Source organism: Haliotis rubra, unplaced genomic scaffold (assembly GCF_003918875.1).
Source record: "Haliotis rubra isolate DU_JTF1 unplaced genomic scaffold, ASM391887v1 Scf24, whole genome shotgun sequence".
Classification (NCBI taxonomy): Eukaryota; Metazoa; Mollusca; class Gastropoda; order Lepetellida; family Haliotidae; genus Haliotis; species Haliotis rubra.
This window is the reverse complement of record NW_025766447.1, coordinates 3,162,827-3,281,599: the sequence shown is the minus strand read 5'-3', so window position 1 is coordinate 3,281,599 and position 118,773 is coordinate 3,162,827. Positions and strand designations below refer to the sequence as shown.

The following is a 118,773-nucleotide window of genomic DNA, read 5'->3' as shown; positions in this document are numbered from 1 at the left end:
GTTTTTTAAGAGCACCTATTACTGACTAATCCTATCCTCTGATTGTATTGTAGCATCTTGAGCAATGTCTATTATTAATAGGGGGCGATGTGGTAGCCTAGTGGTTAAAGTGTTCACTCGTCACATCAAAGACCTGGGTTCGATTCCCCACATGGGTACAATGTGTGAAGCCCATTTCTGGTGTCCCCTGTCGTGATATTGCTGGCATATTGCTAAAAGCGGCATAAAACTAAACTCACTCACTATTATTAGTACCAGTTGCTCTAGAGAGATGATAGATAGTGAACTTTCCCAGGTCACTGGAGGAGAAACTGAATAGATTGCCTCATTTTAAGTCCACCTGTAAACCTGAGATGACAAGGACCTAATGAAGACTTGAGGCAAACAATATGTTGTGATTTCACCAGGTCTGAGGGGACAGATTTAAGTTATCAAAAACAAAACCTTTTCTGTAAGGGATTTCATGAATATCGTCTCTGAATCTGCAAAGAATATGTGCAGTAATTTCTCTTAAGAGGTTAGGTATTGTCAGAGCCTTTTTATCCCGCCGGCATTTTATGCAGGGGGATATAGTCGACTCCTCTTCCATCCGTAATCATTTTGTTTCCGAGCATAACTTAAAACTGTTCAATATTTTTCAACAAAACTTGGTAGATATATCAAACAGAACCTAAAGTGGTGCCTTTTGCTATTTACAGATTTTTGTCACTTTTATTTTTCTTGGTTTCCATGTAAACGATCTGGGCTTAGTCTCTAAAGGAGGGGTGACCTTCGTTTCCGGACCACAACTCGAAAAACGTTCAATATCTTTCTTCAAGACTTGGTAGATATATCAAACATAAGCTAAAGTGGTGCCTTTTGCTATTTACAGATTCCCGGCATTTATATTTTTCTTTGTTTCCATGGAAACGAATTAGACTTAGTCTCAAAATGGAGGGATGGGCTTCGTTTCCAGAGCACAACTCAAAAACCGTTCAATATCTTTCAACAGAACTTGGCAGATATATGAGACAGATCTTGAAGTGGTGCCTTTTGCTATTGCAGATTTTTGTCATTTTTATTTTTCTTGGTTTCCATGAAAACGATTCGAACTTAGTCTCAAAAGGGATGGGTGGGCTTCGTTTCCGGAGCACAACTCGGAAACCATTCAATATCTTTCTGCAAGACTTGGTAGATATATCAAACAAAACCTAAAGTGGTGCCTTTTACTATTTGCAGATTTTTGGCATTTTTATTTTTCTTGGTTTCCATGGCAACGATAGTCTCAAAAGGGAGGGTAGGGTTTCGTTCCGGATCACAACTCGGGGAAACCATTTGATATCTTTCTACAAGACTTGACATCAAACATATCATCAAACAAATCTTGAAGTATTGCCTTTTGCTATTTGCAGATTTTTGGCATTTTGATTTTGCATGATTTCCATGGAAACAATTTGGACCTAGTCCAAAAAAATCAAGTTGGACTTTAAGTAACTGTCAGTTGATTTGTTCTTTCAAATTGATGGGGGCCGGGGGGATTTGTCATCTTCTGATGACTTTGTTAAATTTTTTCAAAAGTATTGTTTGTGCTCCTGAAGAGCTTTTCAGGAGGATATGATGTCGGTAATTTCTTTGTATTTTGCTTCAGAGAAAACTGACTGACTGATGGATGACGGAGAAACATGGTCATAGATTTGTGCCACAAACATATAGTTATCTGGCGATAACACAGTGTCAGCTATCAGAAACTATAGTCCGTTTGGGTTCAAATGAGAATGGGGGCAGTGGGTAGCCTAGTGGTTAAAGCATTGGCTCGTCACACCGAAGACCCGGGTTCGAATCCCCACATGGGTACAATGTGTGAAGCCCATTTCTGGTGTCCCCGCCATGATGTTGCTGGAATATTGCTAAAAGCGGCGTAAAACCAAACTCAGTCAGTCAGTCAGTCAAATGAGAATGACAAATGATTAAAAAACTTGAAATTGGTATAAGTACACAAAACATAAATAAGACACATGGTGCTGAAACCTCTGTACCCTACAGGATCTGAAACCCCTGACGCTTTATGATCAATCACAGAAAAAGTTGTTTATTATGGAACAGCGCCGACCGTATCCTGACCAGTAGGGGGCTAGGCGGAGTTGCAACTGAAGTGCGTGCCAGAGCTGTTCCACCAGCCGTTTGTCACCCCTCGGCGTGAAGAGTGAAAATATAACAATGTTACATGATAGTTTCTTAAACAACTATTTCCGTGATTGATCATAAAACGTCAGATTTTAGATCCTGTTGGGTACAGAGGTTTCACTTATTTATTTATTTATGTTTTGTGCACTTATCCCTATTTTAAGTTTTTCCAAACGGACTATATGTACATTCAACAAATATTGTCTGTATGAACAGAGGTAGAACTAGATGATATGTCCAAGATATTTTTATGGATTAAACTTCTTTTTAATTTCTCTCACGACGTTTCGAGACCATTCCAGGTCCCTTCATCAGGTGAACTGGTAGTTAGGACTATGACGTCATAACTGAGTTATGACGTCACAATGCAAGTGACATCACAGTCCACTAGGGAGAGTACTGTATAAGTGAGTTTGAAGAGTTAATTACATAATGATGAAAATTCATGCTAAATAATAGAGTTGAAAGTTGAATTGTCAATACACAACAACTGCTAATTACACAAAGGTTACTTGATAGCAGGCTTTCCAAAAAGAATAGTAGACTCGTTTTTCTTTTATCTAAAGTTCATCAAAAGTTAATCAAGAGGTCCCACGCACTTGGCAGGTATACACCTTGATCACGATTAATTGCTGGTTTATGTCTCCTTATCTCGACAGCCTCCTGTAGTTTTCTCCGACGCCAGTCGTTGTTATTTCTCGAAATCACCCTGATATCATTCCACATGATTACATGACTTGGGTTATTTGCCTTGTGCTCCGATATAGCTGACTTATCATTTTGTTTGCATACTGACGACTTGTGTTCAGCAACCCGGGTGTTAATGGGCCTGAGAGTCTCGCCAATATATTGATCGCCACAGCTGCATGGTATTTGGTATACACATCCTCTAGGGTTGGGGCTTCCATTGCTAGATCCTCTTCCATTTGCCCGGAGGAGTGTCTTAATTGCTGTACCACTAGAGAAAGTTGTATCACTAAGATGGGGCTTCAGTTCTTTCTTGATGCATCAGCTGGATGTGGGACTCAGTGAATAGTCTGGATTATGGAGAAAACCGGATTACACAGTCTGGATTTGACAGATTCCACTGAAATACAAATACTCAGGACTCAAATAAAAATAAACTTTATTCAAACATATTATCAGAGACAAACATACAGCATAATATAGCCCATGTTTGTCTGATGCTTGTAGAGGTGGCATGAGATTCACACTGTCATGTATTCATAATGGAGGATATTATAAAGTTGTAATGTTGTACAAAACATTCAGGATAGAACGTGGCATACATTTGATATTACAGAATACAATTAGTAAATCTTGCCTTGCCAATACTGAGTTAAATGTAGGTGCTCTTGTTCTCATGTGTCTATTTGACTGGATGGAGGCTCATTGCAATATGATTGAACCTCTGAGTAAATAGTCATGCCAAACATGGGTACTATTACACCTTCATATGCATGGCAAGTTAACTGTACCTTCTTCAGACGGTGAAGCCTAATGTCCATGGTGACTCTTGTCGATGTTTGCCACTTTGTTGAAAACCACTGGTGTGGTACCGATCACATTCCAAAATAAGATTCTTACACCACCATTCTGGCAACTAAGGCACACAGTTTTGTAAAGCAACACTTCCGTGGTAGTCATGGACACAGGTATGATGCTGACAAAGCCAGGGTCATGGAACACAGCCATCAACGCAGCCATTGACGCCGACATGCATGACAAACAACTAAGGAGCCTCCAAGAAGGAACTTCACTTAAATTAATAAAAGGGGCGGTGGGGGAGCCTAGTGGTTAAAGCGTTGGCTCGTCACGCCGAAGACCCGGGTTCGAAGCCCCACATGGGTACAATGTGTGAAGCCCATTTCTGGTGTCCCCGCCGTGATGTTGCTGGAATATTGCTAAAAGCGGCGTAAAACCAAACTCAGTCAGTCAGTCAGTAAATTAATAAAAGTTGAGAGTGATCAAAAATTGTAAATGTCATTAATATAGACTTGCTATCATCATTTAGTATGGTTTGGTGTTGTCTAAGGTTGTAGAGGTCTGATGTATATGAAGACTTTTTTGTTTTCAGACTTCAAATGGTGTGGGGCAGATTTCACATTAACACCAAATATTCCACTAGAGGTATATACTTCATATCAGCTTGCTTGCTACAGGTTGTCATTGGTGCAACCAAACTTCACAATACAATATGTGCCTTTATACACAGAGGTGAAAACTTCAATAAACACATCCATTCTAGAAACAGATCGTGAGTTCTTTTGTTCCACACAAAGACTTTGTCTGGCACTGTGGTCATGATCCTGTCTTGCTGGTTCCTCTAGTAAGGTGTCCGAAAGAGTATTCAGTGTATCACAATGTGGAGAAAAACATTTACATCCCACCAACAAGATAAATGTCAGACAGCACAAAGCATTTCCCAGGAAGTGCCCTTTTAACTTCCATGCAAAGAACAATGTTGAAGAAACCAGACTGTTGCCATACACAGGACAGATAGCACACCAACCGGATTCAGACATGAATCAGCAAAGAATAGATTCTTGAAAACAAAAGCCAAACAGGAAAGTCTGTCACATCCTCTTTGTTCAACAAAAAAGAAAATAATTATATACGTGAGGAATCTTAAGAAGTTAAACATTTTTAAAAAAATACATACATGGAATGTGGAATAGAACTGTGTAACATTTTACACTGAAAAACAGTGCAATAGTACTTGAAAACATAAACTGTACAACGCATTCACTGAACTTGTATAGAAAGCTCAAGTGTAAATCAATGACACATATCTTAATGAGTACAACGCATTGCCACTGATACAAGTTCACACTTCACAGGTATTTGTAATATACCTGCTTTCATCTACACAATTTGATTACAAAAGTGACAATATTTTGATAAATGTTATTTGAGTGAATGGAGGTAGGAAACTGCATGTCAGCTTGTCATCATATGCAAAGAAACTGTCAATAATCCCTGATTAACATCATGACCACATGTGAGGTCGGGGTGAACACTGCAGACAGCTCCTCCTTCGAGTGGCCGTCAGGAAGAGGGACGTCGATGACAACAGCAGGGTTGTCAGGCTTGTAACGCAACGTACACATTGAGGCGTTGATGAACGTTGTTGTCCCATCGGTACTCATTCCATAACCTGGAGACAGAGAGTATCACTGAAAAGATGTCTGCTTATTCACATCGCAAGTATGAAACCTTTTCTAAGTTACTTATTTTTCAAAACCTTTCACCCAAAATAATAAGAGGGATTGTGTGCTTCCTATTTCACAAGGTGTGCTTTTCATATAACCTTTTCATACTTTCCTACAGAGGCATTTTGGGATTACTAACCCTGATAACAGTTTCATAAGATCAAACTAAATTACTTACTTGTTTCATGAAACAGACCAATTCATTGTTTTTCCCACAAGAAATTGCCTTGATGTTTATGTATTTCAAGAAAGGGAGACTACTTTTGATTTTGTATCATTGCAGATGAAATGAAAGCATTCAAGCCAATGGCAAACTCTCTACCAAGGGCTGATCAAATTGTGTTTCTTGAGCCTACTGCCGATACATCAATAATGGTGGTAGACAGGGTAAACAAAAAGAACAAAAATAAAGTTTTCCATTTGTATACATGTTGAAATGTTATTTCATGATGCATTTTTGCATGACAAGTTTCTTCTGTGTAACAGGTATGAAGGGTCAGGTGAGGAAGGGTCCTTCAACCATGTCAACCTTGTCAAACAGAGTATCAGTGTTACTGACAAACTGACGGTCTGCTGGTCTGTGCCCCCTGACAAACCCACTATCAGGACAGTTCAGATAGAAACAGATTGTACCTTCATGAATGTGGCCATACAGATGATACTTGGGCTTCACTTATCAGGACTGTTGGATGGTGTTCAACAACTCTTGTGCCCCTGAAGCATCCAGGACTTCTTTCCTTTGAATGTAACAAAGGTACTTGCCAAACCCCACTATCAGGATAGTTCAGATAGAAAATAGAATTGAGATTGGGTTTCACTCGCTGTTGGATGGTGTTCAACAGGATAAAGCATCCCGCCTGAGTAAACAAAGGTCATACAAAGAGGTGTACAAATTAGAGATCTGGATACATTCAAATAGGAGTAGTTTAGCTGGTTGGTTTATTGTTTAACATCTCATTCAGCAATATTCCACCTATATGGAGGCATTCTGTCATTAATCAAGTTTGGACCAGACAATCAAGTGATCAACAGCATGAGCATTGACCTGCGCAAATGTGACACTATGACATGTGTCAACCAAGTCAACAAGCCTGACCACCTGATCCCATTAGTAGCCTCTTATGACAAGCATGGGTTGAACAACTGTGTGGTGGTGTGTGGCCCTGTGCGTAGAGCTCAGGCCATGAATCATTTGAAGTTAAGCAACATCATGCATGGAGAGTTCTTGGATGGTTGACCGTGTTTGGCAGCTTGACTTCTGAGAGTTTCCAGTACTTCAGTCCTGCCCCACAACGAAGCACATGTAATACATGTGGTCTCACCTTAGGCAAGTGAGTTTGTTCAAAACTGCCTCTGTTCACCCAGCAGAAAATGGGTACCCGGTGACATAACTCATGTGACTATAACCTTCTAGTGCCTCACAGGCAGCTTGGGTTATCCGTGGTAATAATAATCAGATTCTGATTACAGCACCAAGAGAGCAACTAGTCAGATGGATACTAGGTACTATATAAATTAATTATTATTTTTATTAATTCTAACCCAGATCTTCGAGGGTCGGGTATATGAGTAACCACGGTACATTCTAAAAGGCGTATATGAGTAATCAGGCTATATTCTCAAGCATACATGAGTTATCATGATACATACTTTCAGCGGTACATTCAAAGATGGGTACCTGAGTAATCAGGGTACATACCTAGAGGGGGGCCGTGTGTGATGAGGATGTCTGTGTCCGAGGGGATCAAGTTCCACTTGTCAAGGATTGGTTGCCCCCGAGCAATGTTAAATCCCATGAAACAAAACTCAGGAACCCTGTGAACATGGCATACATTTCTAATATACATTATTGAAGCATAGGATTAAATATTGCTTCTGTCCATCAAATAATCTGGCATGTGCTACACCTCCTGTAAATGGTGGAGCTTATATAAAGATCTTCACAAACATCAAGAGTGCATGTAGGTCCATTTATCTCATTCAAAGGCCAAACACACATCTGTCTGTATGGAAAGTTCAGTAAAGTAACACAAGCGATTATGGCATGAAATAGAGTTTGTATGTTGTGTGTGGACAGACAAAGACTCACGACATTTGCTTACATTAACAATGTGAAGGTGAGCTGATTTTTCACCTACCATGGAGCTCCGTATATCTTGATTCCACAAATGTCTACACTGCTGTCTTCTAGGTAAACACAATTTGTCAGTAGCTCCTTAGACGATCCCACATTGTGGTCCTCAATATATTTCTCAAATTTTGAGTTGGTAATGTTGAACCATCCGCAGAGATCATCCCTTCTATTCTGGACTGAGTTTTCATCTAGGGTCATGTCATGGTTTCCTGCTATAACCACTTTCACCTTATGTGGTAGAGTTCCTGTAACCAAGATTATCATACATTGAAAAGCTCAATAACAGAATACAAAAAACAAATTGCTTCATAAACAGCATTACAATAAGAAGACTGAAACGAGTTTTTTGTGGCAGTGTGTTGAGATACATGTCACTAAAACAGTAAATCTTTAAATAACTAAACAACAGCATTAAAATACAATCTTGCAACAACAATAACATGAAACTACCTTTCTGATGACCAATGAGACAAATGAATGTAATATTTAATATTCAGTATTTCTTGAAGGGAAAGCAATGGCTTTAGCGTCATGCCATGACCTGTCAGTGGAATGGGCACATGCATCAACATACAACTCAGGGAAGTCCAAAGTAACTTGGGTCACATGTGTGTCACACATAGGTAGTGTAGTGGCAGTCAATAACCAGTTTATCTTGGATTTAACCAGTTATTGGACCACTGGGACACCTCTGTCCCACCTACATGAAATCCCCAGTAGACTAAAGGTTAGAATGGGTAACTAGCAAACGATTCTGAAACATTGTGAAAACACAACCTCAACCCGAGATAAGGAGGGATGTGTGTTTGTGCTTCAGTCCATCTCCAAACACATGAAATGAGATTCAAACCTGTACAAGGACATTGTTGTGTTTAATTATCTTATACTTGATTTGTCCATTTAATCATAAAACTAAATGGAGTTGTCAGACTCAGTGACCTGGCTGAATCCCTGTCTTATCAGCCCAAGAGTGTGGATCAGTGCTCATATTATCCATCACAGGATTGTCTGCACCAAACACAAGTTTTAACAGGCCACTGTCACAAAACTGGAATATTGCTGAGTGTTGCATAAAAGAAGAAACACAAAACGAACCTAAACCAACAAGATCTCCATTTGTCATAAGGTACAAAATGCCTACCCAGGAAGTGATTGAACTTGTCAATCTCAGCGGGCGTCCCAATCTTTGTGAAGTCCCCTGCATGTAACAGAACATCTCCCTGTGGTATAATGTCTGGGACATGCTCCACTGTGTTGTGGGTGTCTGAGATGCACACAAACCTCACACAGTCTGTCGGCACTGGGCTGCTGGGGTCGAGGGGTGTCACTTTCTCCACCTCTTTGCTTCACTCTCAGCCTTTCCCAGGCCAAAATAGGGTTGTCGGACAAGTTCGGCTGCACTGTAATGTGGCGGCCGTCTGCTGCCGAATGATGGGCTCCCATTTCATCTGTAGAGAATCGAGCACAAAGATTAGACAAGTTGACAAATCAGGAGCAGTATTGAAAATTGAGGTCTTAATTTCCATGTGGTTTGTTATAATGGATTTTAAGGGACTCACTAAAACTTGATTTTTTAACATTTGGAGTACGATAAGGTTTCAAAGCTGACTTTTTATATATAATTCCCAACATTCATTTGTATATGTTGCATGCATGTATGTTAGTACCAGAGTTAAAGACTGATGTTGAGCCCTGGACAGAATATGCTAATGATGCTCTTGGCAATAATCCAGCTATACAATAGTGTTGGAGACCAGAAGTGAGTTTCACACATTACACCTGTATGGAAAATCAATCTATGGTATGATGTGTGAATGTCTACCTCACAGCCTCCACATTGATCAGGCTGATAAAACATCTGGGTCAAGTATTTAGTGGTGGAAACAGTTGGTCTAATTTCAGTTATATTTATGAGCCTCAAACTGCAAAATGGATTGTTATATTTGAGTTATCAAAACACTATTCTTTAACTTCAAATTTGAAAGTAACTCACCTCAACATTAAATAAACAATGATATATCATGTATATGATAACTACAAGAATCTGCTGATTATCTGTATGTTTGTGGACATATTGCATAATTCATTGATGCTTTTCCTATATAATTCGTAGTCTTACAGGAGAGAGTATAACATGACAGAACATTCACGTCCTCATTTCTTTGATGTAGTAGGCTTCCTAGTGAAGGATCAGTTGTCAACTACTGTGTTGACATTAAAGGAAACAAAACTTCTAATATATCTTTTGACCTAAACCCTCGGAACCTATCTTTTTGATCTATACTTTTACTTTCACTCGTTTGATACCAAATGATTAACTTGTTTAATAAAATTGTTATTACACGGAAGGTCATTTAGTATCCTCCATATCCCCAGAAAGAAATTACGATGACGTCATGTGGTCAGTTTAGATATAACAATTGGATGATGTCATATCATTTCATCCACAATGATTAGCATATAATGTGACCTCAAGGCTTCATTTGAAAAATCAGCAGTGTGATTCTCTAATATGCACAAGTATAGGAGTATAACATTTTGTTACACAGGATCATTCTACCATTATGGGTAATAAATAACAAACAATCGTTGTCAGTCGACAAATTTCACATAATTGTGACAGGGTGTTTAAGGTTTATCTTTCCCTAAATACTTAAGGTAATGGGGAGATTCCTTTAAGACATGGGGTAGTGTTTGGGGATAAAGCTATAAATACTTGTATTCTGGGGTTAGTTTAAGGCACCTCAGGACAAGGGTCACCCCAGCATTGGTCCAGAGTGAAAGATCTACTGATAAGAGAGAGGGAGCCAGCGTGAGAGTTTAAGACAAAGACAGTGTGGGTGTGAGAGCAGAGATAGAGAGGCTAAACTGAGAGGCTGCCCCATGTGCTTCATCACACAGAAAGTTACGGAATACAAAATGAACTCGGATACTCTCTTGTGTGATATGTTGGTAGACAAACCCCACTTGGTCACATAATGATAATTACATAAATGAAAGGAGAGACCATATATTATATTATCTCTGATGAAAGTCATTCATTACCTGTAGCCATGATGTCTGCTTATGCCTTGTCACTCCGAGTTATGGCCAAGAGCCTCATCAGACGTGTAGATAGAAATCCGTGAACTGTTTCGCAGAGCTGTGTCGACTTGATTCTGTTTTGTTGTTCTCGATAAATGTAAGTTCTGCCCATGTTGTCATACGACATATATATCCCAAAGGCGATGCTATTTATAGCATTGTACGAATGAGGAACTACAGTACGCTTTATTGTCAACGGCAAGTCGTCATTCCACCTGGCATTGCATCAGATACAAAACAAAGTACTGTAAATGTCCACTCGTGCCTCATTCCTGGCGAATATGACTTAGTTACACAAGACTGGACAGCTAGGCTGTCCAGGCAAACATGTTCTAGTTTGTTGTTGTTGCTCTTCTAACTTTTGAAAGGAAATGTTGTCATTTGGAGGTTTTACGTGCGCTTTCCGATGTAACGGGTATTTCGCACACGGGTTGAAATGAATGTTGGAAGGAGCTTTAATAATGACAGGTGACTTGTCAGACGTCCGTTGTTATTCCCAGAGATTTCTTGTTCATGACTAATGGTCGCACTCGTGTTGGTGCTGAAGAATAACTGCGTATGCACAGCGGAATATCTTGGAGCAAGAATCGTTTGATACTGATGTAGGCCGGGCCGTAGACTATAACTATAGTCTCTGAAATGAACATATTTTACAGAAAAACAGTTCATCGTAAAAAGGATAATATACATGCATAATGAAAAGGAGCCCTGAGACTTTCTTCATTTACTGAAACTGTGGAAATATAGACTTGCCACATTTTCCAGACTTGAATGGGCTTTATTGGATATATTTGTTTCATGCAGGGTCTGTATGACAGATTAGCCGGGCTGGTTCTCAGATGACTGTTTATAAACGCGACCTTGTGAGATCAGACAACATCTGAATAGACAACGGTACCATCCTCGATGACCATCCTCTGAACCCAAGGCCTAAATCCCACTGCGCATATCTAGGACATTGTGGGTTGCAGAATGCGTCAAGGAGAGAACCTCCATTCATACCCATCGAAGGAAAAAGCCCCGCCCATAAAAATTGAACGCAACGTCTGATCAGGGAGACTATATAACGTAGATTAGCCCTGGTCTGATACAGTCAATGAGGAAATGGGTGTTATTGCAGTTGGCGGAGGTTACACCAGATATTCCCATTGATTGTGCTTGGTTATTGATTCTAAGTGTGCTGGGTAATTGACACTTATGTAATTACTCGATGACTGTCTGCCAGAATCTTGAAACTGATCCGGCTTGTTAACATCATACAGCCATCGATATCAGCGCTACAAAATGAATCAATTTCTTGTCGTGTTTGCTGCTCTGAATAAACTACAGTTTTCGTTCTTGTTTCATTTAGGTTTGCCGTTATATTATTCCTTGAGGGTAAGTTTATCCAGACAGTAAGTTTAATTGAGGTTTGAATATATTCCTTTGCTATTGTTAATGGTAAGATTAAAATCTGCTTCTTGTCCCTAAAACAAGAACAGTGCAGTATGGAAACAGATCCTTTGCCTATGCAGCACCAGTGGCCTCATTGGCGGATCCAGAGGGGGGTGGGTGGGGTCGGAACACACACACCCCTTGACTTAGGACCCTATTGAATATTTTCTTTGCTTTGACAGAGCCAATGGGGTGGGGTGTTCAGGGGGTTCGAACAACAGGCTCGCTCACAGGGTTCGAACCCCTGACACCCCCCCAAAAAAAATAAATAAAAAATAAATAAAATAAAATAAATAAATTAAAATAAAAAAAAATCTGGATCCGCCCATGGGCCTGGAACAAACTTCCACAGAATCTCAGGGACTGTACTGACTTTGTCACTTTCAAATCCCAGTTAAAATCACATTTGTTGATGATATCCTTTTCAAATATCATTGTGTAATTTGTTACATTCTATTTATGCGCTTTGAGCATGGACTGCATGGATACCAGAGCATTGCAACTGTGCTATGATGATGATGATGATACTAAGAAAACTATGGGGTGTTGCGATACTTTTTTTCCAAGTGTCATCAAAGTCCAAATTTGTTTCCTTACATATCTTGAAGAAATCTCTGCTAAATTCAGACTATATCGATCATGATAACAAACATGATAAACTAATTTCGAAGATCAATGACCTCTCATTACGTGGACCACGCATCTTGCAAAACGATATTTGGTGGATTATGGTGTCCAAGTTACTGTATTTACACTGGGAATAGTCATTATGTATATTATGGTGAATGAAATGACGTCGATGCGACGTTACATTCAACTCGCTACACTGCGAGTTGAGCAATCTGGAACGACACATATTAATCCAGGTTAGTGAAGAAATTATTGGCTGCTTTTTCGCACACTATCGCACAATACGTCAAGACCAACGTTTTGTATGAAGATCAATCTTTCACCCCAGACAACCGGCCTTGACCAGTTTGGAAGCTTGATCACTGCACAGGCTGTGTAGGTGAATGCCAGTATCATTGTTTTTACTGAACAGTTATCGCCATATTTTAACGGTAATTACAAAATTACTCCGCCGTTCGTTAAATTAGTGAAACAGAATTAATTTTGATACTTAATTAGCTATTCAGCAAATTATTCGTGAAATAATATATATATATTCACATCGAGGAGCGCAAGTGCTGTTTGGAAGGCCAACCAGTTTAGACCTGTCACTAAGCTCCTTCCATTCCTTTCCCGTGCTCATTATCGGAAAGCGCACGTAAAATCTCATTGTCGAGAATACAGAGTTATCTCCCCTGTAATAATTACCACTACAACAACAAACTAGAACATGTTTGCCTGACAGCCTAGCTGTCCAGTCTTGTATAAGTAAGTCATATTCGCCAGGAATGAGGCACGAGTAGACCTTTACAGTACTTTGTTTTGTATCTGATACAATGCCAGGTGGAACGACGACTTGCAGTTGACAATCAAGCGTACTGTAGTTCCTCATTCGTACAATGCTATATTTAGTATCGCGTGTGGGATATATATGTCGTATGACAACATGGGCAGAACTTACATTTATCGAGAACAACAAAACAGAATCAAGTCGACACAGCTCTGCGAAACAGTTTACGGATTTCTATCTACACATCTGATGAGGCACTTGGCCATAATTTGGAGTGACAATTAAGGCAGACACCATGGACACAGGTAATGAATGACTTTCATCAGGGACTATATGGTCTCATGTAATTATCATTATGTGAAATTTGTTGACTGACAACGATTGCTCGTTGTTTATTACCCATTAATGTAGTATGATCCTGTGTAATAAAATGTTATATCTAGCCTTGAGCCTTGAGGTCACAATTAATGCTGGAACATTGTGGATGAAATTATATGACATCATCCGTTGTTATGTCTAAATTGACCACATGACGTCATTCTCGTAATTTCTTTCAGTGGATGACATTTTATATGACATTAGATCCCATAATCACTCTGTTCAAACTGGCAATGAATAATACAGTGTTTATCATTGTAGACCATTGTACTTTATTATTCACTATTAGTATGACCGCATGACTGTTGCGGAATTCTCACATAGGGGCTGATGGAAATATTTTCTGTCTTCTGAGGTTTTAGGTCAAAAGATATATTAGAAGTTTTGTTTTGCTATCCTTTAATGTCAACACATAAGTTCTTTCACAAATGATCCTTCACTCAGAAAATGATTGACATTAAGAAGCCTACTACTAACGTAAATATCCTCTCACTCTGTCGCCTGTATGACTATGAAATATGTCGGAACAGCAACAATGAATTATGCAATATGTCCACAAACATACAGATAATCAGCAGATTCTTGTAGTCTGAGGTATAATGATATATCATTGTTTATTTAATTTAGAAGTGAGTTACCTTCAAATGTGAAGTTAAAGAATATTGTTTTAAAAGCTCAAACATAGCAATCCATTTTTCAGTTTGAGCCTCATAAATATAACTGAAACTAGACCAATTCTTTCGACCACTAAATACTTGACCCAGACGTTTTATCAGCCTGATCAATGTGGAGGCCGTGAGGTAGACATTCACACGTCATACCATACATTGATTTTCCGTACAGGTGCAATGTGTGAAACTCACTTCTGGTCTCCAACACTATTGTATAGCTGGATTATTGCCAAGAGCATCATTAGCATATTCTGTTCCTAAACATCAGTCTTTGACTCTGGTACTAATATACTTGCATGCAGCACATACAAATGAATGTTGGGAACTATACATGAAAGTCAGCTTTGAAACCTTATCGTACTCCAAATGTTAAAAAATCAAGGTTTAGTGAGTCCCTTAAAATCCATTATAACAAACCATATGGAAATTAAGACCTCAATTTTCAATACTGCTCCTGATTTGTCAACTTGTCTAATCTTTGTGCTCGATTCTCTACAGATGAAATGGGAGCCCATCATTCGGCAGCAGACGGCCACCACATTACAGTGCAGCCGAAGTTGTCCCACAAACCTATTTTGGCCTGGAAGAAGCTGAAAGGGAAACAGAAGGTGGAGAAAGTGACACCCCTCGACCCCAACAGCCCAGTGCCGACAGACTGTGTGAGGTTTGTGTGCATCTCGGACACCCACAACACAGTGGAGCATGTCCCAGACATTATACCACAGGGAGATGTTCTGCTACATGCAGGGGACTTCACAAAGATTGGGACGCCCGCTGAGATTGACAAGTTCAATCACTTCCTGGGTAGGCATTTTGTACCTTATGACAAATGGCGATCTTGTTGGTTTAGGTTCGTTTTGTGTTTCTTCTTTTATGCAACACTCAACAATATTCCAGTTTTGTGACAGTGGCCTGTTAAAACTTGTGTTTGGTGCAGACAATCCTGTGATGGATAATATGAGCACTGATCCACACTCTTGGGCTGATAAGACAGGGATTCAACCAGGTCACTGAGTCTGACAACTCCATTTAGTTTTATGACCAACATACACTGAAACATTCATGAAAACTTGTATTTGGCTTTGTTATGTTTGGCAAAATGTTTACAACAATCAAATCTGTGTTCTAGGTATATAAGTATAAGATAATTAAACACAACAATGTCCTTGTACAGGTTTGAATATCATTTCATGTGTTCGGAGATGGACTGAAGCACAAACACACATCCCTCCTTATCTCTGGTTGAGGTTGTGTTTTCACAATTTTTCAGAATCCCAGTGGTCCAGTCAATGGTTAAATCCAAGATAAAGTGGTTATTGACTGCCAGTACACTACCTATGTGTGACATACACGTGACCCAAGTTACTTTGGGCTTTCCCAAGTTTTATGTTGATGCATGTGCGGATTCCACTGACAGGTCATGGCATGACGCTAAAGCCAACTTTACCTTATAGAAACATTGAATATTTAATATTACATTCATTTGTCTCACTAGTCATCAGTCATAAGATTATTACACATGCACCCAGATAGATACCCTTATCAATGTTATCAAGTTTTATTGTCAATCGAATCTATAAAACGCCCAACATGGGCAAGTTATGTAAAGCATTTGTTGTTTAGGCATGGTTTTGGAATTGTATGGAACACACAATTTGTTGGTGATCCAAAGATATTTGTATGTAAATTTATTGAAAGAATTAATGATTGTCTCCACCAAGATTGGCATTCATCTCTTCATGACTGCGAATCACTGTGTTTCTATTATTCTCATAAATTGTTGCTGAATTGTGAAAAATATGTCCCGTCTAATATTAGTAATGATAATAAACATATTTTTACAATGTTTAGATCAGGATGTAATATACTCGGTATTCAGTTAATCAGAAATGGTCTCGCTACTATCCATGATAATGTTACATTATGTAAGCATTGTAAAGCTGTTGAAGATGAAGTTCATGTTATATACAACTGTAACTTCTATGATTGTCTTCGCCAACATCTTATTGCAAAGACATCAAGTGGGTAATATGTCTCCATTTAAAGTCTCTGTACATCCTCAGATATTAACATCATTATTAACTTGGTGAAGTATTTGAAATGTGTTTATTCTGCAAAACATCGTCAGCAAAATAGTTTTTTCGATCCATATTATGCACACATTTGGTAACTCAATTATATTATGTACTATTTTGTACTGTAGGTCGTATGGCCTTATGTGCAAATAAATTGCTCTCTCTCACTAGTCATCAAAAACGTAGTAACATGTTATAATTGTTGCAAGATTGTATTTTGATGCTGTTGTTTAGCTATTTAATGATTTACTGTTTTAGTGACAAGTATCTCAACACACTGCCACAAAAAACTCATTTTAGTCTTCTGATTGTAATGCTGTTTAGATGAAATGAATGAAAACTTTGCATATTAAATTTGTTAAATGCTTACGAAGCAATTTCATTTTTCATTCTGTTTTTACTACAAGAATAAAAAATTGATATTGAAGTTTTCAATGTATGATAATCTTGGTTACAGGAACTCTACCGCATAAGGTGAAAGTGGTTATAGCAGGAAACCATGACATGACCCTAGATGAAAACTCAGTCCAGAATAGAAGGGATGATCTCCTTGAAAAGTTCAACATTACCAACTCAAAATTTGAGAAATATAACGAGGACCACAAAGTGGATTCGTCTAAGGAGCTACTGACAAATTGTGTTTACCTAGAAGACAGCAGTGTAGACATTTGTGGAATCAAGATATACGGAGCTCCATGGTAGGTGAAAAATCAGCTCACCTTCAAATTATTAATGTAAGCAAATGTCGTGAGTCTGCGTCTGTCTACACAGAACTATTTCAAAGCCTCTCAACACAACATCAGCAAATCTCACACTGTCTGCTTGTGTTTACTTTACTGAACTTTCCATACAGACAAATGTGTGTTGGGCCTTTGAATGAGGTAACTAGACCTACATGCACTCTTGATGTTTGTGAAGATCTTTATATAAGCTCTACCATTTACAGGAAGTAAGCACATATAAGTTATTTTATGGACAGAAGCAATATTTAATCCTATGCTTCAATAATGTATATTAGAAATGTATGCCATGTTCACAGGGTTCCTGAGTTTTGTTTCATGGGATTTAACATTGCTCGGGGGCAACCAATCCTTGACAAGTGGAACTTGATCCCCTCGGACACAGACATCCTCATCACACACGGCCCCCCTCTAGGTATGTACCCTGATTACTTAGGCACCCATCTTTGAACGTATCATGATAACTCATGTACACGACCCGTGAAGATTCGGCTTAGGATTGTTCAACCCATGCTTGTCATAAGAGGCTAACGCTTTAACCGCTAGGCTACCCCACCGCCCCTAAGAGGAAAATGGGATCAGGTGGTCAGACTCGCTGACTTGGTTGACACATGGCATCGTATCCCAATTGTGTAAGTCGATATTCATATCGTTGATCACTTGATTGTCTGGTCCAAACTCAATTAATTACAGGATGCCTCGTTATAGCTGGAATATTGCTGAGTAAGATGTTAAACAACAAACCAACCAAACAACTCAGGTACCCCAGATTGCTCATTGTACCCGCCTCAGCGCCGAACGGGGGACTATGTGTTCAGCAGCGTCCATACATACATCGACCCTGATTCTTTTTAACGCAATATCTCATGAACTGTTGTACCCAATGTGTTCAAATTTGGTGACAGCCTACATTGGGGATTACACAGACAGCAGTTGATTTGGTGACCGTGACCGTATTTGACCATGACACTTTGACCACTTTTCAAACTTATGTCAACGTGAAATCTCATAAAACGTTGCACCCAATTTTAGCCTCTAAGCTGAAGAATATATTGCCATTTCTTTCAAATTTTATGTCAGGAATTAACATAACGGGTCTCAGGGTAATGTAGGGTAATAGTGGGTGGGATATCCGGGTAGAAAATCTTCAGAGTTAGAAGATTCTAAATAGTGAATATGGCTAAAAACTAACTCACAAAAGGTTCTATGTGACCAAAAGTTAACAGCCAGTAAATATGTTATATTTCATTCTTCTTCGGCGACGGGGGACATTACCGTGTTAGTGGCAAACACTTGTTTGTACGCCTCTTTGTATGAGCGATTACTCAGGTACCCTTATCCTGATTACTACATACTCAATTCTATTTTCTGTAGGTCGGGGTGACCTTTGTTTCACCCAGCAGAGAGCGGGATGCTTGGAGTTGTTGAACACCATCCAACAGCGAGTGAAACCCAAGTATCATCTGTATGGCCACATTCATGAAGGTACAATCTGTTTCTATCTGAACTATCCTGATAGTGGGTTTGTCAGGGGCACAAGTATCATCTGTATGGCCACATTCATGAAGGTACAATCTGTTTCTATCTGAACTGTCCTGATAGTGGGTTTGTCAGGGGCACAAGTATCATCTGTATGGCCACATTCATGAAGGTACAATCTGTTTCTATCTGAACTGTCCTGATAGTGGGTTTGTCAGGGGCACAAGTATCATCTGTATGGCCACATTCATGAAGGTACAATCTGTTTCTATCTGAACTGTCCTGATAGTGGGTTTGTCAGGGGCACAAGTATCATCTGTATGGCCACATTCATGAAGGTACAATCTGTTTCTATCTGAACTGTCCTGATAGTGGTTTTGTCAGGGGCACAAGTATCATCTGTATGGCCACATTCATGAAGGTACAATCTGTTTCTATCTGAACTGTCCTGATAGTGGTTTTGTCAGGGGCACAGACCTACAGGCCGTCAGCCATAACACTGATACTTATTGACAAGGTTGACATGGTTGAAGGACCCTTCACACCTGGTACACAGAAGAAACTTGTCATGCAAAAGGAAATCATGAAAGTAACTTTTCAACATGTATACAAATGGAAAACTTTATTTTTGTTCTGTTTACCCTGTCTACCACCATTATTGATGTATTTTTTTGGCAGCAGGCTCGAGAAACACAATTTGATCAGCTCCTGGTAGTGAGTTTGCCATTGGCTTGAATGCTTTCATTTCATCTGCAATTATGTAATTATCAAAAGTAGCCTCCCTTTCTTGCAATATATAAACATCAATGCAATTTCTTGTGTGGAAAGCAATCAATTGGTGGGTTTCATGAAACAAGTAAGTAATTTAGTTTGATCTTATTAGGCTTTCATATGAAACTGTTATCAGGGTTAGTAATCCCAAAATGCCTCTGTAGGAAAGTACGAAAAGGTTATATGAAAAGCGCATCTTGTGAAATAGGAAGCACACAATCCCTCTTATTATTTTGGGTGAAAGGTATTGAAAAATAAGTAACTTAGAAAAGGTTTCATACTTGCAATAGACCGCCTGCATGGTGTCGTGGTTAGAGCGTCCGCCCAGAGAGCGGAAGGTCGTGGGTTCAATCCCTAACCGTAACATACCAAAAGAGGTTAAAATATGGTACTTGTTGGTCCCTGCCTGGCACTCAGCATTAATGGGTACAACAAGGACTGGTCGGCTCGGAGTCAGTATAATGTGTCTGAGTGGGGTATTCATGCTTCACTGCGGCATGGTATCTCAGTGGGCTAGCACTATAAAACCAGCTTAAGTCTGGGCTAGTACCAGCAGCCGCACATACACATACACACGCATGCACGTCGTCATATGAGCAAAATATTCTCAAGCACGACGTAAAACCCAATTTCACCTCACCTCACCTCATACTTGCAATGAAAGTAAGCAGACATTTTTTCAGTAATACTCTCTGTCTCCAGGTTATGGAATGAGTACCGATGGGACAACAACGTTCATCAACGCCTCAATGTGTACGTTGCGTTACAAGCCCAACAACCCTGCTGTTGTCATCGACGTCCCTCTTCCTGACGGCCACTCGAAGGAGGAGCTGTCTGCAGTGTTCACTCCGACCTCACATGTGGCATGATGTTAACCATGGTGACCAAATAAATAAATACTCATTCCGACACCTTACTAGAGGAACCAGCAAGACTGGATCATGACCCCATTGCCAGACAACCAATGATACCATTAATCGTGGCTGGTTCATCCAACACCTCTGGTCCATCCAACACCTCTGACAGCATCTGGCTATCACCAATTCATGGCTACCTCGCTTGTTACTGAAGATACTCGCAGAACCTCATTGCTGACCAATTAGAACTTCACAGTAAGGGTAATCTGCAATATTTAGTGCAGGATATGTGTAAAAAATAGACATAATATTGTGTAATGTATATTTTAGGTGTTGTATAAATGGAAACAATTTGTTATGTCTTTTATAAAGTTATGTCAGTTTTAACACAATTTATGACTTTCACTGGTTCGGTGAGAAATTCTTTGTGTGGAACAAAAGAACTGACAATCAGGTTTCTAGAATGGATGTGTTTATTGAAGTTTTCACCTCTGTGTATAAAGGCACATATTGTATTGTGGAGTTTGGTTGCACCAATCACAACCTTTAGCAAGCTGATATGGAGTTTATACCTCTAGTGGAATATTATAAGTTATCACATCGTGTCGAGGGAAATACGGGGTTTTATCAGTCCCTCGTAAGGTAACGCATTTAGACAACATCAAACCATACTAAATGATGATAGCAAGTCTATATAATGAAATTTACAATTCTTGATAACTCTGAACTTTTATTACTTCAAGTGAAGTTCCTCCTTGAAGGCTCCTTAGTTGTTTGTCATGCATGTCGGCGTCATTGGCTGCCTTGATGGCTGTGTTCCATGACCCTGGCTTTGTCGGCATCATACCGGTGTCCATGACTTCCACAGAAGTGTTGCTTTACAAAACTGTGTGCCTTAGTTGCCAGAATGGTGGTGTAAGAATCTCATTTTGGAATGTGATCGGTACCACACCAGCGGTTTTCAACAAAGTGGCAAACATCGACAAGAGTCACTGTGGACGTTAGGCTTCACCGTCTGAAGAAGGTACAGTTAACTTGCCATGCATATGAAGGTGTAATAGTACCCATGTTCTGCATGACTATTTACTCAGAGGTTCAATTGTATTGCAATGAGCCTCCGTCCAGTCAAATAGACACATGAGAACAAGAGCACCTACATTTAACTCAGTATTGGCAAGGCAAGATTTACTAATTGTATTCTGTGATATCAATTGTATGCCAAGTTCTATCCTTAATGTTTTGTACAACATTACAACTTTATAATATCCTCCGTTATGAATACATGACAGTGTGAATCTCATGCCACCTCTACAAGCATCAGACAAACATGGGCTATATTATGCTGTATGTTTGTCTCTGATAATATGTTTGAATAAAGTTTATTTTTATTTGAGTCCTGTGTGTTTGTATTTCAGTGGAATCTGTCAAATCCAGACTCTGTGTAATCCGGTTTTGTCCATAATCCAGACTACTCACTGAGTCCCACATCCAGCTGATGCATCAAGAAAGAACTGAAGCACCATCTTAGTGATACAAGTCACTCTCCCACTGTAGTCAGTAGTTGCAGTCTGCCGGGGTGAGCTACAGAATGTAATGAGGATAGGGGATGGTTGGTTGGTTGGTTGTTTAACACTGCACTTAGCAATATTCCAGCTATATGGCGGTGGTCTGTAAATAATCAACTGTGGTCCAGTGATCAACATGAGCATCCATATTAATGCAATTGGGAAACGATGACATGAGTCAACCAAGTCAGCAAGCCTGACACAGGAACCCGTTATCGGCATGTAGGTTAAACATAGACCATAGATCTACATGCACGTCACATATATAAATACTCTACTCTAGAGTATTTATATATGTGACGTGCGTGTAGATCTATGGTCTATGTTTAACCTACATGCCGATAACGGGTTCCTGTGAAGCCTGACCACCCGTTTGTCGCCTCTTATGACAAGCATGGGTAACTGAAGACTAATTCTAACCCGGATTTTCAGGGGCCATAGTGACATTGAGAGAGGTAATGTTTTGTTTCACCCCCTGTCATCAAGACAGTATATTGACAACCTGTAAACTCACAAGGCAAGCTAGTGCTCATCAGCATTTGTGGACAACTACCAGTGTTGATGGGGTATTACATGCGCTGTGAACTGGGTCACACATTGTAACCTGAAAGTGTATGAAGCCCAGGTGCAACTCCGCACAGCCCCCTACTAGTCAGGGTACAGCCGGCGCTGTTCCACCAGCCGTTGGTCACCCCTTGGTGTGAAGAGTGAAAATAGAACAATGTTACATGATAGTTTCTTGAACAACTTTTTCTGTGATTGATCATGAAGTGTCAGATCGTTCTCATTTGAACCCAAACTGACTGTATGGGCGTATGATGATGGGATTGTTAATGAGCGCAGTCAGTGTAAGATTCTTGTAATCACACAAGTATCAAATAACCGAGCACAATGTCAATATCTGGTGTAACCTCCACTAATTGCAGCAGCATATCTCAACCCTTCCTTTACTGTATAAGACAGAGGTATTGCGGTAATGTTTTTACATATGAATTTGTACTGGAGGATCTCCTCGACTCATTCTGCAACACATTATGTCCTACAGACCTGCTCTATGTGATTTAAATCTAGACTCCTGGCGGGCCAAGGTAGAGTTGCTACCGCCTATTGATGTAAGAAATCATGTGGCCATGCATGCATTGTCGTCCATGAAGACTATCCTTGTCTTCAGATGGTCGTCGAGGATGGTACCGTTGTCCATTCAGATTTTGCCTGATCGTCACAAGGTCGCTTTTGTAAACAGTCATGTGAGAACCAGTGAACCCCTGCCAAACGGTACTTGCTCCAAGATATTCCGCTGTGCATACGCAGCGATTCTTCGGAGCCAAACACTAGTGCTGCCATTAGTCAGGCACCAACGGGCGTCTGACAGGTCGTGTGGCTCTTTACCCAGCCGATTTTAATTTATTGCAGGTGATGATCGCCTTTTATTTTAGCCCAAGTAGATCTTAAAACCAATGTATGGTGTGCCGGAACAGTGAAACCTAATCCTACAAACAATAATTTTGAAATGAATATCAATGGCTGTATGCGCGCCATGGTAGAGCAGCTACTTGCCTCTTGATGTAAGTAATCACCAACGGCAGGTGCTTGTGGCCTAGCATTGTTGTCCATGAAGACTGGCCGTGTGTTCAGAGGATGGTACCATTGTCCATTAACATTTCCCTGATCTTTACAAGGTCACATTTACAGTCATGTGAGAACCACACCCACAGTGAACCCCCACCAAACGCTACTTGCTCCAAGATATTCTAAGGAGCATATGGAGCGATTCTTCGGCAACAAACACGAGAGCGGCCATTAGTCATGTACAAAAGAAATCTCTGGGAACAACGGACGACTGATAGTCATTACCCAGCTGATGTTATGCAATTTTGGACTGTTGTGTTGGACAGACGACTATGGAAGCCAATTTTAAAAACGCCACTCTACACGAAAGGATGAAGTTTAATTCAGGGAAGGTTAATACCACTCCCTATGAGTGGTCGGCTTGAACTAAGTCTTTAAATACGTATCTTTGCACAGTTGTCAGTTGAAGATGCCCCATATATACTTAACGAAATCAATTGACATTCCAAGTTATCGAGCTGGTAGAACAGTTTACTGAAACTTGAAATTTACTTCATGTTGGGTACACGTGATGTCACCTTTGATAGAAGCCTGTGCATATCTTTAAAGAAATGTATGGTAAGCCCGAAGGGTCAAAACACATCCTACAAACAATTATTAAATGAATACTAACGGCAGGATCATTTTCACACGTTTTCGCGAGAGTTTCAATTGTCATTCAATCAACTTTCAGGACAAAGGGGTGGGTGGGTGGGTGGGGTTGTGGTTTGCACACCTGGAAAACATTTGACACGATACACCTCACACTAAAATGACACGTACGCTTCAGTCCGATTCGAGGCGTGGCATTACGCCATTTGGCCCTTATGGTGATGTCTTCAGCAAAACAAACAAGTTAGACCATCCCTTATGTGAAGACCTTCGGATTCGAATCGCACACCTTCGGCACAAGTTCCAACAAGCAACCCTTATGGTCAGTACCATACCTGGCAACAGTGGGGGTCCAACTGAGTCCATTATTTGAAGGAATATACACGATTAGGATTAGACGCACGAATAGAAATACGATTTTGAAAGAGAACAAACAAGATAATTGTCAACAAACATTTACGACAGGAATTTTGTTTTTACACACGGAGCAATTGTATTCATATTTTAGGTAAGAAAAGGCAATACCCCTTTTCTCCGACAACGCTGAACATTCCTCAGCACTGATATCGTTGCCAATGACATTCTCGCTCAACGATGTTGCTGTAACCATGCACAGAAAATGCTCCGATTCACACAGAAAGAAAGGGTTTCATCACTGACTGACTGAGTTTGGTTTTACGCCGCTTTTAGCAATATTCCAGCAACATCACGGCGGGGGACACCAGAAATGGGCTTCACACATTGTGCCCATGTGGGGATTCGAACCCGGGTCTTCGGCGTGACGAGCCAACGCTTTAACCATTAGGCTACCCCACCGCCCCGGGTTTCATCACTGATGTTGGCCTGATGATGTCCCAGACCGTCAATGGGGAACCTATTACGCATGTGGAGTGTCAGGAGGGACTGGTTTCCTGATGGGACGGTCAAATGTCTGACAAGCGTGTTTGTCCAACTAGACTGATGTCTTTTAGTTGCTGCCTAAGCTTCAAGCAATAGGACTTCCCATGAGACATACCCATGGCTTTCATTGGAGGTTAATTTTGGTAGTAGTTTGTCCTTTCCATATGTACATGAAATGACTGATGAGAAAATTTCTTCATGGTAAAAACCTTGTTCATGTTTGCTACCAAATAAGCTGACATACAAAAGAAAGTTGACACCTGAGTAAAGGATCTAAACATATAAAGGAAATTGAACAAAAATCATTACACCTTAAATTTTATTTACCAAATGTTTCAACTGACATTTGTATTCAAAGAAAGCACATCACAAACTATTGTTGTATTTTTATGTATTGGTAGGTAACATAATACATTTGTTACGACGATCACCCTTCAGGTCCTCAATGCGGCTGGTGGAGATTGATTACTGGATTGTGATTGGTTAATCAAAGTTATTCAGAGGTATATAATCACGTTATATACATCTGATTTTCCAATACAGGATGTATTTTTTTTTCATCTATGGTGGAGTCGAGATAAAATAATAGCTCTAAATTTATTTAAAACCTGTCGCTACCTGTTTGTTTTTAATTCTAATTTAGAGCCATTATAATTTCGTTATAAACCTTTAATTTTCCAACACGGTATGTTTATCTCCTAAATGGACATCTGCACAAGTTAACTTCCTTAACACTAATGTGATATCATGTGATATGATGTGATCGGAAAATGACAAATAACAGAATAAATATATAACAGAAAATAACAGAAATAAATTCTGTTTGTCCTTCAGCTAGAATATTCCACTTCTAGATCATTGGGGTGCCACAAGTTCACCATTACGTAATCAACAGTCAACAGACCATGAAATGTTTTAAGACTGTAGGCGGATTGGGATGTAGGCAAACTGAGAAGATGCCAACTGAAGATTGATTTTTCTGTGAGCCGAGTTTGAGTATGAGTAATTGAGTTATGGTCACTGGAAATAATATTTTCCTTGATTGAATGCGAGTGATCGCTTTACTTTGCTCAATAAATTTGTAATTGACCGAGTTCGAATTTACTGAGTTATGTTCCTTGAATTATCGGAGTTCACTTTTGAATGTGATTAATTTGCTTACTCAAATTGACAGATATTACACAAACATCGTCAATGTATAAATATCTTCAAATGGCAACAAACTATTATTTCCACAATGGCTCATGACCAGTTACTACAAATGAACTCAAAGTTCAGTCCCACTTCTCGTGGTGGTAGATATTTGTGTTGATGGCTACATGTATAGATTAGAAAGGAGGAAGGCAGGTGAGTGGATCTCTCCAAAGACTGCAGTGCAACATCAACTGTTGATGACATTGTTGCTAAGCTCTCATTAGTAAACACAGTACCTGTGATATTGATATCTTCATGATGTCCAGAAGTAGGCCATATTTAAGGCTGGCAGAGTCTCGCTATGCGAGATCTGGCGAGGCATATTACCCATAAAGGCTTCTTCGTAAGGGCCGAAATTAAAAAGAACACAGAGTAAAGGAAAAACATTTAATCAGATGGTAATGACGATCTACATGAGGACATCCAAGGTCCAAGGTAATACAAATCCAAAGTTCAAACGAAAACCCTAGATAGGGTCAGTGAAGACTATAAAGTCATCCAGTTAAGTTCCTCTTCTTGGCCAGCTTTGCTCCACCCACACACCCAGCACTCAACTGCAAGCAAAAAACCATAGCACTACCAACTATGACTTGGTTGAATCAGATCAATCCATAACTGTCAATGTGTTGTAAAATACATTAAGATGGGCAATAACGTTAGATTCAATAGAGTTCCTGGAATGAAACTAAATCTTAGCAATGCAACAATTCTGAGAAATTAAAAACAATCTTCGCAATTCAGGGAGGAGACAGGGTAGGGAATATCACATTTATGTTTACAGTGAAATCTGTTGGGAGAGATGGAGACCATTCTGATGGGTCTTGAGCATCGGCTAATGAGGACGGGATGTAATCATCAAAGTCTCATTATCTACCGGTTTAGACGGAACAACCCTTTTATCCACCCGTATATTAACAGGAGGCTCTCAACGTAAGCTTCGTCTGAGCATTCATCACTTGACGGAAAAGATTCTGAATCTGACTGTCAATCTGGGTCCTGTATGGACCCTTTGATGGGAGAACTGAATAATTTATCAAGGCAAAAGAAAATGGTCAAAAACTTACGGAGCGGTGCACGTATCTAACACAGGCCATGATGAAGGGTTTATGGGTAATTTGCTTTGCAAGATCTCAGATAGCTAGACTTAGCTAGTTTTAAATATGGCCTACTTCCGGATATCATGAAGATATCAATATTACATCTTCTATGTTTACGACATGAAATTGAAATGCAATCACGAAAGTTGCAAGTTTTAACAAATGTTTTAATGTTATGAGACTTGTGAGATTGTAACAATGAAAATATAATATAATATATTTTATAAAATTTGATTCAAAAGGCTTTAGGCGGAATAAGTGAGCGAGTTAAGATTTAAAGTCACATCGGCAATATTTCAGCCATATCGTGATTAGGCGGAATAAAGATGGTGCAGCCAGCTAGATATGGTATTCAGCCATCACCAAATACAATCCAGTTAAACATCTTTTTGGCATTTTGTCAAATGATAAAGTATACAAATAAAGATGAATAACAATGGAAACAGTAAATTGATATTATCTTCTTAATTAATATTCTATATATGTATATGTATTATGTTTATTTTAGATAAGACAGCAGCTGTGTCTGTTTCCTTGTGCAACTTGGGATTTGTTTTTTTCCTTCATTTCGCTCAGTGCATGTGGAGGTAAACGGCAGCCTCAGGTAGACCACAGGCTCAACAGCGACATCTCATGCTGTGCTGAACTGCCTTTGGTTCCATTGGCGAATTTAAGTTTTCATTTTACATATATTATAAATAACATTGAAATTGTAAAACATTGTATTGAAAAGATACCCATTGCCCAATTTTCAGTATCATTTACTTTACCTAGGTTATTTATTGGTTTTATAATCTTTTTAATTAGGCTTGCACCTTTGTCAATCTTCCTTGGAAAAAAAACATGTTGACCACCAACCAGGCAGCTCAAGGAGGGCTTTACAAATCGATGTGTCCAGTTGAGGGGAACATTCTGAGTTCACTTGCAAGCTTTCGGCTTGTCCTTGGCTTCAATAATCTAGAAGATAAATTGGGTAAGAAATTTGTCAGGGTTGATCGGGAACATTTTCTTCAGGCGATTGAATTAGCAATCCAAACGTATTTTCAGTAGAAACAAACATGCAACATGTTAGCTGTTCAAATAAAATCAACTAGATCTAGAATGTTGCAGACTTAAAGAAAATATTTTCAAATGCAACATGGAAAACATCATACGAGAGTGACATGGTCTTATGTTGCTTTGAGCAATTTTCCAGCAATATCATGACTGACACCAGATATGGGCTGGGTCTATGCAGTGAAAAGCAAATGCAGCACCTTTGAGAGAGAAGATTAAGGGGTTATTCCTACCATTGCTCTGTCTCCCATCTATCTGCCGCCTGTCTAGAGGCACTGCATGTATAATTTGGTGTAAGAACTTGTTTTGAAAACATCTGGCTTGACCATGTAACAGTGATGAATTTGGGATGCAGACCTGAAAATGAGATGATCAAACAAGACCCTGCAAGTGATCACTGTATGATGCACAATAAAGACTAAACGTATCTTTTGAAATTTCCTAATTCTTTACACAAACCCACCCAATTGTAAATTAGTGTTTGAAATGGTAAAGTTTCCTTTTGCCATCAATTTATGTGATGGCTCAGCCTATGACCTGTGCTACGCCATGTTTCCAGCTACCAAAAAGTCAGTTCCTTGAGCACAGTCCATCCCCTCCCAAGGAGCTTCCTTCAACATCTGGACCCAGGACTGGAATGATTTCGGGGAAGAAACTGAAGAATCCAAGTGATACCGGATGTGATAGTCATCGAGAGTTCACTGTGCTGGATTCCAACTCCCATTCTGATACTGTTATTTGTAAGGACTGGACAGTTCAACTGTGTGCTCTGCAGAGTTGAAAAGTGAATTGTAAATGAGCCTCGAAGACAAAGAATCTCAAGTTACAGCAAACTTAACATTGAAGTAACAGTAAGGTAAGAACATTTTACTAGCACTCAAAACAGACTTTTTAATGTCTGTTAAAATATATGCCAACATATGCCAAGGACCAAAACAGTCATCTTATGAGGTCCTTGGCAAATGTTCAGTATATATATATATCCATGACAATGATTTTGTCAAAAGAGACAATAAAGTGTTAATCATGTTTGGGTGTTTGAATCAAACATGGTGCTGGTGTGTTTCAGCACCCTTGTTTAGGCTGTTTTTGACAATGTTACATTTCACTCCAACTCAAAGAATATTGAATCAGTTGCTTCACTACATGATTACACAATGCCATTAAGAAAGTGGTCAAATGCAACATATGTTATATTTGGGATTACACTTAGTAAAGTACAATTTCTGGTACTTTTTTTTAAGTTGAGTCCCATCCGGGATTAAATAAAGTACTAGAATTTGTACTTTACTAAGAAAGTGTAATCCCAAATATAACCATATGATAACATGTCGTCTACAGTGCTCATTAACCACACAAAAAGTTGCATGTACCTCAGAGTATAAATGACTTCATTTAAGTTTATATATGACTATCAAATTTTAGGGTGATCTCATACTTTGTAGTATATTAACCACACAATTCCTTGAATATACTCCTTAAAATACATGTACAAGGTTTTGCTAACCTTCCTGGTCTAGACTGCTTAAATAGCCATTGGAATTGAAAAGTAATGTCTGAATTTCCTACAGACATTTTCAAGACTTAACATGTGTAAGGTTGAAGGTTGTCACTATTGAAGTAACAAAATAAGTTTCAATGTTTAATCTCTTAAGGAACAATGACATGTTGAGACTTTTCCAAGATCATTCAAAAATCGCTGGATAATGTGACTTAGGTGTTTTCTCCTGGAAATATCCCTGCATAAAAGCTACATAGAATAGGATGAAACCCATAAGGTTGATTATCAATCCAAATACTCGATATGGCACATCTGGCTGTATGAACGGAACTTACCAAGACCTTGATCAACTAAGGATGGTAAGAAATGTAGCACCTCTCAGAGATGGATGATAGAAATCATTGTCTTTCACCACTTCTATATGGCACAGAAGTTCCAGTTCCCCTCCTCCATGACCTGATAAGGATCTTGGCTGCGTCTGGCGAAATCACTGTTCCTGAAGACATTCCGGACACTAAAGTACTGTCGGAAATAGAAAAACCTGTTTTTTAGGCTGTTACTCTGTATCCCTAAAATTTACACAATTGCAAATAGCATATGTCGAAATAACGCACATTGGCCTAACTGAGTGTTCAGTAGGATGCGTAATAAGATATCCAGAATAGCATGTTTACTCGTAAAATCGACAAAACTTATTTTTTCTAAGAATAGCTGCTGAAAACAATTTTCCTTATCCTGACTCATGCTTATCTCCTATGTGAATGATAGTGGAACACTTGAATCCCTTGTAGTTCCCTTGATAAAAGTTCTCACGAGTTGCCTCCCTTGACTCCCTTGACCCCTTTCCCCCCAACAAAACGGTCATGTGACTTGCCATGCTTGCTACTCTCTCCATCGCCCGAGCGGATGGTTGGGCGAAGCACTGGAGTCCCGTATGTACGGCACCATATCCTTATATATTTAGATCCTTTATTCAAATTAAGCTGTGTATGGTTTTTGGCTATTTTTAGCCTTCATCGTATGTCAAAATTTTGAAAAATGATCCATATTCTGTGACATTTATTAATCATAATGTAGTTTGTTTACGTTTGATAAAATCTTGCAGTGACTGCAGGTATCGGCTATCAGCATCCCCAATGCCCATCATGCATTAATACATGTTCTTCCAGCTTGCGTTGCAGATACTGTATTAATTTATCAGATTTGCAATTTAATCCACCTCCAGCCATTCCTGAACAACCGTCAACTGTGGGTGGAATTCTACAAAGGTACTGGGAAATTGGGGAATATTGGAGGACGACTACATCTCACTGTGAGAAGGCTACAGAGTGTAGCTGAAGAGCACACCACCGCTGACTCAACCTGTTAGTCTTCAACTACGCAGACGATCAGGCAGTAAAGTTAGAAGCCATCAACTCACTATTGGCCAAGAACGTCGTAGAAGTGATAGATCAACATCATCTGACGCCTGGCTTCTACTGCCCAATTTTCTTGGTACCCAAGAAGAACTCCAAAGAAGTTCAAGTTGATATACAACATGAAGAGATTCAACCCAGACTATCTACTCAAGCCAGAGAAATTCAACATGATCCACCTGCCGCAACTCAGACAACTCGTCCGTCCAGCTGATTACTTGGTCAGCATAGACCTACAAGACGCATATCTACACATCAGGAATCAAAGTATCTGAAATTCGACACTTCCACGGACCGTCAACTCATCTGGCATGAAATGCATGTGCTGCATACAGGCACAAGGGGTTATCTCAAAGATATTTTATGCTTTTTCTTGTGTGTTGTATATGTCTCATCTATTCATTACCATCTTACAGGTCTTCGGTCAAAGTTTATGTTGAGATATGTAAAAGTATGATACCTATAGAAAAGCTTAAATTAGCCATTGTATTAAATGTCTCAAAATGTATAGGTGACATGACCACCCGATGAGACACTGAATTGTTTCATAATTCCAGTTTGAACCCTCTGAATACAATTGTCCATAGACTGCACATCGAGTGTCAAAGAATCCCACATAAGTTTGTTTACTCCCTGCGTGTTGAGTTCGTCACAATTTGCTGGTCGTTTAACGCTCTTCAACTTTGACAGAGCAGATTCATCGGCCTTTGCCCTGAAGAGTTGTTTAACAAGATCAGCCAGCGTGTTTATTGTATTGCCATCAGAATTATCAAGCGATAGGTTGGATTTCACGAGTCCAAGCAAATCTGTTTCATCACCATCCTTGAGAGTATTTTGGTCTCATGGTGTTGTGCATCTTTTCTTTCCATGGTGGCTACTGCCAAACACAGAATCATGGTAGGATTTCAGGACCTGATTACTGAGAGTTCTTGGAACTGACAGCTGTTTAATGAATATGTCCGCATGACCCTTCTGTTTGGAGGAAAGAATCTGTATAAAATTCTTTCAATTTCAAAGGTAAGGGCTTCAATAAGGATCTTTAAAAAAAAGGATCCTTTTAACTTACTGGAAGGACACCTTTGAAGTCGAAAATCTGTGTGAAGTCTAGACAAATGCTTTGTGACTTAAGTTGTGAGGTGCATTAATATTTACCTCAACCATTGTGGCTTGTGTGACATCGTCACTTGTAGCGTGTAATGCTGCAACAACATTTGCTGGTAATCCTCTTCATATTCAAAGGTGACGGACCAACCCATTGCCTGTGACTGAATCTAAATGATTAATATTTGGTGTGCAAACATCTTCAGTAGATTGGGCGACCTGTGAGGATGAAAGTGGACTTGCCAAAATTCTGGTACTGCTTCTTTGCCTAAGTGAAGTTACTGAAAAGACTGTTTCCTCAGCATCTTCTTCTGTTTGATTTTGACAGTTCATATTATGCTCATACATCCTGTGTGAGAGCGCATTGACATTTTTGCCGCTGCGATGAACAATATCAAAAGTATAGGTAGAGAGTTCTAATGACCATCACCCTGATCTACCTGCGACGTCCTTGATATGATTTGAGCCATTTCAATGCTATGTGGTCCATGTAGACAGTGAATTTAGAGTTTGCCAGATATGGACGAAAGGATCTGATGGCGTCAAGAGCTAAGCCTTCTTATTCTGTAATGCTGCAGTTCTTCTCGCTGCCATGTAGAGCTCTTCCACCAAAAGCTATAGGATGTTCATTATTCTTCTCATGTTTTTGACTCAAGACAAACCCTATGCTCATATTGCTGGCATTGCTTGCGAGAAAATATTCTTTGTCAAAGTCTGGATAAGCCAGAACAGGCGTTACACATACCATGTTTGAGTGTGTTGAATGCCTGATCACACTCAAGAGTGACCACTGGAACTTTGGTTCTCCCAGTTTCTGCCTGTGAATGCTTTTTTAACAATGCATTCAATGGCAGTGCTATTTTAGCGTAATCTTTCACACATTTTCTGTAAAGATTTGAGAGGCCTCAAAATGAACGAACCTGTTTTTGTGATTTGGGTACTGGGAAGGTTGTAATTGCTTCAACCTTCCTGTTATTGACTTGGACACCTCCACATGATAAAACATGACCCAGAAATGAAACCCTTGTCTGTTGCAAAATTGCATTTTGATGGCTTCAGTGTTAATTTTTCCTGTTTGAGATAGAAGACCTGCTCCAAATGTTGGAGATGTTCTTCAAAGCTTTTGCTGTAGATTATCAGATCATCTATGTAAATCAGTGCAACTTTAAAAAGCAATTTTCTTAGCACTTTGCTCATGAGTTGCTGAAATCAAAATGGAGAATAAGACAAACCCTGGGGCAAACGCTTGAACTGACAAAGGCCTTGATGGGTGACAAAAGCAGTTTTATGCTTTGAATCTTTGTGTAATGGCACTTTGAAAACGCCATTTGCAAGATCTAACATGGAGAAAAAAACAGGGAGTGGCCATGACATTGGTAATGTCACAGAATTTATTTGTTTGTAGTCACAAATTTATATGAACCATCATGTTTCTTAACTAAGATGATGGGGGCTGAATACATTGAAGTCGACTCAATTAAATCATATTGGAGAAAATTTCTACAAGTTCTTCAGTGACTTTTTGGAGATGAAGAGATTGACGATAAGGCCAACACTTAACAGGGGGATGGTTGCCCATGTCAGTCTTTCCTAAGTCTGCAAGGCTTGTTGAAAACGTCCATTTTGTTCTAAAACTGAGAAGTCTTTGTTGTTGGTCAGGCGTCAGTTGTGTCTTGGCCAGGTCGAAATACTCAATCTTGAGCAATTTTGACAATCCTTAGTGTCATTGTCGGTCTTCTTACTGTCAGTGTTAACTGTATTTATGAATGGCTGGTATAAATTTGATCTATTGTTTTTTGCTAATCCACAAATTTCTTGATCTGATATGGCAATGAAATTGATGTATTGCCTATCTGAGGTGCTGTTACCTATGAGGGAATGGCAGCTATAATCTAAACCAGCATCATTGTCATTGAGGAAGTTCACATACCTCACTCCATATTGGCCATGACATCTTATAGTATGTACCGTACTATAATTAAGAAAGACAAGAAATCAATGTAAAGTAGTACTTACAATTTTTGAAGACTTTCTTCCTTGGTTGGTGACTTTACAGGAGTTGGTGGTCCTTAATTCAGTGGTGAGATCAGATGGATGCAGCTGCTTGTTATTCCATATGTTCTTGTAGCTGGCTGTAATTAGTTCCTGGACTCAGAGGCTCCGAAAATTGTTGATTCTCCGCCAACTATGGGTCCCAGTGAGGGTTCCGGTGAAACCCCTTTAACTGGCGTGCTGGTCTGCTTATGGGGAATTAGCTCAGCAAAGAGTCCGAAGTCACAAGAAGCTAATCACAATTTTATTAACAAGAAACAGAAACATGGTGGCCACAGAGTTGGTACAACCTTCTGGGCTGAGGGCTTGAGCTGACCTGTCTAAACCCTACTGACAAACATTTGGAATTCCTAACTATTTATCTGAAACAAGAAAAAGATTGCGATTAGTTGAATGATACAAAATGGGAGTGCCCTACAATAACCAATGACATACAGAGTGGGGTGTGTCCTACAATAACCACTGAAATGACCAGACAGAGGGGAGTACTTAATCGTGCTAATCCTAATTCAACTGGGACTAATTGTGTTGACATATTTCCTGTATGCCTATGGTATTACAAATAGATGTGCTCTATTATGATATGGGTCTGGGGTCCAAGTGATGGTTCTGGTGGATCACCTTATCTAACTGGCATGCTGGTCTGCTTGGGGGAATTAACTCAGCAAAAGAGTCCGAAGTCACAAGAAGCTAATCACTTTTATTTACAAGAATGGAGTAACATGGGGTGGCCACAGAGAGTCGGTACAACCCTCTGGGCTGAGGGCTAGAGCTGACCTGTGTCGGGAGTCTAAACCCTACTGATGGACAAATGCAGTTAGAGACATTTTATCTACAATTAAAACAATAAAGAGATTACGATTGGTTCACTGATACAAAAATGGGTGTAACCTACATTAGCCTATCAAATACAGAAAATACAAAATGAGGTGTGTCCTTCAATGACCAGACAGGGCAATTACTCTTAATCCTGTTAATCCTATTTTAACTGGCACTAATCTCGATGGCACTTTTACTGGATGCTTGGATGCTTACCCTGGGCTAGATCTTAACGAGCCTAATCTGATGTGTCAATTACAGGTGCTTGGATTACAATAGATGCATTTAATCGTCTGGTCATAACTCTGAATTACTGAAAGGATTGCTAACAGCTTGAGTCCTCAATACCTTAGGCTAGGATTCTATCTTGAATATCTGTGAAATTGTGTAGCCGTAATTTATACCTTGTTCAATAATATGTCTGAGATGAGTTTTACAACTTTTGACTGGAGTCATTCTCTAAGCTATTACTAATATTCTATATTTATATTTTCCTAATATCTGAATCCTAATATATTGCTTGTAGTGGTAATAATGAATAATGATCTTTGTATGAATTATTATTCCATGATAGCTCACTGAGCCTAGGCTTAATGACCCCAATTTGAAGTGTTTGCACAAAGTTATTCTAATATAGGTGATGACATATTTACTTTATCAAAGCAGTTTATTAAACCGTCCAGACACAGCTTTTGTCTTACTGAGGTGTCTAAGGATGTGTCCTTATTGCCTTATGCTAAGATTTATGTAGAACTATAACTATGTAGTCGTAACTTATACCTTTTGTTCAAAACCGGTGTGTCTGTGAAATGAATTTTTTTTATTACTTTAAACTGGCGTCTTTCGCTAAGCTTTTGCTGATCATGATGAAACTAATATTCTGTATATATTTTCCTAATATTTGAATCCTAAGATATCACTTGTGGTAATAATGAAGTTTTGTATGAATTGATACTCAATGATAATTGCATCAGCGCCTAATTAGGGCATCAACATTTCACAGTAATTAACACTTACTTTCTTGGTAATTCTATCACAAAAACACAGTAATGGACGCTCCAGTTGGTGCCCAAACAAACAGTACAAGTTAAAGGTAGCCACAGGAAATCTGAAGACTATTGCCCATGAGGCAATCCTAGTCTGTTATATTTTCCTAACATCTGAATCCTAATATACCGTTTGTAATGGCAATAATGTGTGTATAAATTAATATTACTCCATGATAGATTCAAGCATTAAGGACTCAGGATAAGGAAAAACATGTATATTTGGGGTTAAAATGATATTTTCTATTTATCCTGACTCATAATGATGTGGGGACAGTTGTGAGGGCATTAAGACTATTTGGCTTTTGTTGAAATTACCTTTTGGATTCAAAAATTGAGTGGCGAGTTACTGCTGGTCACGTTTGTGGCTGATGCGATTATAGATAAAGTCCTCGGGGGGAAAATTCCCTGGTAAAAAAAGTAACGGAAGAGTCCTCCCGAAAAAGTCCTATTATTGTGAAAACAGATTAAACTGATTTTGACAAAAGTTATTGTAAAGAAAACAGTGCTTCTGCATAATGACTATAAAAGACATGAATTAAAATACTTGAGTTACCCAAGAACAATGATATTTTAACTGAGCAGATCTAATCCAGGATTTAGCTTGAGTACTGTTTATCAAATAAATTGTGATTTTAGCTGAATGAATTAAAGAATAATTAGTGTTCACAACAAGATTGTTATAAAAAGCTAACTGGGTTCTGGGGGGTATACAGTCTGGACTGTAATTGCTCAGGAAATCATCAGCAATATGCTTGTGAATAAACCAAAGACTTTTCATCAAGATTCAGAAACGTCTGCAGAGACTGTGCACTGACATTATTTCAGGGAGGAAATCAATCCCAGAGTTTCTCCATGGTGTGGCCACCAATACTAGACTAAATAAAATTCAGTAAATGTCAGCAAATTCTTGCAAATGTATCAGTGCAGATGCAAATTGTTGTCAATTTACATTGCTGTATGTGAATAAAGTATTAAAACCCAGCAGATCTAAGTTTTTCTTAACATTTGTTATAAAGAATTAAAAGTACAGTGTACTCTTGTCAATAACGGCATCACTCGGGACCAAATAAAAATGCCGGTTTTGACAGTGCCGGTTTAGGCAGGTTGCAAGTTTGCTTATGACGCCGGCGCACACGGCGTCACTTTAGCATTAACAACATGTTTGAGTAAGAAACAAGGCAGTGTCTGAATGCACATTCATGTTTATTCGTTCGGGTAGTACTGCACTTTACCGTGCGCAAGTTTGGCAAGAGGAAGTACCACTGTGGGGAAAAGGGTCGAGGGTGTGGGTGCTTGGCGGCATTAAGCGTGAAAGTCGTCAAGTGTTCCTGACAACCCTGACCGACCGAAGTGCCGACACCCTCATCCCCCTATAGAGAAGCATGTGGCCAAAGGAACTACAATCATCACCGATTGTTGGAAGGCCTACAGCAAGCTGGGCTACACCCACATTACTGAATCATAGTGAACACTTTAAGGACCCAGAGACAGGCGCTCACACAAACACCATCGAGTCCACGTGGCGAGCTGTGAAAAACACTGGACTTCCAGGATCCGGGACACAGCAAGCGTTATATGATTCTTACTTTGTGGAGTACCGGTACATCTTTCGCCGAAAATACTTATCTGGGGCTCCGGACAAGTACCTCGCTTTCCTGGATGCAATTTTTAAAACCACTACTCGGCTGGTATTCATGACTGCTCTATTGGCATTTTGTGGCACATACACCTTTAAGAAATCAAAAATCCCTGAGTACATCAGGGTACTAAAACACTTTGGCCATACAATACAAGCCTCACCTTCAAATAATAATCCAATGTCGAGTACCAGTACTGGTTTAACTTGGGTCTACCAGAAGTGGTACTCGGTATAATTACCAACACAACTCCGTCAGGGCTAACCTAACTAACACTGGCTTATACGATAGGTTCCCTGAACCCACTTTCAGGGTTTAAGCAATACTTAACCAATATTCTTAGAAACACAGCGACATGTCACCAGCATTATGCCCTGCCTTGTTAAGTTCTTCTATGATATTCAAAAACATGCATTACCAAAATGTAATTTTCTGAGTAAAATTGATATTTTATACTTATCCTGACTCATGCTCTTTTGCTTGTCTTCTTGCGAACATAGTGGAACACTTGTATCTCCCTAATTGAAGCTCCCTTCAATGTAAAATCACTAATTAGTACTCACGAGTTGCCTCCCTTTGCCTTTGCGCGAGAAAGGTGGCGCCACCTTCTAGCCTCATGCTTCACTCTCCTGATATAGCCAGCCCAACACTTGAATTTACAGGGAAATCCAAAGTGTTATGTGGGGAGGATGGGAGGGCTTACCTCATGAGTCAGGATAAGTATAAAATATCAATTTTACTCAGAAAATTACATATTTTTCCTTATTCTGACTCATGCTCTTTTGCTTGTAGAATCCTACGGAAACGGAGGTGGGAAAGACCAGAATACTTTGGATTTTATAAAATTAATTAGTGATATATATATATATATATAATAACCCCCTTTACGGGAACTTCATAATGGCACTGAATTAGGATAATTCCTGCTACTATAAACCATAAGTTTATCCGCTGCCATAGATGGGGTATTACAAAAATAATATACTATGATAATAGCAATAAAGGTATAAAAAGCGACTCCAACATGGAGAAGCTACCCAACTGTACATCATCAGTACTGGGCTTAAGGCTAAGTAGACTTAAGCTAAATATATAAATAGCCCTAAAACTCCGTAGAGTTATTAGCTAGATAATACTGGTATGAAATATACATAATAATCTCGTAAGACTATGTGTTAACGTCTACGAGGGACTGTCAACTGCTGTGCGAGGACCATGGGACCGAAATGGTGAATACCTGAGACGTCCTCGGTGGTGATATCTCTCAGATAGTGATTAGCAAACACCATGTCGCATTTCCAAAAGCAGCCCTCCATGATGGTATTTAATGAGCAGTTACCATGTAGAGCGAGTGTGGAAGCCAATGCTCTGATCTCATCTGGATTAGATGCTCTTGGAGGGTCGAGTCCTGCAGCCTTGTAGGCGCGAAGTATGACAGTTCTTATCCATATAGATATGGTGGTACGAGAGACTTCGGTCTGAGTTGTTGCCGACAAGGGAATGAATAATCGTTTGAGAAATCTTCGCCTTGTTTTGGAACGTCGTAAATAGATTTTGAGAGCTCTGACTGGGCATAGAGATAAGTCCAGTGTATCTTGAGATCCGAGAATGGAGGATAATGCAGGGATATGAAATAACCTGTCTGGTTGACCTGGTAGTTGATTTTTGGCGATGAAATCCCATCTTAGTCCCATGTGTGCTGTGTTTTGATTGTCATCAAACTGTATCCTCTCATAATCTAGTGCGTGAATTTCCGACATCCTGGCTGCTGTGGCTAGAGATAACAGGAAAAGTGTTTTCTGTGAGAGAAATTCAAAGTTTGTTGATTCCAACGGTTCATAAGCCTCACTTGTGAGGTGTTGGAGCACTATATTTAGATCCCAAGCTGGGGCGTGGAACTTCCGCTTTTGGTCCTCCAATCGGAAAGCATGTAGTAAGGCCAGTAACTCTGGTGTTTTTGTCAATTTAACACCCGTTCTCATGGAAATCACAGAACTAACTGCGGCAAGATATGTTGACAATGTCGAGCCTTTTAAATGTTTATTTTGGCGTAGGTAACACAGATAATCAGCCACTTGTGGATGTGTAGCATTTCTCGCTGTAAATCCCTTTTTTGCTGCGTAATTTTCGAAACTGTGCCACTTGTCGTCTTACAAGTTACGTGTAGAATAGCGTAAGGCAAGCGTGACTGCTTTTGCCGCTCTGGCTGAATAACCTCTCTTGTTTAAACACATTTTAATACAGTCCATACGTGAAGTTGAAATGCTTCTGTGTTTCCGTGCGCCTGTTTGGTGTGAGGATGTACTAATAGATTCGAGCGCTTGGGTAGCTCTAGTGATGGTTGTCCGATTTCTTGAATTAGAATGGGAAACCACGTTCTCGCTGGCCAGTATGGCGCGACCAAAGTCAGTTGGAGGCTCTGTGTTTGTCTGATTTTCTGTAACACTTGAGGGATTATCGCTGGCGGCGGAAACGCGTACGCATTGAGGCCTTCCCAGGATATGCTTAGAGCGTCCGTTGCCCACGCTCGTGGATCCGGGACTGGTGATACGAATGTCGTTAGCTGATTGTTTAAGCGAGTGGCGAATAGATCTACTAGCGGAGCTCCTATTTGCTTGATAATCTGTGCAAAAATTTCTGTATGGAGCATCCATTCTGTCGGTGACGGTAGATGTGGCCGAGAGAGTGCGTCTGCTAGTACATTCTTGGCTCCGGGAATGTGACATGCTCTGACATGTAAGTTGAGATCATCGATTAGATCGAACAGTTGAAAGCATAAGGTTAATAGGTTCAGTGATCTCGTTGAGCCTTGTTCGTTCACATAAAACGCCACTGTTGAGTTGTCGGTATGAATCATCAGATGCGCCTTTTGCAGAATGGTGCTCCAATGAAGTATGGCGTTGATTACCGCTTTCATCTCTAACATGTTTATTTGGAGCTTGCTTTCTTGCTGATTCCATAACCCTGAAGGCGTCCGGTTGGCGAGATGAGCTCCCCAACCTTGGAGCGACGCGTCTACATATAGATGGGTTTTGAATTCCGGCTCTGTTAAATAAATGCCTTCGCAGACATTCGACCTCCTGGTCCACCATAGTAGATGAGGTCTGAGGTGTTTCGGTAGACTGAATGGTTGTAGGTCGTCGAGATGTGCATTGATGAAGACCTGTAACGGACGTAACTGTAGTCTGCCTCTGACTGTCATGTCTTGGGCTAAAATGAGGAGACCCAACATACTCTGCCAATGTCGTAGTGGTAGCGGAGAGAGTAGGGCTAGTGGAATGGTCTGTTGGATCTTGAGCCATCGGTCTTCTGGTACGACGATACGGTTGACAGTCGTGATAAATCGAATGCCTTGAAATTGCAGATCTTGCGAGGGTACTAGGTCCGACTTGAGTAAATTTACTAACCATCCTAGCTGTGTTAGTAGCTTGATGTAGTTTAACTGTAGTTTGAGACGCTGTGGATCTTGATCTACTTGTATCCCGTCGTCGAGGTAAAACGCACTGCGTAGCCCTAGACGATGTAGGTAGGTGACGATAGGTTTCGTTACTCTTGTGAATAACCAGGGGGTTTAATAATACGATGATATTCGAATGGGAGTACTTTCCATTGGTAATGCAGCCCGTCTAGTGTAAACCGTAGGTATTTCCTGGATTCGGGATGTATCGGGATGTGTATATACGCCTCTTGGAGATCTATACTGGCCATGTAGTCCATGGGACGAATTAAGTGCCGTAATTGAGGTAGATGTATCATGCGAAACGTTGGCGGTTTGCGTAGATAATCTGTTGAATGTGCTCATGTTGTAAATGAGTCTGTATTTCTCCTTGGAGTTTTTCTTGGGTACTAGGAAAACTGGGGAGTAGAAGCCTGGCTCGATGTTTACTTGATCTAGTACTTCTATGGCCTGCTTGGTTAGGAGAGATGTAACAGCCTCTCTTAACTTTGGTAGTTGTTGTGCCTGTACATCGAACTTGTGAGGGTTGACTGTTAGCGGAGGCTTGGCCTGTAGTGGGATACGAAATCCATGTTGAAGAATGTTGGAGACATAGGTGTCTTGAAGCATTCCCCAGTTCTCCCAGTGCAGTTGAAGGCGTCCACCCACTTGTGACGGTTGTACTGGAACGGCTGGGGGGTGGAAGACTCCAGTCGTTCCGAACCTGTCTTTCAGCGTTTATAGTTGCGGGAACCTCTGGGTGCCCTGCCTCTTCCTGATCCTCCTCTGTAGTTGCCTTATGGGCGTCGAAAGGAATCTTTTCCCCTGGAGCTGGCCATCTTCCTATCCCGTGCTCTCTGTAATCCAGTGAATTTAGATTTACCTGAATATCTTTGTGAAGTCTGTCTAATGACGCTGGCTAGCGTGTCCATCGACTTTATCATAAGGACTTCTCTAGAATCCTTAGTGACTTCCTTGGAGACTTTTTCTATTCCTCTGTCAAAGATGGATGGTGAAGACCACGGGGCTGTATAGAGTGGAGCTGTAAACTGCTCACCCCAGCTGCAGGAAGCGAGGAGGCCTTAGCGAGGAGGCCTTGACGACGAGCTAAAGTTAACGCTGCTGAGACTGATGTGAGATGATCTGTTAGGAACTGCTGGTCCTTCTTCTGCCTAAGTAGGGCCGAGTAGATCATTCTATCATCCTCAGATGTCGTGTCTCGAAATCTGGTGATAAGAGTCTCATTGATCGTTCTAGATCTATTAAGGCCAAAGAACATTCGCCTTGTCATGGTTTCTATCTGAACCAGCTTGCGATCGTCAATCTTATAGTTCTTATTCTTGACATCGTTGATCACTTTGTAATTATCATCGATGTCTTGTGCCTTGAGGAAGGGGTCCATATTATGGGTTGAGAACTTCTTAGCGTGAAACTGCGGTAGGTGTGGCGCTTGGACTTAAGTGGCTTTATGGAAGGCTGTGTCCAGATTCTGTGGCACCGTAGCAATCGGGTCGATCGGAGGTAGGGTGATGGCGTCTGCATCGTCCTCCTTCATCAGGTAAGTATGCGCCGAATTACCACTCTTGGAAGGTGAAGATACTGACTGACTGAGTTTGGTTGTACGCCGCTTTTAGCAATATTCCAGCAACATCACGGCGGGGGACACCAGAAATGGGCTTCACACATTGTACCCATGTGGGGATTCGAACCCGGGTCTTCGGCGTGACGAGCCAACGCTGTAACCACTAAGCTACCCCACCGCCCGAAGGTGAAGAAAGGTCTAGGTTGTTAACCATCCAATAGCGTATCTCAACGGGATCGCTGATAAGAGGTTGATGCTCTTCTGATGGTGAGCTATATGCTTCTACCGCTGTACAGGGTGATGTTAAAGGAGACCTGACTTGGGACTTCCGTGAAGACTTGTGTGGTGACCTGCGAGGAGAACGGCGAGGTGATCGGCATGGAGAATGGCGAGGAGATAGTCTTGGTGAACGGCCTGACGAGCTGCGTCTAAAGGTTGACCTTCGCGGAGATCTGTGAGGTGAATGTTGATAGCTTCGAGAAGCCCTTGTGGAATCCATGGATGACCTTCTGGACGAAGATGATTTAGAACCTGTTACTGGTGCCCTTCGTGAAGACCTTCGCGAAGCTTCATCTGCGTCCGGTCCTGGGGAGCAACGACTTGACCTTCGCGAAGGCTTTCGTGAAGTCTGGGGGTCCGAGTCAGAGTCCAGGGATGTCCTTCTCGAGCCTTTATGTGAGTGTTGATCATCAGAGTCCGAGGTAGGTGATGATCTAGAAGCCCTTCGCGAAGGCTGTACATCTGGGTCCTTCGTCGAGGTGGTCTGTGACTTCCTTCGCGGAGGTGGCTTAGTCGTGGCCGCTACGTTGACGGGGGGGTCCCTCTGTGATGTCTACGTTGGAGCCTTCGCGAAGGCTCAGGCTGGTTGTCTCTCCAGTCTGTAACGGTCCTTCATCATCTTTATGATTTGCCGCATCAGGTCGTCTGGGACGGTCTGTGAAGATGTAGTCGGTGCCCTCTCTGCGATGTTGGCGACGGGGCCCTCAGGAAGATCGTCCGACATCAGTGTAGACACATCAGGCTGCATGGTGATCTGTGCTGACGTAACTGTTGCCGACACCGGTCGTCTCTTGTGGCGTAGATCGGGTATGATGATCGGCTGATCATCATACAGGCCCAGTTCAGCCGCGGGAACAATCTCGGCTGAGAAAGTTCTTGAAGACTTCGTAGATTTCCCCTTGGAGGTAGGCGCTGCCCTGGGGAGTGCAGTCTGCGTTGAGTAGATGTCGAGGCCCTCTTAGACTTTGGCTCGCGATGGCGGGATGTCTGGGGAAGCAGGGCGCTTCTTGGAGGCGGAGACTGAATCCCGCCCCTCCTCGAGGGAAACTCTAAGCGGAACACCAGACAGGAGGGGGTCATCCGACAGCAGCTGACTGGCTAGGGGTTCAGATGTATCGGCCATGTCTAAACCTTGTTTAAGTGACCTATCTGCTGCGTCTCAAGGCGCAAAGATGATATTTATTAAAAGCAGAATTAGATAGATTAATACAGTAACTGCAAGCGTGAAGAAAGCGCAAGTAGTACAGCTAGGGCATATTAAATCTTGGTCAGCAGCAGAAAAGCGTAATCTACAAATAGGTACAGATTGTCATCAACGTAAACTAGCTGAACAATCACGAAATCCCGTGAATAAACAGTAGAAATACGAATAATTATCAATACATATTAATGAAGGATACTAGCTACACCTCTATAGTAAACTATAAGAGGTAACTAACTAAGAATAACCAAAGGATATAGTGTGTAGGGAGACACAGACGCTCTCACATCCTACTCACTGGGCGAAGGAGGAGAGAGTGAAGCATGAGGCCAGAAGGTGGCGCCGCCTTTCACGCGCAAAGGCAAAGGGAGGCAACTCGTGGTGAGTACTAATTAGTGATTTTACATTGAAGGGAGCTTCAATTAGGGAGATACAAGTGTTCCACTACGTTCGCAAGAAGAAGAAGACCAGCAATTAAGCATGAGTCAGGATACGGAAAAATTAGTAATATGGCTTGTATCAATTTCCACACATTTGGGGACAGATCAAATTCATTTTAACATGGTCCTTTTGCAAAATAGGGTTTCTGCAGGTGGCATTAAAAATTACATGACGGTGAAATATTTTCTCACCTACTGTAAAACATGTTAAAATGTCACCCAGGGTTTTCGATAATTTGCGTAGGTTTACAAGTGCTACACATTGTTCATATACAGGTGTGAGTAGCCAATATAAACGCGAAGAAGCCCACAGTTTGTATCACCTATTTCAGCACGGCTCCCTTGGGAGCTGCATAAATCGCTTTACACGCATGCATGCATGTCATTGGATAGCTGGGTCCTGGAGCTACACGAGAATGTTTCCGTTTGTTTTTATGCAAATTTATAGCCAAGTAATTAAAGTTTCTGTGATTTTAAGCTGTGTGTTTTTCTTCCATGTAGGTCCCGGTGGAAGAAGTTTGTTCCACCCAGCCTCCGGTGGCAGTCCCCCACCCCATTGCATTTTGAAAGCCTTCTTCTGTGTCATATCTATGCATGTTATACATTGTTGGAAACCTGAGGAAACGCTGTCTCCAAATATGCAAACGTGCATATTGTGCTGCCTCTGGTAACCAGTCCAGATTGAAACGCTGACGTGATGTTTTGTGTAATTTTACTGAAGTTCAATTCTTCTGTGATATAGCAATTTTCGCCAACATCGTGCAGTCATGATATAACGGCTACTACTCTTACACCTCAGAAAATACATTACTATAGTGCGTTTGAAAGCCATTTAAGGCGTGTTTTAGACAATGTATAATACGCACATGTTGCACATTCAGTGGTGAAGCTATATAAGTATTAATGTGTGAACTGCAAAAAAGATGGGATGTGATATGGATTGGCAGAATTTAGATGAATCTGCACACCGGCTATACCGGCGGCGTTAATATCTACATCTAAAGTGCATGTGCAAGATCATTCATGTGGGATTCTGGAAATATGTAATATGTTGTTGTGCAACATTATAGTTGAGCAATACAGAAATGAACATGCTTGACAGAACTAAAAAGTACAATAGTTTGGAATCTAACCATAACAGCAATACCTGTAGTGTTAATATTTATACTTTTAGTGTATTGGAAAGCCCGTGAAAATGCGGTTCTGCAAAGGTATAATGTGCATTCGAGTCACTTCCGATAGTCTGGCTATACGCGCCATTATATTCTGCTGATACCGGATCAAATATATGATCTGGCGTGCATGCTCCGTCGGCCCTTCGGCGTTATGACAGCTATAATTTAGCACAAAAGCTGCCTCTATTGTCACTTAATTAGCTGTATATCACGCTCTATATATCACATCTACGTATCATTGTTTTTATAACGTCTGTTTGATCTGTCCTCATGGATTGGTTGTATATACATGCACATCTCTAGCTTCCTGTAAATCTAATTATCACTTCATTAGCTGTATATCACTCTGCTGTGTTCACTGTTTAGTCTGAGGCGTGGCAGGTAATTGCCGGAGATGTACCACTAATCAGCAAATTTAATTTCGTCACCTGTTTTGCTCACGTTTTGTTAATATCACTTTGCCTGGGCCACCTCCTTTTGATAAGCAGCTTTGTGATTATAGAATCTTGTCGCCCCACTGATTTCAACCTTGTGCATAGAATGCTTGGTTTTTTGGCATGGGCAATTCCCACCTTTTGGCATGTCCTTGCCCCTCCAAATGGACGTCATGCATAGAATGGAGATGGGCAATTCACAATTTCCTCCTCGGCCTTAAAAACATCCGACTTGGGTCACATGACAGTGAGCTTCATCTAAATCATTCCATTGGCTATCTGGCTGGGACGTGGTAATATAAGTGAATGCTCACAATATCATCATCACACACACATTCAGTCTGCACTCCAGCCTGACAACACCTCTCTCCAGCTCCCAGCCAGAGACCACAGCCAACCGCGCCAGCCTACCAAGCCTCCACCAACCAGCACAACTGCTAAGTATCTTTTTTTCCATAAAACCCACTAGGTTAAAACTAAACCATGGAACCCACCATGGGCTCCAAAACCTCCTACGCAAAAACCCTAACCTCTCCCCCCTTAAATCAACCCAAAACAAACCCCACCCAAACTGCAGCAAAAAACACCCAAAATAATGAGGACTACCCTCAATTGCCCCAACAAACTATCAACCCCATACCCCCAACCTTCAACCCCCATCCAAACGTAAAGGGCTCAGTCACCTAACAACCCCCAAACAAACCCACCCCCAATCCAACTCAAACCAAAATCCAACAGTCACACTACTACTATTCGCAATGGTGCAAGGGGTCCTCCTGTCCAAGGAACTATCCAAGGACAGGATTGGTACCTTTCTTTGCCAGCCATGGCATAAAACTCACCACAATTAAACCATTCGGGCGAGGGTACCTAATTAAATTTCTAAACCAAACCGCCGCCACACTCGCCCGAACCAAATTTCCAAAATCCACGGCGTCCAAATTTCATACCAAACCCCCTCTGGGAAACTCAATCCCGTGGGACTATACTGTTCTCCCCTAAGGAGGACGATCTCCAATACTACCTTACCGAAGCAAACAAAATCTCTAACCAACCCAAAATCCTATCGGCATCACGCATCACGCGCACCGCTTCGGGTAGTAAAATAAATACCAGGGTAGTCATTTTAACTTTCGGCACCCCAAACCTACCGTCCCACATTCACTTCGGCGCATACACTAGGTCAGTACAACAATGCGCAAAACGGTTAACCCAATGCCTTAACTGCCTAAAATACAACCACACAACCTCTGAATGCACCGGCTCCCAAACGCTGTACCACATGTGGAAGCGGACAGTGTAGTGGCGAGGACAGTCCCAACTGCATCTCCTACTGCATCTTCTGTCAATCCCATGGGCATACTTCAGCAAGCAGCCAGTGTCCATTCAAAATACATAAAAAAGGTCTTAAACCCCAAAATATACCCTAACTATAACCCTAAAACTAGGCAAAATAACCCTCCCCACCCTCACCCTTTCCCTCCTCCCCACCCCAAACCCCCATTTCCCCATCCCTTCCACACCCCCTCCAGTCCCATCTACTCCCCCCACCCACCCCGCCCCAAGCTGGTCGTACCAACCCCCTCCCAAGGTTCAACCAACCCACCGCCAAAACCCAACCCTCCCACCACCACCACCCCCCCAAAGCCCATCCCATCCCCAAGCCCAACCCCCTCCACCCTCCCTCCACAACGTCTAAGCCTTCCTGCTCCCAAGCCCGGCTAAACGTTCCCTATCCTACCCCCAACATCCCCCAACCAACCACCAAATAACCAACAAACAAAACAACCAAATCTAAACCAACCTTTAAAACTACCAAACTACTAAGCTCAAAATTAACTACTCCCCTTTGCCAAAAAACACCACCTCTAACAAATTAGTTATATTCATAGCCACAGTAGCTTCAACCCCAATATATCAACTCGCAAAATATTTAAACTAGCAAAAACTTAACTTAACCACCCTGGTGCCCCACCAACTCACCACCCAAGTAAATAACCTTAAAGCCCAAATTCAATAAAACCATGGGTGGGGCCTACCTCTATCAAATAATCCTTGCAATAAACCTAATATTAACATTCATGCAAATAATACAATGGAACGCGGGTGGGCTCCGTCCCGACGGCAACGAATTAAAGCCCTTACCAAGCTAAAACAAATAACCCCCCAAGTCATCCTAATTCAGGAAACCCACTTCGGGCCCAAAAGTAATTATAACCTCCCAGGATACACAACAATCAGGAAAGATAGGCCTAAAATCCGCCCAGGCCGCAGCTCAGGTGGCTTAGCCTTCTTCATACAAAATGAGTTAAACCATAACACCTTCAGAGTAAACACTCCTAACCTAGAGGCTCAGGGTATAACTTTAACATACGAAAACAAAAAACTAAACCTAATTAACATATACCATAGAATAACACAAAAACTTCAAATAGAGGACCTAAACTACCTACAAAATCTAACCTCCGGCCCCACAATATTCCTAGGCGATTTTAACGCTCACCACCCCAACTGGGGAATAAACGATAAAACCGATCCCAGTGGTGAACTACTCGCCAACTGGATCACAAATAACGATTATGTAATCCATAATACAAATATCCCAACTAGGTTTGACGCACACCATAACACCTTCTCAGCAATAGACTTAACAATCACCACCCGGAAATAGCAAGTGATATTGAGTGGGCAGTATTCGATGACTCCTGGGGTAGTGACCATTTCCCCATATCCATAAACATAAATAACCTTATACCATCCCCAACATACTGAAAATCAAACCCTAACCCAAAATTCTTCTTCAACAAGGCGGACTGGAATAAATTCACAAATAACTGTAAACAAATCAACCCAGAAAGCCTTGAAAATAAAGACCCCCAAATCTTCTCGGATAATCTAACCAACACAATAATTAAAATAGCTAAGGACTCTATTCCCTTTGCCATTCCCAAAATAAACAAACCCTCAGTCCGTGGTGGACCGAGGAAATCAAATTAGCCCAAAAAAACGTAAATCAGCCCTAAACAAGGCTAAACGTAACAAAACCTACTACCCCAAGCCAGGCAAATCAAAACCAGGTCCATACATTAATTAAGGACACTAAACAAAAAACACTGGGAAAACTTCTGTCAGGGCTTCAATAACAAAACAAACTCTAAACAATTATGGGATCAACTTAAACTAATCCGGGGGCAAGCGCCGTGGCAAAATACCCCCAATTAACAATAAAAACACCCCAAACAAAAGCTAATATGTTAGCGGCTCACTTCTCCCAAGCCAGTAGCAATAAAACAATAGTGACACCTTTAAAACAAACAAAAATAAAATCCCCCAATTCCTAAACAAACAATAGACAATAAACCCATTAACCAACCCTTCACTATGGAGGAACTCCAATTTGTTCTAAACAATAAAAAAGGGCACCGCCCAGGTCTGGATCTTACATCCTACCAAATCATTAATAGATTACCCACTAATCTAAAAACATCCTCCTTAAACTCTACAACCTCATATGGCAGGCAGGTAAACTACCTCATAACTGGAAACAGGCTTTAGTTATACCGGTCCCAAAACCAAACAAACCACCAACCGACCCAAACTCCTATAGACCCATCTCCTAACCTCCAACTTATGCAAAATAATGGAAGCTATGGTCAAAACCGTTTGGAACACCACCTAAAACAAAATCCATTAAAACAAGACCAAAGTGGCTTCACTTCTGGTAAGTCAACCCTAAATAACCTAGCTTTCGGTTAGAACAGGAAATAAAAACAGGACAATTAAATAAACACTACACCATAGGTATATTCTTAGATTTCTCAAAAGCCTTCGATATGGTATGGCATAACGGGCTAATCTCAAAACTACTTAATAAAGGTCTCACAGGCAACATAATAAATTACATTCAAGATTTCCTAAAAGATAGACAAATAACTGTCGGGTTGAAAACTTCCATTCGGATAACTTTAACCTCGAAAATGGCACCCCACAAGGCAGCATCCTAAGCCCCACTCTCTTCAATATAATGGTAGACGACCTATTCGAGGGCGTCTCCCCAAAAGTAAATACATCAAAATTCGCAGACGACAGCTCACTATGGGTCCGCTGCAATAACCCAACAACAGCATACAAATTACTCCAAAAAGCACTAAATAAAGTCGACCAATGGGCCGACAAATGGGGATTTAAACTTAATGCAGATAAAACTACAGGCGTAGTCTTTAAACACAAATCTATGGCACCAATCTACCCCAACCTATACCTCAAAAAACAACAAATAAACTTCGAAAAACAAACAAAATTCCTAGGGCTAATCTTCGACCAACATCTAACGTGGGAACCCCACATAAACTATCTAACAAATAGGTGCTCCAAAGACCTTAATGTCATGCGAGCAATCTCCGGCACCAGCTGGGGAGCAAACAAACAAACTTTAATGCAAATATATACAGCCCTAATCAGATCCAAACTAGATTACGGCTCCCCTATCTATAACTCCCTCAAACCTTCCCTAAACATAAAACTTAACCAAATTCAACTACAAGCCCTAAAAGTAGCCACCCGCACCCAAACAGGCACCTCATTAGAAGCCCTTCTGGCGCTAACGGGAGAAATCCCATTAAACCTAAGAAGAGACCAACTAACATTAAATTTCTGGGCGGCGTCCACGAGGGACCCATTAATACAACAAATACTCAAACAAAAATACCCCCCAAAAAAACTAGCATTAATAAAAAAACACCCTTTAACGGCCCCCATTTCAATCCGCATAAACAACCTCATACAAAATACAAACCTACAAAATACTACTCTACCCAACAAACCCACAAACATCCCCTACATCCCACAACTCCCAACACCCCACATCAACACCCACCTCCACCTCATCACAACCAAACAAAATCCAAACCAAACAAAAACAACCGCACTACACTACATCCACCACAATTGGCCCGACTGGTGCCACATATACACAGACGGGTCCAAGGATCCATCTGCATGCACCACAGCAATAGGCATCCACCTCTCACAACCCACCCAAGCATCACAATCACATCGCCTTCCCAATAATCAATCGGTCTTTACGGCCGAACTAATGGCAATACTGGTAGCCCTTAAACAACCAATAATAAACCAACAAAACAAAATATTAATATTATCTGATTCCCTCAAGCCCTTCAGGCACTAAAAACAAAACTACCAAAAACCGCAGTGACATTATCTCCCAAATACTTAACACTATCCAAAACCTAAACCAAAAGGTAAAACAATCAAACTACTCTGGGTCCCCGCGTGGGTATATTCGATAACGAAAAGCGGACTCAGCAGCTAAACAGGGACTAACATTAAACAACGTAACTCTTCCAATATTCCACTCAAAACAGGAAATTAAAAGCCTTATTAAAAGACACTTTAAACTACAATGGCAAAAACAATATGCTAATTCTTCTACCGCCAAACACACCAAAAATATTTTACCCATCCCTTATCCAAATACAAAAATACCATAAAACCAAAATATAGATAGGGGCCATTACTAAATTACAATCAGGCCATACTAAGCTAAATTCCCTCCTTAACAAAATCAAAATTAAATCCAACCCAAACTGCCCACACTGCAATCACCCAGAAACAATCACCCACATACTCACTCAATGCCCCCACTACAACCTACAACGCAGCATCCTACAAACAACACTCATCAATAACAAAATCAATCCAAATGAAATAAATCAAATACTAAACCCTCTAAACCAAACCCAAATATTCTCAGCCTTAGGCACCTACCTAAAGATTCAGGCCTCCTGGCCCATTATCTAAAATCATATATAAAAATTAAACATACCACAAATCCCCAAAAAAAAAAAAAAAAAAAAACAACTAAATTAAATGCCAAACCTCCTTACCTCCCCTCTCTCCTACCATATTATTCCAAATTCAAAATTTCAAAATTCCCAACTTTTAGGCTATAAATTCAAAAATCACCCTTTTTCTTATATTTTCAGGCCCTTCAGTAAAGCCCCAAGTGCGAAATCAGCCCCGCTGGAAGCTCTTGTAAAATCTCCCAAGCAACAACAACATCATCATCACAGTATGAGTGTCTTAGTGGATCATTACCAGTCAGCGTTGAGGATCCCTATTGGCAAGTGAAATTTACTTTTATTACCTTTTGCTTGTTTTTTAAGAAGTCATCTACGCTGCTCAATATATCAAACTGATACATAGCATAAATATGGTTCTTTAAATATCCAAGTACAAAACTGACATCCAGGCCTTTTCTGTAGCTTTTTCTGTGGCCTGGCTGCCAAAGGAGAAGGAGCTAAGAGGGAAGCAGCCAAGCAAGACAGAAGATAAGGAAGGCTAGTTCACTGTGGGTTCTACTCACGGGGGACTGTTCCCAGCCCACTCATGGCGAACTCTGGGAACACCTTCTCTGTTACCGCGGAGGTACACAGGAAACAAGAATGTGAGGTAGGGGGAGTAGCTGTGTCTACTCCCACCGGGAAAGGTAGGGGAGTGGCCGTGTCCACTCCCCATGGTGAAAGAAGGAGAGTGGCCGGGTCCACTTGCCGGAGGGAGAGCAGGGGAGCGTCCGTGTCCACTCCCCCAAAAAAGAATTAAAAAAAATATAAAAAAATAAAAAAAATATTGTATGTACACACAACACTCGTGTACTTACACCCACGAGTCCCAAGGAGGGACACCCCACGCATCCCAAGGAAGGATAGGTCTGCCGAAATGCCAACCGGCGAAGGCGACCTCCAAAGCACCTAACACAATAACAACATATCACAGTCCAAGTGTCTTAGTGGATGATTACCAGTCAGCGTTAACGATCCCTATTGGCAAGTAAACTTTACTTTCATTACTTTTTGCTTGCTTTTAATTTGTGTGTTTTAAGTCATCTACGCTGCTCAAATATCAATCGGATACACAGCATAAATGGTTTATTTCTTAAAATATCCAAGTACAAGACGGACATCTGTAGCTCCCGGAAACATGGTAGTGATTTTGCAAGTATGCCTTTCACAAAAGTATCGGTGGTTGTCAAAAGTGCAAAACATACTACAAAGGCGTCGCGCATTTAAAAAACTGTCATCCTGAGAGTTCTATTGCTGCTATAAAGACACTAAAAATAGCCGCCAAAGCCAGTCTTATACCGCTACTCAACCGCTTGTATCCAAGTTGGCTTTATTGGCATTTTGTGGCACATACACCATCAACAAAACCCAAATCCCTGAGTACATCAGGGTACTAAAACACTTTGGTCATACAATACAAGGAGAGGACGCACCTGTAGCCTCACCTTCAAATAATAATCCAATGCTGAGTACCAGTACTGGTTTCACTGGGTCGACAAGAAGTGGTACTCAGTATAATTACCCAGACAACTCCGTCAGGGCTAACCTAACTAACACTGGCTTATACGATAGGTTCCCTGAACAAACACTTCCAGGGTTTAAGCAATATTTAACCAATATTCTTAAAAAAAGCAGGGCATAATGCTGGTGACATGTCGACGCGTTTCTAAGTTTTTCTATAATATCCAAAAACATGCATTCCCAAATAGTAAATGGCTTGTATCAATTTTGATATATTTGAGCACGTAGATGAAATACATCATTTTAACTTGGTATTTTCGCAAAACGGGGTTTCTGCAGGTGACATTAAAAATTTCATGTCAGGTGCTACACATTTGTTCATATACAGGTGTAAGTAGCCAATATAAACGCGAAGAAGGCTATAAGTCTGTTGCAGAATTCAGAGATGAAACCAGACAACCGCCGCCCATTTCCGTAGTTCAAAAAGGGGTACACTGATCCTGCAACCAGACAGGAGGTGAGAGACAACCTGGACCGGGCCAAGGCAGATCGACAATCCGATGATCAGCGCCTGGTGATGCGGTACCTGTCTTGTGGGATAATTCAACTTGGTCATGCCCAAAGACCTTCAGTGGCATCCTGTATGAAGTTGGCTGACTTTGATAAGGCACGATCTGTTGCCGGCAGGTACCAGATTTCTTTCATGGACCACAAGACGTCCACGAGCTTCCTGGTCAGCATAACCTTGTGCAAAGAGGAGTACAACATGTTCAGGGATTACTGCCAGTATGTACGTGGTGACATGCCTGAAGATGGCCAGCCGGAAAAGTCACCTTTCTTCAGAAAAGTGGATGGTACCAAAGTGGAAAACATATCCCTCGAGTTGGCTGGCTTCCAGAGGATAAGAGGTTTCCTTAAAACCAACGAGGGAAACAAACGTAGGACATATACAGCCAGGATGTTTGAAAAGCTTTGGAGACTGAAGTGGCAAGGCAGCATCCCAATGATGCTGCAAAATGTAAGATGGCCAGTGACTATCTTGCACATGGCCATAAAACAGTACATAAATACAGTACATAAATACTATGTTTAAAAAAACACCCTTACAGGCTGCTAGTGAGTGCATTTGTAGAGGGTGTCATCAAGCAAGCAGCTAGTACATCAAACGTTGAGGAACTTGTCTCGGCGTCAATTCCAACAGATTCCTCCACCCAGCCCCAAGCCCTGAAGGTAGTGGGAAGGGAAAGGTAAAAGTAAAAGGGAAACATGATCAAGCCATGATCAACTATAGGAAAGACGTAATAGGACATAACCTGTAATTCCATTACCTAATGTCAGTTTCGAACCATTAGGTTTATACAACAGTAGTAAAGGGGTTTCAATGGTTGATCACAAACTGTTAAACATTCATGGCAGATTAAGACAAATCAAACAAACTGCAGATTATTTACCATTTGGAAATGTATCTAATTGCTGTTGGAGATTTCTATCAGTTATCACCTGTTGAAAGGAACACCACTGTATGTTTGTAAAAATGGATGACCTGTGGAGCAATCATTTTTCTATCTCAGAGTTGACCCTGCTTTTGCACAACTTCTAGATCGATTACGAGCACAAACAAAGTAAGACCTTCTTGACAAAGTGATTGAGCATATCTCTAACAGCAAGAAACTGATGAAGATGATCAAGACTGAATCCATATCTTTGCAACAAATGCTCAGGTTGATGAATTCAATGTCATTGCCCGTCATTCTAAATGCTCAGATTTAATTTCCATTGAGGCAGAAGATTTCTCACAAAACTTCAAAACAGGTAAACTTGAAGAGTAAATCCCCTTGAGAAAGTTCATAACTCAGTGTTGCCTAAAAGTCTCAAAGTTGCGATTGGTGCTCGTGTGATGATCACAAAAAACATTGATACATCAGATGGCCTTGTGAATTGAGTCTTTGGAACTGTTAGCTACATATGACTGATGCTGAAACCTTTTCTTCTGAAATAGACATCGTGTTTGGCAATGTAGGCAAAAAATTACAAAAATTAAAAAGCAATCCATGTGGATTACCACCTAACAGTACTCCTATTGAGCCAGAAAAGGAAACCGTTTCAAACAATGGAGCTATTAGACGACAATTTCCACTGAAACTAGGTTGGGCTTGCACCATACACAAAGTACAAGGTACAACGGAACAAAGCTGTTGTTTCATTGAAGAATGTTTGCACCAGGACAAGCATATGTGGCACTACGTCGAGTATCCTCTGTTTAAGGGCTCATTGCTCAGGATTTTAAAGTGACATACAGCAATGAAAAGGTTGATGCAGCAGTATCTAGTATGACAAAGTTCACGAGTTCAAATCAAAGAATATGGTCATCCTACATGTACCTTGATTATGCTAAACATTGAGGGCCTTCAACAGCATGTACAACATTTGCAGGACAAGAGATTTCTTAAAGCCAACTTCATTTGCTTGACAGAAACATGGTTATCTGATTACCATCCAGCTGATCTACCAAAACTTGGATTACGTTACATCATAAAACCAGATCACAATCCTATGAAACATCTGAACTACTGACGGAACTAAAGAATCAAATTCGTGGTGCTGTCCGTCTATTGAAGAGATGACAAAACCTGTGAATATGCTCAGTTACCAGTATCTAATTTAGAGTACCTGTTATGTAATGACTACAGGCTCATGTTGCTGTTATCTTCAGGATGCATATACTACAACTTGTGCAAGAACTTGATAACCATTCTGGGCCATCCATTATCAAGGGAGACTTCAATGAAAATATCAATACAGACAATGATGGAATCAAATCGTTTTTGCACAAATGGTTTCGGAACGTACCACAGAAGGTGTAACGCTTATTGATCATGTCTATGTTTGAAGACTTGAAAATATATCTGTTCAGATTATTCCGACATACTTTGGATACCACGAATCAAATCAAATCACTTCGTGAACTCTGCTCTGAAATGATAAAGAATGTTACAAGTCCTTACCTGAAAAAATGCCTAATTTAACAAATTTGCTCATATTGTTTCCATACAATACACTGGCAAATTGATGAAACCTATATGCACTTCCAAACATACTGAGAATTTGTGTTGCAAAGAGACCTTTAAGAAAATATGAATGAATTGTACTTGTATTGAACAGACACCTAAAACAAAAACCCCAAACCAGGGGCTCGTTTCACAAAGCGATCGTAGCACTACGACTGTCGTAAGGCCATGTTAAAATATGGGAGTTATGATCAACTTCGCGCTATGATCGCTTTGTGATATCTGGGGCCAAGATTATTATTTTACCTGGAAGATGTGTTAAATATTTTATTTATTCTAATGAATTAAATATTGGGTAACGACGTAATGATATGGATGGAAAGGATGCTGTGATATTTCCAATTTAGATCAAATCACTGTAAAATACACTTAGTTATTTCTTGTGGCCATTTGTATAGCATATCATATCCATGTATTATGCATAGATTCTACCTACTTTGTATAGATCTGAAAAGCGCAGTTTTAACCCAATTTGTATATCGATTTTAGGTAAAATACTGACATCTAATGTGTATCTCTATTCTCACAATATCACAGACCAAGTGTCTTAGTGGATGATTACCAGTCAGCGTTGAGGATCCCTATTGGCAAGTGAAATTTTCTTTCATTACGTTTTGCTTGTTTTTAATTTGTGTGTTTTAAGTCATCTACGCTGTTCAATATATCAAACTGATACATAGCATAAATAGTTTATTTCTTAAAATATCCAAGTACAAAACTGACATCCAAGCCCTTTTCTGTAGCTCCCGGAAACATAGTACAGTGATTTTGCAAGTATGCCTTCCACAAAAGTATCAGTGGTTTGTCAAAAGTGCAAAACATACTACAAAGGCATCGCGCATTTAAAAAATTGTCATCCTGACAGTTCTATTGCTGCTATAAAGACACTAAAAATAGCCGCCAAAGCCAGTCTTATACTGCTACTCAACCGCTTGTATCCAAGTTGGCTTTATTGGCATTTTGTGGCACATACACCATCAACAAAACCCAAATCCCTGAGTACATCAGGGTACTAAAACACTTTGGTCACACAATACAAGGAGAGGATGCACCTGTAGCCTCACCTTCAAATAATAATCCAATGCTGAGTACCAGTACTGGTTTCACTGGGTCGACCAGAAGTGGTACTCAGTATAATTACCAAAACAACTCCATCAGGGCTAATCTAACTAACACTGGCTTATACAATAGGTTCCCTGAACCCACTTTCAGGGTTTAAGCAATATTTAACCAATATTCTTAAAAAAGCAGGGCGTAATGCTGGTGACACATGTAACGTCTCTAAGTTTTTCTATAATATCCAAAAACATGCATTCCCAAATAGTAATATGGCTTGTATCAATTTTGATATATTTGAGCACGTAGATGAAATTCATTTTTTTTAACTTGGTCCTTTCGCAGAACAGGGTTTTTGCAGGTATCATTAAAAATTACATGTCAGGAGTCAAATCCTTTCTCACCTACTGTAAAACATGTTAAAATGTCACCCAGGGTTTTCGATAATTTGCGTAGGTTTACAAGTGCTACACATTGTTCATATACAGGTGTAAGTAGACAATATAAACGCGAAGAAGCCTATAAGTCTGTTGCAGAATTCAGATGAAACCTGACAACCGCCACCCATTTCCGTAGTTCAAAAGATTATGCAGTATCAGGTTCGATATATATGAATATTATATGAAAATACAAAATATGATATATCATGTAGGTATTGTGGGTTGGAGAAATTAGCCATAGGAATACAGTAGGACACAGAATTTAGGTATAGTGAGTGAGTTTAGTTTTACATCGCACTCTGCAATATTCCATCTATATGGCAGGTCTAAATAATTGAGTTTGGACCAGACAATCCAGGGATCATGAACATCAATTTACAATTAGGTATAATGTAGGAAGGTTTCTAGAGTATGAAGGAGCTATATTCTTCAGTTTTTTGGTTTTCATTTAACAGAATAAATTTACATTTCTGCCTTGTCATTTAGTTGAAAGGATTGACAAATACCATTGAACTGAAGAATTATACACTGTTCCTCTGGTTTTTGAGTTTATTCCCACCTAATACTAAAATTCCTCAACGTAAAGTCCACAATACTACCTTAACAAGGAAACAGCAGGGGACATGTCGTGTTGAAACTCCTGTCACTGGGATGCCTAGAGGGCATCTATTACATGTCTACATCTTTCAACTTAATGATGTAAAGTGTTCTAAAGATGTGCTAATTTATTAAGTCTGTATCAAATGTAGAAGTATCATTTATGTCTTGCAACAAACTGGCCTGATGACTACTTGAGCAAGAACGTGCTCTATGTGGTACAACTATTTCATAGTGACTTAGACTTGAAAACTTGCTTATGTTTCATAAACAGGAGTGTTCTTTACAAGACATTTCTTATGATTATGGAATGCATTTTGTCTGTATACATTCAAAGCTAGTATCACCTCCGGTATAATCCTTATTGTAAACCTGACAGTGGAGCGAGTCCCATAAGCCATACTTGCAACAACTTGGGGTAAAACTGGTAGATGTGGAAATGTGCGGGGAAAAAATGCAGTGCTATGAAAAGTTGCACTTATTCCGCATCAAGCCGCATCTCACTTTGCGGTAAATGTGCGGCTTTTTTAACTTAGTTTTCTTATGAGTGAGTGAGTAATTAATGTTATTTTCAACAAGTTGTAGCAATATTAATATATGGCTCTTTTCTTCAGGAACAACTTGAAAGTCTCCCTATGAGAAAGAAAACACCTGGCTTGGCAACTAGTCTTCTTTCGAAAGACGTTTCCACCAGAAGATATGGTTGGGAGGAGTGCCTCTGGCACAAGAGGGACACCTGCCATAGATCAGACTAAAAAGGAGGCATTGATTAATCATTAAACAGTTAAAAAATGACGTTGGGAGGCCAACTATGATGAGGGGTGGTTAGGAGGAGTTAAAAAACATTGTATACCTACAAACCAAAACAACTGCACATTGAGCTGACCCCCCCCCCAAAAAAAAACCCAACACAACAACAACAAAAACACAAAACACTTTCACAATTATAGAAATTTGAAAAAGGGAATCAGAATTAATATTCCATAACTGTTACACATGGATTTAGTTTCACTTTTTGTTCCTTCTTTTTTCAGTTATAAGGGATCATTTTGAAGTTCTTTCCTGGTCACTGCACTGAAGCTGATGTTCACCGAAAGCTGGCAGATCTACAGAAATCGTCAAGATTTTACATTCATCAACTCAAGAAGCCACACCTAGCTATTGTTTTCAAGATGTCGCCCAACCAATCCGGAGAAGCAATGATCTATGACGATGTTTATCTACTGAGTTTCGATTCGTCGGCTCTTGTCGACTGGCTGACTACCTGCGGGGTCATAGGTAACTTCGATGGAGCCTGTCCCCGTTGTGGTAGCGGTCAGCTGACTCGAAAGAAACACTCAAGCTACGGTCGGGATGGTTTGGTCTGGCGATGCCGGGTCAAGACCTGCGGCGAGAAAGTATCGATCCGGGAGGGGAGCTGGTTCGCCGGGTCTCATCTCATTCTGCCTCAACTGATGAAGCACCTGTACTACTGGGTTTACAAGACGCCTTCTCATTCATTCATGTAATACAGTGGGAACCGAGGATCGGGTCGTGTCACACACTGGTAGACTGGAACATGTTTTGCCAGGAAGTGTGCATGACAGTCATCGAGGCGGACAGTTTCAAGATTGGCGGCCCTGGTACCACGGTGGAAATCGACGAGTCAAAGTTTGGCAAGAGGAAGTACCACTGTGAGAAAAGGGTCGAGGGGGTGTGGGTGCTTGGCGGCATTAAGCGTGAAAGTCGTCAAGTGTTCCTGACAACCCTGACCGACCGAAGTGCCGACACCCTCATCCCCGCATGTGGCCAAAGGAACTACAATCATCACCGATTGTTGGAAGGCCTACAGCAAGCTGGGCTACACCCACATTACTGAATCATAGTGAACACTTTAAGGACCCAGAGACAGGCGCTCACACAAACACCATCGAGTCTACGTGGCGAAGCTGTGAAAAACACTGGACTTCCAGGATCCGGGACACAGAAAGCGTTATGATTCTTACTTTTGTGGAGTACATCTTTCGCCAAAAATACTTATCTGGGGCTCCGGACAAGTACCTCGCTTTCCTGGATGCTGTGAAACGTGTATATGCACCTATTCTTGATCGCGTGGTGGATCGCATAGAACGCAAGCCCCTCGCTGAGAAGAATTAGAGCTTCCCGACGAATTTCGTCCAAGAAAAAAAGGACAACCGAAACACGTCTGCAGTTTCCTTTTGGAAACCAAGCTGCACTGACGAGTCCTGGTGGGACGAAACTTGTTTCAAAACCAATCGGATGCAATGGGATTACTCTGTCCAAAGGTAAGCTAACCCTAACCCTAAGAATCGTAAAGGGGTGCCCAACCCTAACCCTAAGGACCGAGGAATGACTGTTATAGTAAGACAGTGCAGTAGAGCTACAGAGCAGCCGCGCCATAGCGCGATGAGCGATAATTGCTCATTAGCGAGCGTTCTGCGCATGCCGGGCTGCGCACGGTGAAATGCATTCTAACCTATCTTCTAATATGTTTAATGCCATAAGCAAAGCACCAAACAATCTTCTGTAAAGAATAGAAAAAACATTGCTCAGTTACAATGTAAATATGGTAATCTTCTAGCACATCTCATTACTTAAATGATCAAATTATCGAACGAACTGCTTCAATAGATTTCGAACTGGCTATAATAAACCCTCTTCTCTAAATACCATACACACGTAAATCCGGACGGACGGACAGACGGATGTTAAATCTGAACGTGATGCTTTGCACTAGGTACAGTGACAGACTATGTAAACAACCAGTGTCACAAAATAGATGCTTCCTACATTAGGGGTGACAGGTTATCGAGAATATAACTTTCCCCCGAAAATTGCTACATTTTCGCATTAATCGAACAAAACATGTCTTTATAAATGCAATAACGTTCAGATGATAATCCCAGACAAGAACGTAAGTAAAATGCACATACAAAACCGCAAATATCACTCAAATACACAACACCCCTACATGTAAAATAGACTCGTTTTAAGAAGACTGTACGGGAAGTCTTAAGACTATTGCCCATGAGGCAATCCTAGTCTATGTTATTTTTTTACCTAACATCTGAATCCTAATATACCACTTGTAATGGCAATAATGAATGTATGAATTATTACTCCATGATAGATTCAAGCAGTAATGACTCGGGATAACTATTAAATTTGTTTTTATCCCCCAAAATACATATTTTTCCCTATCCTAACTCATAGTCTTAATGCCCTCACAACGGTCCCCACTTCACTATTTGGCTTTTGTTGAAATTACCTTTTGGCTTTGAAAATTGAGTGGTGAGCTACTGCTGGTCACGTTTGTATCAATTACAGCCCTCCAACATTGTGGTACATACACTGTAAACAAAACCCATATCCCCAAGTACATCAGGGAACTAAAACACTTCGGCCATACCATACGAGAGGATGCACCTGTAGCCTCACTTCCAAATGATCCAAACAATGATAAACAGATGCTGAGTAGCAGAAAATGTCCTCGATATAATTTCCAAACAGTCAGAGCTAACCTAACAGTGCTGTATACGGTAAGCAGCCCCTGAAAGTGATCTGAAAGTGTTTTGTTATAGCGTCTGATTCAGCACAGCCATCATCCAAATATTTGTAAAGACCAAAAACTATGTAGTCAAGTCATGTGAGACTTAATTGTAATTGTTGAATCTGCAATGTTAATCGTTATCACTACCGCATTGTACATTGTCTTGTCACATTGTACATTGTATGTGACATTTACAGCCTTAATTGGTCATCCCCCTTGGCTGTGTGCCATGACATGAACTGGTTCAAGGAAGTGCTATTGTTTCTGTCCATTGTGCGAGTCATCGCCTGTCCATGGCTGTCAAAAATAGTATATATGCCGACATCTATATTGTCAATTAGTCCAGTATTCCAACTGTAGGGATGACCATGAGCAGGATTATATAAACGCCACTCTTAGGAAACTGAACTCAAGGTATTCATTCGTCTTCAACGTATTGTACGTATAATTACGAGCTAATTCCTCTGTAGATCCCCTGTCGACCACACCTATGACAGTTTCAGCAATATTTAACACTCCTAAAAAGACAAATTAGAAATGTCCAACATTTTACCAAGTTCTATAACATTCAAGTAGCCAATATAAAAGTGAAGTAAATTTGTTCCTAAATTATCAATATCGAAGTAGGAGACTAAGAGAGAGATGGTATAAGTGTATTTCTCAAATTATCCAAGTAGAAGACTGACACCCAGACCCTTTTCTGTAGCTCCCAGAAACATAGTACAATAAATTTCAATATGTAAAATGGGCTTTTTGGTCACACACATACACCTAATTACAGTAAACACTGTCACAGGTAATTTATTCCGACAGTCACTACTGTTCATCGTTTTCAATTTTAGGAATTGCATATTTTTCGTGTTTCATCACCTGTAACTTGACAGGTCCCTATATTTTGCAAAGTAACGTGCCATAAATTGTCGATGCTATGAACTGTTGGAATTCTCGCGAAACACTGATGATTGAAATGTGTGATGTTGCGGTAAATATGAAATATGGACTTGAGCAAGTGTCGGACCGCTGATTGTCAAATTTGTATCATGTACTTGCATTCTCGCATTTGACAATGATCATGGAATACTTTAGGTATGTTATGAGAATGTCTTATATATCTATATATATGTTTATAAATCTGAAGTCAATCTAAAATATATTTACATTCCCTAAAATACCTGTTCACCTTAACTGAGAAGCTATGCTTACCAGTGATCACTCTCCATTGTCTATAAGTAAGCTGGGGTAATTAAACAACAATGTGTTATATAATTGTAGCTTGGGTTTTTGACTTGTTCAAGCAAGGTAACACACAAAGTGATCAGTGCCCAGGTCCGGAGTGAACTGAACGGATTGGCCATGTCGGCAAGTTTAAACTGTCTACTTGAATATGCCATGTCAGCATAGAGTGAATTTCATGTGAAGGATTCTATGTGTTATTATTCTGAGGAATGGGAAAGAGTTCCGCCCGTTGACTTCAGTGTATTTGCCTGTGTGACCTACATTTTTACACGCCTACTTCATGCGCGCTATGATAGCTTCGTGCTTTTATAACTTGTGTGATTGGGCGCATTATGTGGTCTGGCAGATGTTGCACGAGCTTTGAGCCTATATATTGACTTGGAAAGGTAACTTCGACTTCTTTCTTGCCTTGAAACCGGGAAAAATTGAAGCTCATGAGCATGTCTTCAGACGAAAGTTTTCCACCAAATTTGCCACGAGCAGTTTCAGAGGAAACAGATTCATCCATAGATCCACTCTTGGATTTGCTTTCTTCAGGTGACATCACCCCAGGTCAACATAGACTGAGAGACGATTCAGACGACTCACCTTTTTTTTTCAGGTTAGTCCCGACGTTATGACTGAAGGACATACGAATGACGGCCAGGCATCTTCTGTAAGTTCCGTCTCCAGCACCGGTTTGTCTCACTTACTAACACATGAGTTTTCGTGTGAGCGTTCTACTAATAACTCCAGTAATTCACACCCATCCCCTCCAGCTCCGGTTTCTATTGACACACCTACCCGACCCAAACACACTATTAAACGCCCCGCTCGGTTTGTGGATTCTAACTCATCCAGCCCTTCACCCCCTCGTCCCAGGAAATGCAAGGCCAAAACCCTCCACTTAACTCCCCCAACACAGGCCAAATCCCCTTCCGATACCCCGACACTCCCGGCACCATCCTCCTCACTCACTCCCGCTGCACGTAACCAGCCATCAGTGTCAGAACCTGCGGTCAGAGCTACCATCCCCATTAACTTGTTTACTTTATGTTCCAACTTACGCACTCCTGAGAGCACTATCGAGTTTTGTAAACGCTACAGTGTTTTACCAGCACAAGCTCACTGCCCTAACTGTCACCAAGTACTAACTCGCACATATGGTATTAACAGAAAGGGTAAGAATGTGGCTTGCAGATTTCAATGTAATAAAAAGGTATGCAAAAAATCTAACAATAACCAAGTTCCTGCACGGAGGGGTACATGGTTTTCTGGTTCCAATTTGTCTTTGAATAAGACTATTCTCCTTACCTACTGTTTTGCTCATAAGATGAGTTATACCGACACAATCAGAGAAACCAGTATTGATTGTGATAAGGATGGGAGAGTACTGGAAACATCTAGAGAAACTGTAGCGGACTATTTCATGTACTGTAGGGGAGGTATGCTCTTCAGTCGTGGAAAGGAACAGTTCGAACATGATAGGGGGTCCTGGCATGTTGGTAGAGATTGATGAGAGTAAGTTTGGTAAACGTTAGTATCATCGGGGTAGAGTAGTCGAGGGCTAGTGGGTTTTGGGAGGAATTTGAAGAGAAAGTAGGGAATTTTTTTTGGTGCCAGTGGACAAATGTGACAAACAGACGCTTGAGAGGATCATTACGGACAATGTAGCTCGGGGTAGTTTGGAAGGGTTACGACGGACTTGTTGACCTGGGCTATATCCACACGAATGTAAACCATTCCGAAAATTTCAAAGGTATTTCAGCATAATGTTGGTATTTATCATCTTGACGTCTTTGTACTTTGTTTTGCCTTTCGAAATTGTATAATTGTAAATAATTCCGTTTGAACTACTTACAGATCCAGTGACCGGTGCTTGCACCAACCTCATTGAAAATAGATGGTGGTGCATCAAGCGCCAGCTACCTGCCACACACTCGGCGGGGTGATTTTACGCTGCACCTCGCCGAGTACATGTACTGAAGTCAAATACGGGGCGATATTTTCAATTCACTGCTCCATGACATCGGTTTGACGGGCGGAACTCTTTCCGGGAAATGATGGTTTAGAGTAGGTTTTTATTTTGTAGGAATGAATTAGTTAGGGTTTTCTTTTTAGGCTGAATAGATTACTAGGGGCGAGTGCATGAGGAAGTCTGGTATTTATTTTGTTAAGTTTGGTTCAGTTTATTTTTATTAACTAATAAATTGTATTTGTTTGGCAAACTTGAATTGTTATTTCTCTGCAAGAATCATTAGTCATGACTTAAACTATCATAGAACCTAAAAGAAAGGTTATAAAGGTTCCGGTTTCAAGGCAATAAGTCAACATCCACTAAAAAAAAAATACACTACGCAAAGTCTGCTCTGAAACCGTTCAGAAACATCAAACCTAGAACCTTAATGTCACTGGGTGATTCGCCGCAACGGAGTCGCCTATTACACTGGTATACCTATCTATACACTTTCAGGGTTAAAATGTCACCCAGGGTTTTCGATAATTTGCGTAAGTTTACAAATGCTACACATTTCATATGCATGTGTAAGTAGCCAATATAAACGCGAAGAAGCACATAAGTATACTAGGCACATAAAGAAACTGCATACAAAAATTAAAATCTAAATTTATCAAACCTGTGTAGACAAGTATTTTAACTCAGATTAGTGAAATGTATCCAACATGCAATACGTTGTTGCACGTGCCACATGCAATACGTTGTTGCACGTGCCACATGCAATACGTTGTTGCACGTGCCACATGCAATACGTTGTTGCACGTGCCACATGCAATACGTTGTTGCCGTGCCACATGCAATACGTTGTTGCCACATGCACACGTTGTTGCGTGCCACATGCCACATGCAATCGTTGTTGCCGTGCCACATGCAATACGTGCCACATGCAATGCGTTGTTGCACGTGCCACATGCAATACGTTGTTGCACGTGCCACATGCAATACGTTGTTGCACGTGCCACATGCAATACGTTGTTGCACGTGCCACATGCAATACGTTGTTGCACGTGCCACATGCAATACGTTGTTGCACGTGCCACATGCAATACGTTGTTGCACGTGCCACATGCAATACGTTGTTGCACGTGCCACATGCAATACGTTGTTGCACGTGCATTCCGGGAAAGAGAAACAGAGCAAATGAATGCCACACAATACTGTCACTTTGGAAAGCTCAACGATCGTTAAAAAAATTAAACGGCTATTGAAATGCATAGCATGCCAAGGCCCACGTCTGCACAACGTCATGAGGCTATTGGGATGGTCCGTGGGGGAATGTCTCAACGACAAATGGCTGCACATTTCAACTGCCACCGGAACACCATTTCTGCACTGGTGAGACGCTACCAGAGCACAAATGATGTCATCGATCGGCCACGTTCTGGACGTCCACGTGTAACGCCAAGACAGGACATATGGATAAGGGTGACCTATCTTCGCCACAGGTTTCAGACTGCAGTGATGACTGCCCGAACCATCCCAGGACTTCGCCGTATCCACCCCAACACAGTTTGACAACTTAATTGGTGTGGGCTACAGGGATCAGATTCTTCTACCTGTGGCAATTCCTTTTCTGCAACGTCATGGCCCTGGGTTAACATTCCAACAGGACAATGCCCGCCCTCATATGGCAAGGGTTGCTATGGATTTCTTGCAACACCACAACGTTGACTTACTGCCTTGGCCTGCAAATTCACGGATCTCTCCCCGATAGAGCATGTTTGGGACGAAATGGATCGACGTCTACGTCGTCTTCCTCATCCGCCAGATAACGTCCTTGACCTTGCAACAGAACTTGAGAGAATCTGGCATGACATCCCACAAGCTTTCCTTGCACGTTTGATAGGCTCTATGCGTCGTCGATGCACTGCTGTTCTCAATGCTGACGGACATACCCGTTATTGAGCTTGTGACATGGTTGTTTGACCCCTGTCCCGCTTGTGGACTCGTGACATCATTGTGATTGACTTTTGAATTGAAATTCTCCCGACTTATGGTCTCATGATCCCTCCATTAAAGTTTATATGTATCTTTGACATTGTTATCGTACTTATCTGGGATAATATTTTGACAATGCAGTTTCTTTATGTGGCTAGTATATGTTGCAGCATTCAGAGACGAAACCTGACAACCGCCACCCATTTCCGTTGTTCAAAGGGGTACACTGATCCTGCAACCAGTCAGATGGACAACATCCTGGTCCAGGCCAAGGCAGATCGACAATCCGATGATGATCAGCGCCTGGTGATGCGGTACCTGTCTTGTGGGATAATTCAACTTGGTCATGCCCAAAGACCTTCAGTGGCATCCTGTATGAAGTTGGCTGACTTTGATAAGGCACAATCTGTTGCCGGCAGGTACCAGATTTCTTTCATGGACCACAAGCTTCCTGGTCAGCATAACCTTGTGCAAAGAGGAGTACAACATGTTCAGGGATTACCGCCGGTATGTACGTGGTGACATGCCTGAAGATGGCCAGCCGGAAAAGTCACCTTTCCTCAGAAAAGTGGGCCGGTACCAAAGTGGAAAACATGTCCTCGAGTTGGCCCGCTTCCAGAGGACAAAGAGGTTTCCTGAAAACCAACGAGGGAAAAAAAACGTGGGACATATACAGCCAGGATGTTCGAAAAGCTTTGGAGACTGAAGTGGCAAGGCAGCATCCCAATGATGCTGCAAAATGTTAGATGGCCAGTGACTATCTTGCACATGGCCATAAAACAGTACGTAAATACTATGCTAAAAAAACACCCTTACACGCTGCTAGTGAGTGTGCATTTGTAGAGGGTGTCATCAAGCAAGCAGCTAGTACATCAAACGTTGAGGAACCTGTCTCAGCGTCCATTCCAACAGATTCCTCCACAGCCCCAGCCCCAAAACCCTAAGGGTAGGGGGGAAAGGGAAAGGCAAAGTAAAGGCAAAGGAAACTCATCAAGTCCAAAAGGTAAGAAATTAGGTGGATAGTGGAAGGTAGGGGGAAGGGAAAGGTAAAAGTAACAGGGAAACATGATCAAACCATAATCAACTATACGATAGAAGTAATAGGATATAACCTGTAATTCCATAACCTAATGTCAGTTTTGACCCATTAGGTTTATACAACAGTAGTAAAGGGGTTCGCTGTTCGAACTTGCTGTTGTGGGAATGGTGCAGGAAAATGAAAATGGCACTCTTGAAAGAGCAACCTCCACGTGGTGAGTGCTGGTTAATACGAATAGCTCTTAAATGTTTCTTTGGGGTGGTTCCCAAGAGCTATAAATCACCATTGTGCAACTTATTTGATATGTAGACGTACGTGTATTTCGTAATATTAATCATTCATTTATACAATTATACGATTTATATAATATGTTTAAAAGGTCTTTTTTCAGCTATAATTTCTATATCCATGGTTCGACTTAAATATCTATAATGCATATGAAAGCCCTTTCAAATTCGTTTCTAACAGCGTGTAACACCTAAAAAGCAGTCAGATACGAGCATCACGGCACTTGTGCTAACATTGTTTGACACAACTCATTGTCAGACATCATTGTTGACTTCAAGCCATGGCCTACACACTTTTTAAAGGTCCTGTTCCAAAGCCAGTCCACTTTGCCATCCTGGGACATAGCTTTGTGCGGCGACTTGATCAAGTCTGTCCCCCTCCACATGGCATCCTCACTTCCGTGCAAGGGATCGAGGGGCGACCGTCGCTCGGATGAAAGCAGAGGTGGATGCCCTTGATTAGGGCTGGGACTGGGACGGGTACTCTAATCCGGGTCGGGTACACCTGGAATCGACTCCTATTTCTAGGAATCGAGTACCCGGAAAGGGAGAGAACTCTGTAATGACAAGGGCAGATAATAACTTGTCTTTTTCATAATTGCCGTAACACACATTTACATCATTGGTATTGTCCGATTAATGAAGGTTATTATTAACGACTGTAATTTATCTACGCATGAGCGGCAGGAACGAGGAATGTAAGTAATGGTGATACTCTTTATATTGGCTAAATAGACGTAAATTAAATAGCCTAAGATCTGTTTTAATGTCTTATTCCATCCTTTCAAGTTTCTATAATAATCTCTGAACTCGTGATTGAATATTCAGACAGTTGACAGAAGCGCTGTATTCCTTACATTTCCGGGTACTCGATTCCGATTCGGGTAAGCACATGCAGGTACTCAATTCCATTTATTCCTACCCGTCCCAGCCCTACCCTTGATGAAGGTTTTCAGGGCATTGTTTTCTTTCAAGTGGGAGAGAACAACGTGTCGGCGTCAACTGATCCTCAGAACCTGGTTTAGGACTTGCTGGATCTTCTGGACTACCTTCGGTGGAAACGGCCGGGCTCTAGAGCAGTGATAGGAAGTCTGTTCCCGAGGGTAAAACCAAGGAACATGACGGTCTCTGCCTACAAGCAAAAGATGGAGGCGAACCAGCTCTTGAAGAGGATGTTGCAACGCCTTCTGGATGCCACCTTTTGGGACCACAGCCAGCACATGAGGATGGGATCTGCACTGTTAGACAAGGATGGCGTCCACTTGACGTCAAAAGCCAATGCCCAGTTGTGGCTTTCCATTTGTAAGTGTATGTGTAGGTATGTTTAAACGCCCATGCCCTGTCCGGTAGATATCATTTAATCGTAATTCCAAAACTCAATAATTGTGGTTTCGGCCCATTGTGTTTATATACAGCAGTGGCAAAAGGGTTCCGTGTGCGAGACAGTCGGTGCAAACAGGACGCACAGATCAGACCTGGGTGTTATCAATTCTGAGCCGTTTCGACTCCCGTCACACGCATGGGGCTTAGCTTTGGGTGGCATTAACAGTGGGAAAACGTGACGACACCCACACGTGTCGCACACGACGTGAAAGCCAAGACATGGCTTTCAATCCATAGTAGCAACAAAACACTTGTCAATGTAGGAAACATGACAAGTACCTGCAGCATGAAAAACTATCAAATTGGACTAACCCTGGCTTCCAAGCGCTCTGGCTTCAAACCTGTTAAAGACAGATCATTTCTGATTATACCACCGATTAGCCCTGGGAACCAGCTTCACTACCATGTACGTGCATGGGTTGTGTATATTCAACGTCCACGCGACGTTTTAAACGACGGCACCTAAAGTGTCTTACCCCTGTAAGAAACCACAACACATCACGTCAGAGTTTCAATCTGGACTGGTAACCAGGGGCAGCACAATATTCAAGTTTGCATATTTATAGAGAGCGTTTCCTCAGGTTTCCAACAATGTATAACATGCATAGATATGACAAAGTAGAAGGCTTCCAAAATGCAATGGTGCAGGCGACTTCCACCGGATATGTAATGTTTTTGTGCAACATTAGATAGTTGAGCTATACAGGAATGAATATGCTTGACAGAACTAAAAAGTACAATAGTTTGGAATCTAACCAGAACAGCAATACCTGTAGTGTTTATATTGATACTTTTAGTGTATCGGAAAGCCCGTGAAAATGCAGTTCTGCCAAGGTATAATGTGCATTCGAGTCACTTATAATAGTCGGGCTATACGCGCCATTATATTCTGCTGATACCGGATCAAATATATGATCTGGCGTGCATGCTCCGTCGGCCCTTCAGCGTTATGACAGCTATAATTTATCACAAAAGCCGCCTCTATTGTCACTTAATTAGCTGTATATCACACTATACTAGTATATCACATCTACGTATCATTGTTTTTATAACGTCTGTTTGATCTGTCCTCATGGATTGGTTGTATATACATGCACATCTCTAGCTTCCTGTAAATCTAATTATCACTTCATTAGCTGTATATCACTCTGCTGTGTTCACTGTTTAGTCTGAGGCGTGGCAGGTAATTGCCGGAGATGTACCACTAATCAGCAAATTTAATTTCGTCACCTGTTTTGCTCATGTTTTGTTAATATCACTTTGCCTGGGCCACCTCCTTTGATAAGCAGCTTTGTGATTTCATAGCCTTGTCGCCCCACTGATTTCAACCTTGTGCATAGAATGCTTGGATTTCTTTGGCATGGGCAATTCCCACCTTTTGGCATGTCCTTGCCCCTCCAAATGGACGTCATGCATAGAATGTAGATGGGCAATTCACAATTTCCTCCTCGCCCTTAAAAACATCCAACTTGGTGACATCACAGTGACCTTCATCTAAATCATTCCATTGGCTATCTGGCTGGGATGTGGTAATATAAGTGAATGCTCACAATATCATCATCACAGTCTGAGTGTCTTAGTGGATCATTACCAGTCAGCGTTAACAATCCCTATTGGCAAGTGAACTTTACTTTTATTACCTTTTTGCTTGATTTTAATAAGTCATCTACGCTGCTCAATATATCAAACTGATACATAGCATAAATACGGTTCTCAAAATATCCAAGTACAAAACTGACATCCAGGCCTTTTCTGTAGCTCCCAGAAACAGTACAGTGAATTTGTGCCAATATGCCTTCCACAAAAGTATCAGTGGTTTGTCAAAATTGCAGAACATACTACAAAGGCATTGCGCATTTAAAAATACTGTTATCCTAACAGTTCTATTGCTGCTATAAACACCATACATGCCCAAAATTCGCCGCCAAAGCGAGTTTTATACCGCTACTCAGCTTGTATCCATGTCGGCTCTATTGGCATTTTGTGGAACATTCACCATCAACAAAACCCAAATCCCTGAGTACATCAGGGTACTAGAACACTTTGGTCACACAATACAAGGAGAGGACGCACCTGTAGCCTCTCCTTCAAATAATAATCCAATGCCGAGTACCAGTACTGGTTAACTGGGTCGACCAGAAGTGGTACTCGGTATAATTAACAAAACACCGCCGTCAGGGCTAATCTAACTAACACTGGCTTATATGATTAGGTTCCCTGAAAATGAACCCACACTTTCAGGGTTTAAGCAATATTAAACCAATATGCTTAAAAAAGCAGGGCGTAATGCTGGTGACATGTCGACGCGTTTCTAAGTTTTTCTTTAATATCCAAAAACATGCATTCCCAAATAGTAATATGGCTTGTATCAATTTTGATATATTTGAGCACGTAGATGAAATTCATTATTTTAACATGGTACTTTCGCAAAACGGTTTCTGCAGGTAGCATTAAAAATTACATGTCAGCAGTCAAATCCTTTCTCACCTACTGTAAAACATGTTAAAATGTCACCCAGGGTTTTCGATAATTTGCGTAGGTTTACAAGTGCTACACATTATTCATATACAGGTGTAAGTAGACAATATAAACGCGAAGAAGCCTATAAGTCTGTTGCAGAATTCAGATGAAACCTGACAACCGCCACCCATTTCCGTAGTTCAAAAGGGGTACACTGATCCTACAACCAGTCAGATGGACAACATCCTGGACCAGGCCAAGGCAGATCGACAATCCGATGATGATCAGCGCCTGGTGATGCGGTACCTGCTTTGTGGGATAATTCAACTTGGTCATGCCCAAAGACCTTCAGTGGCATCCTGTATGAAGTTGGCTGACTTTGATAAGGCACAATCTGTTGCCGGCAGGTGCCAGATTTCTTTCATGGACCACAAGCTTCCTGGTCAGCATAACCTTGTGCAAAGAGGAGTACAACATGTTCAGGGATTACCGCCGGTATGTACGTGGTGACATGCCTGAAGATGGCCAGCCGGAAAAGTCACCTTTCCTCAGAAAAGTGGACGGTACCAAAGTGGAAAACATGTCCCTCGAGTTGGCCCGCTTCCAGAGGACAAGAGGTTTCCTTAAAACCAACGAGGGAAAGAAACGTAGGACATATACAGCCATGGATGTTCGAAAAGCTTTGGAGACTGAAGTGGCAAGGCAGCATCCCAATGATGCTTCAAAATGTAAGATGGCCAGTGACTATCTTGCACATGGCCATAAAACAGTACGTAAATACTATGCTAAAAAAACACCCTTACACGCTGCTAGTGAGTGTGCATTTGTAGAGGGTGTCATCAAGCAAGCAGCTAGTACATCAAACGTTGAGGAACCTGTCTCGGCGTCCATTCCAACAGATTCCTCCACCCAGCCCCAGCCCCCAAACCCTAAGGGTAGGGGGAAAGGGAAAGGCAAAAGTAAAGGCAAAGGAAACTCATCAAGTCCAAAAGGTAAGAAATTAGGTGGATAGTGGAAGGTAACTGGGGAGGGAAAGGTAAAAGTAACAGGGAAACATGATCAAACCATAATCAACTATACGATAGAAGTAATAGGATATAACCTGTAATTCCATAACCTAATGTCAGTTTTGACCCATTAGGTTTATACAACAGTAGTAAAGGGGTTCGCTGTTCGAACTTGCTGTTGTGGGAATGGTGCAGGAAAATGAAAATGGCACTCTTAAAAGAGCAACCTTCACGTGGTGAGTGCTGGTTAATACGAACAGCTCTTAAATGTTTCTTTGGGGTGGTTCCGACGAGCTATAAAATCACCTGTGCAACATGTATCAGATGTTGACGGACGTGTATTTCGTATATTTATCATTCATTTACGATTATACGATGATTTATTTATATAATATATGTTTAAAAGGTCTCTTTTTTCAGCTTTAATTTCTATATAATGCATATGAAAGCCCTTTCAAATTCGTTTCTAACAACGTATAACCTAAAAAGCAGTCAGATACGAGCATCACGGCACTTGTGCTAACATTGTTTGACACAACTCATTGTTGAAGACTTCATTCAAGCCATGGCCTACACTTTTTAAAGGTCCTGTTTCAAAGCCAGTCCACTTTGCCATCCTGGGACATAGCTTTGTGCGGCGACTTGATCAAGTCTGTCCCCCTCCATGTGGCATCCTCACTTCCGTGCGTGGGATCGTAGGGGCGACCGTCGCTCGGATGAAAGCAGAGGTGGATGCCCTTGATGAAGGTTTTCAGGGCATTGTTTTCTTTCAAACTGGGAGAGAACAACGTGTCGGCGTCAACTGATCCTCAGAACCTGGTTTAGGACTTGCTGGATCTTCTGGACTACCTGCGGTGGAAATGGCCGGGCTCTAGAGCAGTGATAGGAAGTCTGTTCCCGAGGGTAAAACCAAGGAACATGACGGTCTCTGCCTACAAGCGGAAGGTGGAGGAGGCGAACTGGCGCTTGAAGAGGGATGTTGCGACGCCGTCTGGATGCCACCTTTTGGGACCACAGCCAGCACATGAGGATGGGATCTGCACTGTTAGACAAGGATGGCGTCCACTTGACGTCAAAAGCCAATGCCCAGTTGTGGCTTTCCATTTGTAAGTGTATGTGTAGGTATGTTTAAACGCCCATGCCCTGTCCGGTAGATAGTCGTAATTCCAAAACTCAATAATTGTGGTTTCGACCCATTGTGTTTATATACAGCAGTGGCAAAAGGGTTCCGTGTGCGAGACAGTCGGTGCAAACGGGACGCACAGATCAGACCTGGGTGTTATCAATTCTGAGCCGTTTCGACTCCCGTCACACGCATGGGGCTTAGCTTTGGGTGGCTTTAAGGGTGGGAAAACTTGACGACATCAGCACGTGTCGGAAATGACGTGAAAGCTAAGACACATAGTAACAAAAACCTGTGGTTGATGTACGAAACATGAAAGGTACCTGCCGCGTGAAATACTGCCGTAAATCGGGTCAAATCGGGCTTAAAAGCGCTCTGGCTTCAAACCTGTTAAAGACAGGTAATTTCTGATGATACCACCAGTTAGCCCTGGGAACTAGCTTCACGTCTATGTGCAACATGTCAATGGGTTGTGTATGTTCAACGTCCAACACGACGTTTATACAACGGCACCCACCGTTGCTGGCCCCTGTAATAGGGCCCACACACAGGAGACATAGCTGGTTTTTCAGCATATTGAATAGTTTTACAAATTATGGTTCAATTTCAGTGCTGGTCCTTTGGTGAATTACTGAATGTCTAGCCAGACAGTTATAAGAAATGCAGAAAATTGTAAATATTGGTAAAACTGAGGTAGGAATATTAAGTTCTTTTAACCTGAATGACAACATGCAAAATGTTCAGTGATCTTGTCTGATCAAGGTGTGATTAAAAGATGACAAAAAGATACATACAGCAAAAAATAAAAAAATTCATATCTGGGTTTAAACCCCAAAGGCACATCTAGGGATCATAGTTGACATGTGTACCAAGTTTGATAAAGCTAACACGAATAGTTTAGGAGATATGCTTCAGACAAATTGTGACGGATGCACGGACGGACAGACCTCGTTTCCATATTTCCAACTTAATTGTTGTTGGTGATAATAATATACAGTTTAACAATGATTGGCGTTATTTCTGCAACATTTACAAATCATTCACATTGTACATTCATGACATGTTTACTCTTTTCATTGTATCCTGGAGTGGTATTCATACAAGCTTATGTTTGTTTCCAGTCCGGTTCCTTTCATTGAAAATAAATGTTAAAATCATGATAGTGACGCACATGAACTAGGTGCAAGACAATGGAAATCTACAAGGTAAATACTGAGGATATAATGTGCGACAATTTGCAAAGAATCTTTGAAGGCAAATAAATTCACTTCAAAATTCAGTAGCTTTTGTGATGTCAAGGCACCAGCATGGCATGTACAATAATGAAGAAATACAGTTCTCTCTACCACCATGTATAGTGTAATAAAGCACACCGTCGCCCTCAACTATTATAGTTAAAGCACAAGTACATAGAGTAGATCCAGATGAAGCTGATTAGTCATGCTAGGTAAATAGCGAGAATCTGGGAAGATATGATACAGTTACGTACAGATTTTAATAGTTCCAGATTTACCTGTTCTGATGAGCCCGAATGACCATATAAGATTGATGACAAATTAAATCTGTAAGGTTTGCTCTTGATCTTATGTCGTTAAATGTGGGACAGATGAAGAAATGAAGCGCATCTTCGGTGTGATGCCCAGTTACATTCAGCACTATCAGATATATATCTAGTAAACTTATCTCCATTTAGATCCCTACACCCAAGCCGAAGTCGGGAGTGGATTATTTGGCAAAATCTTAAACCATGGAAAAGATTAAAGTAGATTTCACTGGTGTTGTGTTCTTTTAGTTTAGTATTCCCCAAGAGTATTGGCATGTGCAATGTCTGGAGGGAAAGAGTTCCAGACGTTTACCGTGTCAGATAAAATGACACGAGTACAAACTGGTATTGCCTTTAATATTTTCTAGGTCAGAATCATTTCTCAAATTATATCCACTTACAGATAATACATTTTCTGGAACTAAACCAGATAAATAATCTAGAACTAATTTGTTAACCATTTTATAAAATATGTATAACTTTTTGCGGTGTCTTCAATTTTGAACAGAAGAAATATTTGTCTCAGAATATAGTTTATTATAACTTGTGCCGCGAACAGCTCCGCAGATAGTTCTGATTGTGTCTAGGTTTGATTTTTTATATATTTTATTTACCTCAAAAGTTTTATTTATACATTGAAAGGTTTTTTGAGTTGTGCTCTGGGAACTAAGCCCACCACTCCCTTTTGAGTCCCAATTATGTTAATCCAGAAAAATAAAAATGCACAAAATCTGTAAATAGCAAAAGGCACCACTTAGGATCTGTTTGATGTATATACCAATTTTTGTTGAAATATATTGAACTGTTTTACATGTACTTGTGGGTTTATAAGAGGGAAACCCAACACCTGCATGTTCCTGAAGTTACATCAAGATTAACAGTATTACCCACATCCATAGTGTACTATGTAAAAAAGCTTGGATGAATCCAAGATGTGTTATATGTCCAAGCAGTGGTAAACTGACTTGCCAAATTGATTGGATTTCTTCATATCGATTTGTCTCCTGGACTTCAACACTGGTGGCCTGTTGACAATTTGAATATTGTATCAAGCCATAATTTATGAGTCTAACATTGCCAACTAACATTTTAAGATCCGAATTAGTTCAGAAATGAACCACACCCTTGATTTTTAATTTGCACTTCAAGTGTGAACAAAGGTAATTGTCATCAAGGACATGTCAGATAGGTTATCAAATTTGACAGACGCAAGTGTCATTTCAGTTTAAATTCAGTAATCAATAGAGAGTCATTGACCGTCTGCCAAGTACTTGAATGTGGCAATATGGCAATGTTTAGTGTTGAGGTTGAAATGTGTTGAGGTTGAAATGTGTGTAGCTTCTGGGTGTTTCCATGACTGGAAATTAGAGTAAACTATAGAGATTGTCAATAGTTAGTTCATCGATTTTTCTTGATGAATAATTTGTTAATTTCTGGTTTTAAAAATAGCATTGAGACATTGTTAAATGGCAGTGTAATTTGTTGATAAATGTAATTGTACAATGTACTGATTCAGTTGAAGTGAATACAGTCAACTTAATATTCTTGCAACAGAAACAAGAGGAAGTGATGAAAAGGTTTAAAGTTTCTTCAAATGCAGTATGACAACCAGTCCAACAAACTGGTTTATCCTCTTTTTGCCACCATCCTGATAAAGATTAACAGCTACTGTCTTCCAAACACGCATAACTGCTTAGTCACCCTTAATAGGGTGGTGGCAAAACGAGGAGACCCCAACAAACTTTACCCATTTGCCTTGAAATTAAGTGAAGGCTATTCAGTTGTGCCCAGCCATTTAGAGACACCATGACTTCCTTTGTTTGGGGGAAATTGTAAATAGATTCACTTTGCAGGAACAGGCTGTACCTGTCCATGGCCTATCAAATATGACCTAAATATTGTACATTACAAATGGAAAATCCCATTTCATTAAACTTAGTCTCAAAGATGGCATGGATCCTCTTTAGTTCTATTCCATGGAATGTTGACAGGTAGGCTTTAACATAACATTGGCTGTAATGTCATGAGATGCAGAAGGTGGAACACTAGCCAAAATGGCATCACTGTATCCATCTGTCTCACTTCACATGTACAAGCTGCTGCAGCCCAGGCTTCAACGGGTCAAACTTGTTGGCATACATTGTACCTGGCTAATCTGGCTTGGCCTATCCCGTGAACTGCAGTCCCTTATTCTTCAGTCAGATTTTGGAAATGGCATTCACATATTTGATGCTTGTACAGCATCTGTAACTACTGTCAGGCTCTGGTACAAGACTGCAAGGGGAACCCCAGTCACTGACTTGGTTCCTTGAAGTCATTGTACAGCATCTGTTGAACCTTCAAGGCTTCAAACTTGATTTGATTCATTGCATTGGGATGTTTCATGCATCACTTACACCTAAATGACAAGGTGTACATTGTCAGCTGCAGCCTTCACCTCCCTTTGAACCTTCTGTTTACATGAAATTACCTAACACATCTAAGTTGGCTAAAGCGTCAGAATTGTTAAGCTTTGTGATGGAATTTCATTAAACTCAACATAAAAATTATCACAAAATGATACAATAAAGGAAAAACCATGGCAACAAGCTGATCACATACGATCTCATTTCCTTTCAAGATATCTAATAGTACCGACATGTCAGCCATATATAGTGGCCCGATGTTTGCACTAAAGTGTAACTGACTTTCCTGTGAACAGATCATGGTATCCAGCATGTAATGATCAACCAGAAATTCACAAAACTATAGAAAAAAAATAAATTGCCAGGACTAAAATTTCTTCAGTCAGTGTACCTCATTTGTCATGGAATTTTTGCAAATTTTCCTGAGCAGCTTGACAAGCCCATAAAAAGCTTGAAATAAAGTTAATTTCAGACCTATTAAAGCAGAGCTCCTTCCAGTTCTCTAAGGGGCAGCATGGCAAAGACAAGGTCAAAAGGACCTAAACGCAAAGGCATCCATCACACAAATGAATGCAATAATCCCAATCCTCAGTATCAAAACAGTTAATCTCATCAGATTCTAATCCTTCCTTTCAAGATGATATGCCCTAGACTTACGAGTCATGCCTATTTGATGCCCAGACTATTGAAAAAACCCACCCGACATTAAATTGTAGCACTGATCTAACTGAAAAGTCCAGGGCAAACCAACGACAAGTTCTCAGAATAATTTCAGCCATAATGTTTTTGTTTAGGAAAAGCTTCCGACAACTTTGAGGAAGCAGTCATGACAGCATGTACAGATTACCTGACCATGTTTTAGTCAAACAAGCAGCACAAAGACCCTGCTGCAGTGTTGCATCCACAAATTAAGCCAGAGTTTTAAACTGGGAGTATTGTTTACTGTAAACGTATTATATTTCGCGCAGGTTTTATTTTCGCGCTTTTTTCGCAAACATTTTAGCGCGAAAATTTATACACCGCGAATAAACCTGTCATTCATTCAGTCTAGCCACTCTCGCGGGAGTAAACGGATTACTGTGTACTAGGTTATCGCACAGATAGGGATTTTCTGTGAGTAAGCAATAAACGCCGCCTGACAGATTAGCCACTGTTTTCACTGCTATTAGTGGCGGCCAAAGAGACAGCTGGCAGTTCCGGCAATTACTGATTGCGCGAATAATTTACCGCGCGATGTAGTCTAAACTGTCAATTCCGCGAAAATTGCACCACGCGAAAATAAGTACGTTTACAGTATATACCATTCAAAAAAAAATTAGGGGATTTTCCATTTTGTGAGCATACCACTAGCTACTGCCAATGCATACGAGAAAAATATATATCCATACAGATGAAACATTTCCAAAGGAATGGAATAAATTGTCACATTTTCCTTGAATTCTCTTGTAAATCCAATATCCCCTACTTTTCTTTTTTAGTGGCCCTATATTTTACTCTTATTGGAGTCTTCCACTGCATAACAGGTGTATCATAAGGGAAGTTCCTGGAAGGGGCCACTCAACTGGAACCGGCCGATTCAATCATGTCTTTTAGGGTGAATACTGTTCTGACATCTAAAACCATTCACAATAAGCTATATGCAGTGATGCATGCAGTGATGCATGCAAGGACAATTTAGCTAATTTCACCAGGTTGGGAAAGTTGACTGCCACGGTTTCCATGAAGTATTTGTTCATTGCATCATGAACAACCATGGCTTTGCTGAAGAGTTAGGTCTTGTCGAGGTCCAAAATGGTTAAAAGGCTGTTCGTGTAATCAATACCACACCTTGGAAAGTCTTGACACTCATCCAAAACACTTGAAATGGAGTTGCAGAACAGGCAGATGGAAATCATATTTCCATTTCTTTCCGATTTTAACCGATTTCAGATCTCGTCTTTGCAAACAATTTCAGCACCACTGTCGTGACCTTGCTGTTGGACTCACTTTAACACCTTGGATAGTCACCTTGTCCTTCATGTCAGATGTCGACTTGCTGATAACTACTTCCAGTGTTGGCCAAATAGCCATCAATAGCCGGACTGATTGCTATGAGATCAGGTCCTTTTTCTGGAGACTCATGTTCAGTGAAGCCAGTTTGGGGAAGATGACATCCATCATCAGGTAAACACAGGAGACAAAGGGGTAGTCGATGACAAGCAAACTGTGAGAGTTCTACTGCTGTCCTTGTGTTCTGTGAAGTACTTCATACAGGCCTCCAAGATCTGCAGATCGCAAGCATGTCACGAGTTGACATTCTCTATTTCATGCACTATATTTTGACTTGTGGCATATTCAGAATGTCTTGTATTTCCTGTCATTGCTATTGATTTGAAATAGCACAAGTCTGTCAACATCTTTTGAAAGGTGTTCACTTGCCTTTGCACAACAAAAATGGTTTAATCTACAAGCCATATAATGAACTGTAACAGTGGGGATTTAGTTCTGATCTTGGTAGCAATTCTTTTGTTTTTGCCCATCATGACAGGTGCCATCAGAGCCAAAGTCAATAACTTGTTTCAGCTAATCCCCTTGACACTAAACCGTTACACCAACATCTTCATAGAAAGTGGCTTTGACTGTTCATGTTTTTGTCAACTGTCCTGCCACACAGGCTTTTGTACAGCTGTATCTGCTTTCATAATGAAAACATTCATTTTTGGTCACATTATCTTCCACTTTCCAGTAACTTCAGCAAATACTTCAATTCCTCTGCTGATCCATGTAATGAAGGTCTTCATTTTCAGGCAGAAGTTCCGACAAGGCTGGTTCATTCCTTACAAAAATACTATAAGACAACACAAAGCTTTCGTGGCTGCAACTAATGCCTTTTCTTTATAAAGTATCTGAACTGTCTTCATGCTTCTGCTTGATCAACACTTTCTGCCAGAGAATGTTCTTTCAGATCCATGAGATGACAACCACTGGTACCATAAAGGCTTTGTGTTTTCCTGTACTGCAGCAAACACCAAAAGTCATGCCATGTCACAAGTTCAGTTTTAGCCACATGCTAGTGTCCTTTATTGAATTTGTGGCTAAATGTATTTCAGCGCTAGTTTGCCAACATGATCTTTGTGTACAATTTCCTTACGTCACTATATGCAACTACAACTGTGATCTGGTACTTCAAGTTGTTACATTGTCTTCACTTGAATTGGTTTCAAGAGAAACTGACAGAAACTTTCCTGAAGGACAAACACGCCAAGTAAAGATTTTATAAAAAATGAGGCCATAAGTAATTTGCCTCGCTAGAAGGCAATTACAGACATGTCCACAATGGCAATTCAATTCCAATCTAAATACAGAATATCATGATCATTTGATAAAGTTAATGGACCCATACAAAGATCTGACTTCCAGAAGGAAAGTAAAGTTAAGCACTAGTCATAGCGAGGTGACGTCTAAACATTTTGCAGAGCTATCTATTCCCACATTGAATTGAAGGGGTTAGAATAACAGGGTTAACTACATTTTTAGCATTTCTTCATAAATGGAGGTTCTTAAAATATTTTTGAATTATTATTGACGTGAAATGCACATAAAATACTTTATTTTGCTTGTGTTTGATATTTCAAAGACTGTTTGGCAAACATTTACATACATTGTTTTGCCCTCATTCAAATGCTAAAATTTTTAATAATTTGGAGTTAACCTCCTTTTTATTCTAACCCCTTCAATTTCTAAAAGCATCACTGCATCATGTGGGATTTGTAGCCTTCATTTCTTATATTTTGGCCTGAGTAACTCATGGAGTAAATCCCGTGGATGCAACACTGCCGAAAGGTTCAAGGCTAGAATTAGTTTCAAAGGCTATGATGAGAGTTTTCTTTTGCTATGCCAGCAAATTGACATACATGGAAGAAAACAGATGTCAAGTTCTAATCCTGTAACAATATGACTACATTGTTAGTCACCTTTTTAAGAAAATGTAAGGACCTTAACTTGACAGTCCGAGAAGTCTGATGTGCTTGGAGCGAGTAAACTGTTAATCTGCTTTTGGCAGTATTCCTGAAATATCAGGACAGGTTGATCAACAGTGATTGTTGGCTTTACACCAGGACTCGATGTAAGATGTTGACCTACTTGCACCGGGTGCAACCTAAGATAAAAACCTAGTTGCACCAGCCAAATTCCATTTGCACTGCTTTTATTGCAATAAATAAGAAATATGCTATTGAATTGTTTGTTTTATTTAGAAGTTTACCCACTCAAGAATGTACGTGCACCTGGTGCAATTAAGGCTAATAACTAGGTTGCACTTTGTAATACTGGATTGTAACAATGTACTAAATCGAGCCCTGCACACATTTAAGGAACATTTGGAAAAATGATGCATTTTGTTTCTCCCAATTCCTGGCCTACTGTGTGTTCATTTCCAAATATGAATATATTCACCCGAAGATCTAATGAAGGAAAGGAAAGAATGCACTGTGAAACCAACAAACAAGTGTTGCAAGAATTGCAGGGCTAGAAATTAGGGGATATTCGACAAAAAAACAAACACAGGTCTGCCAAGTGGCATTGTTTTTCTCGTGTGCCATTTTCAATTTGTGCTTTGTTAATTTTACCCAATAATTATAGCAAAATAACCAGATCCATAATAGGCAAAAATACATTCGAAAGCAACCAATCATCTTAATAGCATGAAAGTTTGTCCTTTGTCCATCTTAACTCGTCACTATAACTTCAGACATTGGCATAGAGAGGAAAGTTGTTTAACAAACTATCATGTAAATGTTGGTGTTTTTATGACATAACAAGGGGGCAAGCACAATAAACAGAATAGCAAAACAGGGATAGTCTCAAAACTTTAGTCTGAAATATTTTCATTGTCACGGTCACTGAATACTAACAGACCAATGCATGATGAAATATGAAGCTTCGGTCTCAACTTTGTCCATGCACTTGGCCTAAGTGTTTTTACAAATATTTTTCAAACTTTCAGACCAGTTTCTCCACATCAGATAATTTGTATTGCTTCTGCCAACATCTCCTTTTAGAATACCACAAAAGTTTTATAGGGTTTAGGTCGGAATGGGTGGTCGTCTCAGGACCTCGTGTCCATGTAATTGTAGGGCAATGTCCACCTTGTACACAGGCTTTGTTGTTGGCCTTCACAATGTCATGTCAACAGGTTGGGCACTCTAAGTGGGAAATGGAATATCACTTGACTCCAGCCAAGATGTCCTTTTTGGAATATGATGATGGTACCCTTCTGTTTTGGTCTTGTGCACTGGGATAGGGAGCATTGTCTATGACCAACAATTTTGGAGGTAGAACCTAAGTAGCTGTTTCTCCACCCATACAAGGACTGAACTCTTCATTTCGTCCATCTTGGCATGAAACACCAAAGCACATCCACGAGGAAATCTTGTGTTTTCACATCCTGCATGCATAAGAATCAGTCACTTTCACCTGAAGGTAGTATACGAGAAGTTTTCACATCTGATGAACCCATTGATGTTGCTCAGTATGACATGCATTGATCCATGTTTCATCTTGGAAAATCATCTCATCACGGTTTCCGCTTCATGCATATTGTTGGCAGGTAATTGTTTCTCAGAAACACTACATCCTTCTGTTTGCCTGTAATTTTCTTATACTGGAACCCAAAACGGTGCAAATGTTTCCAGAGTGCTTGGACACAATAAAAGAATGTTCAGTAACCATGTATTTCTTCAGCTGAAAATACATGAACTTGTTGCAAGAGAAACTTCCGCCCATTTCTGACAAGTTCTCGTTGAAAAGTGTCCATCTTTGACTTTTGTAAGCTATGAGATGGTCCCATGTGGACTGGCTTTGAGGAAATGCCATAGAAAGCTACTGTAGAAAGATACGCACCTCATGTGGACATTACTTCTGACACTTTTATTGAAGACAGTAGTGGGTTAGGTAAACATGTGCAAATTGTGGGCTGTTCAACACGTTACACCCCTTGTTACAGCAGTCACTAAAACACCAACATTTACATGATTGCTTGACACAGAAAGGGGAAGTTTTGTCTCCGGTGTGGAAATAACCCATCGCCCGATGCCCGAGTCCAGTGTTTTTTTCTGTCAGGCAAGCAAATTTGTATATCACACTGTACTGGTTTCCAGTTGACTTTCCAATATGAATTATGTTGTTTATTTTTAAAAAATCAACAAGAAAGGTCGTTATAGTGGAAAACTTATCAGGGCAAGTGATTTTACATGTGCCACTGTACCAGAGTACACTAGCACTTATAAAGTTATTTCCACCCGTGTGTCTGTCTGAAATTATAGCGATTTGGTATTGACAAATGACCATGTTTCATGCCATTTATGATTTGGGCCTAAAAAATACAAAAAAACAAAACAAATTTTAAATGTGGTTCCAATTACCCAACCGACCCTTGAATTGTGGTGCCGATCCTATTTTTTTTTTTAAGTGGTATAAATTAAATAACCTTTCAGTTACCATTTTCCCCTGGCACCGATGGCCATCGGTCATTCTGATAGAGACAGTCTACATTATGGCTGCAAGCCTGATTGAATAAGCAATTACATATTGATAAACGTGTTATTAGTTTTTTTTAAAATTAAAAGTAAAGTACAAATAAAAAATAAGACAAAGTCATCAATATTTCCCCGCAACGGCAAAATACTCTTGTGAATATGTCTACTAGTTATGATTATGTCAAATGTTTTGGAGTTGTTGCGGAGGATAAAAAAATAAAACCTGCCTAAGGTGTAAATCTGAACCACAACATTTTTTTTTATTTGGCCTTGTTGCTTTCTGAAGTATTTTTACCATTACATTGGTACGTTTTTGCACCTCATAGACTATATATCCTTACTTAATGTCAAAGGTTATGGTGTATAGTACAGAATTATTCTGAAATATCATCAATATGCAAAGTAGTTTGAAGACAGATAAACATATGATCAAAATGTACAAAATGTAATCAACCTGGTTATGACCAGCAGTCAGTCACCCGTTCCCCTTTAATGGTAGTCTGTTCAGAATCTGACTGCAATTCAAGATGCAGGTCTGACAAAAGCAGGTGAACTCATAATGCATTTAAGTAATGACTGCATTGTTAAGTTTTCAGTTCACTTGTTTTAAACCCCTTGAACCTTGAAATGTGGCCATCTTTTCCCCACTCTGCAAATCTTGCAAAATATCAACTGTTCACCCCTCACAATTTCTTTCAAAGGGAAGTTACTTGAAATAGATTGTGCTGTTTTATTTTAAGATAATTTTGGCACTGGGTCAGTTGTGGACATGCAATCAGTTTAGAAGTTTTTTTCTGAAAACCTTTTAATCTCATTGAGAGCATGAGGTCTTACAGCAAAATAAGCTGTTCTATGCTCATCTGTAGTAACTTTGCATGAAGTCTAACAGTAGGCTTGAAGACATAAAAAAGTTTCTACGTTTTTTCACTAGGGTGAACAGAAGTCACTGACAGCTGGCATGGTATACAAGGAGTCGTTTAGCACTATGCAGCTAATTTGAAAAACTTATACAAACCTGTAGAGGTTAGGAATTCTTTGAAGAAAGTCCTCCTTGGGGTACGTATAAGCATTAAAATGTCCATTTTAATTACCTACGACAGTTGTGACAATATTTCAATAAAATGTTTTACAAAACAAAACGCTCGTTTTTGTCTCGCTAGGTCACCCCCACAGGCCCCACAGGACCCCCCAACAATCAAGGCTGCTTACCTCGTACCTCACTTTTTATGCTGTTTAACCAGAAACAAACATGCGTGGTCCAATTGAAGTTGTCTTCATCCTTACCAACTGAGATACGTAGAGATGAGTGAGTCAAAATACAGTGTATGCATGTGTATGTATCTTTCCCTTCTACATGTTATGGTAGCCGTTGTAGTACCAGGTTGTAATGTATTTATGTTTCAATATATGTGCTAGGCTTGCCTAAATTCCTTCTTTTCAGTGAATTCTTCATTTATGTTTGTTTAACTCCCCACTCACTCGGCAATATTCCAGCTATACAACGGTCAGTAAGTAACCATGTCTGGACCAGACATTCCAGTGAGAGCTTGACTACCCAATTCCATTAGTCGCCTCCGACGGCATGCATGGGTTGCTAAACTACGGATGAAAATGGCCATGTATCTTATGTTGCACAACAACATATTGCATATTTCCAGAACCACACAAATGGTCTAATGTACTTTAGATGTAAATATTAACGTCGCCGGTATAGGCGGTGTACAGATTCATCTAAATTCCACCAATCGATATATTATGTGCAAAATATTTTGCTGTTTGCACATTAATAATTTAGCTCCACCACTGAATGTGCAACATGCGCATATTATACATTGTCTAAAACACGCTTTTAATGCCTTAAAAATGCACTATAGAAACGTTTCCTCAGGTTTCCAACAATGTATAACATGCATACATATGCACCCAAATGCAATGGCACAGGCGACTTCCAATGGAAGAAATGAACAAAACTCTTCCACTGGCACCTACATGGAAGAAAAAACACAGCTTAAAATAACAAACCTCAATTGCTCAGCTATAAATTTGCATAAAAACGTAAACATTCCCTGTGTAGGTCCACCTATCCGACACAGCAAGCACGTGTAAGGCGACGAATACAGCTCCCAACAGGGCTGTGTTGAAATCTGTTTTACAATCTTGGACTCAACCCAGCAAAAGTACTACAATGTGTAATTTACTGAGAAAGGGCAATCCCAAATGTAACTTGTAGCCATTGAATATTGTACCACCATTGTATTGATTTGTAAATCTACTTAATTCAATCATACAATTCAGATCAGAATTATTCGTGTATTGGCACACATTAAAGGGGCACTGATGCGAAGTGATTTTTGCTCCGAGCTAACGTGTTAATTGTCGTGTTCGGCTGCCGCGCGGGCAGTGCTTGCTCTCTAGACCGTGACAAACACCGGGACTGGGCAGCTGACCACCTTGGCAGACTTGTCATTCGAGCCGTCGCGACGGGGAAATCCCCTTTCTGTTTTCTGAACGCTGATTGGTTCGTTGCACCCTTATCTACCCAGACCACAAACATGGACGACAATCAACATGGCTAGTTCACAGGATATCGTATGCAGATGCAAAACACTTGTACTTTCGTGTATCGAAGAGAGGAACATGTCCGTCGTCGCCGCCCGGAAACTGTTCAAGTTTGTGCTCATGCGGATGGATGGTACCATGCATCAACAAACCCGATTGCCAGCCCCGAAGTTGAAGTCGATCGGCGTGGACTTCAGGGATTTCACCGATCGTGATGTCATCAGCACGGCATTACGAGGCGTCGTTATATGTTGTTTCTTGTATATATATATATATATATATATATTCACATGATGCAAGGTTATGCACACACAGGTATTCGTATTAGTTCACCTAAGCGTCGAAAAGCATTATTTATGTCACTTATCTTCATGCCAATTGAAAATTAGAAATTCGATGACACTAATAATTTCATAATGATATTCATCATATATATTCTCTTTTCTGTTTATACTGTGAAATATAGTTGTTTAACCAAACATAAATATTTGTTTTGCCAAAAGGTTCTTGCAAAATGTGATTGCTACAACATTCCACTTGCTGATAATCACTAGATTACCTGTTTGACGATACACACTTTCTGGTGGAAGGAAGCGTGTTATTATTTTAACTTTCTAACAAATGTAATTGCAGGATATGGATGGTGACATCAACCACACCCCTCCTCAACACAACCCCACCAAGAAGAGAAAGAGGAAGACTGCAGATGGTAGCCGGGTGCTGAAGAAGGCTCAATGTCGACCAGGTTCCAGTGGAGGTAATATTTATTTAGATGAATGTTCATGCTCGCATATATGCCACTTAAATATTAATTAGTAATATCTATGTGTATTTATAAAATCATAATCCTTTGTACTGCAATATCTGGATAACTAAGAAATGGTATTTTTCGTATTTTCACAGGCTGACAGCACAGATGACCTGGAAGCTGCATCGACAACATGCATCAATGACCTGGAAGCTGCACCGACAACAAACACAAGCTCATCATCCTGTCCACCAAAAGGCCCATCAGCACACCATAAGGCAGTCAAGGTACCTTTTTTTCAACAATGAATATGAAGTATTGTTCGTTCATCTAAATGGATTCTGGATTGTTATTTCCAATTAGTATTTTGTACATATTCCAGATAAAATGTCAAATCTTTCCAAGTAGAAGTACAATTATTTTATATGTGTTTGCACTTCACAGAAAATTTAGATGTCACATTGCTATAGCACACGATTTATAACATTTACACATACTTCTCTTCTTCATTTTCTATTTCATATTCGTGATCATGTTTTGGGATTGCCCTTTCTCAGTAAATTACACATTGTAGTACTTTTGCTGGGTTGAGTCCAAGATTGTAAAACAGATTTCAACACAGCCCTGTTGGGAGCTGTATTCGTCGCCTTACACGTGCTTGCTGTGTCGGATAGGTGGACCTACACAGGGAATGTTTACGTTTTTATGCAAATTTATAGCTGAGCAATTGAGGTTTGTTATTTTAAGCTGTGTTTTTTTCTTCCATGTAGGTGCCAGTGGAAGAGTTTTGTTCATTTCTTCCATTGGAAGTCGCCTGTGCCATTGCATTTGGGTGCATATGTATGCATGTTATACATTGTTGGAAACCTGAGGAAACGTTTCTATAGTGCATTTTTAAGGCATTAAAAGCGTGTTTTAGACAATGTATAATATGCGCATGTTGCACATTCAGTGGTGGAGCTAAATTATTAATGTGCAAACAGCAAAATATTTTGCACATAATATATCGATTGGTGGAATTTAGATGAATCTGTACACCGCCTATACCGGCGACGTTAATATTTACATCTAAAGTACATTAGACCATTTGTGTGGTTCTGGAAATATGCAATATGTTGTTGTGCAACATAAGATAGTTCAGCTATACAGGAATGGACATGCCGGACAGAACTAAAAATTACAATAGTTTGGAATGAATTATATTTATAGTGCATTGGAAAGCCGTTGAAAATGAGGTTCTGGCAAGGTATAATGTGCATTTGAGTCACAACTGATAGTTGGGCTATATGCGCCATTATATTCTGCTGATACCGGATCAAATATATGATCTGGCGTGCATGCTCCGTCCGGCTGTCGGCGTTATGACAGCTATAATTTATCACAAAAGCCGCCGCTATTGTCACTTAATTAGCTGTATATCACACTATATATCACATCTACGTATCATTATTGTTTTTATAACGTCTGTTTGATCTGTCCTCATGGATTGGTTGTATATACATGCACATCTCTAGCTTCTGTAAATCTAATTATCACTTCATTAGCTGTATATCACTCTGCTGTGTGCAGGTAATTGCCGGAGATGTACCACTAATCAGCAAATTTAATTTCGTCACCTGTTTTGCTCACGTTTTGTTAATATCACTTTGCCTGGGCCACCTCCTTTTGATAAGCAGCTTTGTGATTATAGAATCTTGTCGCCCCACTGATTTCAACCTTGTGCATAGAATGCTTGGTTTTTTGGCATGGGCAATTCACACCTTTTGGCATGTCCTTGCCCCTCCAAATGGACGTCATGCATAGAATGTAGATGGGCAATTCACAATTTCCTCCTCGGCCTTAAAAACATCCGACTTGGTCACATGACAGTGAGCTTCATCTAAATCATTCCATTGGCTATCTGGCTGGGATGTGGTAATATAAATGAATGCTCACAAATCATCATCACAGACCGAGTGTCTTAATGGACGATTACCAGTCAGCGTTGATGATCCCTATTGGCAAGTGAACTTTACTTTTATTACCTTTTGCTTGTTCTTAATAAGTCATCTACGCTGCTCAATATATCAAACTGATACATAGCATAAATACGGTTCTTAAAATATCCAAGTACAAAACTGACATCCAGGCCCTTTTCTGTAGCTCCCAGAAACATAGTACAGTGAATTTGTGCCAATATGCCTTCCACAAATGTATCAGTGGTTTGTCAAAAGAGCAGAACATATTACAAAGGCGTTACGCATTTAAAAAACTGTTATCCTAACAGTTCTATTGCTGCTATAAACGCCATACACGCCCAAAAATCGCCGCCAAAGCGAGTCTTATACCGCTACTCAGCTTGTATCCATGTCGGCTCTATTGGCATTTTGTGGCACATTCACCATCAACAAAACGGAAATCCCTGAGTACATCAGGGCACTAAAACACTTTGGTCACACAATACAAGGAGAGGACGCACCTGTAGCCTCTCCTTCAAATAATAATCCAATGCCGAGTACCAGTACTGGTTTAACGGGGTCGACCAGAAGTGGTACTCGGTATAATTACCAACACAACTCCGTCAGGGCTAATCTAACTAACTCTGGCTTATATGATAGGTTCCCTGAAAGTGAACCCACACTTTCAGGGTTTAAGCAATATTTAACCAATATTCTTAAAAAAGCGAGTGTAATGCTGGTGACACATGTCGCCGCGTTTCTAAGTTTTTCTATTATATCCAAAAACATGCATTCCCAAATAGTAATATGGCTTGTATCAATTTTGATATATTTGAGCACGTAGATGAAATTCATCATTTTAACTTGGTATTTTCGCAAAACGGGGTTTCTGCAGGTGCCATTAAAAATTACATGTCAGCAGTCAAATCCTTTCTCACCTACTGTCAAACATGTTAAAATGTCACCCAGGGTTTTCGATAATTTGCGAAGAAGCCCATAAATCTGTTGCAGAATTCAGAGATGAAACCAGACAACCACCGCCCATTTCCGTTGCTCAAAAAGGGGTACACGGATCCTGCAACCAGACAGGAGGTTAGGGACATCCTGGATCGGGCCAAGGCAGATCGACAATCCGATGATGATCAGCGCCTGGTGATGCAGTACCTCTCTTGTGGGATAATTCAACTTGGTCATGCCCAAAGACCTTTGGTGGCATCCTGTATGAAGTTGGCTGACTTTGATAAGGCACAATCTGTTGCTGGCAGGTACCAGATTTCTTTCATGGAACACAAGACGTCCACGAGCTTCCTGGTCAGCATAACCTTGTGCAAAGAGGAGTACAACATGTTCAGGGATTACCGCCGGTATGTACATGGTGACATGCCTGAAGATGTCCAGCCGGAAAAGTCACCTTTCTTCAGAAAAGTGGACGGAACCGGAGTGGAAAACATGTCCCTCGAGTTGGCCCGATTCCAGAGCTCAAGAGATTTCTTTAAAACCAACGAGGGAAACAAACGTAGGACATATACAGCCACGGATGTTCGAAAAGCTTTGGAGACTGAAGTGGCAAGGCAGCATCCCAATGATGCTGCAAAAAGTAAGATGGCCAGTGACTATCTTGCACATGGCCACAAAACAGTACGTAAATACTATGCTGAAAGAACACCCTTACAGGCTGCTAGTGAGTGTGCATTTGTAGAGGGTGTCATCAAGCAAGCAGCTAGTACATCAAACGTTGAGGAATCTGTCTCCGCGTCCATTCCAACAGCCACCCAGCCCCCAAACCCTAAGGGTAGGGGGAAAGGGAAAGGCAAAAGTAAAGGCAAAGGCAAAACTCATCAAGCCCAAAAGGTAAGAAATTAGGTGTATAGTGGAAGGTAGGGGGAAGGGAAAGGTAAAAGTAACAGGGAAACATGATCAAACCATGATCAACTATAGGATAGAAGTAATAGGATATAACCTGTAATTCAATAACCTAATGTCAGTTTTGACCCATTAGGTTTATGCAACAGTCGTAAAGGGGTTCGCTGTTCGAACTTGCTGTTGTGGGAATGGTGCAGGAAAATGAAAATGGCACTCTTAAAAGAGCAACCTCCACGAGGTGAGTGCTGGTTAATACGAATAGCTCTTAAATGTTTCTTTGGGGTGGTTCCGACGAGCTATAAAAATCACTATTGTGCAACTTATTTCATATGTAGACGTACGTGTATTTCGTATATTTATCATTCATTTATACAATTATACGATTATTTATTTATATAATATGTTTAAAGGTCTTTTTTCAGCTATAATTTCTATATCCATGGTTCGACTTAAATATCTAATGCATATGAAAGCCCTGTAATGTAATGTTCGTGTCTATTGACGGAAGATGAGTTCGGTGCCAAATTCATTATGCATGGTTCGATTTTTAATATCTATAATGCATTTGAAAGGCCTTTCCAGTGCGCTCGTAGCGATGTATAACATGCACATGTGGAGTATTTTGGAACGGTGCTACACACATCTGATTGCTGCCATCTGTGGTGTCCGTGTCACCTGTGCCATCAGCGGATGTAGTGTTCAGCTATAATTTATATGTCCATGGTCCGATTTTCAGTATGTCTATGCAGTCGAAAGCCCTCGAAAGTACGCTCCTATCGACGTATAACTCAGACATGTGCAATGTTCTGCTGAGACGTTACACACGTGTAGCATATGGGAAAGGAGAGGTCTATTGCTGTAGTGTCTACAGCTATGTATGTGAGGCACCCAATTGATAGGTAGACGTGAGGGCATGACATGCCAGATGGACATTGACGTTTTCTGACGTTTGTTATGCATGTTGATGTAAAGTGTAGTATGTGTTGTTCATCACGTGTAGCAGCTCCACTGCCATTATCAACAGTACCTGAAGAAATCAGATCTGATCTACCACGACGACCTTCCTACGTAGACTCAACTGCGCCTTCACAGCAATCGGACTTTGAAATCAAAGTAGTATCCTTCCAGGTTTTTTGTTCCGTATTATATATTTGTGCTGACATGTTTGAATTATCTGTCCATTATGCAATTGTTTGGGTATTGAATTCGTGAGCTATGGTTATCCATGTGGGTACATGACTGATGCACAAATGCTTCGTCATTATCATGTTCGTCATACAAATGGGGAATGCAAAAATAAAAGTACAAGGTAACACCGTCTCTCTAAACACTAACCCCAAACCGATATAACAAAATTAGCGTGAAAAGGCAATAAGTCCTCTCTAATCTAAAACGCTAACCCAAAACCAAAAAAACAAATTAAAACTGAAAGCCTACGGCCTTCTCTTTAAGCTAAATCACTAGCCCAAACCTCAATAACATAAACTTAAAGCTAAAAAGCATTAATACAAAGAAGGTTAAAACGTAAAATAAACAATAACACGAAACAAAGAACTAATAATACCAGTATAATAAAGGGGAAAAAACATCGAGGTAAAGTCGGGCATGTGAAACTGAAATATAATCCTTGGCTAAAGTGATTTTCTACACTTGGATAAGTTCTATGAATTGAGTTGGTCGGCTGAGGCATTGATAGTATTGTTTCCAGGTGAGGGGCACATGCTTTCAATGTCTACGAAGTAGCCAGGATATTTGTCTTTAATTCCACCTGGTGTGATGGCGAACTCAATTTTGCTATGTTTGCACTTAGTTTCATGTTGTCTGGATGGATGAATAAAACATTTTCATTGCTGTGTTTAGCCTTGGTATTGTCTTTATTTACATGTGGAGAGAAAACGGAGGCACGGTTTGTGATATTTAATTCTTATTGTTTGTTACTAAAGGTCACTTCACACAATTACATTCCTAAGGTAGCTTCATGGTGAGTTCTTACTCACAACATTGTCTTCAAATGAGCCTTGATTGGTGTCATGTTTGCAGAGGCACTTGTTTGGGTGGGGCACACAAGCTTTGCTCTGATGTTTTGATTGTAATGCCTAATCCAAGAGTTTCTGAGTGAGCCATGGAAGCCAACCAAGTGGCGGGAATTACGACTGAAAGCGCCAATCGTTTATCGGTTGTTTAATCGCATAAGTGAATGGGATGAGTGAGTCATGTCAGGTTTAAGCTACCAACCGGCCTTTATCCATGAATGATTGGCTCTGACTTCAATGCAGAGCTTAATACAAACACTTTTCAATCGCCCGGGCTATATATACCTAGCAGTCAGATACAAGCATCACGGCACTTGTGCTAACATTGTTTGACACAACTCATTGTTGAAGACTTCATTCAAGCCATGGCCTACACACTTTTAAAGGTCCTGTTCCAAAGCCAGTCCACTTTGCCATCCTGGGACATAGCTTCGTGCGGCGACTTGATCAAGTCTGTCCCCCTCCACGTGGCATCCTCACTTCCGTGCGTGGGATCGGAGGGGCGACCGTCGCTCGGATAAAAGCAGAGGTGGATGCCCTTGAGGCAGGTTTTCAGGGCATTGTTTTCTTTCAAGTGGGAGAGAACGACGTGTCGGCGTCAACTGATCCTCAGAACCTGGTTGAGGACTTGCTGGATCTTCTGAACTACCTAAAGGTGGAAACGGCCGGGCTCCAGAGCAGTGATAGGAAGTCTGTTCCTGAGGGTAAAACCAAGGAACATGACGGTCTCTGCCTACAAGTGGAAGATGGAAGAGGCGAACTGGCGCTTGAAGAGGATGTTGTGATGCCGTCTGGATGCCATCTTTTGGGACCACAGCCGGTACATGAGGATGGGACCTGCACTATTAGCGAAGGATGGCGTCCACTCAATGTCAAAAGCTAATGCCCAGTTCTGGCTTTCTATTCATTAGTGCATGTGTAGGTATTATGTTCAAACACCCATGTCCTTTCTGGTAGAGAATCAATTTAAAAACTCAATAGTGGTTTCGGCCCATTGTGTATACAGCAGTAGCAAAAGGATTTGCTGTTCGAACTAGCTGTTGTGGGAATGGCGGATGTCATTGCTGGTTGTGGGTCATGGGTGACAGTTGCATTTTCTGTCATACATTTCAATCCTCCCTACTGTAGCAGGGTGTTCAACGCGCTCACTTTATGGTTTCTACACCATAAAACTATGCACGCCTCCCTAATCTAGGATCACGTCTTTTTACCAAGAAAAGTGCAAGTGAGTAAGACATCTCCATAACAGATGGCAAAATGGACGTTGACATCCGATAATGTGCCCCATGTTGACCCCGTGACAATGTCAGGTACTCCATGCACGTGGCAACATTTTGATTTATGATATGCGTGGATATGTCGCTTTCTTCATGTGCGAGAAAATTAGTGTAAACGGGATGCACTAAAGCTGTGTGTCATCGAATCAGCTGTTTTGGCTCCCTTCACACGCATGAGACTTAGCTTTGGGTGGCTTCAAGGATGGGAAAACGTGATGACATCCGCACGTGTTGCACATGACGTGAAAGCCAAGACAGGGCTTTCAGTCCATAGTAACAAAACCCTGTGGTCGATGTATGAAACATGACAAGTACCTGCAGCATGAAAACCTGCTAAATCGGGCTAACTCTGCCTTCCAAGCTCTCCGGCAACTAAGCTGTTAAGGCAGATCACTTTTGATACCACTAGTTAGCTTCACGTCTATGTGCAATATGGGCATGGGTTGTGTATATTCAACGTTAACGTGACGTTTAAACAACGACAGCCAATGTGTCAGGCACCTATATGAAACCCATTGGGATTCCAACCCACACCCTCAGTCAGGCACTTAATCGCCAGCAAACTAAGTCAGCCACCTAACCCGCTGAGCCACTCGGCTTCCACAAAACTAAGTCTGACAACTAGTCAAGACCATGTATACTGAAAGCCATTAAAAACGCAATTGGTATTTGTCCTGAAACTTACAAAGTTCTATTGAAGATTTTTTCCTGCGATACAGAGGATGTAGGGATAAAAGGCTGTTATTCTGGCCCATTTCGAGTTCCGGAGCATTCCTCACATGAACTTTGATACTTAAAACTGAACCTTTGACATTTCTCGTAAACACAACCACATTCATGAAACACGTTGTGCACATGCATTACCTGCACCCAGGCCCTGTAAAAGCACAAGGAATTGTGGAACTAAATCACTTTGAGAAAATGCCACACTTGACACAAGACGAAAGGAATCAGGTTATCGGTATGGTCAGCCAAGGTGCTTCAGACGTGATGATTGCCATCCACTGTAGGTACATGGATGTAGTTTTTCATATTCTAAAATATCGGTAGAAATACTAAATTAATTTTTCTATATATACTTAATTTGAAGTTAGTAGATTTTGTGGTGGATAAGGTGTCTGCAATGAACAAAGACAATTTTTACCTGTCTCCATGTCTAGTCTTAAAGTTTTTCAAAATTATAAATAATTGTTCCAAACTTGTTTATATTTATCTGATATTTTACCCTAATTTACCCTCAACTGAAATGTTTTTTCTGTGTGTGAAAAAGTACTTCCATTAGTACAAGGTATTTATACTATTCTTATTTTCTTAATATTCAAAGGATGTTTTCTTATTACCAATTTACAAAATACAATAAATTTTTTCTGGAAATAAAACTGACTTGTATGTATATTTCAGACCCGATGTAGAAGATTCAGAACTTGTTTGCTATGACATTGACAAGTGGTTGTCATCCAGTGGCCCAGCTCCTCAAACAACTCAGAAGAAGAAAGATGCAGGTCACAAGCTTGTCTTCGATTCCAAGTGGAAACAAGGTCGCCCCCGTGTGACCAAGTTCTTGGCACGAAAGAGGAGAATATGAACGAATAATTTTATGAACTTACATCAAAGCATGCCAAACAGACCCAAATGATGTCAGCCACAGTAAATTACTGAACCCTTAATTGTTGTGCTTTGTTTGCTGAATGCCCTTTTGAATTTTAAAGTTCCCTTTTTTTCTCTGAGTCTACCCTGCCCTTTCATAATCCTGGGGGAAACACTATCAGTATATGTTGTGTACCCCTCTGTCAAGTGTAAATTTAACCAAACCTGAAGAGGTTTTAAATTCTTCGAAGAGAGTCGTCCTTGGGGTACATATTATGCATTTTCCACGCTGAAAATGTCCTGTGACAGTTGTATCAATGTTTTTGAATAAAAAGATTGAATAAATAAACTCTTTTATTTATTATAAGTCCCCCACCTCGTGGAGTTACCTCCCGTTGCGCATGCGCACCAACTGGGTAAGCACCTAGGCCCGTATCATCATTCCTTCTGCTGTCACTGACTAAACAAGTCGCATGTGTCGAGCAGAGCTGACCTCTTGTGAGATAAAGAGAAAGATAATGTCTGAGACGCCACCTGTATGTATGGTCTTTATTTTGTCCTTTAACGAAACAGTAAAGCTTTGCGGTTGGTTGTTTCATAATTGTGACTTTGTATTAATTATTTTACGCTAGCACTTTCCCGTGGTTTACGCACGTGTTGCTCTGCAATGGCAGGAAGTTTAGCGTGCCATGTGGTCGTAATATTGCGTATTGAACCAACTATTACTTTCCGTGGTAGCCTTCACGTATTTTTCAATGTTTTCTACGTGTATATATGTTGCTGGTCCGCCGTTAGCTACATGCTTGCGTGTTTGCTTTCAGGACTTTTCATCCTGTTCGGTCTGTGGACAGCATTCCACGGGCCGACAGGCATGACCAGTGCGTCGCCTGTCTAGAAAAGACTGGCCATGACGTATGTCTGAGACACCACCTGTATGTATGGTCTTTATTTGCCTATGCAAGGAACAGTAAAGCTTTACAGTTGGTTGTTTCATAATTGTGACAGCGGAGGGCGGCGGACACGCTATTTTACAAAGATGCGTGAGGCGGGTGGGGAACTGACGCAGGTCCCCCCGTCTAAGACTAAGAGACCGTCACGTAAGGGAAAAAAATCCCGAAGCCAAACCCCCTCTCCCGCTAGTACTGGTGGATTTGACATGTCACTAATGGACAAATTGTTTCAGCAGCATATGGACTCTGTGAAGTCCCTCGTTCGTGAGTCTGTTGGAGGTCTCCGCCAGGAGTTCCTCGCTCACTCCGGACGGGGGGCGGAGAGTCAGGGGATGGGATCGCAGGGCTCGGCTCGATCCCTCAGCCTTGAGGCGTCTGTAGACCCGTTGCCTCTGGCTTCGGGTCCGGACGCCTCGGGTGCCCCGGAGGGGGAGGTGCTTCCAGTCCCACTCTCGGAGTTGGCGCAGGGACCGTTGAGTATTCCTGGTGTTCCGTCCCTCGCGCACTCCCGCCCATGAGAGCGGGAGGCACCAGTTCTGCCTGGTCTGCCTCCAGCGTCTCGACCGGGTCCGTGCACGCTTCCAGGCGCCGACGTGGAGCGCTCTGTCTGCTCTTCCCTCTCTGTGCTTCCTAGCGCTAGGCTGCCCACCGGGTCGGGGTTAGGGTCCTCTTTCGGAGGAGACCCAGCCTCTGACTCGGGCGCCGAGTCGATGGAGCTTGGGGAAGTAGAGGAGCATGACGGAGGTTTCCGTTTTGCTTCGGCTCTGCGGGAGGTCCGCAAAGAATTGCCGAGGGCCTACCCCAAGCCGCTGGTGCCTGTTGGCAGCTTCGGACTGGCTGAGTTCCGCTTGCCAGGCGGGCGCTTGCCCCTCGGCAGCCCTCGCAGACGCAGCCCGCATTCTGCCTTCCGTTGGTTCAGGACGTGGTCGAGCCCCTCTTGTCTGGTACCCGTGTTCGGTTCGACTTGCCGGATTTAGTACGGAGGTACCAACTTGGGGAGGACTCCCTGTTCGTTGTTCCCATCGTTGACGAGTGCGTGTTCACTTCCGTCGCCCTGGGGGGAGGCTCGGCTTCCTCCGGAGCAGCTCCGGCTGCTCGGCAAGGGCGCCTCACTCAGTTTGCCCTCGCGGGCGCCCCCCTGCAGCACGCGTACCGGACCTACGAGGAGGTCTACCGGAACGCGATGCAGCAGGTCAGGGTGCTGGTCCATGAGGCCTACCTCTCCTCGATTCAGTGGTCGGCCCTGGAGGCGGAGGGGCATGCTGGCGACGTTTCGCCGCTTGTCGTGCTGCTCCGTCAGCTCTCGGAAGTTCAGGCACACCTCGCGCGCGACTCTTTGCGGTCTGCTGCGTCGACGGTGATGTGCGCAGTCATGGGGATGCGCAGGCTGTGGCTGTCGACGTCTCGGTACTCGGCAGCGACGCAGCAGACCTTGCTGGCCCTCCCTTTTCGTCTGGGAGCGACCCTCTTTCCAGGGGCCCAGCAGGTCATACGGGAGGCTGCCGCTGCAGCTACCTCCTTCAAGGACTCTAAGGCCTTGTTGGAGCACCCGCGGGTGTCTCGCCCAGCGCTCCGTTCCACCTTCCTCCGCCGGGGTGCAGCCTACACCCGAGTCTGCCGGCTGGCCTCGGCCGCTTGGTAGGGGTAGGCGGAGGAGCAGGTCCGCCAAGGGTAGGGGCAAGGAGCAGTCTTCGACTAGCTCCCAGCCTTTTGGCGGGCGTGGGAGGTCTGCCCCGACCTCCCGTTAACCCAGCTGCCGCTCAAGCCGTGTGTCACACCCAGTCAGCTCCGCTGCTCGGGACAACGCACGCGCTCCTACCCCATATCCCAGTGGGAGGCCGCCTCTCTATTCCTGCCGGAATGGGAGAAGGCTACCAACAATGCTTGGGTGCTGGCCACGGTCAGCATCGGACATTTACCACTGTGGAAGCGAGGTCCGCCCGACTTCACCGGCATACGCCGCACTCCGGTGCCGTCATGTCAGGCATGCGGACATATTGCGCGACGAAGTTCAGGCTTTGCTGGACAAGTCCGCAATCGAGCGCATTCCACCGGGAGAGGAACAGGCGGGATTTTACTCCACGTACTTCCTCGTCCCGAAGAAAGACGGGCGGTTCCGTCCGATTCTCAACCTCAAGGGGTTGAATCGCATGCTCGAAGTACCATCCTTCAAGATGGAGACACTGCGCTCGGTGATCTCATCTGTTCAGCCCGGCGATTGGCTCACGTCAATCGACCTAAAGGATGCGTATCTGCATGTGCCCATACATCCCTCGTTCAAGCAGTACCTTCGGTTCTCTTACGACGGGATGTGTGTACCACCACGGTGCTCCCCTTCGCCTATCCACTCGACTGCCCCAAGGGTGTTCACCAAGCTCATGTTAGTCCCGCTACCCACGCTCGCAAGGAAGGCATTGTTACCCTTACCTCGACGACTGGTTGCTCGGAGCACTAACACAGCCAGCCAGCAGTCTAGATGCTACTCACACAGTGATAGACATTCTAACTTCGACTGGGGTGGATAATCAACCTCAAGAAATCCGACCTGGTACCCACCCAGGACTTGGTTTTTCTTGGAGCGCGATTCCAAACGAACAAGGATCTCGTTTCCTTGTCGCCCGACTGGATCACCAGAGTTCGGGAGATGGTATCTTCGTTCCTCTCCCAGCCCCAGGCACCAGCACGGACTTGGCTCCGTCTACTGGGCCATATGGCGGCGACGATCTCTGTAGTGTGGCGGGTGCGGTTGAGGATGCGTCCTATACAGCAACCTTTGGCTCGGCTGTGGACTCACACGGAGGATCTGGAGCGCAGTCTCACAGTCCCCGAGTGGTTGACACCTCACCTTCAGTGGTGGACCAATGTCGGGAATCTCACCAGGGGGGATGTTCTGGGCAGTCTGTCGGTGTCCGGACTCTGGTCCGAAGCCGAAGCCCACCTTCACATCAACGTGTTGGAACTGAGAGCTATGCAGTTGGTTTGAGCGCTTCCGAGAGCATGTCCAGGGCCAGGTGGTTCGTCTTCAGTTGGACAACCAGACGGCCCTGTCGTACATCCTGAAACAAGGCGGCACGGTGTCCCAACGCTCCTCCGGGAGACATGGGACTTTCTCCTCTGGTGCGACCAGTGCGATTGTCAGGTACTCCTGTTTATCTCCCGGGGCTGGAGAACGTGCGAGCAGACGCTCTCTCTCGCCGGATCCTGGCCCCGCACGAGTGGATGCTAGACTGGCAGATATTCGGAGTTATCTCCCAGTTGTACGGGTCGTTCCAGGTGGATCTGTTTGCGTCCGGCGGGACGAATCAGACACCCGTGTTCTGCTCTCGAATACCGGACCCGAGGGCGTTGGCTGCCGACGCCTTCCTGCTGGATTGGACGGGCAAAGTGCTCTGGGCGTTCCCGCCGTTACCACTCATTCCCCGTGTCCTTTCACAGCTGTCCACCCAGCCAGCTCGGCTGCTTGTGCTACTGGCACCGCTTTGGCCGTCACAGAGCTGGTTTCCGGTAATTCTCAGGTTTCTGGCTCAGCCTCCTGTTCTATTACCTTTTACGACCGGACATTCTCACTCAGAACGGAGCGCCACCCCCAATCCAAGGATTCAGTGGGTGGCTTGGCCTCTGTCAGGTCTAGCCTCGAGGCACGCTGGAATTCCTGCAGCAGTTGCAGACAATTCTGGCTTCGGTATGGATTCGACAAACGTTCAGTATGAGGATAGGTGGTCCCGCTATGCGCGCTGGTGTTCAGATAGGGGGATTGCAGATCCCTTTTCTGCGGATTTAGTCAGAGTATTGGAGTTTTTGCAAGCTCGTTTGGAAGAAGGCCTGGCGGCTTCTACCATTCGTGGCTACTCCACCGCTATTTCCACTTTTCACACCCCTGTCGATGGTGCTCTTCTGGGGCAGCACCCTCTCATACAGCGCTTTCTCGCTGGCGTGGAACGGGTTCGACCTGCTCTCAGTCGTACCAGTCCACCTTGGGATTTGTCAATTGTGCTCGATTGGCTGTCCGGTCCCACTTTCTCACACCTATCGGCTATGTCCATTCAGTTGTTAACTTGGAATGCTGTTTTTCTGGTGGAGGTAACATCTGGACGTAGGGTCGGCGATTTACATGCTATGTCGTCCGACCCGGCGCTGACTGTTTCACACTGATCGTGTCAGTATTCGCCTCCCGGATACTTGCCGCCCGAAGGTCGATCACGCTTTCCATGTGACTGCTCCTATCGAACTTCCCACTCTTACCCAGCCTTCCACATCGGGGACCTCTCCTACGAGCACTCACCCGTTGGATGTCCGTAAGACACTCAAGGTCTATATCAAACGAACGCAGGGAATCCGTACGGGTACCCAGCTGTTCTGTTACGGTGGCGGGAAGGCTGGTGTGCCAGCGAGCAAGCAGACTTTCCCTCGCTGGTTTGTTTCTTGTATTTGTGCCGCTTATCAGGCTAAGGGCAAGCCTCCCCCTGAGGGGTTGAAGGCTCACTCGGTCAGGGCAGTAGCCGCATCAAAAGCTTTTGCATCGGCACTCCCCATTGAAGAGATCTGCTCTGCCGCTATTTGGAGCCGGCCAAGCACGTTTATAGCGGCACTATCAGCTCGATACACATTCCCGTAATCGTGCGAGCTTTGGCCGTTCTGTTCTCTCCAGTGGACAGTGTCCTGCCACCCTGACCGAGTGAGTCTTGGTTTATTGGTTTGTTTATTGACGCTGCTGTACAATAATGTGTGTTATTGCCATATCCGCTCCTAGGAGCTAACTACCCCCTTTCGATTCTCTCAGGAGTAATTAGTCGATTGTGAGCGGTTTTGACATTCCCCCCTACGGTGCTCACTAATCGACACGTGGTGGGTGGGGCTTTGTTGACATTCGTACCATGTGCGATTGCCTATGCTAACATATGGAGGTTGTCTTTGAGCACAAATCCTCCCTGTCAGTTCCCCTCCCATAATGCCTCTCGCGGAAGCGAAACTGGGACATGTGACAGGTGAGTGTTATGGCGTCTGTTCAATTTTTTCCCATTAACGATAGCTATTTGTGTGTGCTTGGACAGAATTCCCACCTCCCTGGCCTCCGGTCTTTGGGAGTCTGTGTTTATGCATAATATGTACCCCAAGGACGATCTCTATGAAGAAGAATTAACCAAACCTGAAGAGGTTTTAAATTCTTCGAAGAGAGTCGTCCTTGGGGTAGGGCCTCCCGCCTCCCCGCAATTCTGTTCACTGATTTATTCAGCAGAAGGAATGATGATACGGGCCTAGGTGATTACCCAGTTGGTGCGCATGCGCAACGGGAGGTAACTCCACGAGGTGGGGGCCGTATAATAAATAAAAAAGTTTATTTATTGTACAATCTTTTTATTCAAAAACATTGATACAACTGTCACAGGACATTTTCAGCGTGGAAAATGCATAATATGTACCCCAAGGACGACTCTTCGAAGAATTGAAAACCTCTTCAGGTTTGGTTAAGTTTTACGTCACACTCAGCAATATTCCAGCTATATGGCGGCGGTCTGTAAATAATCGAGTCAGGACCAGACAATCCAGTGATCAACAGCATGAGCATCGATATGTGCAATTGGGAACCGATGACATGTGTCAACCAAGTCAGAGGGCCTGACCACCCGATCCCGTTAGTTGCCTCTTACGACAAGCATGGGTTACTGAAGAACAATATTCTAACTCAGACCTTCATGGGTGGAAACAGTTATGAACTTCAATGACAATATTTAATATATTACACTGACATGTATTTGAAGCAGGTGCTCATTTGTTTTGCTGACTAATACAACGAATTCTGTATGACAGAAGATAACATTTTGAGGACCATTCTGCACTCAGGTCACACAAGATACCTTTCACGAAAGTATTTTTCAGGTTGTGCGCGTTCAGAAACGTAAAAAAAATTATAAAAAAATACTGATAATGGTCCAACAGATTACAATTGACTTGACGTTTGGCATGATCACACAGATATTACAAATGATAAATAAAATGCATATAATATTTTCATTGGATTTTATTGCACAAGTACATACCTACCAACACAAAACAAACCATCAAGTTATAATACATGCGATACATGAGGAATTGAGCACTGACAATAACAGGGACGATTGCTATTGTTTTGTTTGCACAAACACTGATTTGGAGCTTAGATTTGGGGCTTTATTCCTTTGTTTTCTAAAATTAAAAACTTTTAGAATTTTCAGGTGTGAGCGAGAAATGTAAAGATTTATTTCGTTTAGTTTTGCTCAATTTATTTTTGTTGATTAATAAATTGTATTTATTTAGTAGATTTGAATTGTGTTATTCTGCACGAACCCTTAGCAATGCTACCAACCATCAATGAACCATAAAATAAGGTTTATGAAATGTTCCGGACTGAATATTCAGTTAAGATCTACAAAAATTACAATGCAAAGTCTATAAACAGACCATTTTAGAACATTGAACCTTGTCAAGGACAAACCTTACCGTCACTGGGCGACCTACCTCAACCGAGGTGCTTATTACAATAACTAACTTGATCAAGTCAAAGCTCTTGAAAATCTATACTGTAAACAGGTCTTTACGCAAAAGAAAGCCACAAGAATCAACATCCCAGAGGTGATATAGCTACAGATTTGGTGACACCAAAAATGAATAACTTGTGACATGGGTTTTGATTGTTACAAACAATAGTTATTTCCAGTTCATTACTAATTTGAACATGTTTACTTGGTAGTATATATTTGACGACTTTTATTGGTGTTTATTCGTCTGCTAAACGAATACAAATGAAAACGCCATCAGAAAGAGATGATTGAGCATTCTCACAGAATTGGTGCACAGCGAGCGCCTGGTAAACTGCACTCGATCCCATTTCTTCACTCCGACATTAATGAAAACATAATGCCTTCTCGCATGCAATATTTCAGATCCCAGTACACTCAAGACATTTTCGTGCTTATCAACTGAAGGAGACTTAATACTATAGTCAACATGTACGACAACAGATGATAAAAGCATAATTATCTAACCTTGAATTCCACCTGTGTGGACCTGTTGAACCCTTGTGTTCTCTGAGACTTGAATACTCCTCTGGTTGCTGTTCCTCAGCTTGCCGACCACTGACAGTGGCACGATATATGCGAGTGTCAGCCGGGTACCAGTTCCGCCTGTGCTTGGGGTGCGTTTGAGCAAGACATTTTTATTTCAGAAACAATCCCGAAAACGTCAATGTTCACTGACAGGCGAACATCGTATTACACATGTTACAGAGCCTCTTAAATATGCCAAAATGAAAAAAATGGAGGAATTACCAAAACAAGATATTGTTTAAAGAACATTATTGCAATCACCATGTATTCATGTTTGTGAATATAACAGTTACATAAAAACACGATTGGAGTTTAAAAAATATGAGTGACCAGAAGCCGTGTCTGATCGGCCTTGAGTTATGTTATCTGGGCTGACGGTAACAAAGACTATATGTCGATATATGATTTTTGCCTGCCTGTATCCTGACCCAACCTGGCATGTGACCCCTTTCTGGTATATGGATTGCCTAAAATAAGGATAGGGTGGTTTTACTGAGTGACCTGGGTCAAGTTGTGTCACCGTGACCTTCCGGTGGTACATGTTGTTCATGCTATCAACCGCAGGCCATCTATAGCTGGACCATGGTCAGACTAGGTCATTTATTCGCAGCCGTAATCTGTGAAGGTAATGAGCCACTTTATAAACCAGTACGTGTTCACCTTAAGATTATGAACCCGGCGTGATATTGCTGGAATATTGCTAAATGCGGCGTAAGTCCCAGCTCACTCACTAAGACTGACTGACTGACTGAGTTTGGTTTTACGCCGCTTTCAGCAATATTCCAGCAATATCACGGCGGGGAACACCAGAAATGGGCTTCACACATTGTGCCCATGTGGGGATTCGAACCCGGGTCTTCGGCGTGACGAGCCAACGCTTTAACCACTAGACTACCCCACCGCCCCTCACTCACTAAGAGGGGCGGTTGGCTGGCCTAGTGGTTAAAGCGTACGGTCGTCACGCCGAAGGCCCATGTTCGATTCCCCTCAAGGGTACAATGTTTGAAGCCCATTTATGGTGTCTCCGCCGTGATATTTCTGGATTATTGCTAAAAGCGGCGTAAGATCCAACTCACTCACTAAGATTATGAAGAACAAAAACGGTCGCCCGAACACAACCTGGATATAATACGTGGTAGCACGAGCAGCACGCTCCGGTCGAGCTCGTGCAGGAAGATGAACACAGGAAGGAAATCCGTGCCTTCTCCAGAGATTTGAGCAAAGTTTAACAGAAGCAAGGCTTTGAAGCATTGTTCGCTTTCAAATGGCAAAATGGATTTTGCAAGAACTGCCTTTGCTATGTTCAGAGAGAAGAATTGACACCTGTATTTAAGTTCTCCTAATTAATGCGGACAAAGCGTTAATATTTCGTTGACACACTGTAATAAATAAAACTTATTTTGTTTCATATAAACAGGTGTCACTTAAATTCTGGTATACAAAGGCAACTGTACAAAAATATAATTTTCCAGTCCTGACATGTCATTAAATATTATAAAGGTTGTTCATGTTGACCACCTCACAAAAGAATCGGTGGGGTAGCCTAGTGGTTAGAGCGTTCGCTTGTCACCCCATGAGTACAATGTGTGAAGCCCATTCCTGGTGTGGTGTCCCCAGCCGTGATATTGTTGGAATATTGCTAAAACAGCGTAAAACTAAACTCACTCACTCAATAAAGAAATCAATCATGGTTTATATAGTGCCGAGTCACCAACCAATAGCACGCAACGATTTCCACACCTGTCAATCTTCACAATCGCTAAAACAGCATTGCTCAAAAGAAATTGCGGATGACCAGGTTATTTCATGTTACTATGTCATTTGTAAACGCAGATGTACCGAAAATATGAGTTCGTTAGCATTTTTTTGAGTAGGCCTAATATGTGTACAAAACGTAAACAATGGTAATTCTTCCACCACATTTAGCCCACAGGCCCCCCTTTTTGCGCGAATATATCGTCATCCATTTGTGTCAAGATCGTTTAGTTGAGGGTCAAAATGGGGTTTCAATCGACTTGCAGAAATAACAATAAAGAATTGGTAGGTGTCATGAGTGGTGCTCGATAGGCCAATCATCTATGGTTATGTTCACATTAAGTTTTAATCGATAGCATGCGGTGGTAGCATAGGGATCGGCAAAGCAGTCGGGTTGGGTACATCAAAGTGTCCGGCCTTGTCATAATGTATTGTTCTGTGAAGCATTTCGAGTCGGGGGGTTATCTAAAATTTATATATATATTTTTATAAATCTTTAATCTTTGCAAAGACACGAGGTTCTATGATTTAGCTCTGTCCTCTTTCCTGCCTCTCACAGTCCAGTAGGCACGTGGGGAAGATCGATGCTCATGATGTTAATCATTGGATTATCTGGTCGATTATTTACACTAAATTACAGACTGCAAAGCTGCTTGGAGCGGTGTCAAATATAAAGCAAAACAAACCGTTGTATCTATCCTTCTTTACCTTCTGCGGGCTAGTGGTTAAAGCGTTCGCTCGTCACGCTGAAGACCCGGGTTCGATTCCCTGTATGGGTCAATGTGTGAAGCCAGTTTCTGGTGTCCCCCGCCGTGATATTGCTGCATGGAATATTGCTAAAAGCGGCGTAAAACAAAACTCACGTGTTGGACGTAGTCTCATAAAGGAGGGGTGGGTTTCGTTTCCGGAGCTTAACTCAAAAACCGTTTATGTCATTTATCGCTCCCCAAAGTCCATTTCCTATCTATCCTTTATGCCACTGGAATCACCAGTTTCAAATTTTGCACACAGTAACACATCTGCTATGTATATATATAATGTCTACAAATCTGCCATGTCTATAAATGTCTAGTATTTATCTGAATAAAAAAAGAAGAAATATATAAATCTAAAAATATAATATACACTAACCCTACTCAGACAAACAGCATTCGGTCATATATTGACTATAACACATTCTCACAACTTATTTCAACCGAAGATTACATACGTGCATACATCATATATTCACAACAACATATTCACAAGGCGGGTACACACATGGACAGAGCAAAGGCAAGGAAGGATCTAAAATACACACTAGAGTGAGGATACCATGGATACAGATATTTACAAAATAGGACAATCATACATGTCCATGAGTATGTGTTCAGTAACCTGTATTTCGCCTCCAGAAAAGAGAGACAGCATTTCATCTTCTCGGATATTCAATATGACATTATCCAGAATTGGAATTTTTAAAGTTGTAATTAATTCACTTATATACTGAGTCAAAAAAGAAACTTCACAAAATGTCATTTGAAAAATAATGAATAATTTTTCTCTGATGATACATCTATGTATCCGAAATGGGATCCATATCTTTCGACTCTAGAAAAACTTTAGCAAAACCCAGTCAAACCCATCCATTCGTCGTGCAAATGACCTTAGTGCCAAATCAGGTTTTGCACGTGCAGTCGATCACGTGATCTTCGCATCGAAGTTTTCTTGATATGCACGTGTTTGCATTGGCCTCAAGAATTGAAAAAACACTTTTAAACCACAGTTCTAACGGTACTTGAAATGCCACGATTGTCAAATGTGCAACGTGAACGTGCCGTTGGCATGTTGCAAGCGGGAAGATCAGTTATTGACGTCGCAAGAGCAATGGGATGCAGGCGTCGTACTGTGTATGACTTGCGAGGTCGTCTACAACAAACTGGCACCACTTCTGATCGCCCAAGGTCGGGACGTCAACGTGTGACGTCGCGAGCAGAAGACCGTCAAATCGTCCTACGTCACCTACGTGACATATTTCTGCCGGCTACAAGAACCAGGGCTGAGATGTTTAGAGGTCGACTGTCCTCACAGACCATTCGAAATCGGTTGCGGGCTGCCAATCTATATTCTCGACGTTCATATCGTGGGCCAATATTGACGCCGTTTCAGCAACGTCAACGTCTGCTGTGGGCCCAACGTCACCTCCGATGGACCCAGAGAGACTGGAATCGAGTCGTCTTTAGCGATGAATCCAGGTTTACCCTCAGATTCGCGGAGGGCAGGCATAGAGTCTGGAGACGACGTCGTGAACGGTATTCCCAATGTTGTGTACAGGAAGTCGACAGATTCGGGGGCGGAAGTTGCATGGTGTGGGGTGCTTTCTGTGGGAACAACCGTTCCCGACTTCTGGTCATCCGTGGAAACCTCACAGCTGCTGCTTACCGCGACCAGGTCCTCACCCCTGAACTCGTTCCTTTCATGGCGGCTCATGGCCCAGGTGTACAGTTCAAGCATGATAATGCTCGGCCGCATACCGCGATGTTGACACGTAATTTCCTTCAAAACGCTGGAATCAACGTCATGGACTGGCCATCGAGGTCCCCTGACCTTAATCCAATAGAGCACGTTTGGGATGCACTTGGGAGAAGGCTTCGTGGTCTTAGGAACCAACCTCATAATTTGCAGGAACTTGGCGCTGCCTTGCAAGAGCAATGGCGCAGAATCCCCAACCACGTGTTGACAAGCATCAGGCAGTCGATGAGGAGACGGTGTTTGGCAGTGGTGAATGCGCGGGGCGGCCATACACGATATTGAACTGAGAAATTTCGCATTTTTATTCTTGTGACTTGACATTCTGTATACCCATGTATTGGAATGGCGGTGTAGCCTAATGGAACTGATTATGGCACTGTCAGTGTATCGAGTACATCACACAGATCTCAGCAATGAAATAATAACAATTTAACCATCTTACCATCTCTTGTTATTTTATAGTGCCCTGGAGAAAGAATGTGAAGTTTCTTTTTTTGACTCAGTGTATATAATTCATTCATTCATTTTCTTCCTGTATGCAAAATCTCAGAACGGACCTACACTAACACTGGTTAAGGAATGACGTTTCTGGGGTTCACAGGGCAAATTGATCCGTATAAACCAGGTGTACCTAGCCTCCCAATAAACCTGATAACCCCAGCTCACTGCAGGTGTTGGAAAGCTAGAACGTGACCTTGTATCTACCTTCATCACACCGTACGAGCGGTGAACGGCAGGAAATATTTCATAGCAAGGAAGTAAACGATTTATCACGCGAGAGGTGACCAGGTTTCATTTTTTTAGGTGTAGGAAAATGTCAATATCTATATTTGTATAGGCCATATTGTCCCCAACCTTCATGCTGTAAAATAGAAGACACATGTTCGTAATCATACCAAATATCTTTCCATTCCGTCATCATACAATCCCATGAGGCTGCAGAACAATGTCTAGCTTCGGCTGCGTTCCCGTACAGATGCATAAACATTTCAAAGTTTTAAGGTATCATTGCTGTATATACGAAAAATAAATATACCAACATTAAGATTAATTATCGAACTATCTTTGTGTTAAATTTGAATGCTTAGTATTGTACCGTTTTCGAGCTCTCATGTTCGAAAGACAGACACCATCAAATTGTTAGTGAACGATTTAAGAACCCAGGCAATTGGTCACGGTGAAAGATTTCATTTGGTGAACGATTTACGGTCAGCTTAAACTCGTCATCCAATTTGCTATACAGCATTACCACTAACTATCAAGTATTCAATTCTTCAGATGTGCTGTTTAAACGACGGAAATGTCACCATATCACTGCTACTACTGTTCTGAACATTTTCAAGACTTCAGTGGGGTGATATATCACTGTAATGACATTCACACGGAGAAGACAATTAGCATTTTAAAAATACGTTTAGGTGACATTACAGGTAAACTCAACTAAGTACAAAAAGGTTTCACACATGTGCCAAATGAAACTGATAAAGAAACTGTTGTCTCTAAGGAACCTGAAAAACTCAGTTTAGTATCAAAGGATGACGAATCACTATGTGCACCAAGAAAAAGAAAAGATACACTCTTCAAAAAAATGGCAGCTCCTCGCGCTGGCCCAGTTGTACAGTTCAAAGCATGAGTAATGCTCCCGGCCGCATACCGCGCCGGCTATTACACGAAATTTCCTTCAAAACGCTGGAATCAACGTCATGGACTGGCCATCGGGGTCCCCTGACCTTAATCAATAGAACACGTTTACAGGATGCACTTTAGGAGAAGGCTTCGTGGTCTTACGGAACCAACCTCTATAATTTTGCAGGAACTTGGCGCTGCCTTGCAAAGAGCAATGGCGCAGAATCTAACCACGTGTTGACAAGCATCAGGCAGTCGATGAGGAGACGGTGTTTGGCAGTGGTGATGCACGGGGGGCCATACACGATATTGAACTGAGAGAATTTCGCATTTTTATTCTTGGCAACTTGACATTCTGCATACCCGTGCATTGGAATGGCGGTGTAGCCTAATGGAACTGATTATGGCACTGTCAGTGTATCGATTACATCCACACAGATCTCAGCAGCGAAATAATAACAATTTCTCCATCACCCACCATCTCTTGTTATTTTATAGTGCCCTGGAGAAAATTATGTAGAAGTTTCGCGACTCCAGTGTATATAATTCATTCATTCATTTCTTTCTTCCCACCGCTACCAAAATCTCCAGAACGGACCTACACTAACACTGGTTAAGGAATGACGTTTCTGGGTTCACAGGAATAAATTGATCCGTATAAACCAGGTGTACCTAGCCTCCCAATAAAACCTGATAAATAAGCCCAGCTCACTGCAGGTGTTGGAAAAGCTAGAACGTGACCTTGTATCTACCTTCATCACACCGTACGAGCGGTGAACGGCAGGGAAATATTTCATAGCAAGAGAAGTAAACGATTTATCACGCGAGGGTGACCGGGTTTCATTTTTTAGGTGTAGGAAAATGTCAATATCTATATTTGTATAGGCCATATTGTCCCCAACCTTCATGCTGTAAAATAGAAGACACATGTTCGTAATCATACCAAATATCTTTCCATTCCGTCATCATACAATCCCATGAGGCTGCAGAACAATGTCTAGCTTCGGCTGCGTTCCCGTACAGATGCATAAACATTTCAAAGTTTTAAGGTATCATTGCTGTATATACGAAAATAAATATACCAACATTAAGGTTAATTATCGAACTATCTTTTGTGTTAAATTTGAATGCTTAGTATTGTACCGTTTTCGAGCTCTCATGTTCGAAAGACGGACACCATCAAATTGTTAGTGAACGATTTAAGAACCCAGGCAATTGGTCATGGTGAAAAGATTTCATTTGGTGAACGATTTACGGTCGAAAGCAAACTCGTCATCCAATTTGCTATACAGCATTACCACTAACTATCAAGTATTCAATTCTTCAGATGTGCTGTTTTAAACGACGGAAATGTCACCATATCACTGCTACTACTGTTCTGAACATTTTCAAGACTTCAGTGGGGTGATATATCACTGTAATGACATTCACACGGAGAAGACAATTAGCATTTAAAAATACGTTTAGGTGACATTACAGGTAAACTCAAATAAGTACAAAAAGATTTACAATATGTGCCAAATGAAACTGATAAAGAAACTGTTGTCTCTAAGGAACCTGAAAAACTCAGTTTAGTATCAAAGGATGACGAATCACTATGTGCACCAAGAAAAGAAAAGATACACTCTTCAAAAAGAAACGCATAAACCATTTTAGAAGAATTCATCGTGTTAGTTTAAGAGCAATTATTTCATGTAATTTCAAAGGTAAAAAGGTGAACATTCACACGTCTATATTTAGACAAAGAGTTCGCTAACACAGCAGCAGCCTTCATTGTTTCTGTTTACTTGAGTCCACCAGATGGCTTCAAAGTCAGTACTTTGTTTGGCCTCCATTGGTAGCAATTACTGCTCGGCACCGTCTCGGCACAGATTAGATAAGTCGACGAAGTCACTCTTGCGGAATTCTTCCCCACTCTTCGTGCAATGTGGAAGTGTCTGGTGCGTATTTTGACGTTGACGTACACGTCGATCGAGTTCATCCCATAGTTGTTCTATCGGGTTTAGATCTGGTGATCTGAAAGGCCATGGCAAGACATTGACGTTAGAATTGGCAAGGTAGCGGTCCATAACGCGTGCTGTAGGTGAAGTAGCTTTGTCATGCTGGAACAACTCCCTCTGTCGGAAGCATGTGACGTGCAAGGACGTCGTTGATGTACCGACTTGCTGTATGATTCCCCTGAACCATCGCACTTGACACTATGACACTGCTTCCACCGAATCTGTCGACCTGTGGAATGCAATTATAGGGGCAAAACTCTCCGACGGTAAACACGCTGTCTTCCATCTCGCCGGTGAAGAAGAAATCGCGATTCATCACTGAACCAGACTCGACTCCAGTTTCTAAGGTTCCAGTTCAGGACTCTACGACACCACCGCAAGCAACTGCGCCGATGGAAGTCTCTCAAAACTAGGGCTGTGTATTGGCAAATAAATTGGATTGCAATATATTGTGCTTCTGGTACCCGTATTCCGATACGTATTGCGATGGATTGGAGCCTAAGCGTTTGACAGTGAGTGACACTGATTGTACATGCAGAGACTATTTTCTACATGCTAAAGCCATAAAAATAAACTTAATGCTTGCGATAACAGAAATTTCGAATTTCGATTTGATTTTGAAGGATTGCATTTTCTTTCTTATATAATGTATTATATGTAAAGTATGCTGTTTTTCAATCAGTTATACAATGTTTAACGTCAGCGTGAATGAAAGTCTGTACATGGATTTGAAATTAAACCATATTAAAGCTGATACTTTTCAATATAAAAGGCCAGAGAACGGTAGTGCTTGCTGGGCACTCAAGGTTAAATCATCGTTATTTTTCTTACGGATTCGCAGAGGTTTGGATTCAACAGAGTTTTGGATTGGCTGATTTAATCTTACACGAGTTTAGGTAAATATGTGTAGACATTGAGAATCGAATCTGTCATGAAAATATTCAATCTTGCTCTAAACTTGAACTGTTCTTTGCTGTAAAAGATCACTCTCAATATCATAACTGGGTTCGATTTATCGATGTAAAATTATTTCGAATTAATATTTTAAATTTTCTTGGATCTAATCACCGTCTTCTAATAGAAACGGGCAGATATTATAGAATTCCACGAAATGAACGTGTTTGCCCTTTTTGTATTATACCAGTTGTCGAGGATGAATTTCACTTTTGCCTCGCGTGTCCATTTTACCTTGATCTGCGAACCAGTCTCATACCTCAATATTTTCACTTGTTTCGTACTCGCGAGAAAATGGTCTTGTTATTTTGCTCCACTAATCATAACATATGCAATAATCTGGCAAAATGTATATTTCTTGCCGCTAAGAAACGTGATTCCCTTTTCAAAGGGATATCTGTGAAATGATCTCTTAGTTACATTAATGTTCTTAATGTACATGTATTTATATACAGCGCTCATGTCACAATTGTACTTCATCATGCTGTGTACTTGTATAATGGGCCGGCGGCCCCCCTTTACTGGAATAAAAGCAACTCAACATTAAACCATAAAGATAACAACAACAAAAACCCATTGCAATACCTATCGTTTTAAAGGCGTATTGCGATATACCGTTAATACCGTGCAGTCCTACTCAAAACAGGGGCGACAACTGGCCTTCTTCCCACTTCACGCAATCGATTCCTGACAGCTTGGTCGGAATTCTTCTCAAACCATGGATGCGTTGTACAGTCGCCACGGCTGTGGCAAGACGATGACGCAAATGAGCAACCCGGATGTAGCGGTCCTGAGCTTGGATGGTAACTCTTGGACGACCGCTTCTTGGGCGATCTTGGGCGGAAATGGTCTGCAGGAAACGGCCGCAAAGGCGAGATATGGTGCTCTGATGAACGTTGAAATGTCGGGGAGCTGCAGACTGCGACTCCCCAGCTTCGAGGTGGCCTATAATGGCGATGTTTTGACTGGCGGCACTCAATCGTGGCATGATGACTTCCTCTTTTCCAGGCAAAAACGAATGACAAAATTAAACACAACGTTTAACTTTTTATAATGATCGATACCACATGGTTTTCCGTTTGCACGTGCAAGTGCATTTACTTTGCATGTTTTCTTAGTGACGTATAAGCGAATATTTCTTCCAACACTTCTGAAACAAGGGGGCAAGTTAAAATTGCCGCGTTTTACTCTAAATGTTGGTGTATTTTGTTTTCCGTTTATACAGCAATGATACCTTAAACTTTGATATGTTTATGCATCTTTACGGAAATGTAGCCGAAGCTAGATATTGTTTCACGCAGACTCATGGGCTTGTATAATGACGGAATGGAAATATATTTGGTGGGATTACGCACATGTGTCTTCTATTTTACAGCATAAAGTTTGGGGACAATATGGCCTATACAAATATAGATATTGACAATTTTCCTACACCTAAATAATAAAACCTGGTCACCTCTCGCGTGATAAATCGTTTACTTCCATGCTATGAAATTTTTCCTGCCGTTCACCGCTCCTACGGTGTGTCCATGCTTGAAACACAATGGCGTAATGGGAAAAGCAGCAAACAATAATCAGACGCTAGAATATGTGTTATCTGACGGCACATATATTGTTTGGATTTACACTGAGACTCCAAACCACGGAAAATCATTGTTAACACCAGCCGTTTGTGGAAAGGGAAAGCATGACCTCCCTACCTGACGCCCACTCTGCTGGTCGATCGTATTCTGACACTGATACTTCTTACTCAGTGTTGTTTCTCTATAAAACAACCACATGCTGATGGGACAAGAACAAGTAAAAAGTACAACACTTTTTGTATTAATCAACGTGACATAAGAATTGCTGACTCAGCCTTTTTGAGTTTGCCACTTATTGAATATTTTTAAAAAATGGCATTTTTAACAAACTTGTGAATCTTTAAGTTAAATGTACAAAAACAAAGTTTATGTGGAGATTTTAAATGTTGTTTAGGTATCCACAATAATCTATTGTAATGAAATGCTTCTTAAGACATAATGAAACTCCTCACATCAAACACACAGTCTGTTGTCATTCCACAAAGGTTCCCAGCACTCCACACTCAGGATTCTTTCACTCATTAGACCCGTGAAAGTCCGAGTTAGAATGTTGATCTTCAGTAACCCATGCTTGTCGTAAGAGGCGACTAAGGGGATCGGGAGGTCAGGCTCGCTGACTTGGTTGACACATGTCATCGGTTCCCCATTGCGCAGATCGAAGCTCATGCTGTTGGTCACTGGATTGTTAGGTCCAGACTCGATTATTTACAGACCGCCACCATATAGCTGGACTATTGCTGAGTGTAGTGTAAAACTTAACTCACTCACTTACTCACGTTCACTCATTAAACAGAGGGTCAGTGTTGACTAGATGATATGTTATGTTATGTTAATAGATGATATGTTATGTTATGTTATAGATAATATGTTATGTTATGTTATAGGTTATATTATGGATGTATGAATTATCATTGGTTATATATACATGTTAGTGTGCTTAGTATAAATGTAGTAAATGAAACATAGTGTAACAAAGTAGGCAACGTAGAATTAAGAACTTAGTGCATGTGTAGATTAGACAGATTATATTAATGTGTGTACCTGCCGGGGAGGCTGAGCTAGCTGAGCTCCCCGGAGTCCCGGGATGACCGGCTGATGACCGGGGCAGGTCAGCGGCGAGGGATATCCCGGGAGGTCCGAACGAAGTTCGGCAGTTGGGCTCTGGCCCGTGGAATAAACGACAGAAGCTACATCCCCGTGTTGTCGTATTTATAATGGTACGATAAGTGGTGGAAATGCGGGGCTCATGGCTTCCAAGGACACGGTGTCCCAACCATCTAATGCCGGTCCTGTAACACGAAGTCAAAGCCCACGGACACTGGAACCCAAGCAGAACCCTCAACCGACCATGGCCCAGGCACCCGAAAACAATTCACCACCTGAAGAAGTGCATAAGTTTTCAAACGGTTTAACACCACCTGCTTGGTCAGGAACTGACCAAATTGGAAAATTTTGGTTCCAGCGTTTCGAGCGTTTCTCCAAATTAAAGGGATGGAACGACCAAGAAAAATGTAATGCATTTCCGTTGCTCCTGAGGGAAAAGGCACTCACATGGTATGACGGTCTGCCACAAGCGTCGCAGGAATCTTGGGAGCGTCTAAAGACAGAGTTCCTGAATAGATACAGTGACACAGCCGCCACTGACATGAAATTGCTTCAGCAATTCCACCTTTCAAAACAGGGACCAACCCAATCCGTAGATGATTTCGTATCAGAAATCACGAGTTTGGCCAGACGCCTCAACCGTGACCTCGACCAAGTCCGCCAGGTTGTCTTGATGGGTTTAAAACCATCACTACAGTCAGCCGTCTGCATGACGTCTCCAAAGACACTCAAGGACGTAGTTGAAGCTGCACGATTGGCCGAGAGTGTCCTCCCCACGACAGAAACAACGAACGGCCTTTCTGCGTCACTGGCGACGCTTCAAGCGCAAATGGAAAGGCTCACGACTCTCGTGAACACACAAGTGAACACTATGGCCAGCCCTCGGTCCAGGTCACCATCTCCAGCCCCAAGGGTGACGTTCCCGCCAGTGCCCTTTCACCGACGACATCCTGCTTGTACACGCTGCGGTAAGTACAATCATTCCAAGTCTCAATGTCCCGCACTGGGCAGACAGTGCTATACTTGTGGGCGCATAGGGCATTTAAGAGCAGTCTGCAGATCTGCTCAAGGCAACAGGCAAAATTTTCAATATAGGAGATAGGGACGCGCACCTGCACAACGGAGACCAAGTTTCCGCTCTGTTAGTGACAGGTTACATGTACCAAAACTTCAAAATTCTGTTTTTCAAACATCAGTGTCAGATGTAAGATCACAAAATCGAATCAACGTCAAAATCTCACACATCAGTGTTCAAGCTTTGGTTGATTCTGGTGCTTCAATCAGTACACTTACCGAAACACTCTATCGGAAGGCGAAACTTTCATCTCAATGCCCACTTCAAAGATCAGAACTAGCTAATGTGTATGGTGTCGGAGGTCATGCTGTTAAAGTGTTAGGTCATGCTTTTGTACCCATTACTGTTGGAAATTTACTTTTGGTACAAAAGTTTCATATCCTCTCAAAGTCAAATCAACCAGCAATATTAGGTTTAAACTTCTTACAAGATCAATCTGCTACCATAGACTTTCATACTCATATTCTAAAAATTCAAAATGGCATAACTGAAACTCCTTTAATAGGACCCCAGGCCAAAATCTTTTACTACTCATGTTTCTACCACAGTTACTATTCCTCCCAGATCAGAAGCTGTCATTCCAATCACTGTTAAGGTACCGCGTAAACAAGCGC

General features: G+C 41.5%; 2 protein-coding genes and 1 long non-coding RNA gene across 4 annotated transcripts; 1 reads left to right on the top strand and 2 right to left on the bottom strand.

Moving 5' to 3' along the window:
- Window positions 1-4,876: 4,876 nt before the first annotated feature.
- On the bottom strand, window positions 4,877-10,564 carry LOC124278678 (metallophosphoesterase MPPED2-like). The gene is given in 8 exon segments (XM_046714449.1): window positions 4,877-5,320; window positions 6,009-6,048; window positions 6,194-6,232; window positions 7,049-7,190; window positions 7,514-7,754; window positions 8,651-8,849; window positions 8,851-8,957; window positions 10,555-10,564. Coding segments are annotated over 8 exon segments (966 nt in total). The 3' UTR covers window positions 4,877-5,132.
- A 2,754-nt stretch (window positions 10,565-13,318) lies between these two features.
- Window positions 13,319-21,790, top strand: LOC124278637 (metallophosphoesterase MPPED2-like). Its single transcript, XM_046714403.1, has 6 exons — window positions 13,319-13,731; window positions 14,974-15,279; window positions 17,008-17,248; window positions 17,590-17,705; window positions 18,665-18,775; window positions 20,243-21,790. The coding sequence occupies exons 1-6, from the start codon at window positions 13,722-13,724 to the stop codon at window positions 20,407-20,409; spliced, it is 951 nt and encodes a 316-aa protein (XP_046570359.1). The 5' UTR covers window positions 13,319-13,721; the 3' UTR covers window positions 20,410-21,790.
- Window positions 21,791-26,649: 4,859 nt separating this feature from the next.
- On the bottom strand, window positions 26,650-105,609 carry LOC124278636. Of its 2 annotated transcripts, XR_006899140.1 has the most exons (6): window positions 105,492-105,609; window positions 30,266-30,452; window positions 28,967-29,198; window positions 28,663-28,786; window positions 28,189-28,330; window positions 26,650-26,830 (listed from the first exon to the last, which is right to left on the bottom strand). It is a non-coding gene; the product is annotated as an uncharacterized LOC124278636 (long non-coding RNA). The 2 variants fall into 2 exon arrangements; XR_006899141.1 differs by lacking the exon at window positions 28,663-28,786 and having other exon boundaries at window positions 28,893-30,452.
- Window positions 105,610-118,773: the final 13,164 nt, after the last annotated feature.

Excerpts from the sequence above, each read along its gene's own strand:
- LOC124278637 (XM_046714403.1), top strand. Across the intron at positions 15,280-17,007 it reads CAAGTTCAATCACTTCCTGG|GAACTCTACCGCATAAGGTG; the intron begins GTAGGCATTTTG and ends TCTTGGTTACAG. Across the intron at positions 18,776-20,242 it reads GTATGGCCACATTCATGAAG|GTTATGGAATGAGTACCGAT; the intron begins GTACAATCTGTT and ends CTCTGTCTCCAG.